Source organism: Dipodomys spectabilis, unplaced genomic scaffold (genome assembly GCF_019054845.1).
Source record: "Dipodomys spectabilis isolate Male_0828 unplaced genomic scaffold, ASM1905484v1 ptg000480l, whole genome shotgun sequence".
Lineage (NCBI taxonomy): Eukaryota > Metazoa > Chordata > Mammalia > Rodentia > Heteromyidae > Dipodomys > Dipodomys spectabilis.
In genome coordinates this window covers 343064-480141 of record NW_024871157.1, presented here as the reverse complement: position 1 = coordinate 480141, position 137078 = coordinate 343064, and the positions used below count along the sequence as shown (strand labels likewise).

The following is a 137078-nucleotide window of genomic DNA, read 5'->3' as shown; positions in this document are numbered from 1 at the left end:
ACCGACAAAAAAAAGAAAGAGCCTGCATTGAGAGCTCCTGCTTTCTCATCCCAGCCCTGTTGCCCACCAGCTGTGTGACATTAGGGAAGTTACTCAACCTATCTGGTCTTTTGAGACCTCATTTAGAACAAAGGACAGAGACAGCAGCTTCTCTCCCTCTTGGTGGAAGTCATTTCCTTTCCTTGCTGGAGTTCTGGGAGAGCTGAGCCATGGTGGTCCAGGAAAAGGATCTCAGTTAGAAATGTGAAGAGTGTGAGCCCCTGTCTTGGCTTCAAAGCCATCCACTCACCCTTGGCCTCCATCCCCCATCTTACCACCAGTATGCCGAGAATAAACTGGCATTCTGCTGGGCATGGTGGCTCATGCCTATAAGCCCAGCTACTCAGGAAGCTGAGATCTGAGGATAGAGGTTTGAAGATAGCCAGAACAGACAAACAGAGAGACTCTTATTTCCATTTAACTAGCAAAAAACCAGAAGTGGAGCTGTGGCTCAAGTGGTAGAGTGCCAGCTTGAGCAAAAAAGCTCAGGGACAGCACCCAGGTCCTGAGTTCAAGTCCTAGGGAGGACACAAGACGAAATTGGGGGACTCTGAACCACGCAGCTCAGATGCCTTTGTGGTCCCTTGTGCGACCGTGGGACCCTGGAGGCCGCGTCTGTGGAGGACGCGCAGGCGGGTGTGGTGCAGCGGGCACCGCGGGCCCTTGCAGAGACTCAGGGGCGACAGTCTCAGCGCCACCAGGGGAGGCTGGGCTCTGGGGTGTCGTCCTCCCTGGGGAGGCCCCGGCCCTGGCCCAGGCAGTCTCCGAGGGCGGCCACCCCTCCCTGGTGCGGCAGGAAGAGCGGGCACTGCCCTCGCTCTGGCACCACGAGGCCTCCAGACTGCTTCAAATGATCTGTGAGTGAGTTCCCCTTTGGACCAGCAGGCAGCAGGGCCCTCCAGGAAAATGGCTGCCAGACGCTGGGAACTTGGCTGGAGGCGGCGTGTTCACAGCCAAGGCCCGGCATCACCATCCGAGGCGAGGGGCTAACAGCACCCAGGGGCGCCGGGAGAGGCGCAGATGCGTTGCCCCCAGGCTCCAGGCCTGCGCAGGCCTCACTGCAGGCAGGACCCCCCAAAACAAACTGCACAAAATGTCCCGGCTGGGGAAGAGGAGGGGACCCCGCCCTGGGCCCCGAGGAAAAACGCACTTCTGAAAAAGCCTCACTGCAGGAAACGGAGGCAAACTGCAGAAAGCCGTCTCGCGTTCACAGCAACATTCAAGGAAATGGGATTTTAGAAAGGCTCGAAATCAAGGGGGAGACACGGGGCCTCCGCGGGGAGATGGACACGGTGTGAAGGAGGTCGGGGTGATAGAAGAGCCACCAGGAGCTACACGGGGACCCAGAATAGAAAGGAGACCTAGGTGTGCCCCCACCCCGCGTGACTGCGTTTAGTCAGGTCTCTGAGGCCACGTGAAGACCCCACAGCCAAGCGAGGGGCTGAGAGGAAAGGCCACGGCCTGGGCTTGGCCTCCAGCCCCCAGAGGGCATGGAATCCCCTCGCCTGCCTCACCCGCTCGCGTCGCGTGGTCTTGCAGAAACTGCTACCAGCTTTGGCCCCAAGCAGTGGGGTTTGCTGCGACAAATCCGGGGACAGTGGCGGCTGGAAGACGCCATGGTGGAGGCCGCAGGGGCACTGCAGGAGCCTCGCTGTCGCGAGCCCCCGAGGGCTGCGGGCCGGGCTGCGGGCGGCTGCCTGGGAGAAGCAGGAGTTAAAGCAGCTGCGGTGGAGGTTCCGAGCGGCGCTGAAGGTGCAGCCTGGCTACTCCAGGTCACCCAGAGTCGAATGTGGGACGAGGGAGAGAGGAAAGATGGAAGCAAGGAATTAAAGCTATTCATATTACCAAACACAAGGAGTGGGCCGTGGAGCGGGCTCAGCGGCCCCCGGGGTCAGCTGCAGCGGGGCACAGGACGGGTGAAAACACTGACGTGCACAGCGGACATGCTGCAGGGGGAGGTGGGCGGGGGGCTCATGTGCATTTCTCCAGCCTCTCAGACTTTCCAAAAGCTGGAAGCCAGGGACCCTGTGTCTGGTTCCAAAGTCTCTTCCTGGAGGAGCCTGCCCTCCCCACCCGGGATGGGGGCTCCTGAAGGCCAGGCCGGGTCTGCTTCCCAGGCCCCGCTGCGGAGCCCCACCCAGCCCCACTTGGCCCAGCCATTTTGATTCCCTTTGCTCCCAGTAGAACAAAGAGTAACCCCGATTTGATCTGCAGCTGGCCGTCACAAGCAGGCTCTGGAGGGGCTCTGAGATCCCCTGCACACAGCAGCGGGGTCCCCTCCCCCGTCATCAGCCCGGGAAAGACCTCTCCCTGCTTTACCACTTCCGAGGGCCCCTCCAGGTCTCCTCAGCCCTTCCTGCCCCCTTCAAGGTGACCTGCCACTCATGTCCCCGATGTCCCCGACCCCCTGCTTCCCCCCTCGTTCCCGCCTTCTCTGAGCAGGGAATGGGGGGTGGGGTGCCCCGCATGTCTGCGGGCTTGCTCCTCCTCCTCTTTAAAGTCTCAGCTCTGGCCAGGTGCTGGTGGCTCACACCTCAGCAGGCTGAGATCTGAGGATCACAGTTCAAAGACAGCTGGCCAGGAAAGTCCGTCATCTCCAGCAAAGCAGCCAAGAGTCAGAAGTGGAGCTGTGGCACAAGTAGTAGAGCGCTAGCCCTCATGAAAAAGCAAGCGGCCGCGCCCAGGCCCTGAGTTCAAGCCCAGTGCTGGCGCACACGCATGCGCACGCGCACACACGCAGCAGCTTGTCTCCTCTTCTGAGCGCCGTCTCCATTTTAATTGAGAAGAGCTTATACAAAAGCGTTCTAGGGCTATGTGTGTTACAGGCTACAGGACCCGGAACGGCGCCTCTGTGTCCTGCTGGGGGCCCCCGATGCGCCCCTGGCATGGGCACAGGTCCTGCTAGTCCTGCTGCCCCAGGCTCAGCACATACCGCACGTTCAATGAAGACGCGTTGATTCTTCTTCCAGAACCCGGCGCTGCCGTCTGCGCGCCGCAGGCTTCCAGCCAATCAATATTCGCTGAAGGAACAGACTTGACTTCAGGGCCTAACACGGGAGAGTCCCGGCGAGCGCGCCAGCGCCACGCTGAGGACGCCCGCGAGCGCAGACGCAGACGCACGGCCAGCGCCACGCTGCGGACGCCCGGCCAGCGCCACGCTGCGGACGCCCGCGAGCGCAGACGCAGACGCACGGCCAGCGCCACGCTGAGGACGCCCGCGAGCGCAGACGCAGACGCACGGCCAGCGCCACGCTGCCGACGCCCGCTCGCGCAGATGCACGGCTAGCGCCACGCTGCGCACGCACGGCCAGCGCCACGCTGCCGACGCCCATTCGCGCAGACGCACGGCCAGCGCCACGCTGCGGACGCCCACTCGCGCAGACGCACGGCCAGCGCCACGCTGCGGACGCCCACTCGCGCAGACGCACGGCCTGCGCCACGCTGCGCACGCACGGCCAGCGCCACGCTGCCGACGCCCGCTCACTCGCTCGCTCGCGCAGACCGGGACCATCTGTCGGGCTCCAGAAGGCTCAGGAGGAAGGCAAGCCGTCCAATCCTCCCGAAATAGCACAAACAGGATTTCCGGGTGGGTGCGGGGTCCAGGCCAGCTGTGGCGCGGGCCGGCGGGGTAGGCACAGGATGGCTGGCGCCGACGCTCGCCCGTCCTCCGCGGGCACTCGCCCCGCGCACCTGAGCTGCCGCGCCCCGGGCCTGTTCACGCCCCAGCCCCTACTCGCACCAGACAGGAGCCCGGTGCAGACCTCAGAGTGCAGCCGAGCAGGCACCAACCTGACAGGTCGGGAAGAGAGCGACCGGAGCTGATCACAAAGCATTGCCAGGCGCCAGTGGCTCAGCTTCTGTCCTAACTGCGCAGGCGTCCAAAGCCAGCCCAGGCAGGAACTTTCCAGTGAACCGCCCAAAAGTCTGAAAGTGGAAGTGTGGCTCGAGAGGTAGAGCAGTAGCTGGAGCAGTAAAAGCTGACCACGCCCAGGTCTTGAGTTCAAGCCCCAGTGCCAAATGGAACACAGTGCCTGCATACCTCAGTGCCGATCCGCGCCGGCCGCGGTTTCCACGCTGCCTGGCAGTTCCTGTTTCAGACGTGGCCAGCTGCCCGCTCACGCACCCCGTGGTCTAGGTGTCCTCCAGCCACCCGTATCCGCATCATGGGGCCCCGCACGGGGAGGGGGGCCAGTGCTGCAGCTCATGCCTGTCATCCCAGCTACATGGGGGAGGGAAGCAGGGTGATCCACGGCCAGAGCTGCTCTGGGCAAAAAACTTCAGATCCTAGCTGACAAATAACTAGAGCTCAAAGGGTGTGGGAGTGTGGCTTAAGCAGTAGAGCACCTGCCTATCAAGCGCAAGGCCCTGAGTTCAGTCTCCAATACTCCAGGGCACAGTACTGAACTCTGTACACTGTGAGCCCCTGTGTGTCCCGGCACCCCCCCATTCCTGCCCTGTGTGTTCCGGCACACCCTCCCCCATTCCTGCCCTGGGACCATTAGTAAGTAAAACAAGGCTATCCAACAGATACATGAGCTGAGCGGTGGGGGGGGAGGGGGGGACTGGGCTGGAAGGCCTGGATCACCACTCCAGCATGGCCAGTGCCAGCTTGGGGTCTGCGTCTAGACTGACCCCTGGCATGGAGGTCTGTGCCATCGGTTTCATTGCTTTGACAAATACCTGAGCAAAACAACAGCGAAGAGGAAGGGTTTGTTTTATCTCCTGATTTCAGAGGTCTCCGACCGAGGTTGGCCAGCCTTTCCCATGGCGTGGCACGGCACGGTGTGGCACGGCACAGCATGGTGTGGAGTGAAGCCACTTACCTTATGGTGAAAGCAGACAGACGGGGGGGGGGGGGGGGGGGGGGGGGGGGGGGGGGGACACGACGACAGGGCAAGACACAGGCCCCCAGGGCATGCTCCAGTGGCCCACTTCCTAACTTTTCTATCATCTTCCAAACTGGTGTGAGCTGCGGGGGAGGGGGGGCTGCGTGTGGGCGCTTCCCACCCATGCCATGGCTCTCAGTGGCCTTGACGGGATGAGGGTGCCATAAACTCCAGCCTTTGCCTTGGGTAGCTTCCTCTGCATCCTTTTGATCAAAACAAGTCACTAAAGCCAGGTGCCGGCGGCTCACATCTGTTGTCCTAGCTACCCAGGAGGTTGAACTCTGAGGATCACAGTTCAAAGCCAGCCCAGGCAGGAAAGTCCATGAGACTCTTATCTCCAATGAACCACCACAAAACTGGAAGTGGCACTGTGGCTCAAGTGGTAGAGCGCTCGCCTTGAGCTGCAGAGCTGAGAGACAGCGCCCAGGCCCAGAGTTCAAGTCCCACAACCCACAACAACAAGAACAAAACAAGCAGGTCACGTGGCCAGGCCCCCTCAGGGGGAGGAGCCTCGAGGTCCCAGTGGGAAAAGGCACCTAGGAAAGGGGCGCTCACTGTCCAGCCCCACACCCCAGCTGGCACGCTGGCTTTCCAGAGCTGACCCAGCAGACAGACAGCCTTTGCCTGGCCCCGGCTGCCCACCCAGACCCCCAGGGCCAGCTGTGCAGCTCTGGCTGCAGCTCCAGCGTGGTTGGACCCAATGGTACCGCAGCCAGCTGCTTCCCCACAGGGCACGGCGGCGCCCCCCAGCCCTCCATTGCCCCGAGTCTCAGGGGCTCAGGAATGTTCGGGGTCCCCCCCACCCCGGCAGCTCCCTGCAGGGCACTCCCAGAGCCCCTGGAAAGGCCACAGAGCTCCAGACAAGGGCCCCTTCATGCCGCCCTCCTCACCCACATGGGCCAGGCCGAGCAAGGTGAGAGGTTCCTGTTTGTGTGCTGACTTGGCCGCCGGCTGGACAGAGACACAAAGAGCTCAATGTTCGCCCCAGGATTCCAGCACATTCCAGATTCCAGCACATTCCCAGCCTTTCCCTGCCGATCGCTTTATCCGCGCGGCTGCAGCTCGGCTTTATTTTCTCAGGTGTCGTGTAAACCCTTCGGGCCTCCGCGCAGGGGCCGTGGCCGCCCGGCCCGACAGCTCCAGCCGGGCTGCGCCTGCACAGCCAGCTTTTCATGGCAGCGGCGCAGACAGGCCGGCGGGGAGCAGCCAACCCCCAGACACACATGGGGCCACGGCTTTCTCTTGATCAAGGGGCCCAGGAGGAGTTGAGTCAAGCTCCAAGAAGGCTGGCTTTGAGCTCGAGCTGGCAGGGTGTGGTGGCTAATGGTGCAGGCAGGGCGGCAGGCGGGAGACACGGTGGGGGTGGAGGAGGATGAAGGAGGACAGAGGAGGTGTGGCAGGCTGAAGAATGTGGGACAGAGGTACAAGGAAGGTGGACAGATTTGGAATCAGGCAGTTTTAGTCCATCCACCCATCTGTCCATTCATCCGTCCATCCATCCCCCTGCCCATCCAGCCATCATTTGTTCATCCCTGGTCCACGCTGGGATCTGGGTTCGGATGTCCTCTCATTCACTGCTGCGCAGAGACAGGGGCCCTGCGTCTTCTTGCTGGACAGGAGGGATGGCGTTACTAGTAAGCAGAAACCAGAGAAATGATGTCACCTCGTCCCCAGGGACGCAGGGTGGGCCCCCCAGGGTCTACAGGTTGCCATGGCCACCAAAGGGCACTGCTGATGGTTGGGCCTTTGGAGAGACAGATTCGGGGTCACCTGGGGGAGTCCTGGTTCTGAATAACACAGAGGGCAGAAGCCGACAGGCCTGGTCGCTGGCCTGGCCCTGACTCGGCTCCTGGAAGAGGTGAGCGGCGGAGGAAGGAGGCCTCAGAAGGGATGAGCAGCAGGAGAGCCAAGCGGCGGGGCTCAGCTATGGATATGGTTCAGTGGCCGGCTGAGGGGTGTCAGCAGCCCTGGCCTTTGTTTGCCTTCTTGTCAGTGCTGCTGTGTAACGAGCAGGCCCACTCGGCCTTGTGCTGGAGGCGAGCTGTCACCCTCACATCTGTGTGCCTGCTGCTCAGATGCTCCATCCCCGCCTTCCCCTCAGCTGCCCCCCCCCCCCCCCCGCGGCTGTGCCGCCCCCCCACCCCCCGCCGCCCCCCCGCCCCGCCGCCCCCCCCACCCCGCCGCCCCGCCGCCCCCCCCCCGCCCCGCCCCCCCCGCCCCGCCCCCGCCCCCGCCGCCCCCCCCCCCCCCGCCCCTGCCGCCGCCCCGCCGCCCCCCCCCCACCCCCCCACCCCCCCGCCCCTACCCCGCCTGAGCTGTGGGCCCTCCGCCCCCGTTCTTCTGCTCTGCCCTTTCTTATTCCCACTGCAGTCTGTCCTGTACTTTGCCGTCATGTGGGACATAGCTGCTCCGCCGGACATGGGAGCCAGGGGATGGGCATCTTCACCAACTTCCTTCATTGATGGGTTCCTGGGCCCGGCGCCTGGCTGCTCAGCGCTCGGACCCCAAGTCCCCGGCTGCTCACGCTTTACGATCAAGCCCCTTCCTCCCCGTCCCAACCCGTGGCAGGTGCATTTCGCCCGGGTTCTGAAGTTTCTGTGGCACATCCGAGACCCTCCCCAGTCACCACGGCCACGTCCCAGCATGCGCAGCGCAGGGCCGGGGCACAGCCCTCGGTCAACATTTGCACAACAGGGCTGGCCTTTGGGATCAAGGGCCCAAAGTAGGAATGTGAGGCGCTGGGGTCCCCCCGCCCACCACGCGCAACGCTGCCTGCAGCCTCCATGTGGACGCCGCCTCATGCTGGCTGTGACACGGGGTGCAGGGGTGCGGGAAGCCCGGGCACCCTGTGGCCGGCAGAGCCCGCTCTGCACCCTAGGAAGAAGGGCGTCAGCAGGGAGACGCCTCACCCCTGCCGGGGAAGGGAGCTTGGGAGGGGACACACGGGACGTGGCCCCTGGTGTGTGGTACAGGGCCACGAAAGAGCACGGCCACCGTAATGTGCTTCCCTGAGAGAGGACAGCGGAGCCCCCGAGCCGCGGCCGTGCCTGGAGCAGCCACGGAGCGTCCCGGCCCCTCTCCACGCATTGCTGTTCTCCAGTAATGGGGGTGTCTGGAGTGAAGTGGTCCCCACTTCCAGCTTCTTTAGAAAGCAGGCCCTCCTTCAACATTGTCCCGCACACTGGATGCCCACTAGGGCTGTGGGAGGATGGATGGGGGACGGATGGAGGAGGAAAAGAGGAGGACTCCTTCCTTCTTGGCTCCGCAGGCTGCAACTGAGAAAGGCTTGCCCACTGTTTTGCTGTGTGGTGTCAGGCAATCCCTTAATCTCTGGGCGAGGCGCAGGCTGGCGAGGTGCGGGCGGAGCGGTGGCCGCGCCCGCCGGTTGTGAGGGAGGCTCCGCGGCTGCTCCCAGACCTGGGCATGCCACGGGTCCCGCTTCCCCCCAGCCCCCAGGTCAGGCTGAGGCGGCCACCGGACCCAGAACCTTCTCTCTAAACACACTATGGTCACAAACCAAACCAGAACTGACAACTGGGCTTAGAAATCCTGCCAGGGAAGCCCCGCCCTGCCCCGCCCCGTTGCCAAGGCCGCTGACCAGAGCCAGAGACGCAGAGCCAGGTCCCTGCGCTCCTTACTCGCTGTGCTGGGGCCCAGGGAGGTTGCTGCTCCTTTGCAGCCAGTCCCTCCGAAGGTCTCTGCCTGGAGCGGCCCCTCCTGCCTGCTTTCGATTTACTTTGAGGCTTTTCTGGGGGGAGCAGTGCAGGAGCTTGAACTTGGGGCCTTGCACTTGCTAAGCAGCTCTCCTACCGCTTAGCCGAGTCCTCTGTGCCTTAGCTGTTTTTCAGAGAAGGTCTTTGCTTTTGCCCAGGCCAGCCTGGGCCGGATCTTCCTACCTCCGCCTCCCACGGAGCTGGGAATACAGGCGTGAGCTACTTCTCCTATTTGCTTTTTTGTTTGTTTTTAATTTTTTTGGTCTAGGGGCTGGGAAGGTGGCTCTGTGGTAGAGCGCTTGCCTTGCATGCCTGAGGCCCTGGGTTCGATTCCTCAGCACCACATAAGCAAAAAGAAAAAAGCCAGAAGTGGCACTGTGGCTCAAGTGGTAGAGCGCTCGCCTTGGGCTGAAGAGCTGAGGAACAGCGCCCAGGCCCAGGCTCTTCAGCCCAAGGTGAGTGCTCTACCACTTGAGCCATAGCGTCACTTCCAGTTTTCTAGTGTTTTATTGGAGATAAGAGTCTCATGGGCTTTCCTGCCTGGGCTGGCTTTGAACCGTGATTCTCAGATCTCAGCCTCCTGAGTAGCTAGGATGACAGGGGTGAGCCACCAGCGCCCTGCTTTTCTTTGACCATTTTTAAGTTAAAACACAAGCAGCCTTGGGGTGGCTAGGCAGTTGGGGTGCTTGCTCCTGGGCTGCAGGGCCGTGCTGCTCTGGAGAGAGGAGGTACACCCCAGCCTCAGCCCCCAGGGAACTGCAACTCCTTCTTGCAAAACCCCATTAGAGGGCTCAGTGAGTCCTGTCCATCGCAGCCCTGAACGTGCCCAGCAGGCATGCGGAGGAGGCGGTGGCCGGCACCCCTCACCAGTCAGCAGAGTCCTGCGATGGCTCGGGGAGCTGCCAGGCCAGGCACCACTGCGTGTGACACTGCAGTCCTGGTCTGTTCCTGCTGGGCCTGGTGTCACCATCGCTGGGGGAGCATTCGTCTCAGCCCGCGCCGCCGCCGGGGCACCCGAGGGTCTGCTCCCTGCCTCCATTCCTTGCCCCAAAGACGTTGTCAGAAATGAGATTCATGTTTGCTTTGCTTTCGGTGTGTTTGGATTTGTGAGTCCTGCTCTGCTGCTTACCTGCGTGAGCCTCCGCCGGGTGAATGAGGCTTTTATTCAGGGCTCCGCTTTCCTCCAGAAAAGAGAACTGGAGACTGCGTCCAACACAGAGTGTCTTTAAGTAATGAAACAACACTAGATTCATGCGACGGCAGCGGCCAGTCAGGGCAGAGTCCGGCGCAAGAATGAACGATGTCGGTGACGGACATGGGACTCTTGGCCGAGTGTCCTGGCGGCCAGGCCAGAAGTGGAAACGCGCAGTGTCACCTTCCTCACTGTAGCAGAAGAGGAGGGCGCGGTTACGTTCCTTTGCCTACTTCATTCATACTTCTGCAGTAATCTCTTGTGTTGGGTTTTGGTGAAAGATACCACATTGCATTCCACTTGAACACCGTCCCCGCCCCCCTTTTGTTGGTGGTGGTGGTTGTGGGCCTTGAACCCAGGGCCTGGGCACTGTCCCTGAGCTTTCTTGTTTTTGGTTCAAAGCAAGCGCTCTAGCCTTTTGAGCCATAGTGTCACTTCCAGTTTTCTGGTGTTTAATGGAGATGAGCGTCTCATGGACTTTACTACCCAACCTGGTTTCAACTGGGCTCCTCAGAGCTCGTTGAGCAGCTGGGGTTACAGGCGTGATCCCCGGTGCCCAGCTTGTCTGTTCTTAGTACCTGTCAGGTGCTGCGCCGAACATTTCATGCTTTTCTTTAACCCTCAGAGTAGGATCCTGTTCAGTGCTGAGACAGAACCAAGGGAAAGCCAAGGGCTCAGGCCAGGGGGCTCTGTCCCTCCCGGCTGACTGGGGACCCCGGTTCCCGAGGCACAGGCACTGCGCCCCAGAGCCCAGGCGCTCCCTCGGGCTCCAGCTTCCTGGTGGGGCCCCCAGCCCACTGCCAACCCCACCAGTGGCCCACGCGAGGGCACGGTGCCTGCGTGTGATGCTCCTGCTTGGTGTGATGACAGCGCCTGTGTGTGTGACAGCGCCTGTGTGTGACAGCGCCTGTGTGTGTGTGTGACAGTACCTGTGTGTGTGTGTGACAGCGCCTGTGTGTGTGACAGCGCCTGTGTGTGTGTGACAGCGCCTGTGTGTGTGTGACAGCGCCTGTGTGTGTGATGACAGCGCCTGTGTGTGTGTGACAGCGCCTGTGTGTGTGACAGCGCCTGTGTGTGTGACAGCGCCTGTGTGTGTGACAGCGCCTGTGTGTGTGACAGCGCCTGTGTGTGTGACAGCGCCTGTGTGTGTGTGTGACAGCGCCTGTGTGTGTGTGACAGCGCCTGTGTGTGTGACAGCGCATGTGTGTGTCACAGCGCCTGTGTGTGTCACAGCGCCTGTGTGTGTGTGTCACAGCGCCTGTGTGTGTGACAGCGCCTGTGTGTGACAGCGCCTGTGTGTGTGTGTGACAGCGCCTGTGTGTGTGTGTGACAGCGCCTGTGTGTGTGACAGCGCCTGTGTGTGTGACAGCGCCTGTGTGTGTGACAGCGCCTGTGTGTGTGTGTGACAGCGCCTGTGTGTGTGACAGCGCCTGTGTGTGTGTGTCACAGCGCCTGTGTGTGTGACAGCGCCTGTGTGTGTGACAGCGCCTGTGTGTGTGTGTGACAGCGCCTGTGTGTGTGTGTGACAGCGCCTGTGTGTGTGGCAGTGCCTGTGTGTGTGACAGCGCCTGTGTGTGTGACAGCGCCTGTGTGTGTGTGTGACAGCACCTGTGTGTGTGTGTGACAGCGCCTGTGTGTGTGACAGCGCCTGTGTGTGTGTGTGACAGCGCCTGTGTGTGTGTGTGACAGCGCCTGTGTGTGTGACAGCGCCTGTGTGTGTGTGACAGCGCCTGTGTGTGTGACAGCGCCTGTGTGTGTGACAGCGCCTGTGTGTGTGACAGCGCCTGTGTGTGTGTGTGACAGCGCCTGTGTGTGTGTGACAGCGCCTGTGTGTGTGACAGCGCATGTGTGTGTCACAGCGCCTGTGTGTGTCACAGCGCCTGTGTGTGTGTGTCACAGCGCCTGTGTGTGTGACAGCGCCTGTGTGTGACAGCGCCTGTGTGTGTGTGTGACAGCGCCTGTGTGTGTGTGTGACAGCGCCTGTGTGTGTGACAGCGCCTGTGTGTGTGACAGCGCCTGTGTGTGTGACAGCGCCTGTGTGTGTGTGTGACAGCGCCTGTGTGTGTGACAGCGCCTGTGTGTGTGTGTCACAGCGCCTGTGTGTGTGACAGCGCCTGTGTGTGTGACAGCGCCTGTGTGTGTGTGTGACAGCGCCTGTGTGTGTGTGTGACAGCGCCTGTGTGTGTGGCAGTGCCTGTGTGTGTGACAGCGCCTGTGTGTGTGACAGCGCCTGTGTGTGTGTGTGACAGCACCTGTGTGTGTGTGTGACAGCGCCTGTGTGTGTGACAGCGCCTGTGTGTGTGTGTGACAGCGCCTGTGTGTGTGTGTGACAGCGCCTGTGTGTGTGTGTGACAGCACCTGTGTGTGTGTGTGACAGCGCCTGTGTGTGACAGCGCCTGTGTGTGTGACAGCGCCTGTGTGTGTGACAGCGCCTGTGTGTGTGTGTGACAGCGCCTGTGTGTGTGACAGCGCCTGTGTGTGTGTGACAGCGCCTGTGTGTGTGTGTGACAGCGCCTGTGTGTGTGACAGCGCCTGTGTGTGTGACAGCGCCTGTGTGTGTGTGTGACAGCTCCTGTGTGTGTGACAGCGCCTGTGTGTGTGTGTGACAGCGCCTGTGTGTGTGTGTGACAGCGCCTGTGTGTGTGACAGCGCCTGTGTGTGTGTGACAGCGCCTGTGTGTGTGACAGCGCCTGTGTGTGTGACAGCGCCTGTGTGTGTGACAGCGCCTGTGTGTGTGTGTGACAGCGCCTGTGTGTGTGTGACAGCGCCTGTGTGTGTGACAGCGCATGTGTGTGTCACAGCGCCTGTGTGTGTCACAGCGCCTGTGTGTGTGTGTCACAGCGCCTGTGTGTGTGACAGCGCCTGTGTGTGACAGCGCCTGTGTGTGTGTGTGACAGCGCCTGTGTGTGTGTGTGACAGCGCCTGTGTGTGTGACAGCGCCTGTGTGTGTGACAGCGCCTGTGTGTGTGACAGCGCCTGTGTGTGTGTGTGACAGCGCCTGTGTGTGTGACAGCGCCTGTGTGTGTGTGTCACAGCGCCTGTGTGTGTGACAGCGCCTGTGTGTGTGACAGCGCCTGTGTGTGTGTGTGACAGCGCCTGTGTGTGTGTGTGACAGCGCCTGTGTGTGTGGCAGTGCCTGTGTGTGTGACAGCGCCTGTGTGTGTGACAGCGCCTGTGTGTGTGTGTGACAGCACCTGTGTGTGTGTGTGACAGCGCCTGTGTGTGTGACAGCGCCTGTGTGTGTGTGTGACAGCGCCTGTGTGTGTGTGTGACAGCGCCTGTGTGTGTGTGTGACAGCACCTGTGTGTGTGTGTGACAGCGCCTGTGTGTGACAGCGCCTGTGTGTGTGACAGCGCCTGTGTGTGTGACAGCGCCTGTGTGTGTGTGTGACAGCGCCTGTGTGTGTGACAGCGCCTGTGTGTGTGTGACAGCGCCTGTGTGTGTGTGTGACAGCGCCTGTGTGTGTGACAGCGCCTGTGTGTGTGACAGCGCCTGTGTGTGTGTGTGACAGCTCCTGTGTGTGTGACAGCGCCTGTGTGTGTGTGTGACAGCGCCTGTGTGTGTGTGTGACAGCGCCTGTGTGTGTGTGTGACAGCGCCTGTGTGTGTGACAGCGCCTGTGTGTGTGACAGCTCCTGTGTGTGTGACAGCTCCTGTGTGTGTGACAGCGCCTGTGTGTGTGTGTGACAGCGCCTGTGTGTGTGTGTGACAGCGCCTGTGTGTGTGGCAGTGCCTGTGTGTGTGACAGCGCCTGTGTGTGTGACAGCGCCTGTGTGTGTGTGTGACAGCACCTGTGTGTGTGTGTGACAGCGCCTGTGTGTGTGACAGCGCCTGTGTGTGTGTGTGACAGCGCCTGTGTGTGTGTGTGACAGCGCCTGTGTGTGTGTGTGACAGCACCTGTGTGTGTGTGTGACAGCGCCTGTGTGTGACAGCGCCTGTGTGTGTGACAGCGCCTGTGTGTGTGACAGCGCCTGTGTGTGTGTGTGACAGCGCCTGTGTGTGTGACAGCGCCTGTGTGTGTGTGACAGCGCCTGTGTGTGTGTGTGACAGCGCCTGTGTGTGTGACAGCGCCTGTGTGTGTGACAGCGCCTGTGTGTGTGTGTGACAGCTCCTGTGTGTGTGACAGCGCCTGTGTGTGTGTGTGACAGCGCCTGTGTGTGTGTGTGACAGCGCCTGTGTGTGTGACAGCGCCTGTGTGTGTGTGACAGCGCCTGTGTGTGTGACAGCGCCTGTGTGTGTGACAGCGCCTGTGTGTGTGACAGCGCCTGTGTGTGTGTGTGACAGCGCCTGTGTGTGTGTGACAGCGCCTGTGTGTGTGACAGCGCATGTGTGTGTCACAGCGCCTGTGTGTGTCACAGCGCCTGTGTGTGTGTGTCACAGCGCCTGTGTGTGTGACAGCGCCTGTGTGTGACAGCGCCTGTGTGTGTGTGTGACAGCGCCTGTGTGTGTGTGTGACAGCGCCTGTGTGTGTGACAGCGCCTGTGTGTGTGACAGCGCCTGTGTGTGTGACAGCGCCTGTGTGTGTGTGTGACAGCGCCTGTGTGTGTGACAGCGCCTGTGTGTGTGTGTCACAGCGCCTGTGTGTGTGACAGCGCCTGTGTGTGTGACAGCGCCTGTGTGTGTGTGTGACAGCGCCTGTGTGTGTGTGTGACAGCGCCTGTGTGTGTGGCAGTGCCTGTGTGTGTGACAGCGCCTGTGTGTGTGACAGCGCCTGTGTGTGTGTGTGACAGCACCTGTGTGTGTGTGTGACAGCGCCTGTGTGTGTGACAGCGCCTGTGTGTGTGTGTGACAGCGCCTGTGTGTGTGTGTGACAGCGCCTGTGTGTGTGTGTGACAGCACCTGTGTGTGTGTGTGACAGCGCCTGTGTGTGACAGCGCCTGTGTGTGTGACAGCGCCTGTGTGTGTGACAGCGCCTGTGTGTGTGTGTGACAGCGCCTGTGTGTGTGACAGCGCCTGTGTGTGTGTGACAGCGCCTGTGTGTGTGTGTGACAGCGCCTGTGTGTGTGACAGCGCCTGTGTGTGTGACAGCGCCTGTGTGTGTGTGTGACAGCTCCTGTGTGTGTGACAGCGCCTGTGTGTGTGTGTGACAGCGCCTGTGTGTGTGTGTGACAGCGCCTGTGTGTGTGTGTGACAGCGCCTGTGTGTGTGACAGCGCCTGTGTGTGTGACAGCTCCTGTGTGTGTGACAGCTCCTGTGTGTGTGACAGCGCCTGTGTGTGTGTGTGACAGCGCCTGTGTGTGTGTGTGACAGCGCCTGTGTGTGTGTGTGACAGCGCCTGTGTGTGTGACAGCGCCTGTGTGTGTGACAGCTCCTGTGTGTGTGACAGCTCCTGTGTGTGTGACAGCGCCTGTGTGTGTGACAGCGCCTGTGTGTGATGACAGCGCCTGTGTGTGTGACAGCGCCTGTGTGTGTGACAGCGCCTGTGTGTGTGTGTGACAGCGCCTGTGTGTGTGTGTGACAGCGCCTGTGTGTGTGACAGCGCCTGTGTGTGTGTGACAACGCCTGTGTGTGTGTGTGACAGCGCCTGTGTGTGTGACAGCGCCTGTGTGTGTGACAGCGCCTGTGTGTGTGACAGCGCCTGTGTGTGTGACAACGCCTGTGTGTGTGTGTGACAGCGCCTGTGTGTGTGACAGCGCCTGTGTGTGTGACAGCGCCTGTGTGTGTGTGTGACAGCGCCTGTGTGTGTGTGTGACAGCGCCTGTGTGTGTGTGACAGCGCCTGTGTGTGTGTGTGACAGCGCCTGTGTGTGTGTGACAGCGCCTGTGTGTGTGTGTGACAGCGCCTGTGTGTGTGACAGCGCCTGTGTGTGTGACAGCGCCTGTGTGTGTGTGTGACAGCGCCTGTGTGTGTGACAGCGCCTGTGTGTGTGACAGCGCCTGTGTGTGACAGCACCTGTGTGTGTGTGTGACAGCGCCTGTGTGTGTGTGACAGCGCCTGTGTGTGTGTGACAGCGCCTGTGTGTGACAGCGCCTGTGTGTGTGTGTGACAGCGCCTGTGTGTGTGTGACAGCGCCTGTGTGTGTGTGTGACAGCGCCTGTGTGTGTGACAGCGCCTGTGTGTGCAACTATCCCTCCTCGTGTGCCAGTGAGCTGCTGTGCTGCTTCCAGACCCAGCCTTGTTCCTTTCCTCTGGCTGGACGGGGACGCTTAGCTGACCCAAGTCCCCCCAGAACCCGGCTCCCCCAGTGGGACTGTGGTCTGGGCCCCGCCCCGCTGCCTCCTCTAGAGCCCCCACCTCCCACACGGAGCCCCAGAGCACAACAGGGCAGCGGGCGCGGCCCGGTGTCGACGACCATCGCCGGGCAGGGCCGTGCCCAGGGATGGGGGGCATTTGTGAGCCCTAACTCCAGGAGGGCCACCGGCTCCACCTGCCGCTGAGCACTGGGCCAAAGGACAGCCGTCCTGGACGCCTTCGGTGAGGACAGCCGTCCTCCCGTCATCACCGCAGTCTCTACTGCAACAGGACTGGAACCAGCCGTGGGGGCAGGAAGCAGGTGGAAGCCTCCGGGCACAGAGTGGAAAGAAGGGGCTGCTGGCGGCCGAGCGGCATGGTGCTTAGCTGAGGCCCGGGAGCCAGGCCGTCCCGTCTGCCGGGCCGCAGGCGACCCACCCCAACTCGGTTCACCTGCCTGTGTGGTTCTGTCCCTGGGAGAGTGTTTCCTTTGTTTTGCTTTGTTTTCTCTGTGTGCTGGTTCTGAGACTTGAACTCGGGGCCTGGGCTCTGTCCTTGTGCTCTTTTGCTCAAGGATGGCGCTCTACACTTTGAGCCACAGCACCACTTCTGCTTTTCAGCCTCCGGAGTAGCTAACAGGCGGGAGCAATGGCTCCCAGCACCTTAGTGGTTTTGCTTTGGAGGACATCTGGATTTTTGTTGGGGGCTGGCCTTGGACCCCACCTTTCCTCGCTCAACACACACTGGATAGCATGCCGAGAACTTTGCACAATCTCCCCCTTGTTCCTAGCCCAAACGTTATTCTCACTGTGCTTAGCACAAGAGTTGCATTCATGGAATCCCCCCCCAAAATAGACACACAGCACCGTGTGCACACATTTCATTATGCTGTATGCTCTCACACATGCATGTAGGGTGTATATGTTGCACACAAGGACCATGTGCCACTGCCAGGAGCTTGTGTATACACACATGCACATACATTTACCTGTGCATTCTTGTGTTTGTGTGTGCACACGTGCATATATACCTACAGTGTTCACACACCTTATGCTCATACGGATGTGTGTGCATGTGTGTGTGAACACCAATGCACACGTGTGTGAATAAATTTGCATGTGTGTGCATGCATGCAGCTGTGCACACATATATCTGTGTGTTTGTGCAGTGTTCGTGCTAAGCCCACAGCAGTCCATGCTGTGTCACAGGTAAGCACTTGGGGCCAGCTGACCTGGGGAGCCGTCCTGGCAGTGTGCCAGAGCCTGGTTCGTCCCTGCACGCCGCTCCCTCGCTCTCCTTCGCAGTCCCTCCCACGACAGGCCCTGGTTTATGGATGGGGACACTGAGGGAGAGGGCACACAAACCGCACAGGTCACACAGCCAGGGAGTGCCAGGGCTGAGCTTCCCACCCAGGCAGCCGGAATGTGTCCACGGCACAGACCACATCCACCGCAAGGACACCGCGTCACAGGCTGGCAACATCATGGGTCCTGAGTGAGCCACGTGAACACCCAGCTTTCCGTGCCCCAACTCCTTCTCTCCTGTCTTTCCTGTCCTCCCCTCTGCCCGCTCCTCTGCCCTGCCAGCCGCGCTCTGGCGGTGGGGTTGGGAGACCCCCTGGCTGCTGGGGCTGGCTGGTATCCCAGTACCCCCTTTCCCCTCCACATGCTGCCTTCACACCCTTCCTGGAGTGGGGGACAGGTCTCTGCTCCCCACCCCAGGCACCTCCACACGCCCCTTTCCCGTGGGACCCCTTTCTCTCTGGCCGCACACCGCAGAGGCCACAGCCCCTTCCCACAGCCCAGGCTCTTGGAGTTTGTGCAAATCCAGCTTTTCCTTCTGTGACATTTGAGGAGCATCTGGGCCCAGAAGGAGAAGCTGGCGGCCTGTGGCCTTCGTCGGACGGGCAGCCCCGGCCTGGGGCGGTGGACCCCGCGGGTCAGAGGTCAAGGCCACTGGGTCATCCACGCGGGGTATCTGACATTTGCAGGTGTGGACCCTCTCTCACGCTACCCAGCAAGGAAGCTGTGTGGAGTGCTGAGAAGCTTCCACAATCCAGCAGGCACGGTCTGAAGGCACTCTCCAGGCCTGGGGTGGTGGGCAGGCGCCTGCGGGAGGTGGGGGTGCTGCGGCAGGGCCGAGGGGCGCCCCAAACCAGCGGCCCACCCCGGCCCAAGGGAGGCTCTGCCTTCTGAGCGGGGGCGGGGCTGGCCCTCGGGGGCGTGGTCTTTCCTGGGGCGGAGCTTCCGGGGGCGTGGTCTGCGGGGGCGTGGCACGGAGGGGCGGGGCCTGGGGAGGAGGCGCGGGCCGGGGAGCGCGCGGCAGGCAGCCGCGAGCGGCCGATCGATCGGGACTCGGGGCCGGCACGCGGGCGGGCGCCGGCGGGGCGCCTTCTCTGCCCGCAGGTCCGGGCCGCGCTGCCCTCGGCCGCCCACCGCGGCCTGTCCCGGGCCGGAGCGCGGTGGAGGGGTCTCCCGAGGAGCCGGGGCCCCGCGCCCCGCGCCCCGCAGACATGGTGGGCCACCTCCATCTGCAGGACACGGAGGACGGCCCGAAGGCGCAGGGCCGCGAGGGCTTGCTGGACAGCCCCGACTCCGGGCTGCCGCCCAGCCCCAGCCCCAGCCCGCCCTTCTACGCCCTGGCGCCCCGCGCCCTGGACGCCGGCGCGGAGGGCCCCGGCGCCCCCTCGGACGCCCCCGGGGCCGGCGAGGCCCGAGCGGTAAGGGCGCGGACGCGGGGTCCCCGCGGCGCCCGCGCGGGCCGCGGCCCCTCCCGGGCTCTCCAGGCCGGTCGGCTCCCGCGGGGCTCCGCGGCCGTCGGGGGCGGGCGGGGCGGGCTCTACCCCGGGCCGGCGGGCGGGGCGGGAGGGCCGGCCCGGCGGGCTCCAGCCCCGGTCCGTGGTCGCTGCGCCCGGTGCCCGCGCCGTCCCCGCCTCCGCCCGAGCGCGGGCCCCGCGGGGCTCCGGACGCAGCGCAGACCGAGAGCCTCGGAGGGCGCCGGGGGTGTCGACGTGGACGCCGGCGGGCGCGGGGAGCCGTGGCGGGGCCCCGGGCCCGCGGAGACGGCGGCCTGCGCCCCCGCCTCCCTGCGGGGCGGGCTCCGCTCGGGCGCAGCCCCTCCGCGAGCTCCCCGCGCCCGCTGCGCTGGGGCCCGGATCGGAACCGGCTCTTACCCGGAAGCCGTGACCTTGAACCTGGGCACGGGACCCCGGGCCAGCGGGAGGGAGGCAGCCGGTGGACGAGGGGGCCACAGGCCGCGGCGTGGAGCCCGCCGGGCCTCTGGCGCCCGGAAGCGCCTTTCCCGGGCCCCGCACGAGGCCGGGCCGCAGCCTCGCTCACGGATCTGGGCCCCGGGTTTCTTTCCCCCGGTGTCGCACGGGTTCGGCCCGCATGAACCGCCCTGCATCCCGCAGAGGCGCAGCCACGCTGGTCCCGCCACGAGGGCCGGCTCAGGCGCGCTCTCCAACCTGACCCCGATGCTGTTACTGTCTTCTGTGCGGCTCAGTAATAACTTCTTGGGGGGTCCTGCGCCGGGGCTGACCTCAGGTGTGTGTGTGTGGGGGGCCCTGCACAGAGGCTGACCTCAGGTGTGTGTGTGGGGGAGGGGGGCCCTGCGCCGGGGCTGACCTCAGGTGTGGGGGGGCCCTGCACCGGGGCTGACCTCAGGTGTGGGGGGGCCCTGCGCCGGGGCTGACCTCAGGTGTGGGGGGTCCTGCACCGGGGCTGACCTCAGGTGTGGGGGGGGCCCTGAACCGGGGCTGACCTCAGGTGTGTGTGGGGGGGGCCCTGCGCCGGGGCTGACCTCAGGTGTGGGGGGGCCCTGCACCGGGGCTGACCTCAGGTGTGTGTGTGGGGGGGCCCTGCGCCGGGGCTGACCTCAGGTGTGTGTGTGGGGGGCCCTGCACAGAGGCTGACCTCAGGTGTGTGTGGGGGGGGGTCCTGCACCGGGGCTGACCTCAGGTGTGGGGGGGCCCTGCACCAGGGCTGACCTCAGGTGTGGGGGGGCCCTGCGCCGGGGCTGACCTCAGGTGTGGGGGGGGCCCTGCGCCGGGGCTGACCTCAGGTTTGTGTGTGTGGGGGGCCCTGCACAGAGGCTGACCTCAGGTGTGTGTGGGGGGGGGTCCTGCACCGGGGCTGACCTCAGGTGTGGGGGGGCCCTGCACCAGGGCTGACCTCAGGTGTGGGGGGGCCCTGCGCCGGGGCTGACCTCAGGTGTGGGGGGGGCCCTGCGCCGGGGCTGACCTCAGGTGTGTGTGTGGGGGGCCCTGCACAGAGGCTGACCTCAGGTGTGTGTGGGGGGGGGTCCTGCACCGGGGCTGACCTCAGGTGTGGGGGGGCCCTGCACCAGGGCTGACCTCAGGTGTGGGGGGGCCCTGCGCCGGGGCTGACCTCAGGTGTGGGGGGGGCCCTGCGCCGGGGCTGACCTCAGGTGTGTGTGTGGGGGAGGGGGGCCCTGCGCCCGGGCTGACCTCAGGTGTGGGGGGGCCCTGCACCGGGGCTGACCTCAGGTGTGTGTGGGGGGGCCCTGCACAGAGGCTGACCTCAGGTGTGTGTGTGGGGGGGCCCTGCGCCGGGGCTGACCTCAGGTGTGTGTGTGGGGGGGGCCCTGCGCCGGGGCTGACCTCAGGTGTGTGTGTGGGGGGGGGGCCCTGCGCCGGGGCTGACCTCAGGTGTGGGGGGGCCCTGCACCGGGGCTGACCTCAGGTGTGTGTGGGGGGGCCCTGCACCGGGGCTGACCTCAGGTGTGGGGGGGGCCCTGCGCCGGGGCTGACCTCAGGGCCCAGGCGCTGACTCTCAGCTTCCTGCAGAATGAAGGCTGTCACCACCACGTGAGCCAGGGCTCCACTTCCAGGCCCTGTGTTTGTTGGAGATGAGTCCTGCGACCCTCCCATCCGTCTGGGGTTGCAGGTGCACACCCCCGTGCACGGCTGCTCTCGGCGCTGAGGTGTGGTGCGGGTCTCCCCGCCTGCCTAGCGGATGGGGTGTGTGGCAGGTACTGGCCCCGGACCCTCTAGCGGGTGAGGGACCAGCCAGGCCTGTTCCGCTGCCCTCAGGTCCGCGTGTGGCCTGGGCCGCGCCGGAAGGCCTGTGGGTGTCCAGGTGCCGCCCCACGGGGGTGCGCACCGGAGAGACGGGCCGCTCGGGACCCTTCCCCTTCCCAGCTCTCGGGAGAGCCGGCCCCACTGAGGGCTCCCCGGAGGCACCGGCCCGCGGCGCCCCGCGGAGGGGGGAGGGCTCAGCCGGGACGCCCGCGTCCTCGCCTCCAGTTCTCATCTAGGACGGCGAAAGCAGGCACGAGCAAAAAGCAGAGGCAGGCAGGCAGGACAGACGGACGAACGACGGACAGACAGCTAGGTGGAGGGCAGAGGGTACGTGACTGGACGGTGGAAGCGCCAAGAACTCCGGCACCTGTGGCTTCCCGGCGCCCGGGCCCGGCCGGCTGCGGGGCCCAGGCAGAGGGAGGCGGGGAGGGCGTCGGACGGGGCGGCTGCGGGGCCCAGGCAGAGGGAGGCGGGGAGGGCGACGGGCGGGGCGGCTGCGGGGCCCAGGCAGAGGGAGGCGCGAGGGACCGACTGGGCGGGCCGGGAGTCTGCAGAGGAAGGCGGGGAGGGGCCCGGGGGGCCCCCAGTGTCCCCGTGGACGGGCCTGGCTCACGGTGCGGCCGTCACAGCCACGTGCCACCCACGGGGCACCTGCGTGGAGCGAAGGCCCAGCGTGGCAGCGCGTGGGGCCGAGGCGCGGCCTGGCCGGCGCGTCCCTGCTGGCCTCCCGGCCTCGGGCCAGCCATGCCCTCTCAGCCTCTGTAGCCTCGGGCAGGCCGCGCACACGCGTGGGTGTGAGGGCTCAGCCCTAGACCCCTGGAGTCCGCTGCCCGCGGCCCAGGGCCTCTGCACGGAGGACAGGCCCCCCCACCGGGGTAGGTCCAGATCCTTCACTCATCCCCCCGCGAGCTCGGGCTGCGTGGGCCCCATCGCCCCACACAGGGTGGGGCCCCCCTACCGCCCAGCTCTCCCCGGGAGCCGCGTGGCAGCCCGGCCTCTCGTTCCTCCTCTGCGCAGCTCCCGGACAAGCGCCGGGGCCTGCAGCCTCTGGACTCGGTTCTCCGAGCCTGCCTGGCCCCCGCCCGCTCCGGAGCCCAGGCCGGCTGGGGGGATCCTGGCGGGGGGGTCGGTGTGTCCAGAGCTGCCAGCGCCCACCACCTGCGCCTGCTGGTGCCTCTCTGCGCCCCGCGGTGCCCAGCCCTGGCGCGCAGGCCTCCGCCGCGCACCGAGGCTACGGACGAGCGGAGGCGCGTGGCGGTGGGCAGGGCACCGAGGGCCGCCACAGCTCTGCGCCCCGGGGGAGGCCCAGCCCGTCTGCGGCCTTGTGCGCGCGCGGACGGTGGGGCAGGGGCCGTGGCAGCGGGCCCCTGGGCAGTGTCCGGTAGAGGGCATCTTGCAGGGGCCAGCCGGGCCTTGGCTGAGGGGCGTTGCCCCAGCCGCAGGCTGCAGAGCCGCGGGAACTCAGGGGTGAAGCAGAGGGTGGCCGGTGGCCTCACCCCCTCCTCGGGTCTGATTCTGGGTCCCGGAGCTTCGTAGATCTCGGTGGCGCCCCCGTGTGGACGGCGGGGTGTTTGCGGCGGGGCCGTCCCGGTGGCGCCCCCGTGTGGACGGCGGGGTGTTTGCGGCGGGGCCGTCCCGGTGGCGCCCCCGTGTGGACGGCGGGGTGTTTGCGGCGGGGCCGTCCCGGTGGCGCCCCCGTGTGGACGGCGGGGTGTTTGCGGCGGGGCCGTCTCGGTGGCGCCCCCGTGTGGACAGCGCGGTGCGTGCGGAGCGGGGCTCCGACTCCGGCTCCACTGGCTGGGAATTGAGCCTCGTTTGCTGCCCGCTGCCAGACGAGCACATCCGGCAGGCCGGGTGCTGGAGGTCAGCCCAGGCCCGGACGCCCCTGATCGGGGCGGGGCGTGTGTTCCTGAGCTTCCCGGGCCCCCGGAGCCCCGGCGGGAGGAGCGGTGGCGGGACGCTGGCCCGGGCCCGCAGCGGGGTGGGGCGAGGTCCTGGTCCTCCGGTCCCCCGCCCTGCCCGCCCTCCTCGCGGGTCCGTGCGGGGCGGAGGGGCCGGGCCAGGGTGCGGGCCGCTCCGCCCCCTTCCTGGGACCCGTGGGCACGGCGCCCGCGCGGGGCCGTGGCCGACCGTGGCTCTCTCCGCAGCCGGCCGCCCTGCGCCCGAGCCCCGCGCCTGGGACGAGGCCGCGGCTGCAGCCCGTGTTCTTCGGGGAGAGCATCCGGGTGGACCCCGAGCCCGCCCGCGAGATCCGGTGAGTGGGGCGGGCCCCGCGGGCCTTCTGGGGGCCCTGGAGAGAACCTCGGCCCGCGCGGGGGGCGGGGGGCGGACGCGGCCCGGTCTGCCCACCCCGGCCGGGCGCTCTCCGCTCGGGGCCGCGGCCCCGCTCCGGCCTTTCCGCCGGCTCCGCGGGGCGAGCCTTCGGCCAGGCGCGGTGCGCCGACCCGACCTCCTGACCCGACCCCTCCCCGCAGCTGCAACTCCGAGGTCACCTACGCCTCCGAGCGGCGCTTCCGGGACAAGGTGTTCTACGCGCCGGTGCCCACGGTCACGGCCTACAGCGAGACCATCGTGGCGGCGCCCGGCTGCTCGTGGCGCCGCTACCGCAGCCAGCTGACCCTGGAGCCGCGGCCGCGCGCGCTGCGCTTCGGCTGCACCACCGTCATCTTCCCCAAGCGCGCGCGCCGCTCCTTCCGCACCACGCTGCGCTGCGGCCTGGGCCGTGCGCGCCGCTGCTTCGCCGCCAGCCTGCGGCTGCAGCCCGGGGACGCGGGGGACGCCGCGCCCTGACGCCCCGGCCCGGCCCGGAGGCTCCCCGCAGGGCCCGCGCGCCCCGGGGCCGCCCCACCCCACCCCGCCCCGCGTCCGGCCAGGCCTGCGGCCGCGCAGAGCCCCGGTGACCCCAATAAAACGCGCGACCCACGGGCTGGAAGGTGTCGGACTCTGCCTCCGGGCTGGCGGGCGGCTGGCGGTGACCTGTGCGTCGGGGAGGGGGCCCGGCCCCCCTCGGTGCCCCCGCACCCGCACCGAGGCCTCACGCTGCGGGGCAGCGCGGCCCAGCCCGCCCGGGCGCTGGCTCCACCCCCCGGGGCAGAGCGCCCGCCTTGAGCAGCAGCAGCTCAGGGGCAGCGCCCGGGCCGAGTTCAAGACCCAGGACTGGCAAAAACAAAATATCCCAGGTCCCCGTGGGCACAGGCGACCCGGCAGCCCGAGGCCCAGCCCCCGGGCCCTGCCCTTGCTCCTGACACCAGCTGAGGGCCTGGCCTGGGCCCCAGTGGGGCACAGCAGGGACGGGAGGCCCCTCCTACACCAGCGTCCCCACCCACTGTGCCGATGGGAAACTGAGGCAGCGGGCATCAGGCTTGGCTCCACAGCCCGCCCCCAGCCTGGCCCGGACCCCAGCTCAGACCCCTGGCCCCGTCTGGAGGCCCCGCTGCTCCCCGCCGGTGCAGGGCTCACGGCAAGCAACTGCCAAGCGCAGTGCCAGGCTCCAGACGAGCCTCCGGCGGCACCCGACACGCTGCTGACCCAAAGCCATGCTGACCGCGGCCAGTGACCTCTCGGCAGGGCAGCCAGGTGCAGGTCTCAGGCCAGCCGGAGAGGAGAGGCAGGGCTGGAGGGCGGCACTTGGCAGCACAGACTGTGCCGGGAGGCGGGGGGGGGGGGGGGGGGGGGGGGGGGGGGGCGGGGGGGGGGCCAGGAGCGTCCACGTTTGTAAATGGGGGAAACAAGGCCAAATGGGTCTGAAAGGCCGCGTGGGAGATGCCTCTGCAGACAGGTGAGTGGAGAACTTGAGAACCCCCAGCAGCAGAGGCTTCCCCGCGTGCTGGCCCCACATCCCCCTGCTGGACACCCTGCAGCCGGCCCAGCCCTGACCCCGACAGGAGCCCAGGGCCCAGGGAGCTGCAGCCCTCCTCTCCCGCACCCAGGCCTCTGCAGAACCAGGAAGGGCTGGGCAGGATGCACAACTTGGAGCCCCAGCTGAGTGAGCAGCTCTCCCTTGCCAGCCCCGCGGCCCCAGGGCATTAAGCCTAAGCAGACAGGCAGGCAGGCCAGCACTGGCTGGGGACCGGGCAGCACCAGCCTGCATGTGGCCCCGCATCCGGCAGAGCCCCTGGCAGCTGAGGCCACCACCACCACCCGACGCTGCTCACCGGGAGAGCAGCCAGAAGAGAGCAGCCTCTGGGGCTCGAGTATGATTCCGTTTTTAATCAGAACAATGTGTGTGAATGACAAGACCCCACCACGCTGCCGATGGCGGCCACAGATCACGCATGAATTCATCCCACCCAGGGAAGGAGGGAGGACGTGGGGTCCCTGGCCTCCGCCCGGGGCCGTGGGGCCGCCTCCGGAGGGCAAGCAGAGGTGGGAAAGCACAGCAGTGATACTGGGGAAATCCTTCCTCGTGGAAAACATCTGAACTCATTCACTGAAGGTATCAAAAATACACCCTGTAAACCAATGTGTCGTTTACACCGCCTCCCTCCCGTGCCGCACCGCACAGCTCCTCGGCTCCTGCGGGCCCGGGCTGCACCCAGCCTGCTGCACTCGGGCCTGGTCGGCCTGGGCCGCCTGTGGGGTCTGTGGACAAGAGCACTGGGGGACAGGGCCTGTGTCGCCGGTCCAGCGGGAAGCGGGTGGGGCAGCGCGAGGGGGCAGGGCCGCTAGCTCGGTATAGACTTTGGTTCCAGATCGAGGGGAGGGCGGGCGGTGGCATGGAGGTGCGTGGTCGTCCTGGCTTGGGTCCCTGGCCTGCCGCCTCCCCGCCTCCCCTCCCTCCCGTCCCGAGCACCAGGCAAACGTCTCCTGAGTAAGGTCACTGCGCAGGGCCAGCCCGGGGCGGGGCTTGGTTAAGGCTTAAGACAGGCAGGAGCCGCGGTGGACGGATGGCGGGCGGTGGACGGATGCGCAGGCCGGCTCCGGGCTGCTCCAAGGCACGCGCCGGCCCCACGCCACTTGCGCTGCACGGAAGTCACTGGAAGTCACTCGCTGTCGGACAGCGTCTCGTACTGAGAGCACAGCAGAGGCCGGGGCTCCCCGTCCCAGGCGCGCTGGGGGCCGGCGGGGAGGCCCGGTGGGGGCGGGGAGCCCATGACTCCGGCCTGCAGCCGCACGGTCAGGGGGTTGTAGGGGAAGGGCGTGGAACCTGCGGGACACAGACAAGAGACAAGGCCTAGCTTCATCTCAGGCCCCAGCACGCCTCCCCCCCATCCACCACTTCTGCCCCGCCCCTGTCCCCTCCCTCTCCCTGCAGCCTGCGGCCCGCCCACGAGGCCCAGGCTGGGGCGGGCCGAGGGCCCACCTGTGGACGAGGGCCGGTCCTCCCACACGCGCGTGGTGAGCGGCGTGCGGCGGTTGCAGTCGCCCTCGGAGTGCACGGAGGAGACGGAGGGCGGCCGCTCTCCCGATGCCGCGCCGGGGGCCGGGGACTTAGCCTTGCGGCTGCCGGGTCTGCCAGGGGCTTTGACCTTCCCGCCACCACCTGCAGGGGGAGGGGGAGGCAGCATTGGTGGCTGCAGAGGGGCGCGGCCAGGGACTGGGTGGGGGGGCATCTGCGCCCGGGGCCTGCAGGGGCTGAGAACCCGATGACACCCCAGCCCAGGCCGACCAGACAGCCAGAGCCCCGGTGCAGCTTGGAGCTGGGCTGCGCCCCACCCCAGCCCCCTAGGACCAGAACCTGCTTCACCCAGGATGGCACTGGGGCTGCCACAGACAGAACTTCTGTGGGACTCTGGGTCCAGATGGACCACTGGGCCCAGGCATCCTCTGCTCGGCTCCTGCCCGTGAGAGGGGCGGATGGGGCCTGGGTGACGGGGGGGCTGGCCCTCTGGTTCTGGAGGTCACACAGACCCCGGCCTCCTCCTATCAGCCCCAGTCCAGCCTTAGCATGCAAGGCAGGCCTGGGGGGGCTGCCTCTGCCCAGTGGGTGGCCCCCCTAGCCCAGCCCTGGGGATCATGGCTGGGGCCTAGCAGGGGAGGGGCGGGCAGGGTGCCGGTATCCGGGAGCGGCAGCGCGGGGGGGGGGGGGGGGGGGGAGGGTGCCCAGCTTCTGATTAGCAAACTCACGACAGGAAACGAGCACAAAAATCAAGTCACAAGCTCCAAAGCCGGAGGGTGAGGCGCGCAGGGAGGGAGGTTAATGACACGGCGCGGACAGACGGGCGGACGGGGAGAGGCCTGCAGACCTGGCGAGGTGAGCGTGGGGTCGCTCCGTCCGTCAGCAGCGGTTACAGGCAGAGCGGCAGCGGGCAGGCTGGCACTGGCATTGAGAGGGTTAAAAGCACCGGTGCCCAGCGGCGGAGGCTCCTCCCACTGCTCGTATTTACCCATGAGCGCCTTTCTAATAATGGCCTCCAGCCCCATGCTGGTGCCCGCATGCTCCTGCACCGCCTGGCTTCTACAGGTCATAAGGCCTGGGAGAGAGACAGACAGACGACACACAGGGGCGGGAGCCAGAGGGGGCGGGGAGGGGGGGAGAGAGAAATACACAGTGAGCACATTTCAGCAAAGCAACACGGTTCTGCGTCCTTCCCTCCCGAAGGGGTGACGGGGCTCCTAACGCGGTGCCCCTGCGCTTGGGCCCCACCACCTCTGTGCGCACCGGGAGGTCAGAAGCCCCAGTGTTCAGTCCTGGCCGGAGGCCGGTTTTTAAGCACCCTTAAATAAAGCGGCAGGCCGGATGGGAAGCAGCCCGTTTGGAGTCGGGCTCCGGGGTACACAGGTGGAGCTGGAGCCTGCGGGCCAGGGGGTGTGTGTGGGGGGACCGCAGCCCGGCCCTAGGCCGGGAGCCAGAGAGAGAGGTGCGGAGGTGCGGGGTGGGGACGCAGCCATGCAGTTATGTGCAGCTGGGGGCAGGGCAGGCTAGACAGGACAACCACGCTTTGGACCCCCCATGCGGCCTGGGCCGCCTCTGCTCTGCGGGGCTCCTTTCCCTTGCTTTCGCTCACAGCTGGTCTGGGGGACTTTTGCAAAGCTGGGTCTCTTTAGCCAGAACGCTTTCAAATCCAGGCCCCTGGGGTTTGAAGGGCTGGAGGCCCCTGCTGGCTGCAGCCCTGGAGGGTCTGGAGGCCACGCGGGGGATGCTCCGGCCATCCTGTCTGTGATCTGGGCCTGGGCTGACCAGCTGGTATGGCAGCTGGGGTGAAGCTCTGGGCCCTGCGCCGGGCCCTGGGGTGAAGTCTGGGCCCTGCGCCGGCCCCTGGGGTGAAGCTCTGGGCCCTGCGCCGGCCCCTGGGGTGAAGTCTGGGCCCTGCGGTTGGGGGTGCAGTCTCTGAGCCCTGCGCCGGCCCCTGGGGTGAAGTCTGGGCCCTGCGCCGGCCCCTGGGGTGAAGTCTGGCCCTGCCCTCTGCCTGCCTCCGGCTCTACTTCTCTTCCCCAGGTCCCCTCACAACGGCATCTTGCGTGGTGTGTGGGCCAGTCCAGCTGTATTTCAAAAACAGCTGTGCTGTGGGCATCAGGCAAGCACACAATGGCAACAGCGGGAGCACCCCAAAATACAAAGATCCCCAAGAGCAGCCCATGGCTGCAGCCAGTGCCAGGGCCCTAGCACTCAGGGAGCGCTGTGACCTGTCCTCAAGGGTTATGACCCATGACCCTACGGCACTGGGTCTGGGTCTCACCATGCCTGCCTCCCATCTTCACTGTGCCACCATAATTTTCTTTTTTGCCATGGGGCCTGAGCTCTGGGCGTGGGCGCTGTCCCTCAGCTCTTCAGCTCAAGGCGAGCGCTCACCACTTCAGCTACAGCACCACTTTTGGCTTTTTCTGCTTATGTGGTGCTGAGGAATTGAACCCAGGGCCTCGTGCAGGCGAGGCAAGCGCTCTTCCACTGAGCCACCTGCCCAGCCCCTCCCATGGTTTTCTATAAACAGGTACACCTGGTGTGGAGCACCTGCATCAAGATTTGGAACATTCCAGGAGCGTCCTCCTGCGGGAAGCTCTCTCAGGCGCCCCCCATCAGCCCTGCCAGTGCCCGCAAGGCTCAGGGCTGGACTCGCGGCCTTCCATCGGAGGGCGGGCCGCAAAGGCCCACCCCTATCACCCCGCAGCCCTCCAGCCCCCAAACACCACATCTTTCCTGCTTCTGCTTAAGAAATAGTGATTTGCACTCAGCTTTCTCACACCTGTGCATGTGATTCTGTAGAAAACAGATCAACTGGCTGCAGTTTTCAGGGAAGCTGTCCTGACCCTGACCTCAAACAGGGGGCTGCCCTGACTTGGCCTCCAGATGCCTGGCATGAGCAGGCGCTCGCCGCAGACAAGCCCCTGGGGCTGCCACCTGGACAGGAACCCCGCGTCCCACAGAGGCAGGCTGGCTGGGGGACGGTACCTGCTCCGGTGATGGCAGGCATGTTGAAGATCTCTGTCCCAGGCTGGCCAATATCTGGAGGTGGGGAACAAGTGGGTGAGGCCTATGGCCCGAAGATCCCAGGATACAGCCTCACCTACCCTGTGTGGTCCTGGCCAGTACAGGGCATGACCTGGGTGGTCCAGCTCCTTCCAGAGGGTCTACAAGGCAGGGTGGAGCGAGAGCCTGAGCCTCACCCACAGGACGAGCGGCCATGCTTGCAGGGCCAGGTTCTGGAGCTCCTGGCTGAGCAGGGCCTTGGACAATGTTCTACACCAGCCCTGGTCAGCTGCGGGCTGCCCTGCAGGAGCCTCTGGGGAAGGGCGTGTGTGTGTGCACCGGCCATCTTGGCCGGCGGCATGCTGTGCTGGCCCGCCCACCCCACAAGAGTCACAAGAACCCACAGGAGGCTGGTGGATGGGTGGAGGTAGCACCAGATCCTGGAGTCAAGGAAGGGTGGTGGGCAGCTGTGGGCGGGGCCTGGCTCCCCCTCCCCCCGTGGGCAGCTCTGGGTGGGGCCTGGCTCCCCCCCCCACCGTGGGCAGCTGTGGGCAGGGCCTGGCTCCCCCCCCCCCCCCCCCCCCGGCTCTCACTGTACTCCGGCTCGTTCCGGTTGTGGGTGTGCAGCTTCTTGTTGATCTCTTGCTTCTTGGACTTGACCATGGCTGAGTTGCTCTCGGTCAGCTTGCTGAAGAAGGCGGGCGGCTGGCTGGTGCCCGTCCTGCTGGGGGCGTGAGACCCCAGAGCGCTGAGTGGATGCGCTACTGGACGGCGTCCACCACCCGCTACCCAGGGACGGGAGCTGACCCACCCCGGCCGAGCCCGAGGTACCTGGGCTCCCCCTGCTCCCCGTCCCGGTACAGCAGTGGGTAAATGGCGCTCCGGGGGTGCCCTGACTCAGCCACGCCCTCTGGCGGGGACACAGGCTCGATGCCATCCTCGCCACCACCGAGGACCAACGTCTTGCTTGGCTCTGGAGACCTGGGTGGGAGAGGCAGGCTGCGCTCAGAGCCCGCTGCCGCCCTGCCTTTCGCAGATCAGCTCTCAGGACTGGGCCAGGCACCCGCCCAGCCAGTGCAAGGCCCCACGTGCAGCCCCTAAAACCATAGAACCTCAATCCCTAGCCTGCCGCAGACCCCTGGCCCCGGCACCGCACCTGCACCTGCCCAGGCCCTGACCACAGGCCCACGGGGGCAGGTCAGAGCGTCAGTGTGTGCTGCGTGCACGTGGGGTGCCCTCCAGCCTCCCCTCCCTGCCAGGCCCTCCTCCAGCCTCCACCTCCTCCTGTGGTGCCCACCAGCCTCCCCTCCTCCAGCCTCCACTTCCTCCAGCCTCCCCTCCCTGCCAGGTCCTCCTCCGGCCTGCACCTCCTCCGGCCTCCACCTCCTCCTGTGCCTGCACCTCCTCCTGTGGTGCCCTCCAGCCTCCCCTCCTCTGGCCTCCACCTCCTCCGGCCTCCCTCCACCTGCTGGCGGGTGGGTCTTGGCAGGCTCTCACCTCTTACCCCCCTCACTGTGTGGGGAGCCGCGGGCTGGGGTGCTGTGCTCAGGGGGTGGGAGGTAGAGGTCGCTGGGCGGGCGGCGAAGGTCCAGCACGGGGCAGCTGGCTCCGGGGAAGGAGTAGAGGGGGGCAGGGAGAGGGGTGCCGAGCTGCTGGGGGTGATGACGAGTGTAGTCCTGTGTGATCACCTCCTGTGGGTCAAGGGGGCTGGTCAGGGAGGGGGGAGAACCGTCCTTCCCCACCCACAGGCAAGGGCACGGGGGGGGGGGGGAGGGTGGAAGAGGGGCGTCTGCCCTGTGCCCGCAGGGCAGACCTACTGGGAGCCGCCCTCCCGGGCACCCAGGGAAGAAGGGTAGTTACACTGATGTGCTGGGCCAGGGTGACCACCCGCTGGTGACCTTTGACCCCTGGGGTGGCCTGGAGCAGCGGGCTGGAGGATGCGTGGCTCTCGGGCAGTGGCCGCAGGTGGGGCAGGTGGAGGGCCTCCCCGCTGAGCTTCCCAGGAACTGCGGACAGGGCCGGCTGTCAGGGCTCCGCACCATCTCTTCTGGACCTCAGTGCACCACCTCCCTACAGGCCCGCCCCCCCCCCCCCCCGGCTGCCGGTGCCGCAGCGCCTGCCCACGCAGTGTGCCCTCCCCCTGACTGCCTGTGCCGCAGCGCCTGCCCACGCAGTGTGGGCCCCCCGACTGCCGGTGCCGCAGCGCCTGCCCACGCAGCGTGCCCTCCCCCCGACTGCCTGTGCCGCAGCGCCTGCCCACGCAGTGTGGGCCCCCCGACTGCCGGTGCCGCAGCGCCTGCCCACGCAGCGTGCCCTCCCCCCGACTGCCTGTGCCGCAGCGCCTGCCCACGCAGCGTGGCCCTCCCCCCGACTGCCTGTGCTGCAGCGCCTGCCCACGCAGCGTGGCCCTCCCCCCGACTGCCGGTGCCGCAGCGCCTGCCCACGCAGCGTGGGCCTCCCCCCGACTGCCTGTGCCGCAGCGCCTGCCCACGCAGCGTGGCCGGCCCCACCTGGCTGCCTGTGCCGCAGCTCCCCCTCCAAGTGGCCCCTGTCAAGCTCCTCTGGGTGTCGGGGCACCCCCTTGTCGTGGGTCAGGCTTGGGGAGCTCACGGGGCTGGCCGGCTCCACTCCGTCGGGGCTGTAGCTGCCACCGTGGTAACCTGGACAGGCAGGCTGGGGTCAGGGGCGGCTGGGTCCAAAAGGCAGGGACACCGTCCCGCCCCGCCCACCGCTGGCTGTGCCCTGGGATGGGGGGGCCCTGTACTGGACACCCCAGGGACAGTGAACAAGAGGGTGAGAGAGAATGGGGCGGGGGAGGGGAGGGAGAAAGGAGAGGAAAGCAGGCTTGAAGCGGGGGAGGCAGAGGGCCGAGAGGGAGGGCACCACGCAGACTGGCACACAGATGGGTGGAGACAGACTTCCGGTGCCAGCCCCAGCGTGTGAGGCAGGGCGCACAGGGTGTCAGCAAGGAGGGGGACTGGGGTCCCGTGTCCTCCCGTCCGGCTGGCACAGCGGAGCCGGCAGTGGGTGTGGACGTGCCCCTCTCTGCGGGACCGGCAGCTGGAAGCAGAGGCCGGGCCCCTGGCCTCCTTGCCGGTGTGGGGCCCCGCCCTCCCCGGGCAGCAGGGTGCCCCTGCTCACACCCCACCCGCTCCCCAAACCAAGGCACGCGGGGAGTGATGGGAGGCGTGGTCGGAGTCCGAATCACAGATCCATTCATTAAAGGAAAAAAAGCGAAAATTCAAAAACAAAACGATAGAACAATGAGCAGGTGATGAGCCTGGTCGCTTGCAAATCGACGAAGACGGATTCAAAACAAAATACCAACAACAAAAACTAAAAGGAAAAAATGGGGAAAAATAAAAAGCAAGGATCTGAAAAGATCGTTAGGCCTCCGCCGGGCGGGCGGCGCCGGGAGTCTTACCATCCAGAGGGGGGTCCTCAGCCAGCGAACCTCCGTCGCGCGGCCCCTTATCGTGGGCAATTTGACGCGTGATTATAGCGTCTATGAAGGTGGCCGCTGTCAGGGTGGTCTTACCCAGAGAACGGAGCTCCAGTTCCTGGATGGAAAAGGGTTTACTTTGAATCTTTTCCCGGTGGGTCTCTGCGGCCGAGGCGGGCGCTGGAGGGTCCGGGCTGGCGTGGTGGGCTGCAAGGCTCTTCGCTGGGGTGCGGGTGATGGCTAGGGGCCGGGGCTCGGAGCTCTTGGGGGAGGCGGCGGGCTCCCGGGCGGGGGGCTTGGGGAGGAAGGCGTGGCCAGTGTCTGCACGTGGCCGCTCCGGCCGCGCCACCCGAGGGGCATCCTTGGATATCAAGACGGGCTCCATGAGGGTGGGGTAGACCCCGTCCAGGGCGCTCCCCAGAGGGCAGTGGGTAGCAGGGGGGAAGGTGGCGGCCGGGCGCACAGGCGAGGAGGTGGAGGTGGACCTGGGAGAAGAGAACCGTGTCAGCCGGCCCTTTCCCGCAGCCCCACCTGCAGCCTGCGCTCCCCGTGCCCCGGCGCAGGCCTGCGGTGGCCCCAGCCGGTGAGGCCCTGGCCGCTCTGCATGGCTCACTGGGCGGCGGTCCCTCCTGCTTCACTCAGCGCAAGCGATCCACTTTCCTGTGACGCCACGGGGCGCCAGGCGCCGTTCCAGCCGTGGGAACAGAGCGCTGAGTAGGGTGGGCCAGGGGACGCCCAGCCTGTCCCTGCGAGGTGCAGCTCGAGGGGGAAGGGACCTCTCGGGATACGGGCAGAGCCAGCTCCACCTCTGTGGCCCCCCGCCCCGCCATGCTGACTCACCAGCTCCCGCGCCCACTCATCCATGCCCACCTGTCACCCAGCCACCTGCCTCTCGCACCCACGGTCTATCCCTCCTCTCCCCCTCCATTCTTGTCCATCTGTCCACCCTCCCTCCCGCCTGAACCATCCCCCACCCACCCCTGGGCTGCTCTCCCCTGTCTCTGCCGCCCCTCCCGCCGCGCCGGCCGCCGTGCACCCACCTGCCTACTCACCTGCCCGCCGTGCCCTCCCGGCCCTCCCCGCCCGTGCGGCCTCGTGCCAACCTGGCCCACCTCAGGACCGTGGGCGTGCTGGGCTCCACGGACGCGATGATGCCCTTCATGCTGGTGTTGTGCAGCACGCTGGGCCTCTGCTGCAGGGCGTCCTGGGTCCGTGGGGAGATGGGTGAGTGCTGGTGGGCATGGGTGGCGGGCCGGCCGCTGCCGCCGCTCTGCTCAGTACCTGACGACAGGAAGGGGAGTCAGTGGAGGCCGGGGTGCGGGCGCCGTGGACCAGGCCGGGGGGGGGGGAGCCTCCGCTGCCCACCGGGCCTCCAGATGGGTGCGTGCTCCACCGTTGTGCTGGACGTGAGGATGGACTTCTCCCGCTCCCGCTCCGCCGAGGCCGTGGACTTGCTCAGGTGGGTGGGGCCTCCTGGGAAAGGCAAAGCAGAGACTCAGCCCTGGGTCTGGGGTAGGGATCTCGCCTGCGGTGGGGTGGGGGGGGGGGGGGTGAGTGGGCGTGGTACCCGGGGAGAGCGGGGAGCTGCTGTGGCGGCTGCTGAAGGGCTGCGGTGCTGTGGGGAGGTAGGCGAGGCGGTCGATGGTGGCGGTGGGGGTGCCTGCGGGTGGCACCAGCACGGGCAGGTGTGGCACTTGGGACAGGTCGATGATGCCTGTGGGGAGTCAGAAGCGGCTGGAACCAGTGTTCCCTTTCTGCCAGTGCTCCTCCCTGAGCTCTGCTCCCTGCCCCCCCCCCACGGCTTTCGGGGTGCTTCCTGTGGCTGGCACCCCACGCTGCCAGACAGGTCCCGCGTCCCAGCAACGCTGTGACTTCAGTTGCTTTGGACCCTGGCCAGCACCCGGCTACTCCTCCGCTCTCCGGATGGCGCTCTGCCAGGCTGTCTGAGCGCTGAGCACGCGCGCCGCCCTGCCTTCAGCCACCCACCTCGCGGACCCGTGGCGTAGTTGAGGGCCAGCGAGGACTCGCGGGGTGACAGCCCACGCAGCGCGTCGGCCCGCTGGGCCATGGCGGACGCGGCGTTGTGGTGCATCTGCTGTGAGGTGATGTAGTCGTTGATGATGGTCTGGCGGTTCTCCAGCGCCGCGCTGTCGGGGTAGCCGCGGATGAGGTACGGCGGGTACAGGTGGGGGTACGTGGGGTTGGGGGCCAGGTGCCGGGGCAGGTAATAGGCAGCGGCTGTTAGAGGGGGAGCAAAGGTCAGGCAGGCCCACACTGCCTCCACCGGCTCCAGACCCCACTGTGCCCCACCGCTTCCCCTAAAATGGAATCCAAGGTCCAGAAGCTGACGTAGATTTGCTGCACAAGCACACGCGCACACGCACACACACCCAGCAGTGCTTCCTACGTGGCAACCCTGCAGCTCTGCCAAACCACATCCAGCCGTTCACCACAGACACAGACCAGACACGTGGACCACAGAGGTGGCAGCGGCAAGGCACCGGTCCCCCGCCCCGGCTCCCGGCACTCACCGGCATCCAGGGGGATCCCACGGGGGATGGAGGTGGGGTCGAAGGCCAGGGGGAGGTGACCGCGGTACAGGTCCACACCGCGGAGCAGGTGCTCGTACGGGGAGATGGGGTGGGGGTGGTGCTCCGGCACCGTGCTGTGTGGGGATTTGGTGAGCTCGCGAGGCGCGGACGTCAGCTTCCGGTCCGGGGCCGCCTTGCTGGACAAGAGGCTGCCTGTGGGGACAGGCACGGTGTCAGGGTGGCTCAGCCCTGCGCTCTGGCAGCCTGGGTGGCGCTGAGGACTGCTGGGTCTCTGGGAGCCTTGGAAGTCCCAGGGTGCCCTCTCCTTCCCAGCTCCCGCTTACTCATTGAAGCCAGTCCCTTCCAGAAAGATCCACCTGTTCACTTGTTTATTCGCTCAAAGTTCATGCCCCACACTAGTGGTAAATATTTATGTAGCACTTATGCCAACTGCTGCTCTGAGAGGTGGGGTCACCCCAAAGAAGAGAAAAGGACCCCAAGCCTGGCCCACTGACGCTAAGGCAAGAGGCTAGTACACGAGGCTGCAAGGTGACAGACTGAGGGAAGAGGCCACCGTCACAGGACGTGACCGGAACAGGACAGGGCGGCAGGGCTGCGGGGTCTGCGTGGGGGCGTGAGCGGGAGCTGCCTGCACGTGGCTGGTGCAGAGCAAGCGGAATGTGGTGGAGGAGGATGGCGGGCTGGCAGGTGTGGGAAGCCTGTGGGGGGCGGGGGAGGACTTCCCTGCGTGTGGGGCAGCGGGCGTGGGGAGCTGGCACGGGGCGCGGCGGGGGCCCCTGCAGCCCACTCACCCTCCTGCAGGCGCGGGGTGGGCTCCCTCGTGGTCACAGGTGAGCCACGTGGCAGGTGGCTGGCAAAGGGCGCCGTGTGATCCTCGTAGGTCAGAGGGCTCTGGCGAGGCTTGCCCAGCTCGGGCACAGGTGCCCCGCGGGCGAGGGAGCCCCCGGTGCCGGCAGCGGCCCCCGGGCGGCTCTTGAGGCTCTCCTCGAAGCAAGCGCGCTCCAGCGCCCGGGCGTCGGCCATGACATCGAGTGGGTGCGCGGCCTGGAAGGTGCGGCCGGGGCTGCCGATGATGGAGCGCACATCGTGCTTCTTGGAGCCCACGGAGGCGGCGCTGGTGTCGTACTTGAGTGGGGTTCCCTGTGGGGTACAGCGGGCGCCAGCTGTGACACAAGCTGAGCCCAGCCTACGACCTCTGCCATGTTCCCCGCCCCCACACACGGCAGAGGCAGCCTGGCCAGGCCTTGGCGGTGGCATCTCCTGACATGGGTGCCGGCCCGCCCCTCCGTGGCCCCGGCCCCAGGCTGCGGCGTCTGGCCTCGGCCTGTCTTGGTGCTGCTTGCAGCGTAACCGAGCTCTGGATGCAGCGCCGATGCAATGCAGTCCCGCTCCTGACCTCTGCTCAGCACCCTGAGCCACGGGAGGCCCAAGGTTTTCCAAAGAATAGTCTGGAATCAGCCTGCCCCACGCGGACGCGGTCTCAGGGTCCTCCCGGCCACGCCGCGCCTCACCTGCGTGATGGAGCCCTCCTTCAGCGGCCGCGGAGCCAGGGGCAGCTCGGGTGTGCGCCGCAGCTCCTCGCGGGGGATCTCGTGGATGGACCGGCCCGCTTCCTTCACGGTGGCCACCAGGCCCTCGTGGCTGGGCTTCAGCTTCAGGGCCCCCAGGGGCTTGTAGGACTCGGGCAGGTCCCGCGGGGGTGGTGTGCCCTCGCGCTTCAGGAGCTTGGCCTCGCGCCGCAGGTAATCCTCCTGCGCCTCCACGTACGCGCGCGGGGTCCCTGCGGCGACACGCACCTCAGCCTGCACCCCTCCCGCCCAGCCCACCACGGGGACGGCGTCACGGGGACGGCGTCACCGGGCCGCCCTGCCAGCAGAGCCCCGCACGCGGCCGTGGGTGCCGTGTCCACGCAGCGCTGCACCAGGGCGGGCCAGGCACTCAGCGGATCCCAAACACCACCCCCGGTTAGCACGCCCGTCCTCCACGGCCCTGCGCGGGGTCCTTCCACACGCCCCGCGCCCGGGCGCCACGGCCGGCGGGTACCTTGCGTGATGGAGCCTCGGATGTGGTGCTGCTCCTTGAGATGGTGCGGGCTGTGCCGCTCAGAGGGGATGGCCCGACCCATGAGTCCTGGGGGCGGGGGCAGGGGTCACCGCACAGAGGTGGACACAGACACCCACACAAAGCCCCACGCTCTGAACCTCACGTCGCACCCACAGATAAGACTGAGCCTCAGGAGAGCCAGCCGTAAAGTGGGGTCAGACGGGCCCCTGCCTCCTCCAGGAGCTGAACCCCCGCTTTCAGGGAAGCTGGCCCCCAGGGCGGGATGGGGCGGTGGTCCCCAGGGCGGGGTGGGGCAGCGGTCCCCGGGGCGGGGCGGGGCGGGACGCACCCTCAATGCTGGCCGAGGAGACGGCCCTGCTCGCCCGGCCCTCCATCATGTCGTAGGTGCGCTTGGGGCCGGCCGTCTCATGCGGCGGGTTCGAGCCGCTCCTGCCCTCCTCCTTGGAGCACTGGGCCCCAGATAGGCTACCTGGGAACCAGACGGCGGGTGACGGGAGCCCAGGCATGGGAGTGGGGGGGGGGGGGGGGGGAAGAAGGGGCGGCATTCCCAGGGTGGCCAAGGCCTGCTATGCCCAATTCCAGGGGGGCAGCACAGCCAGGTGACCCCAGGGAGCTAGCCTGGGCTGGGCAGGATGGGGAGCCCCCGCCCCGCCCCGGCACGCACCCTCGTAAGACAGGACGTGGCCCTTCTTGCCCTCGTAGATGACGTGGCCCTTGATTGGGGTGTCCTCGCGGGCCCGGTCCAGCCGGCTCGGGCTGTCCTCCCCGATGATCCGGGTGATGGTCCCTTTGTACAGAACATCGGCCGGGGTGCCCTGCAGGGGCAGCAGCAGGGGTGAGCGCCAGGGCCGGCGGCAGGGCGCCTCATCCACCTCAAGTCCCTGCCCCTCACTGGACAGCATGGCCCTGTCACCCAGCGGCACTTCCTGCTGTCACCGTGTTCTGAGCCAGACAGCCCTAGGAGTCACCTAGGGACGGGTGCTAGCATCATGCCTACTTCACAAGGGGAAACTGAGGCACAGCGCAGTTTGCTGACATCTCCCAGTCACCTAGTTAGTGAGGGGCAGTGCTGGCCTCAACCCCGGGGTCGTGGGTCCTACTGACACGACCAGCAAGTGGCAGCCTGCAGCGCGCGGCGCGAGAGCCATGGGGTGAAGCTCAGTCGGGCTGGGCACAGAGGGCCGTGCTGTGCCCAGCCTCCCACCCAGGTCCACAGAGAGCTGGGGCCTGAGCGCAGGCGGGACTTCCACACCACACCTGGCTGCCCCGGGACACCAGGAGACCCAGAGGTGCCTGGGGGGGCGGGGTTGAGGCTGTACGGTGTAAGATCCGCCCTGGGGAGGCGGGGCAGACTCCTCCCTCCTCCTGGCTAAGTCTGCCCAGTACCTGGGTCACCTAGGTCACTGGTACCCCTCCATTCTGGGCCACCCTGGCACACAGGACGGAGAGTCCCAGGCTCTCTGAAGCCGCATCCTCAGCTGGGGGTGCCACACCCTCTCCCCACCCCTTCCCTCCCTTTCGGCCCCACACAGCCAGGCAGGCGCTGCAGAATAACCTTCTCTTCCAGCCTGAACAGTGCGGTGTTGTCTTCTGACTGACAGCACCTCTGCGCCACAACACCATTCCACCTCGCCCTTGCCGTGTGAGCGGCGCACACACGCACCCGCCCTACAACACGCGCTCCGCACGCCTGGGCTCACCCCTGGCCCGCACGTGCCAGGAACTACCCTGCATCTCTGCCTTCGCACCTGCTAGTCTCGGGCCAGAACCTTCCTGCTCTCGTCTGCCAAGGTCACGTGTCACCTCTCCTGCCTAAAGATCTTTTTTTTTGGGTCTAGGCTAGTCTGAGAAAGCAGTCCCTCCGCATACATCTGTCTCCTGAGATGCTGGCGCACAAGCATGTGCTGGCTGCCTGCAGATCCTCCTCGCTCATCCCTCCTCAGTGCGCCCAGCCCCCCCCGCCCCGCGCCTCCGTGGGGCCCAGACACCTACGTGGGTGATGGAACCGCGGTAGGAGCCGGGGCTGTCTGCGGGCGCCCGAGGCCCAGGGAGGCCTTTGCTGATGCTCCCGCCAGGAGCTGAGCCCAGGGCTGTCCCTGGAAGACAGGAGACCGGGCTCAGAGCCCCCGCCGCTCCTGCCCTGTCCACGTGGGGAGATGGGCGCCCCTCTCTATAGGGAGATGGCACCCGGCCACCCCACCGCTCCACGCAGCTGGTGTGGCTGGGGACTCGGGGCAGGAGGCAGCCCGGGGCCCGCAGCAGCAGGGCCTCACCTCTCAGCACAGACGTCTCCTGAGCCGTGGGCACTCCAAGACTTTCGGGGGGGCCGGCCTGGCCTCGTGGGGACAGCTGCTCTTGCTTCACGCTGCTGAAAGGTGCTGAGGGCCACAGGAGAGGTGAGCAAGGGCATCTGTGCCCGCCCCACCCGGGCCTGCCGGGATGAGGGCTCATGGCATCCCCAAGCCCAGGGGCTAACCCCCCCCCCCCGCACCATCCCCACCCCAGGGGATGCAGCTGTCCTCACCCAGCTTCTTGGGGTCCATGGTGGCAGGCAGCCCCACGGTGACAGGACCCACTGGGGCCTTGGCGTGCTCAGAGTACGGGACGTGGAGCTGGACCGACATTCCCTGCAGGGCAGAGGCATGGGGGTCACGGGAGCCAAGGCCCTGGGGTCAGCTGTGTGACCTGGGCAGGCCAACGCTTCCCCCGATCCCCATCCCCTTAGCCGTGCGCGTAGTGGCACAGAAGGTTCTGGGAGGGGAGGGGACGGGAGAGGAAGGGGGGCAGCGGCCAGCTGGCCCGTGTGCCCCAGGGACACCCACGCCCAGAGTGAGAGGCAGGCCTCTGCCTCGCAGGCAGCTGGCGGCCCGGGCCGGGGGTGGGGCCTCACCTGGGAGATGGCGCCCATCTGCCGCTCGAGAATGCTGGGGTGCTTGGTGGAGGAGATGAGAGGTGGGGGGTTGGAGATAGCGGGGGCACGTGGCAGCACAGGCCTGGCACCGTCATGAAGGCCCAGGGGCAGCGCGTGACCTGGGGGGCACACGGAGGCCTGAGCACACGATGGGCGCAGGGCACAGGCAGTCCCACGCTGCCTTCCTCGGGCCCTGAGCCTCCGGAGGCGGGCGGCCGGGGCGGGGTGAGGGGCGGCCGGGGCGGGGTGAGGGGCGGCCGGGGCGGGGTGAGGGGAGGCCGGGGCGGGGTGAGGGATGGCCGGGGCGGGGTGAGGGGCGGCCGGGGCGGGGTGAGGGGCGGCCGGGGCGGGGTGAGGGGCGGCCGGGGCGGGGTGAGGGGCGGCCGGGGGCGGGGTGAGGGGCGGCTGGGGGCGGGGTGAGGGGCGGCCGGGGTTGGGGTGAGGGGCGGCCGGGGTTGGGGTGAGGGGCGGCCGGGGTTGGGGTGAGGGGTGGCCGGGGCGGGGTGAGGGGTGGCCGGGGCGGGGTGAGGGGCGGCCGGGGCGGGGTGAGGGGCGGCCGGGGCGGGGTGAGGGGTGGCTGGGGCGGGGTGAGGGGTGGCCGGGGCGGGGTGAGGGGGGCGGGGTGAGGGGTGGCTGGGGCGGGTGAGGGGTGGCTGGGGCGGGGTTAGGGGTGGCTGGGGCGGGGTGAGGGGTGGCCGGGGGTTGGGGTGAGGGGCGGCCGGGGGCGGGGTGAGGGGCGGCTGGGGGCGGGGTGAGGGGCGGCCGGGGTTGGGGTGAGGGGCGGCCGGGGTTGGGGTGAGGGGCGGCCGGGGTTGGGGTGAGGGGTGGCCGGGGCGGGGTGAGGGGTGGCCGGGGCGGGGTGAGGGGCGGCCGGGGCGGGGTGAGGGGCGGCCGGGGCGGGGTGAGGGGTGGCTGGGGCGGGGTGAGGGGTGGCCGGGGCGGGGTGAGGGGGGCGGGGTGAGGGGTGGCTGGGGCGGGTGAGGGGTGGCTGGGGCGGGGTTAGGGGTGGCTGGGGCGGGGTGAGGGGTGGCCGGGGGTTGGGGTGAGGGGCGGCCGGGGGCGGGGTGAGGGGCGGCTGGGGGCGGGGTGAGGGGCGGCCGGGGTTGGGGTGAGGGGCGGCCGGGGTTGGGGTGAGGGGCGGCCGGGGTTGGGGTGAGGGGTGGCCGGGGCGGGGTGAGGGGTGGCCGGGGCGGGGTGAGGGGTGGCTGGGGCGGGGTGAGGGGCGGCCGGGGCGGGGTGAGGGGTGGCCGGGGCGGGGTGAGGGGTGGCTGGGGCGGGGTGAGGGGTGGCCGGGGCGGGGTGAGGGGGGCGGGGTGAGGGGTGGCTGGGGCGGGTGAGGGGTGGCTGGGGCGGGGTTAGGGGTGGCTGGGGCGGGGTGAGGGGTGGCCGGGGGTTGGGGTGAGGGGTGGCCGGGGGTGGGGTGAGGGGCGGCCGGGGGTGGGGTGAGGGGCGGCCGGGGGTGGGGTGAGGGGCGGCCGGGGTTGGGGTGAGGGGCGGCCGGGGGTGGGGTGAGGGGTGGCCGGGGCGGGGTGAGGGGCCGCTGGAGCAGGGTGAGGGGTGGCTGGGGCGCGTGAAAGGCAGCTGGGCCCCCCCCCGCGGCTCACCAGGAGGTGCATAGGAGAAGGCAGAGGGGTCGGCGGCGTGGGGAGAGGCTCTGATCACCTCGCGAGGCGGCATGGGGAAGGGCAGGCCGGACGTCCAGCGCGGGGGCTCGGTGGGCAGCTTCGGGCCCTCGGCGGGGAAGGCCGGGAAGAATGCAGGCTTCTCTGTGGAGGGACAGTGGGTGATGTGGTCAGGGCAGGGCCAGCCTGCTCCGCCTGCAGAGCTGACGGCAGAAGGGGGGACTTGGGGCCTCCGATGGCCGTGTCCTCCAGGAAGCCCCTGCCCGCTGCAGGATCCCGGGACGCCTGCTGAGCGTGGAGGGCGGAGGGTTCTCTGGCCACGGGGTCCCTGCAGAGGACACAGAGCAGCGCCTGGGAATGCCCTCCATTCGCTTTACGAGTTCTCTGTCTGAGGCCAGCGCCTCAGTTACTGGCACGGCCGGTCCAAGGCCCCCGGTGCCCACGGCGTTGCTGTGAGTGGCGGGCGGGCAGCAGGCGGGTGGTGGTGGCCAAGAGCAAGCCTCCTGGTGACCACTATCGCCCGGGACCACCTGCTGAACCCACCAGGCTCACCGTGCAGTGAAGCCGGGCTGAGGCCAGGCGACCTGTGGCTGCAGCCAACACAGGCCACGTGGCCATGGGCGGCACAGGGGCCGGACGCGCTCGTGCAGCCTCCAGCTCCTGTGAGTGAGGCGGCCCCGGCGGGCGGAGGGAGGCGGGCTCCCGCGCCCCTTCATGGCTGTGTGTGCCCCACGGCCCACAAGCGAAGCAGCGCGTGACCTTCACGGCTCAGGTCTGGGGAGTGGGGCCGCGTGTGCCCCCAGCACCAACCCTCTGGGAGACCCTGAGGACGGCAGCAGGGTGCTAAGGTCAGCTAGCCATGCCTGCTCCTGAGACTCAGCTCTGCCTGCAGCAGTGCGGCCTGGCGCGTGTGGACCCCCGTCCTCACCAGACCCCGAGGAGCAGGAAGGTCGGGCTACCGCCCTAGCCCCATGTGCGCCGCCGCCTTGGCTGGCCAGGCTCTCGGGCCGGGGCTGGGTGGAAACCTGGGGCCAGGCCAGGCAGGTGGCGGAGGCTGGAGAGACAGCTTGTTCCTCCGGCCCGGCCCCGGGGGAGCCCAAGAACGCCAGGCCCAACAGCTGTGTGTAGGGGGAGGGGGAGGCTGCTTCCTGAGGCCAGAAGGTCTTTCCGGGCGTGGAGCGGCCGTGCATCTAGGAACCGGTCCTGTGAGCCGGCCAGGGCCCCTGGCCCCTGCTCAGCGCTGACCGGCCACAGCTGTCCAGTCCCAACAGGGCGTAGCCCCCCCAGCCGCAAGGCCCCCCACTGTGCCCGGTCAGTCACCACACACCTGGCCCTGCGCACCTCTGCAGACAGCAGCGCCCACCCCGGCCTCCGCCCCGGCCCGGGGGGATCTATGACTCCCCAGTCCCACGCGTTCACGTGAGCGGGTCTGAGATGGCCACCAGCCCTCACGGTCTGTTTCTCCAGCTCCCTCTGACCTCTTCTCTTTCTGACAGCTTCCTCTGATGCCCACACGCTCCCCCACATGTTCCCGCCCCAGGGCCTTTATGTGTGCTGTTCCTGCCACCCTGATGCCCTTCCCCACTTCCACACCAGCTCTGCCCAGACTCCAACACCCCCCCCACCGGCTGTGCACCAGACGCCCGGGGCAGGGGTCCTCGGCCGGTCCTCTGTGGCGGCCAGGCTCCTGTGACCCGCCCACCGGGAGCCAGCTCCGCGTGGGCCTGAGTGTGCAGCAAGAGGGAGCCAGGGCCTCCGCCCTCAAGGAAACCCATGTTCCACAAGCAGACAGAAGCGGGGCCTGCGCTGGGTGCTCTCCCTGGGGAGCAGCGTGAGGGTGAGAGCCCGCCGGGGCTGCCGGGCTCCGGCCTGCGCAGCGCCAGCCTCCCGGCCACCTCGGCGGGCGGCGGCCGCGGCCCCGCCACTCACCCTCCTTGTCGGTGGGGGGCGCAGGGCTCCTGCTCTTGCCCCGAGGGCTGCTGCTAGCTGGCAGGGACGAGTCGCTCTCGGGCTGCAGGTGTGGTGGGGGCGGAGGAGCGGGTGGAGCCGGCTTTGGGGGTGCCGAGTCCTCCCGGGAGGTCTCGTGGGCCTTGGTGACCTGTGAGGAGCAGAGGCAGTGAACAAGCAGTGGTTCGGGCACTGGAGGGAACAGTCGGTGGCAGCCATGTGTCCAGCCTGTAGCCCGGGAGGGGTCTGCCCAGGGCCCAGCCTGGGATCTCTACAGTAGCAGGACCACGGGGGGGGGGGGGGGGGGGTCCAGGGCCCCCTCCTGGCCAGGGGGCTGTGACAGCGTAGGGGCTTCCAGCCGCCCCACTGGGGTCAGGAGAGCCCGTGGAGGGCAGCGTCCCTGGCCAGGCGAGGTCGGGGGGAGGGCTGGCCCAGGGGAGCCCCAGTCACACACACTCACGATTGGGGGGATGGCGGCCGCACGCTGCTTCAGCTGTTTCAGGTCCAGCGGCTTCTGGGGTGACACGTTGGCCCTGGGGTCGCCTGCCGGGGTGAGGAGGCTGGGTCTTGGGGACAGCAGCCTGAGGGGAAATGAGGGTCAGGCAGGGCGGGGCTCGGGGCAGCCACAGCTCCCCGTGGACTGTCTACACCCCTGGCCTCCTGCCTCAAGCCCTGGATGGTAGAACCTTCCAGAAAGGTCCTGGGAGGGCCATTCAGTCACACCCAGCGGTCCTGACTGGTGCACACGGGGCTGAGCCCCCCTGGCCCATGCACGCCTGGGCGGCCAGAGGCACTGCCACGGTCCACAGCCCGAGACAGCCCGCTGGGCGCATCTCAGGAGAGGGGGCCACAGGAGGGCCAAAGCCTCAGCCACATTAATGGACCGTCATGGGGCTGATCTGTTGCCAAGCCAGAGGGGTCGGCTGGGTGCTGGGCAGAGCTGGGCAGGGCTGGGAGCGAGCTCTGCTCCAGGGGCCGCCCCGTGCGGGGAGGAGCGCAGGGCACACGGCCTCAAGTGGTCCTCCAGCCTCTGCTCAGCCGCCAGCCACCGGGGCCCGTGGGCTCCCGACCTGCCCGCTGGTGGCTGCTTCCTTCAGGAAGCCTCTAGAGGCTTCCAAGACACCAGAGCAGCTGCCTGCTCACGGCCCTGTTGGCGCGCAGCCTCCAGAGCGCCCAGCATAGGCCGAGGGGCGGGCCTCGCTAGGGCTGCCTGTAGACCCAGCCAGTGGCTCTGCCTGGGGACAGAGCAGGGCTAAAGGACCTCACGGCCTGAGCGGGTCCCAGAGGGTGCACGGCACGGCTCCGTGTGGACAAGCAGGCCGCAGGTGGAGGCCTGGCCGCCACAGCTGCTCTAGCCCTCCGTGCACATGCCGGGGAGGGGCCCACAGCCCGGGTGCAAGGCATCTGCAGGAAACCACGTCCAGGGGACAGAGGAGGCACCGTGCTGCCACCGCAGGCCAGGACGGGCGGAGCGGGCACTGCTGTGCAGCCCACACCACCTCCCAGCCCTCCAATCCATCCTTTCAGGAGAAAGAGACTCCATGCGCTTCTGTGGAAGTCAGGACTCGGGAAGGTCTGTGCAGGCCGGAGGGGAGCAAGCCTCCCCGGGGCCTCACACAGGGCCCAAAGGCTGGAGACCCGCCCTGCGGGGAAGCCTCCACCTCCAGGCAGGAGGGCAGGGCTGGGCCGCTGGGGCTGTCTGCCGGATGGACTCCAGCAGAGTGGCAGGTGAGGGGGAGTGTGGTGGCCGTCGCTGCTAGGTGGGAAGGAGGGGGGGAGGGGGGCGGGCAGGGGGAGGCCCATGGGGAGGCACGGGAGTGAGTGGGTGGGCTCTGGCGCGTCCTGCCGGTGTCCCGTGCCGGCTCTGTGTGGTCATGGCTGGCAGTGGGAGGGGTGGCGGCTGCCAAACAGGAAGTGGTCAGCAGGCTGGCCTACGTCCAGCCTCTTTCCTGGGAGGGCAGGGCAGACCCTGAGAGTAGGTGACCAGCCAGGTGTCCACAGCCCCAGCCTGGGGGCTGAGGACGGGCAGGCCCCGCGGGCAGGGCAGCGGCCTGGAGGACTCGGCTCAGTGCCCGAGCAACTCTGCCTCCGGGTCTGCTCAGCCAGCAGAAGTGGGGTGCTGGGCCCAGGCTGGAGCCAGAGGGGCACACAGGGTGCCTGGCAGCTCCGGGCACCCAGGGCTGAGGAAGGTGTGGATCAGATCCCCATCCTCACAGCCAGAGGAGCGGGGGCGGCCTGGGTCAGAGCCGCTCACCTGCTCCCTGTGTCCAGAGAGACTCAGAAACAGCCCACCGTATGGTCAAACCACCAGAGGAGCAGGGCCTGGGTGCCGCGGAGGCCCCACCTCAGAGAGAGAACTTGCACTCTGGACTGAGGCGAGGGCTCTTGTGTTTGGAGAAGGGCACCTCATACAGAGCCCCGTCAGTCACCTGGCCCGGGAAGGCCTGCTGCCACCCTATAAAGCTGGTGGCACCAGGCCTCAAGCACTTGAGCCCTTGCCTGGCAAAAGAGCCCCCCCCCCCCCCACCTGTGGCCTGGAGGGCCTACAGAGCCCTCTTGAAGAGCTGCACAAGCAGGTGTACCCCCGGGCCTTTGCATCTGCACTTCCTGCACGGAGACAAACCAAGCCCCATACTGGCCCCAACCTTGCATCCTGTGCGTGGGGCCATCTTTAGATCAGCGTCTATGGAGGTGGCCAAGACGGGGACACAGGGCCAGGGAGGGTGAGGAGCCACTGGAGGGGGAGCCTGTGGGGCTCCAGGTGTGCGCGCCACAGGGGCTGAGGGAGCTGAGGGTGCCCGGCGCCTCGGGTCGGAGCCCTCCCTCCTCCCAGCAAGCGCCCTGTGCGCAGGGGGGGGACGGGCCTGGACCCGCCGCGGCTGCCCCCACCTGCTCTTGTCGCCTCCCTCGGGCTCATCCGCCTCGTCTGCGCTGCAGGTGGCGCTGGAGTCGCTGTCCTGGGGGGCGCCCAGGCCCTTGGCCAAGGCGGCCTTGCTGCCTGCAGCCTCCTTCTCCACCTTCACTGGTCCCTCGGGGCGGGGTTCAGGGGCCTCGGCACCTGCACCCCGGTCCGGGCCAGAGCCCTGGGCCTCCGCTGCCTCGGCCTCCGCTGCCTCGGCCTCCTCGGCCTGGGCCTCCTCCTTGCACTCGCTCTTGATGCTCCTGCCAGGACCCTCGGTGGCCTCCGGTTCCTCCGCCTTCCCCATGTCCGGTGCAAGCTCCTCGGCCACAGGAGGCTTCCGGTCCTCAGCCTCATCCACCAGGGAGGCCCCGGTGGCCTCGGCTTCCTCCTCCTTGGGAACCACGAGCGGGGCACGGGGCGGTGACGCGGGGGCTGTGGAGCCGCTGGCCTCGGGGGCGGGGGCCGGCCCTGCGGGGGCCGTAGCCTCCTCCGGTGCTGGGGCCGGAAGCTCTGGGACCGGGGCCCCATCGGCACCCTGGGGCTTGGGTCCATGCTGCCCCACATCCTTGGGGGCCTCGGCGTGTGGGGAGGGGACACTCTCCGTGTCCGAGCTGTGGTTGACCGCAGCTGTGAGGGGCGAGCAGAGCGGAGCTTGAGCCACTCAGTGTCTCCACCACAGCCAGCCACCGCGCGCCCAGTGCCAGAGCCCGGGGCCACCGAGCCAGCCCACCTCCTTCCACCCAGCCCAGAGCCGGCAGGGTACTGACAGCGGACAGATGACCTGAGAGGCCCTCCCATGACCACCCCCACCAGGCAGCCGTGTGCACCTGTGCCACTGCACCCCCCGTCCCCCACCCTGCCCACCCCCCACCAGGCAGCCATGAGCACCTGTGCCACTGCACCCCCCCGTCCCCCGCCCTGCCCACCCCCCACCAGGCAGCCATGTGCACCTGTGCCACTGCACCCCCCTGCCCACCCCCCACCAGGCACCATGTGCACCTGTGCCACTGCACCCCCCTCCCGCCCCCACCAGGCAGCCATGTGCACCTGTGCCACTGCACCCCCCCAACCCCCGCCCTGCCCGCCCCCCACCAGGCAGCCATGTGCACCTGTGCCACTGCACACCCCCTGCCCCTGCCCTGCCCACCCCCCACCAGGCAGCCATGAGCACCTGTGCCACTGCACCCCCCTGCCCTGCCCACCCCCCACCAGGCAGCCATGTGCACCTGTGCCACTGCACACCCCCTGCCCCCGCCCTGCCCGCCCCCCACCAGGCAGCCATGTGCACCTGTGCCACTGCACCCCCTGCCCAACCCCACCAGGCAGCCATGTGCACCTGTGCCACTGCACACCCCCTGCCCTGCCCACCCCCACCAGGCAGCCATGTGCACCTGTGCCACTGCACACCCCCTGCCCAACCCCACCAGGCAGCCATGTGCACCTGTGCCACTGCACACCCCCTGCCCTGCCCACCCCCACCAGGCAGCCATGTGCACCTGTGCCACTGCACTCCCCCAACCCCCGCCCTGCCCACCCCCACCAGGCAGCCATGTGCACCTGTGCCACTGCACACCCCCTGCCCAACCCCACCAGGCAGCCATGTGCACCTGTGCCACTGCACACCCCCTGCCCTGCCCACCCCCACCAGGCAGCCATGTGCACCTGTGCCACTGCACCCCCCCAACCCCCGCCCTGCCCACCCCCACCAGGCAGCCATGTGCACCTGTGCCACTGCACACCCCCTGCCCTGCCCTGCCCACCCCCACCAGGCAGCCATGTGCACCTGTGCCACTGCACCCCCTGCCCACCCCCCACCAGGCAGCCATGTGTACCTGTGCCACTGCACCCCCCTCCCGCCCTGCCCGCCCCCACCAGGCAGCCATGAGCACCTGTGCCACTGCACCCCCCCAACCCCCCACCAGGCAGCCATGTGCACCTGTGCCACTGCACCCCCTGCCCAACCCCACCAGGCAGCCATGTGCACCTGTGCCACTGCACACCCCCTGCCCTGCCCACCCCCACCAGGCAGCCATGTGCACCTGTGCCACTGCACCCCCCTGCCCACCCCCCACCAGGCAGCCATGTGCACCTGTGCCACTGCACCCCACCGTCCCCCGCCCTGCCCACCCCCCACCAGGCAGCCATGTGCACCTGTGCCACTGCACCCCCCCGTCCCCCGCCCTGCCCACCCCCACCAGGCAGCCATGTGCACCTGTGCCACTGCACCCCCCCAACCCCCCACCAGGCAGCCATGTGCACCTGTGCCACTGCACACCCCCTGCCCTGCCCTGCCCACCCCCCACCAGGCAGCCATGTGCACCTGTGCCACTGCACCCCCTGCCCACCCCCCCACCAGGCAGCCATGTGTACCTGTGCCACTGCACCCCCCTCCCGCCCTGCCCGCCCCCACCAGGCAGCCGTGTGCACCTGTGCCACTGCACCCCCCCTGCCCGCCCCCCACCAGGCAGCCATGTGTACCTGTGCCACTGCACTCCCCCCGGGCCGCCTCGCTCCCCGAGGCTGGTAAGGCTAGAAGAAAATAAGAGAGGAATGAGAAGGCAGGGTGGCAGCAGGAGTGGGGCGGGCAGCAGGTAGGCGTGGCCATCGGAGGGGCGGGGCTGCTGAAACTTCCCACGGCGCCCTGGCCTGTGCGGTTCTCCCCAGCCCACCCCAGTCCCTCGTCTCTGCCGCAGCAGCGCAGACGCTGGGACAGCAGAGCTGTGGCAGAGGCGGGAGTGACATGCAGGGGGTCAGCCTCTGCTCCGATGGGGAGGGCCTGGCATCCGGCGCCGGGGTCGGGGGGCCTGTCTAGGGGTCCCAGGTGTCCCCAGGTGCAGGGAGGGCCACATGACGCCCCCTCCCCCACTGGCCTCACCCTCCGCCTCCTCGGCCATCTCCTCCTCATTCCCACTGGCGCCCGAGGCCTCCATCTCCTCGTCCTCCGTGGCGGGCGGGAAGGCCGCCTCCTCGTTGGCTGTGGCCGGGGTCTTCTTCTTCTTCCGGCGTGCGTTCCTCTCCTTCTCCTGGGGCACAGGATGGGGTCAGGGCCAGGCCAGCCCATGCCGGAAGCCCAGCCACAGCTGCGAGTATCACCTGGCTCGGGCCACGGTACCCAACCTGCCAGGGCTATTTTTACCAGGGCCTTTCTCCCCTTGTCCCAGAAACACCAGGCGGGACGCTGCACCACGTGCTGGCCAGGCCACCCCGGACATCTCACCCACTCCTGGCGCCCAGAGGACTGGCAGATGCGGAAGCCGGGTGTCGAGGGGTGTGCTGTGTGCCAGGCCCCCCCTCACCAAGCACAATCTGCCCTGAAGACGTGGGAGGAGTTGGCAGGGGGCAGAGGCGTCAACTAGAGGCCAAGAAAGCATGGGGGGTCGGGGGGTTCAGCATGACAGCCAGGAAGTGACATCTGGAGCCGGTGCCGGCAGCTCCCGCCTCTCATCCTAGCTACTCAAGAGGCTGAGATCTGAGAATCAAGGTTCAAAGCCAGCCTGGGCAGGAAAGTCCCCAAGACTCAAGTGGTAGAGCTGAGGGACAGTGCCCAGGCCAAGTTCGAACCCCATGACTGACCAAAAAAAAAAAAAGGACATTTGGGCCCAGATCTGAATGGAGCAGGAACTGGCTAGACAAGGCTGTATGTTTGTGTATGTGCACGTACGTGTGTATTATACACAAAGGCTCTGTAGTATAAGATGTGAATGTTAACGGGACAGAAAGAATCCTGTCCATATACACTGGAACCCAGGGCCCTGCCCGCCCCAGTTCCCACACCTGCCCGTTCCCTGTCTTGTCTATGCTGAGCCAGCAAGCAGCTGAACCCCCCTAGTGGCCCCCCCCCACTTGAGCATGGGCGAGCAGGGCTGAATGGTGGGGGGCAGAGGGAGCGATGGGACAGGGTGGGAGCCATGCAGAGCCCGGGGGTCTGATGGGCCCTGGCGAGGCTGCTCTACAGTGTCAGTGACCCAGAGCACTTTGTGCCCCTGGGACCCACGGGACCCGTGGAGACATGAGTTCATGGAAAAGGCCGGTGTGGAGGGGCGGGACCGTGACTGGCATCCGAGAAACAGCAGAGGCAGAGGGTATGGGGGGCGGGGGGATGCAGGGGCACATCTGCGGGCCAAGGTGGGCCTCCAGGGGTGCTGGGGGCAAGCCGGGCTCCAGCCTGCACTCGGGGACACGGGCGACGGTGCTGGGCACCCGGGCTGTGGCTGTCTATCACAGGGAAGGCCTGCCGGCCCACCTGTCCCGGAAGCCGGTGTGTGTCACCGTCAGGAGGGGGAACGGGGGCCTGGGCACGGCCACCTCTTCCTCATTAGTCAGCTTCATCAGCAACGCTAGCCAGAGGCCACAGCCCACCGACAAGAGTCTGCAGACCTGCCACAGGGCTCGTCTGTCACCATGGTATTCCATGGTCTGGCTCCAGACCTGAGCGCCTCCCAGGGAGGGCATGGGCTGGGGTGCGCGGAGGGGCTGGAAGCTGTGCAGTGCGCAGCCAGGCCCCCCCAATGCCCCTCTTCCCTGTCCTTAGAGGCGGTCTGGCCAAGCCCCGCCCAGGCAGTGGGGGACAAGGGAACATGAGCTGGGAACAGCCCATGGCCCTCCTTTTGGGGGGGGTGGTGTCTGGGAGGCTCTGCGCCCCTCAGAGGGTTTACGTGGGTGACACCCAGAGCCCACTCTCTCCACGCGGGGCCAGGGTCTGGGAACGAGGGGGGGGGAGCAGGGGGGGAGACACACCAGCCTGCTCTCCCTCATCTGTGTAACTCCAACGCAAATCCAGATAGCTGACCCCTACCACATGCCTCGCGGGCCAGGCCTTCCCAGGGGGTCACTGACCTCCGTGGCAGCTCCGCACCGCCGTGCCTGCCACGTCTCCAGGGTCCCCCCACATGGAGAAAGGTTCCAGTCCCCCATCAGGGCCGCCCTGGTCCAGCCCCGGCCCCGTCCACCTCTCCAGGTTACCCAGAATGCCTGGCACAGGGCCTTTGCACTCTGCCCTTCTCTCAGACGGCCTCGGGACTCGTTGCCTCTGTGCTGGGTGCGGTGGGCCTTCCCAGACGTCCCCCGACGTCCCTGTCCACACCGGCTCATCACCGCCCACAGCACCGAGGGCTCTGTGAGCCCGGCCGCGACTTCACGTCCCTCTCACCACAGCTTGCCCTCCCCTGCGCCTGCCTGCCTGCCCCAAGGTCTTCAGCTCAGAGGCTATGACACGTGCCCACGACCACGCAGGCTGGGAGTCAAGCAGCCTGATCGGAAGGCAGGCCAGGTTCAAGCACTCCCCAGCCAGGTGGAAGCTGGCTTCCTCATGAGAAAAGCACAACCTTCAGCCACACGCAGGGGGAGGGAGACCTCGGGCGGACACGGGTGCCAAGCATTACGTAACTAGACACACTCGCCGCACCCCCTGCTTCCTGCTGACGTCCCCAGGTCTCCGTTGGCCAGGCCTGGGGTAAGCGAGAGGGGACAGCACACGGTAGTCTGCCCCCTCCTCCCTGCACAGGGGCCTGGCTGGGGGTGCTGGCCAGGGCAGGAGGCCAGCTGGCACACACGCTACCAGGACACCCGGCCTCCGTGGAGCCCAGCTCCCGGGGCCCTCCTTGCTCAGTGCTCCGAGGCTCGGCACCAGTCCCATACCTCGGGGCTGTGTGCCGCCTGGCTGCTGGTCCCCGGGTCTCCCACGCGTGCCTACAGCGGGAGGCCTTCCTGACCAGAGTCACTCTGCAGACACTGCTGCTCCTTCCGCCTCCAGCCCTGGCCGCTCCCCAGAGCTCCACTCCCCAGCTGGAGGCGCCCAGGGCGCACTCTGCAGCACCCAGGAACAGGCCTGGCCCGTCCGCTTCGCCGCACCAGGGCAGCAGGGCTGGGTGCCCTGCCCCCCCCCCCCCCCCGCAACATTGCCGGGCTAGGGTGAGCAGTGCTCAGCTAGAGTGAGCTGCGCCTCCCGCACCACGTGGCTCTTCAGGCCGGGGGCTGCCAACAGGATGCCTGGTGCTTTGTAGAGAACACCCAGAAGAGCCCCAAAGGAGTGGTGCTACCATCGTCCCTACTCCACAGGTGGGGAAACTGAGGACTGGGGGTGGAGGTGGGAGACAGCCTGTAAAGCGCAGAGCCCTCATCATGGCCGGGACCCCGCACAGAGAGGAATCTGTGACAGAGGGTGGGCGGGGTGCTGAACCCCAGGCAGTGTCAACCCCATGGGCCAAGTGGAGCGCTGGCGGCACACGCCTGTCATCCCAGCGACTCAGCAGGCTGAGAGCTGAGGATCGCGGTTCAAAGCCAGCATGGGCAGGAAAGCCCTGTGAGGCTCTGATCTCCAGTGAACCACCAGAAAACCAGAAGTGGTAGAGCTCTCATGTTGAAGCTGAAGAGCTGAGGGACAGTGCCTAGGCCCAGAGTTCAAGACCCAAGACCGACCAAACCTACAATAAGACAATAAACCCACAGCCTGGACCGTGACCCATCCCCGCCCCGCTGGCCGGCGTCCTGGCCCCTCCTCTCCACCCCAAGGAAAGGCGGGCAGCGGCAGGCTCGTGCCTACAGTGACCAGCTAGAGGAAGAGGCTGGGAGGACTCGGCTGTGCTGACCCGTCCTCTCTTGTGGGGTATGGCTGGCCGAGCCCCCCTCCCGGGGCCTCACAGGCACCCCCACCCCACACAGCAGTCTCTCCAGGCAGTAAGGCTCTGCTCAATCCCCAGGTGCCCTCAGGCTGGAGCCCCCACAAATGTGGCCGGTGTCAGGCTCAGCCTCTCCGGGCTTCAGCTGACTGCATCTCTTTTCCAGAACAAGCTGCACAACTTTAAACCCAGCCTGAGGCCACCCAGGGAGCCACGAGGGCCTGGGCCTCTGCAAGGACACAGGCAGCCTGGTGTCACCCCGGGGTGCCTTACACACCTGCTGTCATGATGTATGTGCATGGGCCCTGCGACTGCTAGGACGGCGGGGTGGGGGGGGCTCCCCACAAGCCTCCTTCCCCCCACCTCCTTCCCAACCATGCTGTCTGGGAAGTAGGAAGACAGGCTCGGCTGGGAGTCCAGCAGCCGCCCCTCTTCCCTCCTCCAGGAGGGCTCATCCCTTCTCTCCTCCTCCTGTGCTGGCTGGGTGACCAGGCCCAGGGCCAGGCGGTGGCTCACCATCTTCAGCCGGTGCTGCTGCAGGATCCCATCCAGGTTCTGCCGCTTCTTGTAGTTAAAGTAGAAGTTCTTACACTGGGACACAGTCTTGGAGCCCACCATGCGTGCGATGGCCGACCAGTTCCGGCCATGTTCCAGGAGACCTGAGGGGCAGAGGGCAGTGAGGGGCGCCAGCCTGTCCATCCCGCTCGGCTCCACACGGCTCAGTGGGGTGGACCCCGCCTTCCCCGCGTGGGGCGCGGAGCCTGGCTGTCCTGACCCCAGAGCCGGCCAAGCGCAGGTGAAGTGCCCTGGGGCGCGGGAGGGGGGAGAAGGGGGGTGGAAGTCAGGCCAGGAGAGAGCCAGGTTCCAGGGGACACTGCCAAGACCCCCCCCCATCCCTTCAGATCTGCACCAGACTCACAGGTCCTGTGGCGGGGCCCTCTGCCAGGGTTCCCAACCTCGGGGTGCAGGCAGGAGCCCCCACCCACCTTGTTCAGGCTAGAGCTGCACAACACATTATGTCCTGAGGCCTTGAACCCCAGAATCAACAGAACCCCCAGGAGGCCCAGGCGGGGCAGCCACTGGCAGGAGGGCAGGTGGTGGGTCCCCGGTGTGGGAAGCTGGGCTAGACTAACAGTTCCTGTAAGCTATGCTTTAGGCCATTTTCCTAAATCAAAATCTGCAAGGAGCTGTGGGCGGGCCATATTTGTCTTTTCTCAGCCATTCAATCACTGAAGAGCCACCTTTTCTCATTCATTCACTCACTCAAGAGCCACCTTCTCTCATTCATTTGAGGTGTGGCCCACTACCCACAAAGCCCGGCAGACAGCCCAGAGGCAGAGGCCCTCAGGGTGTGCAAACCCTTCCCTTCCACTGCAGCCAAAGTCCCACCCAGGACATCAAAGCGACTGCCGCTTGCCAAGGGGGGGGTGCGGGGAGAAGGGGAGAAAGGGGACACCTGTCGCCAGCTAGAGCCCCAGGAACCCCAGGAGTCACAGGAGCCACGTGGCTCCACCCAGCTCCAGGGTTCCTCAAGGGCAGGGGGGAGGGGACGGAGCACAGCTCGGCCTCCTGACCTTTCCCGCCGCCTGCGCCAGCAGCAGCAGCTGCCACATCCAGAGCGGGCGGATGGGGACGCGCGTTTATTTATATTTCCCAGCCCGGGCCAAACGTCAGGCCGGAGGGAGCTCGCCGGGACCGCGGAGGGGCTCCCACGGGGACCCGCGGAGGGGCTCCCACAGGGACTGCTGGGGCTGGGGGGCAACCGTTCCAAACTGAATAAACAAATGAGGAGCTGCCTGGGAATGAGCTGTGGGGCACCTGAGGGAGGGGAAGAGAAGGGGCCCCCCATCTTCCCAGGGCACCTGAGGAAGGGCACGGCACGGGGCAGGGCAGGGCAGGTAGGAAGCCAGGACACATGGTCCTGTTTCCTGTCTGCCAGGCGGGGGGTGGGGGGTGGAGGGGGTCTCCTCCGGGTTAGATCTGGGAGGCCCCGAGGCTAGGGCGCCGGGTGCCGGGCAGAAGGGAAACACGGCCTCTGGTCCCTGGAGGCAGCCCTTCTTCTGGGGAGTCCCGCTCCTGCAGGCCCCTCACCCGCCCACAGCCCGGCCCCTGGGGGTCACTCACATCCTCTCATGGGTGGTTCCCCCTCGGACAAGTTTTCTGGAAACATCCGGCGGGGCTGTGAGGCGGCGGGGCACGGGGAGCGGGGAGGAGGTGCCGGCTCCTGGCTGGCGTCTGCTGGCTTGCAGGCAGCGCAGCTCAGCTCACATCCCGTCCACCCAGGGAGGGGGAGGAGGGAGGAGGGAGGAGGGCAGGCGGAGGCTGCTCTGCGCCTGCCTGCGGTGGCCACCTCTGACGCGTACCCCAGCTGCCGCGGGGCGGGGCGGAGGGGGCGGGGAGGGGCGGGGCGGAGGGGCGGGGCGGGGCGAGGTGCCCTTCCCCGCAGGGCAGGAGGCCGCCAGCTGCGGGTGCCCCTGTGCCAGGCGTCACCAGGGTGCTTGGTGCCCACGGCTCCTCCGGGCACCACTGTGCCCCGGGGGTCAACGAGGGGTGGCTGCCAGGAGCCTTGAACCCTCAAGTCTGCCTCAGGCACACAGGGCTGTGGCTTGGCGGGCAGCCTCGGCCAGGGCCGAGTGTCACCTCCAGACGGGGCTGGCGGGAGGCCGCGGGCTGTGGCTCGGGCCCAGGGCCCAGCTTCGGGAGGGCAGGCCAGCTGGCCCTGGTTCCCTACCCAGCCTTGACCACAAGACTCACACCCCGCGGGGCAGCCCGGGAGCCGCCTGGACGCCCCTCTACAGGAGTACCAAGGCAAGCATGGACGTGGGGCTGGGAACCAGGCCACCTTGGCCTATGACCCCCTCCCCCCACTCTAGCCCCCCCCCCACACCTGCACTCAGCTCAGGGCTGTACTTTGAGCCAGCCACATCTGGGCCTGGCTGACTTCTGGGGTGCTAGGATCACTGACCGCTCAGCCCTCTGACCCCTGGCCTCTCTGTCTTGCCCTAGGAAGTCTCCAGAGCTGCCCAGGGCTCAGATCCTCCCCAGAGCTGGGTCCGTGGGGAACAGAGGGCACTGCAGACCTAGGAGGGAGACCGGTCTGGGCAGGCAGAGCAGGCTACGCACCTGCCCAGCTCCCTGCTGCTGCCCCATGCAGCCACAGAGGCCGCCTCCACACAGAAGCCTTCCTGGGCCTCCCGCAGTGCCCAGCCCCTGGGCACACGTTTCCCACACTTGCTCTGTGCGCGCATGCCAGTGTGCAGGGGAGGCGCAGCCCCTGCCACAGTTTGGGGCTCCGCAGGGAGACAGGGCCTCAGGGCTTGCCCCAGGCCTTCTCACCCAAGGCAGGCTGGACAAGGCGGCCGGCCGGATGCCGCCTCTGCCAAGGGGCAGCCCTCAGCCCCACCTCTTTTCACAGAGAAAGCTATCTGCACACCAAACCTTGAACCCAGAGCACCTCCAGGGGAGAAATGGGTTTCTGAAGCCCCAGGGTCTCAGGGTGGCAGCCGTGCCAGGCACCTGCTGCATGCCTGCCCCGCAGGCCCTCGGGCCTCCCCTCTGCCTGCCGAGGCCCACCCGTGCCTCTCCAACCTCAGCAGAGCACTCCGCCCCAGGGGCGCTCACCAAGCTGGCAGCCATCCTGCTGATGGAGGGCCGGGCTGTGCGCTGCCTCCAGCGCCCGCCCTCCCCCCTGCCTGCCCACCCACCACCCCCAAACCCCGTCCAGGTGGCTCCTGAGCAGTCAGGCTGGCCTGGCTCGGCGGGGGCAGCAGGCACCTGGGGGCCTTCGCCCCTTTGAGGGACACAGACCGCTCTCCAGGAACTGAACCCACCACTCTGCCCTGCAAGCCAGACAAGTCTGGAGCTCAGCGTGGCTGCCTCGGTCCTGGTCTGGACGGACGGGGGCACTGGGCTTTGCTAGAGGAGGGGCAGCCAGGAGACCAGCCCCTCCAGCCGAGCAGGGACCGGGAACTCAAGGCCGGAGTACTGGCCGATCCTCCCTCCCTCCCTTCCTCCCCCTCTCCCTGCAGGGCACTTGGCGGGACAGCAGCTAGCTAGCTCCCTGGGGCTGTCCAATTCCTGGGGACGCTCGGTCTCCAGCCAGTGTGAGCTCTCGGGGACAACGGGCCCTGGGACCAAGGAGCAAGAAGGGTCTGGTGAGGACAGGTGGCCACGTGAGGACCCAGGTTGCCAGCAACAAGGGCCCCAGGGCACGGGCTGCCATGCTAGGCTGGGCAGCAGCACCCGCTCCCGAGGCCTCTGCAGAGGCCCACGCTCTGACTTTGAAATTCTGGTCTCCGGGAGGCAATCTGAGTAGTCTCCTACGGCCTGTGTCAGCCACGACAAATTCCCACTACACAGACACAGTAACCAAGGCCCAGAGAGGGCGGATGAGCTGCCTGAAGGCACGGAGCCAGGAGGCGTCCTGGCCGACGCTCTCTCCGGCTGCGGCTTGGTGCCAGGGAGAGCGCGCCAGAGCTCCGGAGGCCGGAGGAGCACGCCTGACACGGCCACAGCCGCCCTGGGCTTCTGGGTGCCAGAGAGTGGGCTCTAGAATATTCCTAGCCTCTCACTTCCCACTGGCTGTGGAGAGGGAGCGGGTCTGCGCACCTGCCTCCCGCCCCCGCCAGGCGCACAGCTGTCAGCAGCCACCCCGCACCGTAATTGTCCAGATTGCTGTAATTCACGGCAGACGAACGCACGGCACTCCTGGCATTATTAGAAATGTCACCGAGGAGCCGGGGCCGACTCCCTGGCTGTCACTCGCGGCCAACTGCGTGGGCAGGAAGCAGCCAGGCTTGAGACAGCGCAGCCAGGAGCGGCCCGCCCCCTCTGCCCAGCCCGGACGGGGAGAGGGCAGCGGGCGGCCTGCGGGGACAGCAGGCCCCAGGCCCTTGTGTGTGGATGGAACCCCATTTAAACAGACAGGGACGGGCACGGGCTCTGCACCACAGCCAAGCCCACCACCGCCATGACCTGCCAAGCCCAAGGGGTTAGAGGGGGGAGGAGCCCCCCAGGAGCAGCCCCGCCCGCCATCCGCTGAGACAGAGCCCATTAGAGCCTGCCAAGGCCTGGCGGGCCCAGGGGGCTGGGGAGTGCCCGTTAATGGCTTAGGAGTCCTGTTTGGAGTGCTAGAAGGTTCTGGAACTAGAAGCTGAGAGAGTTGCGCAACACTATGGACGTATTTAAGGCTGCTGGATTATTCACTTTTCCATGGCGAACACGGCATGTCGTGCATGCTTAAGAAGCAAGATTAGAGAAAACCGCGTCTGTTTCCAGAGCCCCGTTCACACCGGCCTCTGAGGGCACAAACGGCAGAGCGGATGTGGGGGCGGGGGGATAGCGCCCACACTGCACCCAGCCCCTCCTTGCCCCTGGAAGGCAGCCAGGCGGAGGGCAGGGGTCGTGCAGGGGTCTGGGGCTATTCCCGTGAGCAGCACTCCCGCCAGGCCCATGGTAACCCCAATGAACGCAGCCGGAACTGGGGTTTCACACCACATGCGCCTCCACCGGTGACAAGCTGGCGCTTTGCACCCGAGCCAAGGAGAGACAAAGGGCAGGGAGTGAGGACGGGGAGCATGGGCCTGCAGTGGGCTGCCCGCCCTGCCACGGGACCCCACAGCTCCCAGGCGGAGGAGAGCTGCCCAGCCTGGCATCCTTGCGCCCCTCACACCGCCCGGACGCCATCCGCTTTCACAGATACCACGAGGCCCAGAGAGGGGTCGCCACACTGAGCCTCGAAGTCCCAGCTGTGCGGGCTCCGGAGAACAGCCCAAGGCTCCCAGGAATCACGCGGGGTGCACACCAGGCCCACACCAACTGCCAGCCCACCCACCACGCTGGTGCCCACAAGATCACCTGGAAGCCGAGAACAGCTTCTGTTCACACCAGCACCTGCTGGCCACTCGCTGGGCCTGTGGGCCCCGACCCGCCAGACCGGAACCCGCGTGTGCGCATGCTCCATGCACAAGAGCTCCACAGGCACAGAGCCCCAAAGCCAGGGAGGCCCCGCTCTGCCCCCCCCCCCCCCCCGCAACACATCCAGATCTGCCACCTCGCGTGGTCACACACCTGCCCTGGCCCAGCCCAGGCAGCCCGGGGTCTGGGGCCACAGCCTGGCCTTATGAGGGTGGAACCGAGGCTCCAAGGAGGTACGACCTCCACCACCCCGGCCCCCCCACCCCCAGCTGGGGGAAGAGCCTGCAAACCCCTCTGACGCCACCCCCATACCAGGGAACGCGGGGACCGCACACCTTACCTTTCTTGGCCGTCTCCATCTCCTCCTCCGTCCAGCGAGAGCTCTCGTTCATCTCGATGCAGGCTGGGAGGGAAGGCAGGCCGTTGGCCAGGCTGTATCTGGGACCAATGCCCCTCCACGCAGCGGTGCGGGTCTTCTGGCCCCTTCACGGGCCCCCTCCCCGGCAGGTGGGCAGGGCAGCCACGGCTGACCACATGCCCACAATGGGCTTCGCAGGGGTCAAGGCTGCATGGGTCTACGTGTCTACTTCCCAGCCCATCGTCCAGTCAAGGCTGGGGCCTGACATGGAAGGGTCCCTCCACCGCCCCAGGGCAGCCCGGAGGACCTGCATGGGGCTTGGGACTGAGTTCAAATCCCGACTACACCTGGGACTCAAAGGAGACTGTGTTTGTCCTCTGGGCCTCCAGCAGCCTATCTATAAAGTGGATCTACACTGCTCTTCCTGCAGAGGGGACTGCGCACACTGCTGCCCCCGGTGGCCACACTGGGAGACTGCTGCTCCAGTCCCCCTACTGTTCCCTTGGAGGGAAGGATGGCCAGCTCCTGGCAGGAGAAACCCAGGCCTGTGAGGGTGAGGGTAGAAGTCTAGACAGCCGCCTAAGGAGGGGCAGCCGCTACCTGGTCCACAAGCAGCCAGACCAATGATGTAATAGAAACAAAACAGTGCCAGGTGCCAATGTCTCACGCCCGTCATCCCAGCTACTCAAGAGGCTGAGATCTGAGGATCATGGTTTAAAGCCAGCCCAGGCAGGAAAGTCCCTGAGACTCTTGTTCCAATTAATTACACAAAAGAAAAAAACAGAAGTGGAGCTGCGGGTCAAGTGCAAAGCACTAGCCTTGAGCAAAAAAAGCTCAGGAACAGTGCTTGGGCCCTGAGTTCGAGTTCCAAGAATAGCAAAACAATAATAATAAAAGTAATAAAATTAAGAAAGATAGAACAGGTTGGCTCAGCGTGGCTGCCAGAGCTCCAGCTGCGGTGCTGGTCCCTTATGCTCTTCCCCAACTGATTCCCCTCCGTGTGCTGCTAGGGATACTGAGGCACAGACGGGGAAGGAACTGCAAACTCCACAGCCGACCCGGGGTTCTGAACTCCGACTGCTACAACCAGGCTGCAGCTGCCGCAGTTCACTGGGATCTCGGCGCGTTTCTGTGCGGTGCCCGGGGCCTGCGCCCGCGGCTCCCGCTCTGGGGCCTCACCCAGCTCGGCACTCTGCTGGGGGGTGGCGGCCTCCTCGTGGCTGGCCTCGCTGGCCATGGAGCGGGTGATGCGGCCCTTGCGCCGGCCCTGGCTGTTGGCGGTCTTGCGGCCCTTGGCGGCCACGGCCTCCTTCTCATCATTGTCCTCCCCGGAGGTGTCATCAGCCTTCTCCCTGAGGGTGAGGGACACGCGGAGGGGGTCAGCGGGGTGCGTGCTGCTGCAGGAGGAGGGCTCTGCGGGCGCCCAACGCCATCTCATGTCTGGAGGGAGGGGGGCCACTGATGCTTCTAGGCTCCTGGAAGGGAACAGCCATGTGCTGTGTGGCCAATTTCATCCTCTACGCTGGAAGTGTTCTCCTGCGCAGAGCTCCGCACCTCGGGCCTGCGGCCCTGGCTGCGTCTGTGCACCGCCTCAGCTACGCGCCTGGAGCTTTGCGTCCGGGGCTGCGGGCACGGCTGCCCGCAGAGGCCAGGGTCTCTGGGCTACAGGGTTGCGGAGTCGCTCGGGGTCCGCTCCCGCCCGCCCAAGCAGCCCGGCCCAGGCGAGGGGCACAGGCTGGGCGCAGAGCGGAGCAGAGGCTTCTGGGGCGGGCAGGCGGGCGGCTCAGGAGATTTATGGCCTCTGCTGCCCATTCATCTTCCTGAAAGGCCCTGGCTGGAGCCAGGAGAAGAGGCAGCTGCGCTCCTGGGCCCATCACAGGTACCTGCGCTCCCCCCTTCTCCCCCTCAGCTGGCCGCCTGCGCTCCCCCCTCCTCCCCCCTCCAGCCTCTGGCAGGCGGGGCCCAGGGCCAGGCCTTGATCTGCAGGGGCTGCGCTGACGCTGACACACACAATTCTGCAGGTGGGCGCGCAGCTGGCGTCTCCCGCGCCTGCGACCTCTCGAGGGGGCGGCAGGCAGAGTTCCAAAGCTGCTGCCTGTTTTATCAGCTCCAGAGCCTGGCTCAGGCACAGAGGAGCTATCGGTCTCCCAGTCTCGGGAGGGCGGGGGGGACTTCCAAGAGGAGGGGCCCACAGAGGCACAGGAGGGCTGCCTAGCGGGGCCAGGTGACCACCGGGCAGCAGCCTTACTAAGTGCTCTCCCTGTGGCGGGGGAGGGGCGTGCGTGATGCCTGACGCCGGCAGCGCCTTACTTACTTGCTTAGCTCTTCCTTGTCATGGCCGTCCACCTCAGGCTTGTCCTCCTCCTTCTCGGCCTCCTTCTCCTTCTCCTTCTCCTCCTCCTGGCCCGTCCTGGCCATCTGCTGCTGCTGCTGCTGCTGCTGCTGCTGCTGCTGCTGGGGGCGGGGAAGCAGGTGAGCAGGTGGGCGTGTGAAGTCACACCGGGCACTACCCCCGAAGGGAGGGAGGGAGCTGCTACTGGCCGGAAGAGCGGGCAGCCGGATGCCTGGACGCTGCATGGCCTGGGGAGGCCAGAGCCAGTTCCCTGGGTTCAAATCTTGCCTCCTCGGGGTGGCCGTGTGCCGACTTCCTCAGGTTGATAATGGGGAATCTGGGGTGCTAGGGTGTCTGGCGGGGCTGGCCACCGTAGCCGGAGAACCTCACCGAGTGGGTGTTCAAGTGGGGTACAGGGACCCATGGCGGTTCACGCGAGAGCTAAGTGCTGGGGGTCATGGGGGTCAGGGTAGGGGGCTTGGCCTCCAGGCCATAAAGGAGGAAGTGGGGAGCCCAGTTCCCCAGGCCTGAGGGAAGACCACAGCCAGGTCAGCGGCCCCTCAGGGTCCTGCCCCGGGCTGGGTCCCCATCCTGCTGCCCGTCCCACGGGGCAGGTCCAGAGGCAGCCCGGCGGCCCAGGGCAGGAGGCGGCGCATGCACGCACGCACGCACGCACGGCTAGCTTTCCTGGTGCCTGGGGCCCTCCCTTGCCCCCCACGAGGGCAGGACTTCCCTGACACCCCAGGGGCCAGCACATGAGGCTCAGACTGGGACAGACACCTCAGGAGTGCTGGGGGGGGGGGGCTGGGAAGGTGGCTTGCCTTGCATGCATGAGGCCCTGGGTTCCATTCCTCAGCACCACATACACAGAAAAAGCCAGAAGTGGCGCTGTGGGCTCAAGTGGTAGAGTGCTCGCCTTGAGCCAAAGCAGCTCAGGGACGGAGCCCAGGCCCTGAGTTCAAGCCCCAGGACTGGCCAAAAAAAAAGGAGTGCTGGGGGCGCGGCTGGAGAGTGGCCCGGGCTGCGGCACTGAGGAGAGCAGCCCCTCCCCACGCAGCGAGCACCGGGCCGCCCAGACAGCACTGGGACTCAGAATGCGGGCCTGACCTGTGCGGCAACTGTGGGCTTTTGAGCCCCCAGCTCTAGCAAACCAACAACCACCAGATCCTAGGGACTTCGGTCCCTGCACCGGGGAGGCAGCGCTCCTGGGGAGGCAGCGCTCCTGGGGAGGCAGCGCTCCTGGGGAGGCAGTGCTCCTGGGGAGGCAGTGCTGCAGCCCTCAGTGCCGCCCCGCACCTGCCCCCAGCCTGAAGCCACGGGCCGGCAGGGAGAAGCAGGGCCCACAGCAGCCCTGAGGAGGACGGAGCTGGATGGCCACCCCACTCCTGCAGCTGTGTCCTGGCCGGGAGCTTGGCACTGCCCCGGCTGCACATTCCAGTAGGCCCGCAGCTGGCGCTGGCAAACCTTCCCGACAGATGCAAGTCCCTCGTCCGGGCTGCCCCGGGGCCCCATGCCGGCCTGGGTCTGTGCCGGAGTGTGAAAGCAGCCTTTAAGTGAAGACTGGGCATGGCCATGTGCCAATAAAACTTTATTGACAACAGCTGGAGGCATGGCTCAGGAGGTAGAGCGCATCCAAAGAGCAAAAGCCACCAGATACTGAGTCCAAGTACAGGTCTCGGACAAAAGCAAAAACAAAAACTAACAACAAAACTGCTCCTACAAAAAAAAAAAAGTTGGGCACTGAGGCTCACTCCTGTCATCCTAGCTACTCAGGAGGCTGAGATCGGAGGATCACAGTTAGAAGCCAGCCTTATAAGGAAAATCCATGCGATTTACCTCCAATTAAACAGCACAGGGCGGGAATGTGGCTTGGTGGTAGAGTGCTTGCCTAGCATGCGTGAGGCCCTTCATACCACATAAGCAGAAAAGGCTGGAAGTGGTGCTGTGGCTCAAGTGGCAGAGCGCTAGCCTTGAGCTCAGAGAGGCTCAAGGGCAGTGTCCAGGCCCTGAGTTCAAGCCCCAGGATCTACACAAAACAATTAAGGAAAAATAAAAGGAAAACTTACAAAAGCAGGTGGGGGCCAAGTGGGGGGTGACCTGGGGGGTGAGGTGACCAGGGGGTGGAGCCAGATTGCGGGGGGGGGGGTGGCTGGCAGTCTGTGGGGGGGTATGCGCGGGGGGGGGCGACAGTCGGGAAGTGGTCTGCGAGGGGGGGACAGTCAGGGGGGGCGGTCTGAGGGGGGTAGGGACAATTGGGGGGCGGTCTGCAGGGGGGACAGTCGGGGGGAGCAGTCTGCGGGGGGGGGTCTGCGGGGAGAGCAGTCTGCGGGGGGGAGCAGTCTGAGGGGGGTAGGGACAATTGGGGGGCGGTCTGCAGGGGGGCGGTCTGAGAGGGGTGGGGACAATTGGGGGGCGGTCTGCAGGGGGGACAGTCGGGGGGAGCAGTCTGCGGGGGGGGTGTTATGTGGGGGTGGGGACAGTCTAGTGGGAGCAGTCTGCGGGGGGGGGGTCTGCGGGGAGAGCAGTCTGGGGGGGGGAGCAGTCTGAGGGGGGGCGGTCTGCGGGGGGGGGGGGACCAGTCTGCGGGGGGAGGAGTCTGCGGGGGGAGCAGTCTGAGGGGAGTATGCAGGGTGGGGACAGTCGGGGGGAGCAGTCTGCGGGGGGGGGAGCAGTCTGCGGGGGGGGGGTGTTATGTGGGGGTGGGGACAGTCTAGTGGGAGCAGTCTGCGGGGGGAGCAGTCTGCGGGGGGGCGGTCTGCGGGGGGGGGACCAGTCTGCTGGGGGGGAGCAGTCTGAGGGGAGTATGCAGGGTGGGGACAGTCGGGGGGAGCAGTCTGTGGGGGGGTGTTATGTGGGGGTGGGGACAGTCTAGTGGGAGCAGTCTGCGGGGGGAGCGGTCTGCGGGGGGGCGGTCTGCGGGGGGGGGAGCAGTCTGCGGGGGGGGAGCAGTCTGCGGGGGGGGGAGCAGTCTGCGGGGGGGGGAGCAGTCTGCGGGGGGAGCAGTCTGCGGGGGGGGGGGGAGCAGTCTGCGGGGGGGGGAGCAGTCTGCGGGGGGGCGGTCTGTGGGGGGGGGGACCAGTCTGCTGGGGGGGAGCAGTCTGAGGGGAGTATGCAGGGTGGGGACAGTCGGGGGGAGCAGTCTGTGGGGAGGTGTTATGTGGGGGTGGGGACAGTCTAGTGGGAGCAGTCTGCGGGGGGGGGGGGGGGAACAGTCTGCGGGGGGGCGGTCTGCGGGGAGGAGCAGTCTGAGGGGGGTATGCAGGGTGGGGACAGTCGGGGGGAGCAGTCTGTGGGGGGGTGTTATGTGGGGGTGGGGACAGTCTAGTGGGAGCAGTCTGCGGGGGGAGCAGTCTGCGGGGGGGCGGTCTGCGGGGGGGGGAGCAGTCTGCGGGGGGGCGGTCTGCGGGGGGGGGCGGTCTGCGGGGGGGGAGCAGTCTGCGGGGGGGCGGTCTGCGGGGGGGGAGCAGTCTGCAGGGGGGTGTTATGTGGGGGTGGGGACAGTCTAGTGGGAGCAGTCTGCGGGGGGGGGGAGCAGTCTGCGGGGGGGAGCAGTCTGCGGGGGGGGCGGTCTGCGGGGGGGGAGCAGTCTGCGGGGGGGGGAGCAGTCTGCGGGGGGGGGGGTGTTATGTGGGGGTGGGGACAGTCTAGTGGGAGCAGTCTGCGGGGGGGGGAGCAGTCTGCGGGGGGGGGAGCAGTCTGCGGGGGGGGAGCAGTCTGCGGGGGGGAGCAGTCTGCGGGGGGGAAGCAGTCTGCTGGGGGGGAGCAGTCTGCGGGGGGGAGCAGTCTGCGGGGGGGGGAGCAGTCTGCGGGGGGGGAGCAGTCTGCGGGGGGGGAGCAGTCTGCGGGGGGGGGGGGAGCAGTCTGCTGGGGGGGAGCAGTCTGCGGGGGGGGGAGCAGTCTGCGGGGGGGGAGCAGTCTGCGGGGGGGGGGAGCAGTCTGCGGGGGGGGAGCAGTCTGCGGGGGGGGAGCAGTCTGCGGGGGGGGAGCAGTCTGCGGGGGGGGTGTTATGTGGGGGTGGGGACAGTCTAGTGGGAGCAGTCTGCGGGGGGAGCAGTCTGCGGGGGGGCGGTCTGCGGGAAGGAGCAGTCTGAGGGGAGTATTCAGTGTGGGGACAGTCTGGGGGGAGTAGTCTGCGGGGGGCGGGGACAGTCGGGGGGGGGGGGGTCTGCAGGAGCACCTGAGGCTCTGGGGAGGGGCGGACTTCCCTCAGGGCCTGGGAGGCTCCCTCCGGCCCGACCCTCACTGAGTGGGAGGTTCTGGGGTGCCCATCCCACAGAGCACATAACCCAGGATCCCCACCTTGGGGACCCCGAAGGGTCTGCAGGAGGCTTTGCTGTCCACGCAGGCCTTGAGCCAGGTCGGCTGGGGCCCAGTGCTCCATCGGGAATGTACCCACAAATCCCAGCACAGCTCTGGGGAAATCTTGGGCCATCAGTACACATCCCCAGGGACCTTGCTGTTTTGAAACACAAACACTGCTGAGGACAACAGGCATGACCATGGCTCCCACAACAAGAACGCAGGGACACAGAGAGGGTGAATGAGTTGCCCAAAGACACCCAGCACACCAATACACGGCATCAAGTAATCACGACCCCACACACTAGCCTGGAAGCTACAGGGGGCACAAGGGGGAGGGGGCATTGGCGCTGGGCTGTCAGGTGGCGTCCTGGGGGCTGTGGGCAATCTAACGATCCCACACAGAACATAGCAGCTTTCTAGCAGTGAGGGTGAGAGGACAACTGAACCCTGACCCCAATCAAAGCCAACACCGAGCACCCTCGTGCACTGTGACCTCACACCCAGCCATCAGCTAGGCTGTGTCTCACAGTGGGGCCAGAAGCACAAGGCCTTCCGGCCAGGGCTGGTGACAATGGCAGTGGCCGGCACCAGGCCCTCCACGTGGGCCGCAAACACCCACCAGTGCTGGTCTCCCGCTGGGATGTGTCCCGTGGGCCGGCTCCGGCCTCGTGCGGGCCGGCTCCGGCCTCCCGCGGGCTGGGCTCCGGCCTCCCGCGGGCCGGGCTCCGGCCTCGTGCGGGCCGGGCTCCGGCCTCCCGCGGGCCGGGCTCCTGCCTCCCGCGGGCCGGTCTCCGGCCTCGTGCGGGCCGGGCTCCGGCCTCCCGCGGGCTGGGCTCCGGCCTCCCGTGGGCCGGCTCCGGCCTCGTGCGGGCCGGCTCCGGCCTCGTGCAGGCCGGGCTCCGGCCTCCCGCGGGCTGGGCTCCGGCCTCCTGCGGGCCGGGCTGACCCCGGCCCAAGCTCCACATCAGATCCCGACTCAGACCCTGTGCGGCTGCCAGAACAGAGCCACGCGCCTCCTGGCAGCCGCCCTGCTCTGCCCCCTGGCAGAGGTGAGCTGGGAGGGGAGGCACCGGGCAGCTGGAGGAGGAACAGGCCCAGGCTACAGGGAGACAGGTGCAGGGCTGAGCGCAAGAGGGCCACGCCACAGGGAGCAACACAGAACGGAAGAGGGCAACCATCAGCCAACAGTGCCCTCATCTCACAGGGAGCGGAGGGTCGAAGGTCGGGGGCTCACCCTCCCCCCCACCTCCCCCCACCCTCCTCTGGACAAGGCATGGCCATGGAGCCCAGGAAGAAGCTTCCTGCCCGTCTCCTCGTGCTGTCTCCGTGGAAAGGCCACCGGGGGACCTGACCTGGTCCACCATGACCCCCTCCTGCCCCTGCCCCCTTCTCTGTGGCAAAATGGCCTCCCTCCAGGACATGCATCCTTGGTCACAGCCCAGCACAGTGCTGCACTGGCCTGTGCCCGGCTGTCCACCAGCACACACAGCTGGCTGGCCACTGGCCACTGGCCGCAGCGATCCTACGCCTGGCTCTGCGATTCGTTGGGGTAACGGAACACGCCCTTCCGTCTGGACCACAAAGGACGAGCCGCAGTCTGCACAGCGCACGCCACAGCTGGGGTGAGGCAGGGCCCTGCCTGGCCAGGGACAGGGTGGGGGGCGGGGGCTACTGCCTAAGTGAGGGTCGGCAAAGGGGCCGCCCCTCCCTCTCTGAGCCCAGAAGCCTCAAAAGGTAGACCCGCACTGAGCAGCGGCTCGAAGCCCGTCCAAACGACAGGTCTCACGTGTCTGAGGGGTGGGCGGGCCGGCCAGCTGTGGCTGGAGATGTGGACACCGCAGGCACAGACAGCCATGCTCGCAGCCCTGCCGGCCAGGGCCGACGTGAGGTCCTGGGCTCCGGGCTGCCCAAAGGGGATGCAGGCAGCACGGTTTACCGCTGCCACCAGAAAAGCTTCCTAGCTGGTCACGTACATGACAGGAGACGGCTGTGTCTTGGACAGAGACCTCCCCTCCCCCTGAGGAGAAGACAGCCAAAACTGTCCCCTCTCTCCATCTCTCCAACACCAATCACGGGGACCCTAGGCCTTTGCCAGAATACCCCAAGTATGTACTCGTTCAGTATTTACTGACTGCTTTCCTGGCCAGCCCGTTCCTGGGGTGCAGGGCTCCATGGCCTTTTCTGTAACAGGAACAGAGAAAGGCATGAACCGCTTGATTTCCCTGGCCGCTGCCATGACAACCCAGACGCTGCTGTGAAGATGTGGTGGCTGAGTTCCAATAAAACTTTATTTACACAAACAGGAAGAGGGCCGGGCTTGGCCCTTGAGCCACCCAGGAAGCAATGTGTTTTTCTCTCAAACAGCCACTAAAATAAACACACAGTGCTATTAAAACTTACAATGCTTGAGCTTGTAAACCACCCCCAGTTGTCCCAGGAAGCCTTTGCTTTGGGAACGTGGCCTTTTAACCACAAGACCCTGCACCACCCAGACTGGAGTCCCGGAAATTTCCAGGCTCAAAAGGAAATGACCAGTTCTCCCGGTTCCATTTCCAGCTTCTAGGAAGGCTGCCACCAGAGAAGCCCTAAGAGCGCCTCAGCTCCTGCTACCACTCACCAGGGCACACCCACACACACACCCACATACACATGTGCATGCACGCACACCCATGCACGCATGTGCGTGCATGCGCACACCCACACGCACACACGTGCACACGCACACATGTACACGCGCACACACGCACACATGTGGACCTGCCCCAGGAGGTGACAGCCCACGCCGTGCTCACCTGGCTTTTGCCACGGCGCCGGTAGCTCCGCCTCACCAGACTCTTGTAGTTCTCATTCTTCTTGGTCAGGTAGTAGTAGAGGACACACTCGGCCACCGTCTGCAGGACAGGGAGAAGGCTGAGCAGGAGGCAGAGGCCGGGTTCAAATCAGGCTCCACCACAGCCCGAGAGGTAACCCAGGTGCCAGGGCTCGGCTTGCGTTGCGGCTGTGGACAGCCGTGGGGAGGCGGGAAGGCCCGCCCTCCACGGGCCGAGGCGTGGGGACCCAGCCACCTGCTTCCGTCCTACCACGAGGACAGTGTCAGCAGCCTGCCCCGGTGTGTGTGAACAAGCTGCAAACCCAGACCTGTCCTTGTGGCCATCCCCCCTTCCTGACAACGCCCGGCCTCTGAGCAGCCCCCCCCAGCCCTCACCCATCGGGACCCAAACGATGTGCCACAGGCACTTGGCACAGGACCCAGTCAGATGCCAGCCCACGAACCTCCCGGTACACTGGGAGATGCTCTGAGACCCCCGGCCAGCGCCAAGCAGGGCACCTTCCCCTCCAGGGGTCTGCCCCCCACCCCCCGGCCCTAAACACAAGGCAGCGACGGCCTTCACCCAGAAAGTACCGCCCACCGAGGCTGCTCTGTGGGGCCACAGCAGCGACCCACAGGGGAGAACATTCTCCAACCAGGCCAACGCTGGCAAAGTGGGCGAGGCGGGTGTGCGGGGCTGAGACCTCGCCCCTGGGCTGGCATGGCAGCTCCGCCTTCTGAAAGCTCCAAGCCTTACCCCAGAGGTCTCTTCAGCAAGAGTGCCACCAAGGCCTCCTGCAGACAGCACCACCACCCAGACGGGGTGCTTCACCCCGAATCTCAGCAGCAGGCCTGCGCGGGGGGGGGGGGAGGGGGGCATCCATCCCCCTGTGAGAGGGGAGGGGAGGGGAGGCTATTTCTAGGGCTGGCTAGGTGAGCAGCAGCCTGCAGAGGGCGGACGCTGGGGTGACAGTTACCCGGCCCAAGGCGTCGAGGCTCAGGGGTGCATACCCATGCTGAGGACCGCACAGGCATGCCCCAAGGTGGGCAGTGGGGACGCCATCCCGCTGTGCCCAGCGCTGCCTCTGGCAGCCCAGCCTCCTGGCACGCTGAGGAGCAGGCCCCGCCCCAGGACACCTGTGTCTCTGCCGATGGGCGCTTCCCCCAGGAGCACTGCAGGCTAGGGCTGGGGGCAGGGTGGGCTCGTGTGTCATTTCCAGAGGAGGGTTTACCCACAGTGGATGGGGGGACATGTTGGCATGGGCCAAGAGTGACACGGGGGTGTCCAAGAGGCAGTGAGCACAGAAAGGCTCTGGATCTCCAGGGTGCGGACCCCACCCACCTGCAAGGCCTTCACTGGGCCTCCAGACAAAGCCAAGCTCTCAGACCTGCCCCAGCCTGAGGGCGCTCCTCGGGCCTGCGGGGCTCTGGTCTAGCAGCTCCCCTGAGCTTTCAGGGCTCTGGAAGCCCGAGGCTCCTCCCAGGCCTGGGTGGGGCCGTGCAGCTTCTCCTGAGAAAGGAGGGAGGGGGCAGGGACGCCAGAACCAGGCCAGCAGAGGAGAGGCCGGGCGGGCGGGCGGGCCCTCCCCCGACGGACGCAGGCCCGCCACTCACCTTCCTCTCCAGAAAGGAGGCGATGAGGCCAAAATTCTTGGGATGCTGCGTGAACCTGAGGAAAGAGCAGGGTGGGCCGGAGGTCAGGCCTCGGGGGGCCCTGAGGGGTGCCCGCCATCCCCGGTGCCCGCTCGGAGCTCAAGGCAATTAATCTGGGGGTGTGGGAAGGGCTGCGGCGGCGCGGGCGGGCCCAGGGCGGAAGGCGTTCCTTGGAGTGAGTCACCAGCTGCAGTGCCTTTGAAAATGTATTTGTTTGTCCTGCCGGAGGCTTCCAGGAAAAATGAGGACATGACATGCCTGTCTGTGGGGTCCCCCCACAAGATGGGCTATTGTTTCTCTCCCCAGCTGGACCTGGGAAGCGAGGCCCCAGCCGGCCACAGGCCCACCCGGGCGCGGGGGCGGCTAGCCCCGCGGGGCTTCCCCGGGAGGGCGGGCACTGGCGGGGCGGGCCGGCAGTGCCCGGCAAGGCTGCCTGTGGGAGGGGCCTGAAAGGACAAGGTGGCGGGAGCTGGCACGGCTTCCTGCAAAGCTCGGAAGGTTCCGGGGAAATCACTCAACTGCTGGAATGTCAGGGCCTGGGAACGGGCGGAGGGGATGGCGGGCCCGGCGGACGGGGAGGCGGACAAGGGTGCTGGCTGGGGTCACTGCCCACCCTGGTGTCCCCACAACCTGCCACCACCGTGGGCTTCCTCTGGCAGCAAGTGCCTGGACCTGCCCTGCCAGGCCTCCAGAGGGCCGGGCAGGCAGCCAGCAGGGCCCTTCTGTTCCTGGCTTGTTACTGGGAAACCCACAAGAGCCTCTTCCCCTCGGGGAGGAAGCGGCAGTGCCAGGGCTGCAGGTGGTGACGGGCCGTGCTGATTGTCTAGAGGTCCCGCCCTCCAGACATGGCCAGTCCCACCCTCCAGACCCACAGGAGCCCGCAGACCAGACTTCTCACTTCAGCCGACTCTCTGCCCCTCCCCGCCCCAACAGAACTGCTCTATTTCAGTCAGAACCCTGCCTCCGCTGCTGTGTGGCCCGTAGTAAGCATCTGAACCTCTCTGGGCCTCTGGTGCACTGCCCATGGGATGGGATGGCTTGGCTGGGCTGTTCTAAGGCCCAAGAGGACAAATGAATGAGTGCCGAGACGCCAGGACGCTGCCTGGGCCCAGCCTACACTGATGCCGAGCTGACGCCCACAGGCCCAGGCGGGGTGGGCTCACTTCTCCCGGAAGGTCTCCTTCTCCTGCTCGCTCCACATGTTCATGACTTGGCGGTCCTTGTACACCTTCATGGGGTCATCCATGAGCCCGTTCATGTTGATGAACTTGATCCGCTGCTGGTCTGCGTCGTACAGCATGGGCGGAATGACGGCCAACTGTCGCATCTGCTTCTCCAGGTTCTGCGGCAGAGGGCAGGCGGGCCGGGGTCAGAGGCCAGCCGGCCAGGCGGGCGGGGAGGGAGGCAGGCACCCTCCTGGGAGCCCCGGGCTGCCAGGAAGTGCACACTCCAAGGAGCAAGACACCAACGAGTTAAAAACCACCGACGGCTGGCGCTGGCCGAGGGAGAATTTAAAGGCACTGGGACAGGTTTATGGAGGGCAGGGCAGTAAATTAGAGACTCAGGGCAGCAGCCGCCTCATCGGCAGCAGAAGGCAGCCATGAATTTTCCCTTTGGAAAGGTAACTACCATAAAACACCATAGGGAAGACACACGGCCCAGCTGGGCCCACACTCAGGAGATGGCACTGCCAGGCAGCAGGCCTCTGGGCCAGCTTCCCCAAGGGGCGAGCAAGGGCAGCTGGGAGGAGCCCCAGGCACCAGCCTCACAGCCCCCCAGCCCACACAGCAGAAGGCAGGCAGCGCCCAAAGCAAGGGCTGACTGGAAAGAGGCTGAGCCGCCCTGGCTGGGCCCGTCTCCCAAACCGCCACAGCCAGCCAATCACCGGGGAGGAAGGACATGTCCCCAGAGGCTCAAGGGCCCAAGGCGTCCACTGCTGGCACTGGCCCTCCTAACTCGGGGCTCACGACACTCAGCGGATGGCAATGGGGGCCAGCTCAGGGCTGCGTTCTGAGGAGTCCCAAGCAGCCTTCGTGGTACGCATACCTCTGACCCCCCTTGGCTGCCAGAAAGGCAACTGGCACCGGCCACGGATCGCCCGCTGGGGCTCCTTCCGCCGATGCCCTGTCCTGGCCGGGCGCCTTCTGACTGGGAGCCTTCCCGGAGGATGGATGGCGTCCCTGCCCGTGCCGGCCTCCCTCCCAGGCTCCCAGGGGAACGCAGGGAGGCTTGGGAAATTTCTTTCTCCAATTCTATTCCCAACCCTCACTCCCAGAAATAGCTCACTCGACGGGCTGTGTGGGGCCAGGGCGCAGCAGGGCCCTGCTGGAGTGGGTGACACTCAGCCTAGAAACACCCAGCTCTAGCTGTCAGTCCAGGACACACAGAGGGGAACTTCCTTCCTGTCTGCCCACGAAACCCACCTCTCCACCCACAGGCAAGACGGGGGCCACGCGGCTGTGGCACGGCTGCCCCGGCTCTGCTTCTACCCAGCGGCCACTGTTTGGGAGCGAGTATATCACCAGGTGTTACAATTAGGACTTTTCTTGAAAGGCCCGCAGGCCTCTGTGAACCACCTGCATCCCATCACTCTGGACGGGGCTCCGGGGAGACTGAGGTCTGGGCCGGCCCAGTGTGCTGTCCAGGGAGGGGGCGCGGGCCCCAGGAGTTCCACTGAAAGACCAAGCTTTTCCTTTCATTCCATCGTCACCAACTTCAAGTTACAAACAGCCAAGAGCAGGACAGCTGGCCTGGGCAGGGCAGAAGCTGCCCCTCTGAGCCAAGTCTCCAGGGAGGAAAGAGGTGGGGTCTGTGCTGAACACTGGGAATAAACGTGTCTCCAGCCTGGCTCGCAGACAGGCCGGGAAGGAAGGCCCCTCTGTGTCCTGGCGAGCACGGCCGGCATCACCGAGCTGGCTTCGAGGGGGCTGGGTACCTGGCAAAGCCTGCGAGAATGCCTGTCAGAGACAGACTCCTGTGGGAGGGTCTCGCGGTGCGCTCTGCGGTCAGCCCCAGCTTCCTGCTGCCGGGGCACCAGTGGCCACACAAGCCAGTGATCCTGCCGGCCCCTCCCACACTCCGTGGGGACCCCTCTGCAGGCCACCACTGCCCGTGGCTGCTGGCCCCTGGGGCCTCTACCTGCACCCCACATTCCTGTGGCACCTCACTAAGCACTTCCTGCTGCTGCAGCTGCAGCACAGGGAAGTGGGCGGGGCCAGGGCTGCACTTACCTCCTGCTCCGAGAGGCCGTCAATGATCTCAGACACCTCATGCTCGCTGCGGGCGGCCGACATGGAGAGTCCGCTGCCCCGCTGCCCCACACGGCTGCAGACCAAAGGGATCCAGTCAGGACCGGCCCACCGGCCAGAGTCCTGGGCAGCATCTCAGGGGAACCCTGAGCCCACAGCAGCCTGGAAGGCCACAGAGCTGGATGGCGGGTGACAGGAGGCTGTGCTGCACTGCCAATCCCAGACTCAGGGACCCAGAGAAGGCTGCCCCCGCCCCGCCCATACCGATTCCTAAAGCCAGCCTGAAGACGCAGTGAGACCTGGCACAGATCCTGTAAGCAAAGTCACTCTGTGCCTTGGTCTCTCCACAACGATGGGGATTAACGGGTGGCAGCAGCCGCCTGTCTGATTTTTGGCCGCTGTTCCTAGCGAGCAATGGCTGATCGCTAAGAATAAACAGCAGCCCTCGTCCCCACGCCCTGCCCACGGCCCACCCTCACAGCCGTCACGGGAAATAGGCCCATCCACAGCTCCTGCACAGGGACTCAGACACAGCCGCCCCTCCATCTGGCAAGCTGCACACGGAAGCGAGGGGCAGGTATGATCTGCGGCCCTCAAAAGGAACACTGGTCCCACCGACACAGGGCTGGGTTCTGAGCATCCCAGAGAGCAGCAGTGCGAGCAGGCGGTGGGCCTGTGCTGTCCCAGTGCTTGTGGGAGGGGCAGCCCCTCACCATGCGGTGGGCACGCGCCTGTGCTAGCTGGTTCACCTCTGCACAAGCGTGCTTCCACCAGAGGTCCTGCCCCGCCGCAAGACCTGCTCCATCCTTGAGGGCCTGCCCACATCTCCATCGCTCCCCGCCTGCTCTGCCAGGCTGGGCCAGGGCTTTGTCCACAAGGTCACACCTCCTCCACATGGCCCCACCGGCCAGTGACCGCACCTTCCGCAAGGACATGCATCCTGGCCCGCCCCTCCCACAAGGCCCCGCCCCTCGCTGTGGCTACCTCCTCTAGGACACGCCCCCGGCTTGTCCCTTCCACGCAGCCCCAGGCACCGTGACCACACACACGCACACGCAGCCCCAGGCACCGTGACCACACGCACACACACGCACACACAGCCCCGCTCACCTCTGCATGCGCTCCTGCAGCTCCCGCTGCTTGCGGATCTCGGGGAACTGCTTCTCGTAGTACTCCCGCACCTTGCTCTCCTTGGCACGCCGCCGTGGGTTGTTCTCAATGCGCTCCACCTTCTTCTCCCAGGCCTCCATGAGCTGGTCATAGCGCTGGCAGAACTTCTGCTCCTGTGGGCCAGGCGGCGTCTCTGAGTGCCCCGGCTCCTGCTGCCCACTCACGCTTGCACAAATATACAACACTTGCATACACACACACACACACACACACAACAGAGGCAGACAGATGCACACTTACACAGATCCAAACACAGGCCAGCATGGGCAAAGGACACAGAGGCCCCGGCATCCCAGATTCGGGAAAGGGACATGGCCGCGGTCACCTCCTGAGAGGCCTCATCCCGCCACTGGAGAGAGCAGCAGGACTCAAGCTCATGCCTCGGAAGCCTCCGGGCGCCATGGGTGTCACCCAGCCTGGGCAGGTCCTCCCAGCCCTCCAGGGAGTGGGCTGGACAAAGAGGCCCCAGGCATCATGTGGTAAGCTAAGGGCCCTGGGAAGTAGCGCTTCTAGGGAGTTCTTGTTCCTGGGCCTCACAGCCCCCATTCCCAGCCCGAGCCCAAACCCCAGAGGGCCCTGCCATCCTGTCAGGACAAGGCCCTATCCAAGTCGAACCATGGTGCAGCCTGCTCCACAGCCCTCTATCAGCCCAGACATGCCAGGCCTCTCCTTCTCCTCGGAGTAGCCTGGGCCAGCCTGTGCAGGCCCGTCCTGCAAGGTCCTGCCATCCCCAGCTCCCCACACCGGCCTGGGACTTCAGCACCAGGCTCTCTGGCTGGCCAGGAGGACATGGTTCCTGGGACCTGTCGCCTGACCACTCACCCATTGCTTGCGGGCGTGGTTCCGGCGTTTGAAGTACAGGATCAGCTTCTTCCGCATCGCCTGGTTTCTGTGGGTGGGAGAGGTCAGCCTCAGACTGCAGGGCAGCGGCCCAAACCCGCCCAGGCTGCTGGGGGGTGAGGTGCAGACATGGGGCGGCTCCAGTGGGACCACCAGCGCCACAGACAGCGAGGCCGACCTCGGTCCCCAGCCCCTGCCTGAGGCCTGGCAATCCCAGGCTTCGACCTTTGTAAACTGCCCAACACATGCCCAGGACCCTAACTGGGGTCCCGCCGCTGCTCCTGGGTGGGGCCTGGCCAGCCCTGGGCTCTGCCCTGGCCTCCATGGCATCCCATCCAGTGCTGGGCGCAGGCCTGGGAAAGCCGCAGGGGGCTCGGGGCTGGGGCCGGCGGCCACGCCCCCTCTCACGGTGGGGGTGGGAACAGGCTTATACCACCAGCAGCCGGCAGGGAGGTATGCAAAGACGGACAGAGAGATCAAGACACAAGGAGTCCCAGAGACCAAGTGATAGGATCCAGAGATGGGGACAGAGACTGGAGACACGGGGAGTGGAGATCAAAAGAGGAGGGCAGACACCTGGGGACGGACAAACAGACGCAAGATGGGGGAGGGGGGGCAGAAGGGAAGTCACAGCCTTAGAGGAAAAGGACACAGACTTGAGGGAAGATGCTCAGCAGAGCAAACGAGGGATGTGGACACCCCGCGTCAGCCAGCCCGAGGACTCCGGGCCCCCAACCCTGACACACAAGCCGGAAGCCACAGTGAGTGTCCAGGGCATCGGGGGCCGAGACAGGAGCCAGGACTGCCGCCTCCCTGAACCGATCCCCAATGCAGGTGCACGGCCTTCCTGGGGAGGGTCCCCACGTGCCCCAACCAACAGAAAAGCCACCCTGGTACTGACCCCAGGAGGGCATCACCCTGTGACCTCCAAGACCCTGATTTAAAAGGACAAGAGGAAGCCGGGCGCCGGTGCCTCACGCCTGTCACCCTAGCCACTCAGGAAGCTGAGATCTGAGGATCACGGCTCAAAGCCAGCCCAGGCAGGAAAGTCCGTGAGACTCTTATCTGTAATAAACCACTAGGGAACCAGAAGTGGTGCTGTGGCTCAAGAGGTAGAGCGCTATCCTTGAGCTAAAGAGTTGGGGGACAGCGCCCCACGACCGACAAAAAGAAAGACAAGAGGAGCAGCAAGGCACCATGCCCAGGGCCAGCAGGCCCGGACCACCAGCCTTGGCCTCCCGGGGCATGCACGAGGCCCCGGCCCCCCCCATGGCGCAGCAGGCCTTGGGGTCCCCGCGCTCCAGCCCACTGTATCCTGAGCACATCTCACAAGGTTTCCCCACCAGCATCCAACATCCATCATCCAGCAGCGTCCCCTTGGGACTGCCCTGGCTTGGAGGGGGAGTGGGGGGAGGGGGGAGGGGAGGGGGGAGACAGACATGAGGAGTGAGTCAGGTGGCGACCCAGGCACCGCCGGGGTCAAGCAGTCACCTGGCAAGGGGCCCAAGATGGGGGCTAGAGCTCAGGGTTGCGGTGGAGCAGAGGCCTCCCAGGGGGACGTGAGCTGAGGGGCATCTGGTCAGCAGGGCCAGCTGGGGGGCCCCTGGCAGCCCACACTACAAGCACAAAAGGGAAGGTCAACTGGGCGCCAGTGGCTCACGCCTGTAATCCCACTACTCAGGAGGCTGAGATCTGAGGATCAAAGTTCAAAGCCAGCCCGGGCAAGAAAGACTGTGAGACTCTTATCTCCAATAAACCACCAGAAAACAGGAAGTGGTGCTGTGGCTCAAATGGTGGAGCGCTTTCCTTGAGCTGAAGAGCTGAGGGACAGAGCCCAGGCCCAGAGTTCAAGCCCCATGACCGACAAAAAAAAGAAGTAAAGCTTAGAGCAACCTCAGCACATGAAGCAAGTGAAGACCAGAGCACCAGGGAGGGACACGGGACACGGAAACTGGACATGGGACAGGGGACAGATGGGAGACACCGAGACACAACACCCAGGTCCTGGTTCTAACGCTTCTCTCCAGGGAGTGGTGGGGCTTCCTGGAGCAATGGTAAGGTCCAGGGCCAGACTAGCACAGGAGCCCAGATGACTGCAAACAGCCAGAAAAGGAGAAGGGGGTCAAAATGATGTGTGATCCGTTGACACCAGAGTGTAAGATAAACTCCAGCACAGATGAAATAAACGGCTGCACAAACAAACTGGGGGCGGCAGGGATGGGGGTGATCCACAGGGGGTGATCTGCAGGAGAGACAGAGCAACAGAGCTAATCTCAGCCTCAGCTGGACCCTCAGGTGGACGCAGCATTGGAGGAGACACTGGCAGGGCCTGCAAGTGTGTCAATGCAGAGGTGATCAGTGATGCACTTCACTGTCCACGGATTCAGTGTTTCCCTCACGTGTGCACGCGCGCGCGCACACACACACACACACACACACACGGGTAGGCTGCACCTAAGCACTGGTTTCTACACAAAGCATGGAGGGACCCTCAGCAGTCCCTGAGCGATGGTCACCCTCGTGACCCCCAGTCCCCAGCTCACACCTCATGACGCCCTGACATGCAGGCCAGGGGTGGTGACGGTCAGGGCCTGCCAGCCAGTGCTGCACAGGGGGACAGACGCTGGGCAGGAAGGCAGGGGCAGAGCCTGCATGGCTCCTGGAGGGTCTGCCGGGGATGTGGGGGTAGAAGGAGAGCTGGGGGTGATCGGGGGCTCCTCCAGGGGGAGGAGGTTTGAGCAGAGCAATGGGGAGGGACAGAGTGGGGGCAGGGAGAGGAGGCTACGTCCCAGGGATGTGGAGGGGTGAAGGGGGTCAGGGAATGCACCCCTGCATGCTGGAGAAGAGACATGGTGAGCAGGGCCCCTGAGGTGTCCTAAAAACCCTGGAAGAGCCCGATGGCCCCGGTGACGAGTGACCCATGGCAAGAACCCTGACAGAGATCGTCCGAGGTCACCTAGGACCCAGGAGGGACAGCGCGGTTCCACAGGTCCGGCCGCTCTAGGGCTTGGCTCTGTGGCTCTGGGCAAGTGACTTGGCATCTCTGAACCTCCACAGACCAAAGAGTTCTGCTAAGGACGCTCTGGGCCTGACAGAGCAGGAGGAAGAGTAACCAGGCCAAGAAAGAGCACAGGGAAGGAAGGCGCAGGCTTTGGGGCCCAGAGGACCAGAGGCCCGGGGCCAGTGCCAGCCAAGAAAGCCAGGGCTCCACGTGGGCGGAGGTGCTCAGGCTCCACGTGGGTGGGGCAAAGCTCCTCACCAGTGCCCAATGCTCCGCCTTTTGCCAGTCACAGGATGCTCAGGAAGCTGGCGTGCCAGGGGCTGGACCTGGCAGACCCCAGCCAGCCCTGCCATGTGCTCCAGGCCGTCCCTGCCCGGCGGCCAGGCTGGCGCCTCTGCGGGCGAGCACAGGTGACCTCCGCACGTCCCAGACCTCCGCGCGCAGGAAGCCGAGCGTGAAATGAGCTTCACCACCGCAAGGCCGGCACACAGACACAGAGAAATTAAAGTGACAGGCCCGGTCCCCGGGGAGCGGGTGACCTCCCACCTAGAGGCAATTACAGCAGCGGGGGAGGGGAGACGCTGAGCGGTGAGGGGGGGCTGGTGGCGCCCGCCGCAGGCCCCGCCAGGTCGATCTTGCCGCGCTTGTCACCGCGTGTCACGGCTGCCACCTGCCACGTGCACAGCAAGTGCATCTGTCTCCCCCACTGTGATGTCAGGCCCGGTCCCCCGCCGCCCCTCCAGGCCCAGCCAGGGCTGGCACAGAGAAGGAAGGAGGGGAGGGGAGAGGGGAAGGGGGGAGAGGGCAGGGGAGGGGAGATAACCTGCTCTACCTCGGCACACACACACACACACACACACACACACGGGACCAAAGTGCAGCTTTCCCGCCTAAGTCTCAGAGCTCAGCACACGACCCAGGCACGCCGGGGCAGCCAGAGTGGCCTGTGTCACCCCTGTCTCCCAACCAGGAAACCGAGGCAGGAGGAGCCAGTGGCCAGCCATGCAGACATGCTGCTTGTCAGAGGAGCCCGGAGCCCCACGCCCCAGGTCGCAGAGGGACGGACTGACATCCACAGCGCCAGCGCCGCCTCCAAGCTCCTGCGAGGCTGTCACCCGAGGCCCCTGGGTCCCTCCCGTCACCCTGCCCAGGGTCACAGGGGCTTAAAGCGGATGCATGACGCCCACCAGCTGACTCAGGAATGATCACACGAAACTCAGAAAGGGGAAGGGTGCTCTTGGTGCAAAGTGGAGAAAACCCAGCAAGAGTCTGCTGACAACATGTGCACAACGGTCCTGGCTGACAAGAGACGCACTGCATGCGTGTGCACAACAACGGTCCCGGCTGACAAGAGAGAGACGCACTGCATGCGTGTGCACAACGGTCCCGGCTGACAAGAGACGCACTGCATGTGTGCGCACAACGGTCCCGGCTGACAAGAGACGCACTGCATGCGTGTGCACAACAACGGCCACGGCTGACAAGAGACGCGCTGCATGCGTGTGCACAACTGTCACAGCTGACAAGAGATGCACTGCATGCGTGTGCACAACGGTCCCGGCTGACAAGAGACGCACTGCATGCGTGTGCACAACGGTCCCGGCTGACAAGAGACGCACTGCATGCGTGTGCACAACAACGGCCACGGCTGACAAGAGACGCGCTGCATGCGTGTGCACAACTGTCACAGCCGACAAGAGACGCACTGCATGTGTGCACACAATGGTCCCGGCTGACAAGAGACACACTGCATGTGTGTGCACAACGGCCACGGCTGACAAGAGACGCGCTGCATGCGTGTGCGCACAACGGTCCCGGCTGACAAGAGACGCACTGCATGTGTGCGCACAATGGTCCCGGCTGACAAGAGACGCACTGCATGCGTGTGCACAATGGTCCCGGCTGACAAGAGACGCACTGCATGTGTGCACACAATGGTCCCGGCTGACAAGAGACGCACTGCATGTGTGCGCACAACGGTCCCGGCTGACAAGAGACGCGCTGCATGCGTGTGCACAACTGTCACAGCTGACAAGAGACGCACTGCATGCGTGTGCACAACGGTCCCGGCTGACAAGAGACGCACTGCATGCGTGTGCACAACGGTCCCGGCTGACAAGAGAGAGACGCACTGCATGTGTGCGCACAACGGTCCCGGCTGACAAGAGACGCGCTGCATGTGTGTGCACAACGGTCCCGGCTGACAAGAGACACACTGCATGCGTGTGCACAACTGTCACAGCTGACAAGAGACGCGCTGCATGCGTGTGCACAACGGTCCCGGCTGACAAGAGACGCGCTGCATGTGTGTGCACAAGGGTCCCGGCTGACAAGAGGCACACTGCATGCGTGTGCACAACGGTCCCGGCTGACAAGAGACGCGCTGCATGCGTGTGCACAACGGTCCCGGCTGACAAGAGACGCGCTGCATGCGTGTGCACAACAACGGCCACAGCTGACAAGAGACGCGCTGCATGCGTGTGCACAACGGTCCCGGCTGACAAGAGAGAGACGCACTGCATGTGTGCGCACAACGGTCCCGGCTGACAAAAGACGCACTGCATGTGTGCACACAATGGTCCCGGCTGACAAGAGAGAGACGCACTGCATGTGTGCACACAATGGTCCCGGCTGACAAGAGAGAGACGCACTGCATGTGTGCGCACAATGGTCCCGGCTGACAAGAGACACACTGCATGCGTGTGCACAACTGTCACAGCTGACAAGAGACGCACTGCATGTATGCGCACAACGGTCCCGGCTGACAAGAGACACACTGCATGCGTGTGCACAACGGTCCCGGCTGACAAGAGACGCGCTGCATGCGTGTGCACAACGGTCCCGGCTGACAAGAGACACACTGCATGCGTGTGCACAACGGTCCCGGCTGACAAGAGACGCGCTGCATGCGTGTGCACAACAACGGCCACGGCTGACAAGAGACGCGCTGCATGCGTGTGCATAACGGTCCTGGCAAGCCTCCTGTGCACTCATGTGGGCTGATATAAAGAATCCACTTGAAAAAAAAACCCACTTGCCGCGCACCGATGGCTCACGCCTGTCATGCTAGCTACTCAGGAGGCTGAGATCTGAGGATCATGGTTCAAAGCCAGCCCGGGCAGGACAGTCCGTGGGACTCTTATCTCCAATAAACCCCCAGAAAACCGGAAGTGGCGCTGGGGCTCAAGCGGTAGCCCGCTTGCCTTGAGCTGAAGAGCGCAGGGACAGCGTCAAGGCTCAGAGTTTAAGACCCATGACCGACAAACGACAAAAAAAAAAAACCCACCATTCACAGACACATTGGCCATGCGGCTGACCGCCCGCCGGAAGTTCCAAGGGCTCGCTGTGCTCTAGACGCTGTGAGGGTGCTCCTGCCCTCCCCAGGGCTGCCCCCCGAGACCCCCCCAGGGCTGCCCCCTGGCCCCCCCAGGGCTGCCCCCCGAGACCCCCCAGGGCTGCCCCCCGGCCCCCCAGGGCTGCCCCCCAGCCCCCCCAGGGCTGCCCCCCGAGACTCCCCCAGGGCTGCCCCCCGAGACCCCCCAGGGCTGCCCCCCGGCCCCCCAGGGCTGCCCTCCGAGACCCCCCCAGGGCTGCCCCCAGACCCCCAGGGCTGCCCCCCGGCCCCCCAGGGCTGCCCCCCGGCCCCCCAGGGCTGCCCTGCTAACGCACTCAGCAAACACAGCCCCTTCTTCAGTTGTGAAAAGCCCCAATGTGAGCCCAGGCTGTGGGGACCCCCAGTTTCTATCTCAGGCCTCAAGCGGAGACGGGGGTGCCGGGTGCACCACCACTCCCAGCCTCAGCGGCTCCCACGGAGCGCGGGGCTCATGCTCTTCTACCGAGAGGAAGATGGAGCTGCGTTTTCTCTCGGGACCCAGTGCACCATGACTGAGTGGATGGACGGATGGATGAATGGACGGATGCCAGGCAGCTCTGATTTCCTGGGGAAGCCCCTGCCCCGAGGGCAGCGTGGCTAGGCCCTTCACTCTTACCCAGCACCCCTGCAGGCCCTGGCGGCAGGACGGGACCCAGTGCACCCTCATGGGGGACTCAGGGCCTCTCCCACACGCCTGCGCCCCCAGCCAGTGAGGTAGCACCTCCCAGCGGCCCGGGAGCCATAGGAGCAGCCACGGCTGACCGCAGCGGCCATGCGGCCCTCCAGACCCCAACCCCAGAGTAGACCCCGCCCGAGATTCCCACACCAGCGGCTGGGACCCCCAGAAGTGTGCAGGTGGGTGCTCAGCACCGCGCCTGCCCTGTGCTCCACCCGGCGGAGCTTGGAGGCCTGCCGTGAACAGTCCCCTCCCAGGAGCCCCCAGGAGAGCGGACTCTAGTTCACACATCCCAAGAAGCCAGCGCCCACCCGGCAACTGCCCCCAACACAGCCAGCGTCCCCGCCACACCAGCTGTGCGGCACACAGGGGGCTCTCTCCCCTCCTTGCCTCTAGATAGAAAAGCCCACCACTGGGACCCACCCTGCCAGCCCCAGAGCCGCCACCCACCCCACACTGGTTGTGACGCCCCCTCAGCCGGCCAGGACCACGCGTGTGCCCACTGGCCTTGCCCCTTGCCGGCGCGGGCCTCAGCTGAGCACCGCACCCCACGCCAGCCCCCGGCTGAGCTCCCCACCCCACGCCAGCCCCCAGCTGAGCTCCCCACCCCACGCCAGCCCCCGGCTGAGCTCCCCACCCCACGCCAGCCCCCGGCTGAGCTCCCCACCCCACGCCAGCCCCCGGCTGAGCACCCACCCCACGCCAGCCCCCGGCTGAGCACCGCACCCCATGCCAGCCCCCGGCTGAGCACCCACCCCACGCCAGCCCCCGGCTGAGCACCGCACCCCACGCCAGCCCCCGGCTGAGCACCGCACCCCACACTGGCCCCGGCTGAGCACCGCACCCCACGCCAGCCCCCGGCTGAGCACCCACCCCACGCCAGCCCCCGGCTGAGCACCACACCCCACGCCAGCCCCCGGCTGAGCACCCACCCCACACTGGCCCCGGGAGCGAGCCCACGGCCCGGGTCCCAGGAGCGGCTGGCACTCACATTTTGATGTTCTCATGGTACTGCCGCGTGTCAGAGGGCTGGTTGTACAAGGGCTGCAAAGAGAGAGAGGCAGGTCAACACTGAGGCTGGGGCCCTGGAGAGGGGAACAGGGGCTCTGTGCCTGCACCCCAGAAACCCCAGTCCTGGAGCCGTCACGGGCCCAGCGACTGGCCGCAGGGAACAGGGCCACGGGCAGGCGCTGGGCTGGGAAGGCCGGGACTTGCTCTTCTGGCCCGGGTGGCCGCTCTGTGGGGTGCAGTGGTGCCAGTCTGTGGGGGTCACAGCCCAGGAAAAGCCTGGGCTCCTCCGCCACTCCACACAGGGGCCCTCATGCTTCTTGGGTGCCATGGAAACCTGCTGCCCCGCACTGGCCACCTTTCAGGTCCATGGGTGAAGAGGGTCACGGGGCTACTGTGCACCCGTGCCACACCCGGTGGGAACCCAAGCCAGGTCCACACGTGCCTGTAGCTGGCCGCAGGGTGGAGGCTGAGCTCACCACCCAGTGCCTCCTGCCCGCACGCAGCACTGCAGCAGAGGATGATGGCAAAGCCTGGGTTCGAACTCTGGCTCTGCCACTCTGGCTGGCGACCGGGCTGTGACCAGGTGCGGCCACCGTGTGAGCTGTGCAGACTCCCCAGCTCCCACACACCGACTAGCTGAGCAAAAGCAGAGGCGTGGGAAAGCGGGTCTGTGGGAGGCGGGCAGAGACGGCTTGGGGTACAGGCCCACAGACCCAGCCACGGCCTTGCCGGGACCCCCCAGCTGACCACAGGGTGGTGAGCTGCCACATGAAGCGGTGATGCTGCCTGCTGAGGAAAGCAGCTCACAAATACCAACACCGCCCGACTCACCCGTGCTCGCCCACAGCGAGCACGGGAGGACCGCAGAGAGGTGGTCAGTGGGCAAGGGTCTGCGCTGCCGGCGTCTGGCCGGCTCCCTCCCTGTCCACCCACGGGCCCCAGGAGACGGGAGGAGCTCACGCGGAGCGGACGCCACCAGGTCCTGGGCCTCGGGCCCCGCGGTGCACTTCGGGCACGGCCAGACCCAACCCATCCTGACAAACTGCCAGGGGGGCCAAGCAGCGGCAGGGAGGAACCCACGCCAGCCCGAGGGGCTTGGCAGCCCTCATTTGGTCTTAGGACAATGGCTGGTGGGAGCTGGAAAGAGCCAAGACTCAGGTGTGGGTGACGCAGGGAGGAAAGGCCACAGCACCCGCCCCTCGTGCACCAGAGCGCCGAGTGCGGCGGCCCCGCCGTGAGGATGTCAGAGGCAGGAGCGAGGGGACCCCGCGGAGCAGACGGGATGGGGCGCGCTGGACCCCCAGACAAGGCCCCGTGGCCATCCTGGAGGAGGGACGGGGGGGGGGGGCCATAGGCGCGCCCAGGCCTCAAGCCGCCGAGGAAGGCGGCCCTCAGGCTCCGGACACCCCACACCTCTGCGCTGAGCCCAACCTGGTGGCCATGGCAGTTTTAAAGTAAAGGCCTCCTCACCAAAGCCCAGAAGAGCGAGGAAGCCCCTGGCAGGCAGGGCAGGGTGACTGAGAGACCCGAACCCGGGCCTCTCTGCAAAGAGGGGGTGCAGCATGTGGATGCAGAGCAGAGACGGCAGAAACAAGGTGCTGGTCTGATCAAGGAGACCAGGAAGGCGGGGGGCGGGGGGAGGCATGGCTCCAAGACAGCTTTGGGGTTACCCCGGAGACAGGTGCCCGGGGGACTTGGCTGGCAACAGCCGGTGTCAGTGGGGCCTCTGCCCTGGGCGACACCAAGCGCTCAAAATAACACTCCGAGCAGGAAGGAAGCAGACGAGGAGCAGCAGGAGGGAGGCCGCACCTGCTGGCCCCAGCCTACCTCCCCGCCCCCCCGCCCCACACAGGGCACACGCGGGGCCCAGGGCACCAAGGGGGTGGCAGAGTCCCATAGCCTGGCGGTCCTCCCTCAGCCGCGAGCCCCTCCCTCCCGGAGGTCCCCAGCCATGGGGGCCCCGACTCCTCTCCATGCCGAGGCCCTGGACTCCCAGCTGGTCCCCGTTCCAGCCACGGAGGACAGCCAAGACCAAAGCAGTGCCACAAACTCACACGCCCACCTCACCTTTACTGTGTGGCTCTGAGCAACACACTGCCCTCTGTGCCGCCACACAGGAGAGCCGAGGCTGTATTCCCGCTGCAGGCCACCGAGCCGACAGCCCTGCAGGGGCCTCTGCCCACGACCCCAGCAGGACACCCCCCCGCCCCCCGCCAAAAAAGCCTGCAGCTCTGCTGTGCTGTGCTGTAGCCTGGAAGCATGGCTCACCAGACAAGCCTGTGTGCCCCTGCCACACCCTGAGCCACGGCCCAGCGGCCCGGGTGAGCCCCGAGACCACACGCAGAGGGGCCACAGAGGCCGTGAGCCTGAGAGTGGCTTCTGGCGTATCCCATCTGGCAAAAAAGAGAAACCAAGGCCAGGCACCACCGGTGCCGTGGAAGACGATGCCACCACGCTGGGAGGTGGCCGGAGCGTGGGGAGGCAGCAGAGGGGTCCACACCGGTCCCTGCCACTGCCTGGAGGAGGAGACACCCGTCCACAGAGCACGCTCACGCCGGCCCCCAACAACCAAGCTCACCAGCAGATGGAAAAGCCAAACAGGGCCTCGGATCACAGACCCTGACACCCGAGAGGAGGGGCGGGGAAGGAGCGGAGGAAGAGAGGAAGAAGAGCAGAGGAGGAGAGGAGGAGAGGAGGAAGAGCGGAGGAGGAGGGGAGGAGGAGAGGAGGAGGAGCGGAGGAGGAGAGGAGGAGGAGGGGAGGAGGAGAGGAGGAGGAGAGGAGGAGGAGCGGAGGAGGAGAGGAGGAGGAAGAGAGGAGGAGAGGAGGAGGAGAGGAGGAGGAGGAGGAGTGGAGGAGAGAAGGAGGAGCAGAGGAGGAGAGGAGGCGGAGCGGAGGAGGAGAGGAGGAGGAGCGGAGGAGGAGGAGGAGTGGAGGAGAGAAGGAGGAGCAGAGGAGGAGAGGAGGCGGAGCGGAGGAGGAGAGGAGGAGGAGAGGAGGAGGAGAGGAAGAGAGGAGGAGAGGAGGAGAGGAGGAGAGGAGGAGAGGAGGAGGAAGAGAGGAGGAGAGGAGGAGGAGCAGAGGAGGAGAGGAAGAGAGGAGGAGAGGAGAGGAGAGGAGGAGAGGAAGAGAGGAGGAGAGGAGAGAAGGAGAGGAGGAGAGGAAGAGAGGAGGAGAGGAGGAGGAGGAGAGGAGGAGGAGAGAGGAGGAGGAAGAGAGGAGGAGAGGAGGAGGAGCAGAGGAGGAGAGGAGGAGAGAAGGAGGAGTGGAGGAGGAGCAGAGGAGAGGAGGAGGAAGAGAGGAGGAGCGGAGGAGGAGAGGAGGAGAGGAGGAGCGGAGGAGGAGAGGAGGAGAGGAGGAGAGGAGGAGAGGAGGAGGAGAGGAGGAGGAGGAGGAGGAGGAGAGGAGGAGCGGTGCAGGCCGGGCCGGTGCTGGGGAGGTGGGCGGGGGTCAGAGTCCAGGCCGCAGAGCCAGGGCAACGAGGCCCTGCCTCAAAACCAAGTTCAGAGACGCGAGCCAGGCTGGGCTCGGGGTACGGAGCTGTGGGGCGGGCGCGAGGCCCTGGTGCTGAAAAACCAAGAGACAACGTGCCAACTCCGCACCAAGGCCTCGTCCACAGGACCAGCCGCAGGACCAGCCAGGGGCCCAGCCGGGGACCAGCCGCAGGACCAGCCAGGGGCCCAGCCGCAGGACCAGCCGCAGGACCAGCCAGGGGCCCAGCCGCAGGACCAGCCGCAGGACCAGCCAGGGGACCAGCCGGGGACCAGCCGCAGGACCAGCCGCAGGACCAGCCAGGGGACCAGCCGCAGGACCAGCCAGGGGACCAGCCGGGGACCAGCCGCAGGACCAGCCAGGGGACCAGCCGGGGACCAGCCGCAGGACCAGCCAGGGGACCAGCCGGGGACCAGCCGCAGGACCAGCCAGGGGCCCAGCCGCAGGACCAGCCAGGGGCCCAGCCGGGGACCAGCCGCAGGACCAGCCAGGGGACCAGCCGGGGACCAGCCGCAGGACCAGCCGCGGGACCAGCCAGGGGACCAGCCGGGGACCAGCCGCAGGACCAGCCAGGGGCCCAGCCGCAGGACCAGCCAGGGGCCCAGCCGGGGACCAGCCGCAGGACCAGCCAGGGGACCAGCCGGGGACCAGCCGCAGGACCAGCCAGGGGACCAGCCGGGGACCAGTAGGGGGGCAGCTGGGGGACCAGCCACGGGACCGGCCGGGGGACCAGCCGCGGGACCAGCCGCGGGACCAGCCATGGGCCTGCTCTGAGCCCAGGGCCCCGCGCAGATGGTTGCCGGGCTCCTGTCAGGCCGGGCGGGGTGCAGCCAGGCGGAGGTCCAGGCCGTGGCTTATACTGAAGGCATGCCACCCCCACCCCACCCCAACAATGGGTGTGGGGACGCTCTGTCTGCCTGTCCACCCCGGCTGCCCGCACACCCGTCCTCCGCTCTGGGAACCCTGACAGCTGTCTGGGGGCTCTGGTGCCCGCCGCCGCCCGGAGCCCTCTGTACCCCTGCGTGACAGAAACAAGTGCCACGGCCCACACCGCCCGCCACAGCCACCATGCTCAGTGCCACCCTGTGACCCAGCGGGACACATGCTCCAACTCCCGTCTTATAATGAAGCACAGAGAGGCCGAGAGCCTGCTCGGCATCACACAGCCACAAAGCGCAGCCCGAGGAGCAGAACCTGGATCGCTGGCCAAGAGCATGGGCAGGAAGAGGGGACAAGGCTCCGGATCTGCAGCCCGGTGCCGGCCCTGCGGTACCGCCGCCAGGGCTACCCCGCTATCTGCAGTTCTCTTATTTTATCAGGACACTGTGTTTCCTGCTCTCCCTCAAAGCTGCTGCCCAGGCCTGCGGGCAGCACGCAACTTCCTCCTCCCTGCCCCCACCAGCCCCCCCAGTCCCCACCGCGCCCGGCTCCGCTCACCAGCTCCACCTGGGGCCCCAGGCCTTCCAAGATCCGATGGGCAGCCTCGGCCTTCTTCTGCAGCGTGGCCAGCGGAGGAGAGGGAGGAGAAGTGAGAGGTTAGAAGTGGCGGCGGGCAGGACACGGCCCCGGGCCGCTCCGCGCCTCCCCCTGCCCGGGCCCCAGGGCCCCCGCAGCCCCCACCCAGCCACAGGGCACTGCGCCGTGCCCGCTGTCTCTGCCAGGCCGGGAGGCTGCAGCGGCGAGGGCTCCAGCCGCCATGCCCCCCTTTTTTATTTTCCCAAAGTATATTGTTTATTTTGTAGGAGAGATTGAATTCCTACCAGACTTAAAATGACTCGGAATCACTACCATATGGCTGTAGCTATTAGGGCATTTCACTGATAAGACTTTGGTTGTTTACTTCTGACAATAAGCAATTACATTTGTAAATAAGATCAAATCATATTGGAAACACCACACACAGAAACCTGCGAGTCGCACTGGCCGTAAGCCCCTCACCTGAGAGGCAACGCGGCCCCGAGACTGCAGGGAACCCGAGCCACCGACCCGCCAGCACTCACACCACCCAGCACTCACGAAAACCGCACAGCAAAGCCCTGCTTCTGCCCTGGACTCCAGCTGAACCAGCCTCTCCTACGGACTTCTGACGAGGAACCCGCCATGCCCTTCCTAGGATCGCTGTGTCTCACCATCAGTGACCATTTGCAGAGTGCCAGACTCCCCGCCCCCACCGCCACAACCCGGGGCTGGTGAGGGAAGTGGGCACACGCTAATTCAACAGTCTAGGCATCTGCCTGGCTCCTGCCAGGCCTGGGACACCAAAGAGGCACCGAGCAGCTGGGGAGGGGCGGGCCTTCCCTGAGGCGTAGGGGGAGGACCGGGGATCAGGACCCTGTAGCTGGGCTGCCCAGTCTGAAGCCTGAGTCTCGGCAGCAGGGTCAGCACACACCCTCTCCCATGTGGGACCATGTGGTGTTTGGCGTGGGCTTGGTGGTCAGGCCGCACAAGTCTGCTGCTCCCCAGTGACCCCCAGCTCACAGCCAACCGTGTGAGACTCAGAGCCCGGGGTTGTACCCCGCCTCACCGGGCCCCCACACCGTGTGCCGGGTCTGAACTTGGACCCACAGCCTCAGCGGTCAGGGCCCACGGGGCAGGGACGCCAGCCGTGCCGGGCCACCCACGATCCCGGGACCTTCGTGAGCCAAACTGGGTGCGTACACAATGTGGAAGCCGACGTGGTTTACAGATGGGGAAACTGAGGCCCAAAGGCGGTGCTGCTAGGGGGCCTCCCACACTGCTCTGGGCGAAGCCCCGGGTCCCCCTCACGGCTGCTGGCTCTGGTTCTCCCACCACCCCAGCTGGCACCACAGAGCGATCTGTGGCTCACATGTGCACCCGTGTGCCCCGTGCATGGGGAGGGGAGCCTCACAAACGACCCGGGACCCGCGCACACACGTAAATGTGCACACGCACGTAACACAATCACCAACAGCCCCTCACAATCATGCCAAAACACAGCCACATACACCGTACAAGAGCTATGTGCACACAGCCAACCCGTGAGCATGCACACGTACGCGCACACGCACACACACGCACACACACACACACAAGCGGACCAACACACACAGCTCTCCTCTGCTCCTCTGGGAGAGGCCACAGCGTCTCTATGGATGGCCCTGCAGCCCAGCTCCTGTGCCTCACCAGAGGGCCCCGGGTCGCTGCCACAGGGGAGGGGTCCCAGCCTGGGAGTCACAGCAAGGACCCACAGGCACACCGCACCGCCTGTGCCAGGGCTGCGGGAGGCGGGGGAGGGGGGACATGGGGGGGAGGGGAGGGATGAACCACTGCTTGGAAAGCCCCAACCGGGACTCGGCCCTACACGGCCGTCACCATCCGGCAAGACAGCACACGCCAGGCCCACGCCTGCTCCTGCGACCCCTCCTCCCCAGCCTGCTGCTCTGGCCGCCCCGTCCTGCCCACCTGCTCCCCCCCACACCGCCATCTGCGCACACCTGCCGCTGCCCGCACCACAGGCAGTGCCCGCAGCGCAGAGCTGAGACCTGCTGCAAATGGGAAATGAGCCCACGCCCACAGCCAGCAGCGGGCACTGCCAGCTCGGCAGGTGGCTCTGCCCCGCGGGAGGCTGCCCGTCCCGGCCGGCCAGCTCGGCTTTCTCAGCTTTCACAGACCGACCCTGCCTCCACCTCCCGGAGAAGGAAGGAGGATTAGAATTTAATCCCCCAACCCAAACTGCCTGCGGCCCTGGCTCCAGCTCAGCCCCTCGGACCCCAGCCCCACCCCTCCGAAGGCGCTGCAGGGGGACCTGGCCACTCAGCAGCACCTGCTCAACAAACACTCCCTGAGCACCTACGCCCCGCCCCCAAGGAGCTGCCACCCAGAAAGCCAGATGGGGAGGAGCGGAGATGCCAGGCAGGGCAGGTGTGGGAGGGCTCCCGTGGCCCTCAGGGACAGCCTCAGACCCAGGGCGGGCTGGGCTCGGGCAGAGGCCAGACCCTCACAGCCGCCGCTGGGGGCATCTGCACCTGTTCTCCCACCCAAAATTGGTGGAGGGGGAGAGATGCTACCCCTCCTGCCCAGACCCTTGGCTCACTTGCTGTGCAATCTCAGGCAGGTTCCTCCCTGCCTTCTCTGAGCTTGGGATAGAAGATATCCCAGTGGAATGAGAGGAACATGGACGGGAGCCCAGGGCAGGGTGAAGACCGCGCACCAGTGGGTGAGCTGGTAGGCAGACGCGGCACACGCCGCCCCTGGCATCAAGGAGCACAGGCACAGGAGGTCAACAGTACGGTGGGTCAGAGCCAGGTAGTGGTGGGGACAGGATCTGAACCCAGAACAGCCCGGCAGAGGCTGGGGGGGGGGGGGGGGACCTGGCCTCTCCTGAGGCAGTGTGACCTGGGCACCCGTGCCCAGGCCTCCTGCATTCCACTGCTGCTTCTGGAGGAACAGGCATAGCCGCTCCCAGCTACAGTATCTGGCAGGACCCGTCCTCGGCTCCCAGGGCAGCACCCGTGCCCACCCAGCCAGGGAAGGCATCCTGAGGGCACAGCGGGGGCACAGGTGAACCCCATCTGCCACCGGGACACCGCCCCGCTCTGGCCTCAGTTTCCCCTACCTAGGACGTGGAGGGTGAGCAAGGCTCCGCCCCCTGGCCTGGGTGCACCTGGCCGCTGCCTCGCAGCCTCGGTCCAGCCCTTGGGGCGCCCCTCACGGGGACCCCACCCCGCGTCCTGCCGCAGGACCCGCTCCTTTCACCAAAGGCCAGCAAAGGCTGCAGGGCCGAAGAGTCGGGACCACCGACCCCAGCCGTGGGACTGACCGCACAGAAGCTGAAGCCCAGCCAAGGTAAGAGCCACGCGGCCACACCTGCCCCACTAGGACAGCGGGGACCCGCCACCGAACACGACCTGTGGCCTGTCAGCTCCACACGGGCCCAGGCTCACGCCCCCCTCCAGCCCCAGGGCCCACCCAGGCCGGGCTCCTGCGGGGTGCGTACCCGGTTCTCGTCGTAGATGATCTGCACCAGGCTGCGGTGCTTGGACTCGATGGGCGGCGGCGACACGGGCCTCTCGGGCTCGGGCGGCTTGGCGGCCTCCTCCTCCAGCTGTTGCTGCGGGAAGGGAAGGACACAGCGTGAGGCCACCACCGCCACCCCAGGAAGTCAGGCCGCTCGCCACTTCCTGTGAGTCACGCTGGGGACTCCGCACCCACCCTGGCCCCAGCCCCTCCGGCCACAGATCCAACCTTCTGGGGTTCAGATCCCACCTGAGGACAAGCAGCTGGGATTAGGTGCCCCAACCACCCAGCCCAGCTTTTCCACCCAGGGCTGTGCCACTCTGACGCTACTGGGCTTCTCTGCGCCTTGCTTCCCTCGTGTGGAAACAAAGGGGATGAAAACCCCTAGCCTGGTAAAGGCGGAGCGAGCAACGGTGTCAGCCCCTAGCCTGGTAAAGGCTAGGGAGCAACGGTGTCAGCCCCTAGCCTGGTAAAGGCTAGGGAGCAACGGTGTCAGACCCTAGCCTGGTAAAGGCTAGGGAGCAACGGTGTCAGCCCCTAGCCTGGTAAAGGCGGAGCGAGCAATAGTGTCAGAGCACTGAACGGAGCACGGGAGTCACCACCACCATCCTGGCCACCGCTGCCATCATCACCATCACCACCCCCGCCAACGGCCCTGCATCATCACCATCACCACCCCCGCCAACGGCCCTGCATCTTCACCCTGGACCCCCTTCTCCTACACCTCTGGACGGACCCCCCCCCCATGCTCCGGTCTGCTTTATACCAAAGAGGAAAGCCCAAACCAGAGAGCTCAAGACACTGGCTCTAAGCTACAAAGGAGGCTGTGCCAGGCCTGGCGCCTGCCAGGGCTTCATGAGTGAGATGCATGTGCGGCCTGCTCGCCGCGACCCAAAGGGCTCAGCAATGAAGCCCAAGAAAGGCATACAGGCCAGGGGGTGGGTGCTGGGGTGTTCTCCCTCTGACAGGACCTGCCCCAGGCCCCAGAGAAAATCCTGAGCGGAGACCACACGGAGACCCAGCTGCAGAGGGTCCAGGCCCTGTCCCGTGGGCCGGGACCCAACAGCCCACGCTCCTCCTGTAACCACGCCATCAACCCTCGCGCGTCTTCCTGTAACTACAGGATCAGCGGCGACCGCTGCCTTTTTATCTTGGGCTCCTGCCTCTCCTCACGGTCCTGTGAGGTGGAGGAGGACCTCATTTGTGTGCGCGTGTGCATGTGTGTCTGTGTGTGCATGCACACATGCACGGGTGCCCGTGTGCCAGTCTTGGGGTTTGAACTCAAGGCCTGGGTACTTTTGCTGTTTTATTTTCTCTGATTTTTTATAGTTATTATAAAGCTGATGTCCAGTCCCTGAGCTTTTTTGATCAAGACTGGTACTCTACCACTTTAGCCACAACTACACTTCTGACTTTTTGGGAGTCAATTTTTCCTTCCGCTTGGAACCCCAATCCACGGGTCTCAGCCTCCTGTGTGGCTATGATTACAGTAGGCGTGAGTACCAGCACTGGCTTTGTGCACATTTCTTTTCTTCTTGTGGTCGGTCATGGGGCCTTAACTGGCCTGGGGGCTATCCCTCAGCTCTTCAGCTCAAGGCTAGTGCTCTACCACCTGAGCCACTTCCAGCTTTTTCTGCTTATGTGGTGCTGAGGAATCGAACCCAGGGCCTCATGCAGGCAAGGCAAGCCACCTTCCCAGTCCCATGCTCCTTTCTCAGACCAGGAAGCCAGGGCTCTGACCCGATGACCGCCTATCCTGTCCTCCAGAACCTGGCCTCATCCTGACCCAGACCCCACCTCCAGCCAGCACACACTCGCCGCCCCCGCCCCAGCACATCACACGCATACACACGTGTGCACACGGCCCGCCTGCACTGCACCTGCTTCTTCCTCAGCTTAGAGATCTGCTGCTCCACCATGGTGATCTCCCGGTCCACACGGTCCATGCTCTGAATCAGTTCCTCCTTGGACAGCCTGGGGGGCGCTGGCTCCAGGTCAGGGTCAGTGTGCGGGGGGCTAGGCGGGGACACGGGCTCCAACTTGCCGGCCAGGCCGCGGTCCTGGGGTGGGGAGAAGGCCACGGTGAGCCCTGGTGTCCAGCACCAAAGAACTGGGGGCCAGAGTCTGAGAACAGCTCTGGGACCCCAGCCCAGCCCCGTAGAACACTCACACACTGGCTCTGCAGGAAATGCACGTGGCTCGACCTCCAGGACCCCAGGGACCCACGGGGTCCCTCAAGGGCTGTTAGAAATCTCCAGGACCTAGGGACTCTTGGGAGCCCCTGGGAACAGATGCAGCACCTGGGGGAGGCCCCTTAGCTCTTTCCTTACTGGCGATTTTCCAGGAGAAAGCCTCACAAGCACAGGCCCCTCACTGGGCTTGGCAGCCTCCTCAGTTTACCCAACAGGGCGGGGTAGGCACCAGGGCCGTGGGGGATGCTCATGGAAAAGCAGCCCAGTCCTCACCCGCGCAGCCCTGGGTTCTAATCCCAGCCCGCTCAGTACTCCGCCCCCGGCCCGGGGCTTCCTGCCCATGCAGCAGGAGCGCCGGGGATGCCCCGGGGTCTTGGCCGGCATGGTGAGTGCGGGGAGCCGGCAGGCGCCCAGCAGCCTGGAGCGGACAGTCCTCCCCGGATGTGTGCTGGAAAAGCTGGCGCCCCGCTGCGCCCAGGCCCAGGCCTGCGGTGCCTGAGGGCGCGGGCCCCGCCTGCCGCCCCACACGGCCACCCCCAGGACACAGCCACAGCCCGGCTGTGGCGCCCCCGCCACCTCACCATCCCCCCCTCTGCCCGCAAGGCCGCCCCCGGGGGCACCTTGTCCTCCCCAGACCGCTGCGGGGACTGGCCGCCCCACGGCTCCTCAAACACCGAGTCCCTACCCCACACCCCCAGGGGGCGGCGAGGGGACCACAAGCATGAACGTGCCTGGCCACGGCTCTCCCTTGGCTCCCACGGCCTTCCCTGGTGAGGGCCAATATAGTTGTTCTTGCCACACGGCCACAGGCCGTCCACTGACAGGACCCGGTCCTGACAGCTAAAGCCACCGGGCCATAGACTGCTCAGCTCTGTGCACAGCGCCTGCCACCAAACCACCACCAAATGGCCATCACCAAATCACATCTCCTGGCCACCCTGCGAGCACACATTCAAGGTAGTCTGCATAGCGTGCAAAATCAAAGACCAGGAGTCCGGCGTCGATGGCTCACGCCTGTCATCCTAGCTACACAGGGGGATGAGATCTGAAGATCCAGGTTCAAACCCAGCCAGGGCAGGAAAGTCCAGGAGACTCTGATCTCCAATGAACCACTAGAAAACGGGAAGTGGGGCTGCAGCTCAAGTGGTAGAGCGCTTGCCTTGAGCCGAAGAGCTCAAGCGCCCAGGCCCAGAGTTGAAACCCCATGACCAACCAAAAAAAAAAAAAAAAAATCAAAGACTGGGGGGCTAGGGACACCTCTGGGGTTCTCCCAGCTCTGGGCCTCGATGGCAGGCCGGGACAGACAGAGCATGGAGGCTGAGACTGCCACCCTGGACCCTGGAGAGACGGCTCAACCATCAGCAAACCCTGGCCTTGGGTCTGTGCTGGGAGCCGGCTCCACGCCTGTGCCAGGCTGCCCGTCTGCTCTGCCAGCGGGACACCCAGAGCGCTTCCCCTGGCAGTTCCCAGGTCCTGAAGAAAGTTCGCTGGACCCCCAGGGAGCCGTCTCCTGCCCAGCCTGAAGCCCCAGGCAGGACAGCCACGAAAAGGAACGTTTTCATAGGGAAAATGGGCGCGGCGGGAGTGGAGCCTTCGCCTGACTCTTGGCTCCGCTTCTGGCCGAAATCCACACACAGCAGACCCAAAATCCACCTGCGCCCGCACGCCCAGGCCCAGCCCGTGCCATGTAGCTCCCCAACCTCTGACAGCATGGAGCAATTACCACCTGCAGCCCACCGGCCCCACCGCCCACCGGCTCCACCCCTGCCCAGCCCAGGGAGAGGACAGTCAGACCCAGACATAGGAAGAAAGGAAAGATGAGTTGATAAGAGACAGAGGCAGGGAGACAGCAACACAGAGCCGCAAAGTGTCGAGAGGGACGAGACGGCGGTGGAGACAAGCTGAATGGAGCCGCCGCGGTGAGGCACCTCACGCGGGCAGAGCGTGGGGAGGAGAGGCGCGTCTGCGCCCTGGCTTCCCCAGCAGAGCCAGGCTGGGCCGGCTGCAAGGGGTCTGAGGAAGACTCATCCTGGGACGCGTGGGATTTGCTGACGGCGGGGGGAGGGGGACCCCCGAGTCCCTGTTCGACCCAGGCCTGGCCAACTATGGACGTGGAGCGCAGGAGCCAACCCTGAACCAGCCAGCCCCCTGTCGGCCCCCGTCTGCCCCCCTTGCCTCTTTAGCCAACCGCAAGGGCTCCGCGCCTGGGCCCTGCGCTGCCCTCGGGTCAGCCAAGGCCAGCCTTACCTTGGCGAGGTCCTCCGAGCCGCCAGGCTGGCCAGTGGCCAGCAGGGGCGCGGGCCGCAGCAGGGGGTCGGGCAGCAGCTCCAGGCGCGGCCGCTTGCTCTCCATGAACTCCGCCTCTGCCTTGCCCAGCTCGGGCAGGTAGGGGTGCGACTGCTGCAGGTGCAGCTCCTGGGCCCTGCGGGAGGCACAGATGCCCGTGAAGCAGGTGCCGGGCGCCCGCAGGGAGGGCGCGGGCGGAGCGCCCTCCCAGGCCCTGCGCCCCACCGTTCAGCACGGCGCAGGGACCCGCTGCCCACCCGATCCCGCGGGCAGCCCACTCACCCGTACCCCACACCTCACCAAGATCCACCAAGATCTCCCAGAGATGCACAAACTACTGCTCCCTCGCCCCCACCCAGGGCAGACAGCGCCGGCTGAGCACAGAACACAGGCCAAGGCACCCAGCCTGGCGACTCCGTGATGGGGGTGTCCAGTCTGACCTCTGCTGGCCTCTTGAACTTACCCCTCCATTCTCCCACAGAGGGCATGGTCTGACCCAAGCACACACAGCAAGACTTAGGCCCCGGCCTCCATCCATCAAGCTGGGTCTGGGCTGCTCTAGATGCTTCTCAACACACCCAGAACAGAAGCCAAGCCCCGCTCCACTGGCCTCACCGCCAGCCCGGGGTGATCGGACCCTGCCAGTCACAGGGCCTCTGTGTGTGCCGGGGTCTGCCTGGGCCTCTGGCACCCAGCCCCTTCCCATCCGCCCCGCGCCCCTGTGGTCGCAGGACCACTCGGCTCTTCCTGGCCTGTGTCCTCCACTCCTGTGGCTCTGCCCCCGCCCAAGGCCCGCACCCCGCCCGCGCCTCTCCTCACCGCTCATTCCCCGGCTGGAACTCGGACAGCAGTGAGGGCCGCCTCCTCTGCGACGGGATGACGGAGCCGGGCGACAGGTGCGAGGTGTAGTCCCGGGGGTGGTGCTGGTACTCCAGCAGCCCCACGTCCTGCGGGGCAGAGGAGGGATGGGCAAAGGCAAGTGCAACCGCAGCCTGCTTGCCGCCCCGAGACCAGCAGGCACCTCCTGCCCGCGTCTCCCCAGCCCAGCCCATGGGCACTGCCGGACGCCCCGGTGCGGGAAAGGGCCGCCAGGCTCCACCCAGGTGCTCTGAGTGCCGCCCAGGCAGCCTCGCGTGCCCACCTTCCAGCTGCACGTGTGGGTGGGGCCTGCCGGGGGCCAGGCTGGCAAGAGCCAGGACCGCCTGCCTGAAGTCCCCTGCCCCCCCCCAGCGCCCACACCGGCCAGCCGCCGGTGCGCAGGGACCCAGCAGGCACTGCCGCCACCCCTGCCCACAGCTGCGCAGGCGCCAGACATACACGGCAGGTGAGCGTGGACGGCGAACTTCATAAAGAGCAACGTGAGCAGAAGACACGGCGCACCGGCAGGCCTCAGTCCGCCAGAAAGGGCCAAGGAGCCACGCGGCCCGTGCGTGCCCAGCTGCTTGCACAGGGAGGGGGAAGACGGCACGACCAGGGGTTGTCAGCTCAGGAGCCACCGGCTAGCGAGGGACACACCCTGCACACCAGGGTGCAGAGGCCAGCACTCCGCCGCCAGCGGCAGCCTCGCATGCCCAGCTCACAAACACCACGGTGTGATGGGTCCTGACACACCCAGTCCGACTCCCTACAGCCCTACTGGGCCTCCGCCTCCCTCAGAGCCCTGGACTGGGCCTCCGCCTCCCTCGGAGCCCTGGACCGGGCCTCCACCTCCCTCGGAGCCCTGGACTGGGCCTCCACCTCCCTCGGAGCCCTGGACCGGGCCTCTGCCTCCCTCGGAGCTCTGGACCGGGCCTCTGCCTCCACTGGAGCCCAGGCCTCCACCTCCGTCGGAGCCCTGGGTGGAATGGGCCTGGCCTCTGCCTCCACTGGAGCCCAGGCCTCTGCCTCCCTCTGAGTCCTGGGTGGACCGGACCTCCGCCTCCACTGGAGCCCAGGCCTCCGCCTCCCTCGGAGTCCTGGGTGGACCGGACCTCCGCCTCCACTGGAGCCCAGGCCTCCTCCTCCCTTGGAGCCCTGGACTGGGCCTCTGCCTCCACTGGAGCCCAGGCCTCCACCTCCCTCGGAGCTCTGGGTGGACCAGGCCTGGCCTCTGCTGCTCGCCAGGGCCTGCAGAGCCTCCTCCCAGAAGCCCTGCCTCAAGTCTGTGTTTTTCGGGGTCTTTTGCACAGGGTTTCCCAAGGCAGCCGACGCTAGCCTGGAACTCCCGACCCTCCGGCCTCCCCATCCCAGGGGCTGAGATGACAGCACGCGCCATTGCTGTGTTAGCAGCACATCCCCCAGGGAAAGTAAACGCTTACCAATTAAATTAAGTGGACCCCAACTTCCAAGTGCACCCCAATTTGAGAACTACTCTGTTTTGGAGAGGAAGAGACGAAGCCTGTCTAAAACAAGGAAACAAGACAGGCTTCCCAGCTGACTGACGGGTCAGCTGACGGGCCAGCTGGCACACGGTTACGTCGTGTGGCGACTGACTCGCAATGGTGGCATGGGCAGGCTGGTGGGTGGCACCCCTCTTGGTTTTTGTTTTGTTTGGTGTTTGCCATGCTGTTATTTCCCCGGCTTTCTAGAAAGATCCAAACTTCCTTTTGTTGCCTGGCCTTGCATTTGAGAGCAGGTATTTCCACAGTCAGAAGACGCAGCAGGTGTGTGGGGACATGGCTGTTTCTGAGACTCCAAAGCAAGCGTGGGAGGCTGTGGGCAGCGGGGCAGGGCCGGGCCTCAGCCCTCCACCTTCCCAGAGGTGATGGAGATGCCAGCACAGCCACCCTGTGACCCCCAGGGCCCAGACAGGGGCAGCTCCCAGGAGGCAGAGGGGCAGGAAGCCGGCACGGGGCGGGCTGTGGAGGCCGCAGTGCCAGGCTGCCAGGCCTAGTGAGATCTCCATGTGCAGCCGGGGTGAGGGAGGTAATGGGCACTGCGCCAAGCCCTGCACAGAGCTCATTAGCGGCAGGGGAGAGGGAGAGGGGAACCTGAGGCCCAGAGGGAGCAAGGTACCCTCCCCTGCGCTCAGCAGGGACCACACAGCTCTGTAAAGTGCACGGTAAGCCAGCATTCTGCAGAGGGGAAGAGGGCGGGCCCTGGGGCTCCCAGCCTGAGGGAACGAGACTGCCTCAGGAGGCCCCCTGCAGCTCTTCCTCCACCCCAGAAGCAGCCCAGGAAGCCCACGGGCCGCACAGGACAGGGGAGGAGGCGGCAGTGAGTCCATTCCTGGACTCACAGGATTTCCAGGCCCCCCTGCAATGATGGGGCTACCCCAAGAGTCCCCCCAGGGCCTTTGCACAGGTAGTCCCTCCCACCTGGGGGACTGCCACCTGCCTGGCCCTTCATCCCTCAGTCACAGCTCCACTGTCAGCTCTTCGCTCTTGACCCCCAACTTCGCTCTGGTGACCCCCAGCCCCGCGCCTCCCTGCACCACACAGGTGCCCGCTTTATTTACAGCCACATTCCCGGGGCCCAAGAGACCCGCACCCAACATGCCAGCCGTGTCAGCTGAACAAAGGAAAGAGCGAGGAACCAGGAGTGAGGGAGCGAGGGAGCGGACAGCCACACACAGAGGATGGGTGGGTGACGGGTGAGTGGAGGAGCGAGTTAATCAGTGGGTCGCTGAGTGAACGATGCAGGAATGGCAGATGGGTCAGTAAGCAGACGAGTAACCGAGTAAATGGACAAACGTGAGAAGGGGCGGGTAGATGAGCAGGTGGGCAGAGGGATGGCGTCAGGCACTGGCACCCACGAGGGTCCCAGTACTGGGGTGAAGCGGGCCTGGGACGCGCACACACAGGGGCCTCCAGGCCTGTGCAGCAGGCTGCAGACGGGCTTGTGACAAAGGAGAAAATAACCAGATGGCCCCTCCAGAGCTGCCCGGGTCTAACCTAGGCCAAAAGCCAAAGCTCAGGCCCGAGGCCAGGACGCTGCTCCATCGGGCATCAGGGCACTTGGCCAGCGCCCTACACAGCGACACACACAGCAGGGCATCCTGTCCACAGAAACTGCCCACCACCCCTGTGCCAGCCAGGGGACAGGCCACCCTGGTCCTCGGGCGGGGGGACAGGCCCTGGGCCTCAGGCGGGGGACAGGGGACAGGCCATCCTGGGTCCTCGGGCGGGGGACAGGCCACCCTGGGTCCTCGGGCGAGGGACAGGGGACAGGCCACCCTGGGTCCTCAGGTGGGGGCCAGGGGACAGGCTACCCTGGGCCTCAGGCAGGGGACAGGGGACAGGCCAGACAGGCTGCCCTGGGTCCTCGGGCGGGGGGGGAGGGGGACAGGGGACAGGCCGCCCTGGGTCTTCGGGCAGGTGGGGGGGACGGGACAGGCCACCCTGGGCCTTGGGCAGGTGGGGGGGACAGGGGACAGGCCACCCTGGGCCTCGGAGGGGAGGGACAGGGGACAGGCCACCCTGGGCCTCGGGCCTGGAAAGGAGGAGAAAGGAGGAGCCTGGAATTCCAAACTGTGAAATGACCGATGTGGCCAGGGCGCCTGCCGCTCCACTTCCCACTCTCTCCGTCACCTGTGTGCTCTGTGGAGAACTAGGGGACACACACGGGCATGTACACACACAACCATACACACCCAACCATACGTCCACCATATCCACAGACACACACACACACCATACATGCCCAACTATACCCACTATGTACACAATACACGCCATACACACACATACACACCATACACTTGTCTATTCATACGTACACCACACACACCGTATACATACATACGCTACACACACAACTGTACATACATACGTGTACATACACATAGCACACGCAGCACACATACAACCATACACACATCATATACATACATACCATATGCTACACAAGCTACATGCACGCACGCATGCAACACAGCTAACCTCACAACCTAACTGTCCCTGCTCAATGCTGGGGTCACAGGGGCCAGGCCGCCCAGCCAGCCCTGCCCCCGCCGCGGGCTGCGCGGCGCTCAGGCCACAGACCGAGCTCTCGGCCCAGCGGTGTGGGGATGCTCAGGAAGAGCGAGCACGCTGGGCCCGCGCTGGGCCTCTGCAGGCCACGCCCGTGGGTGGCTCCCCATGGAACCCTCTGCCCTGGGACCCCGGGGAATGGCGTGAGCCCATCCTGAGGAGAGCGAGCTTGAGCAGTGGGATGGGCAGAGCCAAGCAGGAAGGCCAAGGCCGGGGCAGGCTGGAGTGACACCCGGGTCACGGGGGTGGGGTCAGGGGTCAGAGGTCAGGCACTTCCGGGAGGGCACACATGGGTGGCCACCCCCCTCCCACCCAAGACGGGAACTGTGGCTACCAGGCAGAGCCCTGCTCACCCACCTCATCCTCTCAGCCGCATCCTGCATTCCTGCTGCCCCAGGAGTGAGGCATCCGGGGTCAGAGGGCAGGAATGCGGGTGAAAGGGCAGGGGCCGTAGCAGCCTAGACTCCCTGACACTGGCCACGGGGCGGGCAGCAGCCTAGACTCCCTGACACTGGCCACGGGGCGGGCAGCAGCCTAGACTCCCTGACACTGGCCACGGGGCGGGCAGCAGCCTAGACTCCCTGACACTGGCCACGGGGCGGGCAGCAGCCTAGACTCCCTGACACTGGCCACGGGGCGGGCAGCAGCCTAGACTCCCTGACACTGGCCACGGGGCGGGCAGCAGCCTAGACTCCCTGACACTGGCCACGGGGCGGGCAGGTGAGGAGCAGCCTAGACTCCCTGACACTGGCCACGGGGCGGGCAGCAGCCTAGACTCCCTGACACTGGCCACGGGGCGGGCAGGTGAGGAGCAGCCTAGACTCCCTGACACTGGCCACGGGGCGGGCAGGTGAGGAGCAGCCTAGACTCCCTGACACTGGCCACGGGGCGGGCAGCAGCCTAGACTCCCTGACACTGGCCACGGGGCGGGCAGCAGCCTAGACTCCCTGACACTGGCCACGGGGCGGGCAGGTGAGGAGCAGCCTAGACTCCCTGACACTGGCCACGGGGCGGGCAGCAGCCTAGACTCCCTGACACTGGCCACGGGGCGGGCAGGTGAGGAGCAGCCTAGACTCCCTGACACTGGCCACGGGGCGGGCAGGTGAGGAGCAGCCTAGACTCCCTGACACTGGCCACGGGGCGGGCAGCAGCCTAGACTCCCTGACACTGGCCACGGGGCGGGCAGGTGAGGAGCAGCCTAGACTCCCTGACACTGGCCACGGGGCGGGCAGGTGAGGAGCAGCCTAGACTCCCTGACACTGGCCACGGGGCGGGCAGCAGCCTAGACTCCCTGACACTGGCCACGGGGCGGGCAGGTGAGGAGCAGCCTAGACTCCCTGACACTGGCCACGGGGCGGGCAGGTGAGGAGCAGCCTAGACTCCCTGACACTGGCCACGGGGCGGGCAGCAGCCTAGACTCCCTGACACTGGCCACGGGGCGGGCAGGTGAGGAGCAGCCTAGACTCCCTGACACTGGCCACGGGGCGGGCAGGTGAGGAGCAGCCTAGACTCCCTGACACTGGCCACGGGGCGGGCAGCAGCCTAGACTCCCTGACACTGGCCACGGGGCGGGCAGGTGAGGAGCAGCCTAGACTCCCTGACACTGGCCACGGGGCGGGCAGGTGAGGAGCAGCCTAGACTCCCTGACACTGGCCACGGGGCGGGCAGCAGCCTAGACTCCCTGACACTGGCCACGGGGCGGGCAGCAGCCTAGACTCCCTGACACTGGCCACGGGGCGGGCAGGTGAGGAGCAGCCTAGACTCCCTGACACTGGCCACGGGGCGGGCAGGTGAGGAGCAGCCTAGACTCCCTGACACTGGCCACGGGGCGGGCAGCAGCCTAGACTCCCTGACACTGGCCACGGGGCGGGCAGGTGAGGAGCAGCCTAGACTCCCTGACACTGGCCACGGGGCGGGCAGGTGAGGAGCAGCCTAGACTCCCTGACACTGGCCACGGGGCGGGCAGCAGCCTAGACTCCCTGACACTGGCCACGGGGCGGGCAGGTGAGGAGCAGCCTAGACTCCCTGACACTGGCCACGGGGCGGGCAGGTGAGGAGCAGCCTAGACTCCCTGACACTGGCCACGGGGCGGGCAGCAGCCTAGACTCCCTGACACTGGCCACGGGGCGGGCAGGTGAGGAGCAGCCTAGACTCCCTGACACTGGCCACGGGGCGGGCAGGTGAGGAGCAGCCTAGACTCCCTGACACTGGCCACGGGGCGGGCAGCAGCCTAGACTCCCTGACACTGGCCACGGGGCGGGCAGGTGAGGAGCAGCCTAGACTCCCTGACACTGGCCACGGGGCGGGCAGGTGAGGAGCAGCCTAGACTCCCTGACACTGGCCACGGGGCGGGCAGCAGCCTAGACTCCCTGACACTGGCCACGGGGCGGGCAGGTGAGGAGCAGCCTAGACTCCCTGACACTGGCCACGGGGCGGGCAGGTGAGGAGCAGCCTAGACTCCCTGACACTGGCCACGGGGCGGGCAGCAGCCTAGACTCCCTGACACTGGCCACGGGGCGGGCAGGTGAGGAGCAGCCTAGACTCCCTGACACTGGCCACGGGGCGGGCAGGTGAGGAGCAGCCTAGACTCCCTGACACTGGCCACGGGGCGGGCAGCAGCCTAGACTCCCTGACACTGGCCACGGGGCGGGCAGGTGAGGAGCAGCCTAGACTCCCTGACACTGGCCACGGGGCGGGCAGGTGAGGAGCAGCCTAGACTCCCTGACACTGGCCACGGGGCGGGCAGCAGCCTAGACTCCCTGACACTGGCCACGGGGCGGGCAGGTGAGGAGCAGCCTAGACTCCCTGACACTGGCCACGGGGCGGGCAGGTGAGGAGCAGCCTAGACTCCCTGACACTGGCCACGGGGTGGGCAGGTGAGGAGCAGGCATCCAAAGGGCAGGATGGGAGCAGGATGGGGAGTGGGAGGGGAGCCAAAGGCATCTGGCAGCAAGAGCGGCCAGGACAGGCAGCTCAGCCTCACAGGGAGGTCACCCTGCAGCGGCCAGGACAGGCAGGGCGCCTCCGGGCAGCACAGACTCACGGGGAGGTCACCCCGCAGCGGCCAGGACAGGCAGGGCGCCTCCGGGCAGCTCAGCCTCACGGGGAGGTCACCCCGCAGCGGCCAGGACAGGCAGGGCGCCTCCGGGCAACACAGACTCACGGGCCCGGCGCAGAGGCTGGCAGGCTCCCCAGGGCCCAGACGTTGCCGGCAGCAGCGGTGCGCTGTTGGGGCCCCATGCCAGCAGCCCCATCACTGCCTGAGCTGGCCTCAGAGCCTCAGGAGATGAGCAGAGAGGTCGTGAGCGCCAGCGACAGGGCTCTGACGCCAAGGCCCCCGGAAACCAACCCAACCCAGGAGAGCAGAGCGGAGGCTGGGCAGGCTGGGTGGACACAGCTGCGTGGATACAGGACGCACACTGCAAGCTGATCTGCACAGAGCCTCTCACCCGACCCCGCCTCCACCCTCCGGGAGGCCCCGCCTCCCCTCCTCCCGCCCCCCCATCTAAAGGCTGGCTCCACCAGCCCGACCCACTTGCCAGCACAGGGCCGAGAAGGGTCCTGGGGGAGGCTGGCCGCTGTCTAAGACTCAGGGCCACTGAGGCCACACAGCCTGGCTCCAAGGACGTGGCAGAAGAGCCCCCGAGAGGCCGTGGCCTGCCGCGAGTCTTACCGTGTGGGGCCGGGCGATCTGCACCGGGTAGATGCCGTGGGGCGGGTAGCGGGTCTCGGTGGCCCTCCACGTCTGAGCCACTGGCTGTGTGGACCCCGACATGGCGCACGGGGGGCTTTGGGGCCCGGTGAGTGGTAATCTCCACAAAGGACTAGAGGCCGGTCCTCCTCACCAGCCCCTGAGGGGAAATAAACAGAAACAGAGCCCGGTCAGCGGGGACCGCACCCCACCCAAGACCGGGCGGGGTCCCCTCACGGTGGCCCCCAGCAGACCTCCTCCATCCAGCCGCTCACCCGCCACCCTCAGCAAGGGGGGAACAGACAGCCCACGTGGCCGAGGCCCCCATCCACAGCTGCGCCCAGAGCCCGGGAGGCCCCATACCCACTGGGCCGCAAGCACCACGCCACCGCCTGAGGGGCTTTCCGGGCTCCAGGGCAGAGCTTCCCAAAAGCCTCTGGCCGCGGCCTCTGCGCTGCCAGGTCTGGGCTGGGGGGGAGGGGGGGACACAGGCAACAGTGTCCAGCGTCATATCGGGCAGGCGTAGGTCACACAGCGTGACCCAGCGTAGCCCTCCCGGAGGACACCCCCATGAGAAGGTGACGCTGACAGGGCAGGACAGACAGGGACAGGGGGTCAGGGGCACTCAGAGCCCCATGAGGGGAGAGTCTGAGGACAGGAGCCGGTGGGGCCGGGTTCTGAACAGGAGGGCCTCAAGTGGCAGCCCGGCGACCTCAGAGGACAAAGACCCCACAGGCCCCGAGGCTCCCCGCAGAGCCTCCAGTGCCGGCCACGTTGGGACCCTAGGGCCCTGACCTGCGTCACCACAGCTGCTGACCCAGGGCCAAGCCCAGCCCCGGCCCGGCTCCCGGAGAAAGAACATCGTCAGCCTGGAAGAAGACTCCAGACCTGGAAAGCCAAGCCAAGCCGGCTGCTGGGTTGCCCCCCCCACAACGCCTGCCTGGGGCCGGTGCCGTCCCCACCGAGGTGCCCGGCCTGCAGGCCTGTGGTGACAGCCCCAGGGCCCACAGGAGCCACAAGCCTGTCCGTGTCCTGCTCCCCATCCTCACCCTCTGCGGGCGTGCTCATGCCTCTCGGCCCAGGATCCTGGGTGGTCACATGATCTGGGCCCAGCCAATCACCTTCCTGAAGCCAGTGATTGGCTGTGAGGCGGGCACATGACCCAGTCTGAGCCAGGAAGGCTGTCTTGAGACTCTGGCTGAAGACTGGGACTGGCGAGGCCCGCTGGGGGTCTCCCCCAAGCTCTCGGCAGCCACGCGGCAGAAGCTCAGCAACAAGGATAGATAGCTGTGGCTGGAAGGCCCCCACCCGCCCCGTCTGCCACAGCTGGGCCGGCAGGCCCCGGTGGGAAGAAACCAGAGCCCAGCCTGATGCCCCTCCAGAAAGGACATGCCCTGAGCCCACCACCCCTGGGCCGCGTGGCCTGGTGCTGGCGGGCCACCTCCCTCCTTGGGACCTCTGCGAAGTGGAGTGGCCACTCTAGCGGGACTGCCTCAGACAGCCCCACCGGTGGGCAACACGGCCGCTGGCACGGCAGCGCGAGCCTGGGCCCTCGGCTTTCAGGGGTGTCCGGGAGGGCCTGCAGCCACTGGCCTGCAGCAGCACAAACAGGAAGGAGCTGTGCCATCCGAGGACCCCCGTTGGCCGCCAGAACAGCATCCCGGCCAGTGCGGCCGCTGCGGCCTCGTGTCCTATCACCAGTTCAGCAGACCCTCTCCCACAACTCGATCCTCAGGCTTCTGTGTGGAGCCTCAGAGTCTACGGCGCGGCCCTGATGTTGGCCCTGGGACGCCACTCCCAGCATCACGTGGAAGGAAGAACCCACCCAGCTCGTGCACACGTGCATGCTCAGAACAGGGCGTCCACACAGCTGTCTGCTGGTGGAGTACTACTCAGCCATAAAAAAGCATCATACTGAAAAGGGGCCACACGCACACAGTGCAAATGTCTAGAGCAGGCCGTGCCCGGTCAGAGGTGGCCAGGTGAGGCTTGGGTAGAGAGAAGAGGCTTGATACAAGTGAGCGGGGGTACAGCAAAGGAGGAGGGCACTGTGGGGAGAGGGTGCGGAGGAGGCCACGCAGACCTCCAAGAGGAGAGACGGCGGCTGTGGGCAGAGGCCACAGACCCGCACACAGACGTGAGGAAGCGGGCAGGAGGGGCGGCACAGAGGAGGAGGCGGCAAGCAGGGCGGAGGGCAGGGCGGCCGCCAGGACAGAGGCGGGGCGGCCCAAGTGTGGAGCCTGGTAAACAGCAGGCGCTCGACGAGGCTTGCTTGACCAAAGGACAGGCTGAGCCCAGCCGCGGGCCGCCAGAATCCCCTTGGGCTGGGACACCCAGGGCGTGCCACCCCCCAGAGCCCCGCTGAGACCCCGGAGGTGCTGAGCTCTTCACTGACCAGCACCCCCACACAGGGCCTGCACCCAGCCCCCTGCTGCCCCCGGTGGGGTCCCCAAACCCCACATCCAGACAGGCTCAGAGCCCCCGCAGCTGCATTCTGCCCGCCGTGCCCAGACCCACTGTGGCGGCATCCGGCAGTGCCCGCCGGGGCTGCTGGCACACAGGTCCCGTGGCACTGCGGCAAGAAGCTGCCCCCCGACCCCGCTTCCCGAGGAAGCCATGGGGCTGGCCCCCAGGCGCCATGGGCCACGTGTGAGCATCAACTGAAGTCCTGGGCCAAAGACCAGCTCGCCGGCAGGTAGCTGGGCCGCCCCACGGCCCGGCAAGGCCCAGCGCCAGGCCGCCGCCTCCCCTACACCGGCGGCTCCAGGTGAGCCTGGCTGCAGATGGCGACCGAATGCCTCTAGGGTCTCCACAGCAGCGGCTGGCCCAGCCCTCCGTCTTGCTGGGGGAGGGCTGCCGAGCCTCCCCACCCCTGCCAGGGGTCAGGACCCCCCCACACACACTTAGCTCTGAACCCTTGCCTGGACCCAGCTGTGCCTGAAGCTTCCATGGGGGGGGGGGCTGTCCTCAGACAGAGACCCTGGGAGCTCCAGGATCAGGTCCCCTGGGACACTCGGGGCCCCACTCTGGGACGCGCCATCCTCCTCACAACACCAAGTGGGATCCCCACGCGGGGCCCCAGGGGCAGGAGGCTGCCATGGGGGTGCTGGGATGCAGCTTTGCAGACACCCCGTGTAGCCCTGGCGGCACCCCGCTCCTCTAGACTGTGGCCCAGGACAAACCTCCGACCTCTAAGGCCCTCAGGCACACTGGGTCCCGGAGGAGGGAGGCCATGGGCAGAGCAGCAGGAGGAAGGCCGTGGGCAGAGCAGCAGGAGGAGGGAGGCCGTGGGCAGAGCAGGAGGAGGGAGGCCGTGGGCAGAGCAGGAGGAGGGAGGCCGTGGGCAGAGCAGGAGGAGGAGGGAGGCTGTGGGCAGAGCAGGAGGAGGGAGGCCGTGGGCAGAGCAGGAGGAGGAGGGAGGCCGTGGGCAGAGCAGCAGGAGGAGGGAGGCTGTGGGCAGAGCAGGAGGAGGAGGGAGGTCGTGGGCAGAGCAGGAGGAGGGAGGCCGTGGGCAGAGCAGGAGGAGGAGGGAGGTAGTGGGCAGAGCAGGAGGAGGAGGGAGGCCGTGGGCAGAGCAGCAGGAGGAGGAGGGAGGCCGTGGGCAGAGCAGCAGGAGGAGGGAGGCCGTGGGCAGAGCAGGAGGAGGAGGGAGGCCGTGGGCAGAGCAGGAGGAGGAGGGAGGCTGTGGGCAGAGCAGGAGGGGGAGGGAGGCCGTGGGCAGAGCAGGAGGAGGAGGGAGGCCGTGGGCAGAGCAGGAGGAGGGAGGCCGTGGGCAGAGCAGCAGGAGGAGGGAGGTCGTGGGCAGAGCAGGAGGAGGAGGGAGGCCGTGGGCAGAGCAGCAGGAGGAGGAGGGAGGCCGTGGGCAGAGCAGGAGGAGGAGGGAGGCCGTGGGCAAAGCAGGAGGAGGGAGGCCGTGGGCAAAGCAGGAGGAGGGAGGCCGTGGGCAAAGCAGGAGGAGGGAGGCCGTGGGCAGAGCAGGAGGAGGAGGGAGGCCGTGGGCAGAGCAGGAGGAGGGAGGCTGTGGGCAGAGCAGGAGGAGGAGGGAGGCCGTGGGCAGAGCAGCAGGAGGAGGGAGGCCGTGGGCAGAGCAGCAGGAGGGAGGCTGTGGGCAGAGCAGGAGGAGGAGGGAGGCCGTGGGCAGAGCAGGAGGAGGGAGGCCGTGGGCAGAGCAGGAGGAGGAGGGAGGCCGTGGGCAGAGCAGGAGGAGGAGGGAGGCTGTGGGCAGAGCAGGAGGAGGGAGGCTGTGGGCAGAGCAGGAGGAGGAGGGAGGTCGTGGGCAGAGCAGGAGGAGGGAGGTCGTGGGCAGAGCAGGAGGAGGGAGGCCGTGGGCAGAGCAGGAGGAGGAGGGAGGCCGTGGGCAGAGCAGGAGGAGGAGGGAGGCCGTGGGCAGAGCAGGAGGAGGGAGGCCGTGGGCAGAGCAGCAGGAGGAGGGAGGCCGTGGGCAGAGCAGCAGGAGGAGGGAGGCCGTGGGCAGAGCAGGAGGAGGAGGGAGGCCGTGGGCAGAGCAGCAGGAGGAGGGAGGCCGTGGGCAGAGCAGGAGGAGGAGGGAGGCGTGGGCAGAGCAGGAGGAGGGAGGCCGTGGGCAGAGCAGGAGGAGGAGGGAGGCCGTGGGCAGAGCAGGAGGAGGAGGGAGGCCGTGGGCAGAGCAGGAGGAGGAGGGAGGCCGTGGGCAGAGCAGCAGGAGGAGGGAGGCCGTGGGCAGAGCAGGAGGAGGAGGGAGGCCGTGGGCAGAGCAGGAGGAGGGAGGCCGTGGGCAGAGCAGGAGGAGGAGGGAGGCCGTGGGCAGAGCAGGAGGAGGAGGGAGGCCGTGGGCAGAGCAGGAGGAGGAGGGAGGCCGTGGGCAGAGCAGCAGGAGGAGGGAGGCCGTGGGCAGAGCAGGAGGAGGAGGGAGGCCGTGGGCAGAGCAGGAGGAGGGAGGCCGTGGGCAGAGCAGGAGGAGGAGGGAGGCCGTGGGCAGAGCAGGAGGAGGAGGGAGGCTGTGGGCAGAGCAGCAGGAGCAGGAGGGAGGCCGTGGGCAGAGCAGGAGGAGGGAGGCCGTGGGCAGAGCAGGAGGAGGAGGGAGGCCGTGGGCAGAGCAGGAGGAGGAGGGAGGCCGTGGGCAGAGCAGCAGGAGGAGGGAGGCCGTGGGCAGAGCAGGAGGAGGAGGGAGGCCGTGGGCAGAGCAGGAGGAGGGAGGCCGTGGGCAGAGCAGGAGGAGGAGGGAGGCCGTGGGCAGAGCAGGAGGAGGAGGGAGGCCGTGGGCAGACAGGAGGAGGAGGGAGGCCGTGGGCAGAGCAGCAGGAGGAGGGAGGCCGTGGGCAGAGCAGGAGGAGGAGGGAGGCCGTGGGCAGAGCAGGAGGAGGGAGGCCGTGGGCAGAGCAGGAGGAGGAGGGAGGCCGTGGGCAGAGCAGGAGGAGGAGGGAGGCTGTGGGCAGAGCAGCAGGAGCAGGAGGGAGGCCGTGGGCAGAGCAGGAGGAGGGAGGCCGTGGGCAGAGCAGGAGGAGGAGGGAGGCCGTGGGCAGAGCAGGAGGAGGAGGGAGGCCGTGGGCAGAGCAGCAGGAGGAGGGAGGCCGTGGGCAGAGCAGGAGGAGGAGGGAGGCCGTCGGCAGAGCAGGAGGAGGGAGGCCGTGGGCAGAGCAGCAGGAGGAGGGAGGCCGTGGGCAGAGCAGGAGGAGGGAGGCCGTGGGCAGAGCAGCAGGAGGAGGGAGGCCGTGGGCAGAGCAGCAGGAGGAGGGAGGCCGTGGGCAGAGCAGGAGGAGGAGGGAGGCCGTGGGCAGAGCCAGACCTGTCACGGGTGGTGGCAGTTCACAGGAGGGGCTCCGCCCTCCGCCCGTCCCTCCCAGGAGCTTAGAGGGAGCCCAAGTGGAAGCCTGAGGGCGGTCCAGGCCCCAGAGGAGCTTCCCAGCCTCCGCTGGGCAGGCGGACCTGTCTGGGCCTCAGTTTCCTCAGCTGCCCTGGGCAGCAGGGCTCTGGGGTGTCGCTGGGGGCGGGGAAGGCTTGGGGTTGGAAGCCAGCCCCCATGGCACCCCACACGAAGGGCTGAGGAGCCCAGACAGCACCCTGCGGGCTGCGTGCGGGCAGTGGAGCGGGGCTGGGACCCGGGTGAAGGCTGGCCTCCGGCCCTCTGGGCTCCAGGGCGGCTTCTGCAGTCAAGCTGCAGACACATGGCGGCCCAACGTCTGGGACAGAGGCTCCGTGGCCAGCGCGTGCGGTCACCGCCTCCAGGCCGCCTCCGGAGCTCTCCCACGGAGTCCCCAGCCCTCACCGCCGTGCGCGGCAGGCGGCTGGGCCACTCGGCCAGGTCGGCTTCCTCAAGCTCCGGGACGCCCCGTGTCATACCCGCACCACCCGCCGAGGCCGGCGCTGGTGCCTCACCAACCAGGCTCAGGCCGCAAGTTTGCATCTGGCCATGGGAGGCGCACAGGGCCGGGGCACCGGAGTGCTCCGGAAGAGAGGGGAAGCAAGTGGGCGCAGACCCGACCCCACCTCGGGACCCCCGGAGGCGACTGCCCGGAAGGTGCCATGTGGCACTGGTGGGGCTGCGCCTGCACAGTTACTGCCAGCCCAGCCCCGCCCACGCCGCTGCCCACCAGCCTTGACCAGAGAAAGGCCCCGTTATGATGTCACAGGCTGGGAACCGCGCCTGGGCTGCAGGCCCAGGGACAAAGGGGGCATTGTCACGTAAATGCCCCTCCAGAGGAAGGGGCGGACCCAGCTTCCAAGCTGCAGGAAAAATCCACCATCTTCCAGAAAGCCTGGCATGGGGGGGGGGGGGGGTGGAGGCCTGAGGGCCTCAGACCCACGGCACCACGGGCACAGCCTGGGATAGGCAGCCCTGCCCAAGCTGAGCGGGACCCAAGGCAGAGGCCGCCGGACCCGGCAAGGAAGGGCCGCTGGGGTGTCAGGACCGTCCCTCACAGCACCCATGTCCCCTGTCCACGCCACCCACTTCTGAAGCTGCGGGGCGGTCAGACCCCTGCCTACCCTCCTGACCCCTGCTCCCCGGCCTCTGGGATGGTGCACACCTGCAAACCAAGACATCCCAGCTTCCCGGGGCCCCCAGGCCGGCGCCTCTGCGGTGGCCCAGATTCCAGGGTGAGAGCCAGCGGCTGCACGGCACCGCACCCCAGAGGTACCATCAGCGGAAGCCCCTGTGCCCACCCGTACCCAAGGACACTCATACCCAACGAACCGCCACTTGAACACGGCCCAAAGGAGTGAGGGACCTGAGAGAGGACAGCACGTGACAAGGTCCTGGGGCATGACCGTGGCTGGAGTCTCGGAGCCATAGCCAAGAGGCTCAGGAGACTGGACAGCTCAACCTCTGTGGCCATCCTCCGTGCTGTCAGAGTGGCCAGGACACACGACCAAGCTGTAACCTATGCCCCCAACACTCATGCCAACACCCCTTCCCCCAACACCTGTCCCCCCTCATACCCCCAACACCTGTGCCCCAACACTCATACCCACCCATCCCCAACACTCCATCCCAACCCCCCATCCCCCAACACCTGTGTCCCCAACACTCAAACCCCCACCCGTCCCCAACACCTGTGTCCCCAACACTCATACCCCCACCCGTCCCCAACACTCCATCCCAACCCCCCATCCCCCAACACCTGTGCCCCAACACTCATACCCCCACCCGTCCCCAATACTCCATCCCAACCCCCCATCCCCCAACACCTGTGCCCCAACACTCATACCCCCACCCGTCCCCAACACTCCATCCCAACCCCCCATCCCCCAACACCTGTGCCCCAACACTCATACCCCCACCCGTCCCCAACACTCCATCCCAACCCCCCATCCCCCAACACCTGTGCCCCAACACTCATACCCCCACCCGTCCCCAACACTCCATCCCAACCCCCCCTCATACCCCCAACACCTGTCCCCCCTCATACCCCCAACACCTGTGCCCCAACACTCATACCCCCACCCGTCCCCAACACTCCATGCTGACCCCCCCTCCCCCAACACCTGTGTCCCTAACACTCATACCCCCACCCGTCCCCAACACTCCATGCTGACCCCCCCTCCCCCAACACCTGTGTCCCTAACACTCATACCCCCACCCGTCCCCAACACTCCATCCCAACCCCCCCTCATGCCCCCAACACCTGTGTCCCCAACACTCATACCCCACCCGTCCCCAACACCTGTGTCCCCAACACTCATACCCCACCCATCCCCAACACTCCATCCCAACCCCCCGTCCCCCAACACCTGTGCCCCAACACTCAAACCCCCACCCGTCCCCAACACTCCATCCCGACACCCCCCCCCCCCGTCCCCCGACACCTGTGTCCCCAGACGCAGCCTCCATCGGCCCAGACAACTAAGAGCTCTTCCCGAGGGGTCAGCATGGGGTCCAGGCCCTGCAGGAGCACAAGGGTCCCGCGTGGGTCCCGCCTGGGGTCCATGGGCACAGAGAAGCCCGCCTGGTGTGCAAGCCCCATGGGGCCGGCCTCTGGGGCCTCGGGAGGACCTCGGGCGGAGAACCAAGGGGTGACCCAGCCACGGCTGGCCCTGCCAGGCCAGCGCAGCAAGACGGCGGGAAGGGGAAACTGCGGGGGGGTGGGGAGGGACTCAGCGAAGGCGCCTGGCCATCGCCAGCGTGACCACGCGCGTCACTAAGACCTTGGGACCTTGGGAATACAGCCCACCAGGTGTCCCGGGGTCTGCAGATCTGGGGGGAGGGGACCAGAGGGGGAGGCCACCGGCCTCCCACAGAGTGAACCCCACGCAGCACCCAGTCCAGGCACAAGTGGAGCGAGCACTTCCAGGCCCACCACCCACCACCCTGGAGAGCCAGCCCAGCTCCAGCCCTACACACAGCGGCTGCGGTGGCTCAGCCTGTGCCCTGGTGGAAGAGCAGGGGGTCACACAGCACCTCCCATTCCACACCTGACGCCGGTGTGGACAAAGACAGTGCCAGGTCAATCCCCCACAGAGGACAGAGCGGGATCCACGGAGACCTCGCCACCAAACACAGCAAAGGTCAGTCCACGGAGACCCCACGAGCTCCACCAAACACAGAGCAGGATCCACGGAGACCCCGCCACCAAACACAGAGCGGGATCCACGGAGACCCCGCCACCAAACACAGCAAAGGTCAGTCCACGGAGACCCCACGAGCTCCACCAAACACAGAGCAGGATCCACGGAGACCCCGCCACCAAACACAGAGCGGGATCCACGGAGACCCCGCCACCAAACAAAGCAAAGGTCAATCCATGGAGACCCCATCACCAAACAAAGCAAAGGTCAGTCCACCGAGATCCCACGAGCTCCACAGAGATCTCACCACCAAACACAGAGCGGGATCCACGGAGACCCCATCACCAAACAAAGCAAAGGTCAGTCCACAGAGATCCCACGAGCTCCACAGAGATCTCACCACCAAACACAGAGCGGGATCCACGGAGACCCCACCACCAAACACAGAGCAGGATCCACAGGGATCCCACCACCAAACACAGAGCAGGATCCACGGAGATGCCATCACCAGAGTGGGACCCTATGAGATCCCAAACACAGCAGAGATCCCACCACCAAATAGAGCAGGGATCCACAGAGATCCCACCATCAAACACCGAGCAAGGATCCAGTGGTCTGACCACCAGATACACAAGATCCACAGAGATCCTACCTTGTGACAGAGCAAGGATCCAGAGATTCCCACCATCAAACAGAGAGGGATCTATGGAGAATCTAACTGTCAAATCCAGGGCAGAATCCACGGAGATCCCGCCACCAAACACAGAGCGGACTCCACAGAGACCTCACCACCAAACACAGAGCGGGATCCACGGAGACCCCACCTCCAAACGTGTAGAGGGATCCAGAGAGCCCACCTTCCAGGACAGAAGGGCTCCACGGAGACCTCACCAGATCACAGTGAGCAAACTGCGGCTGCCCTCCGTGGCACGCCCAAACACTCAACCCGGCTCGCTCTCAGCCCCACGTGCACAGGCACTGAGCGGGATGGGCACTGGAACCGGGGCAGCGGGGCCCCAGGAGCCCAGGCCCCCTCCGCAGCTCTAAAAGGAAGCTAAGAAGTTCCCCACGCCCCTCACCAGGGCCCAACACCTAGCTCAGCAGGGAGGCGGCCCCACCCCGACACCTGGGACGGCATGTGGACACGTGCTCACGGCGTGCAAATGTGAGCCGGTGTGAGGGCTAGTCCTGATTCCAAGCACCCTGCCCATGGGGGGGCCGGACAAGCACCTCAGACAGTCTGTCCAGGGCTGCTGCACCCAATCAAGTGAGAGGAAGCAAACCACGGGACCCTGGGGCAGCAGAGCAGCCCTCCCGAGCAGACACCAGGCCTTGGGTGCAGCCGGGAACCAGACCACGGGACTCCCCTGTCGTCCAGAGGTCCCTGGAGAGCCTTGAGGATGGCCAGACAGCGGACAGCTGGCCTGCGTGGCCTGCTCAGAGGCCAGCTCCCTGCCATTCCCGCTGGCCGGAAGTCCCATGCCAGCCACTGGCCCAGCACCCGGTGTCATTTACAAGCCCAGGATCACTGCCACCCCCTGCAAGGACGCGGGCTCCGGGCCACAGTGGGCACTGCTGGGCTGTCAGGCCCAGGCCTGGCGGGGGGGGGGGGGAGGAGAGGGAGAGGAGAGGGGAGAGGGGAGAGGCACTGTTAACGCAGAGCAAAAGTGCTTAGGGAGCCTAGGGAGGCTGGGGTCCCCTAGGTATGAGAGCGCCCTACAAGACTCAGAGGGGCTGGAGGCCAAGGGGGAGCCCACACCTGACCCTGTGTGGGGTACACTGAGGAGCCCGCCCTGCCCGGGGGCCCCTGCAGGCTGCCCCCTCCTGCCCGGGCTCCAGGCAAGCCCAGGACCTGCCTGAGGCCGCATTCCCTGCTGGGCACTGACTGGGACACGAACCTGGTCTACACTTTCGCTGGAGGGCCGTCGCCGGGCCCCATGGCCAGGCACGAGGCCACGCGGGCCCCCATGGGCACGCCTAACAGGTCCCCTGGACAGCACGACGAAGGGCCGGTGCGGTGCCCACCCCCACGTAAGCAGCCGGGCGAGGGTCACAGGGCTGGGTGGGGTGAGAGCCAACCCTGAAGCTGCCACCCCAACCCCCCGCTTTGCAGACAGGGAGACAGAGGCAGCACACCTGAGCAGGGACAGGCAGGGACCCGAGCGGGGTCTCACCGCAGCAGCCCGGCTGGGGCGCCCGCAGCTGCCGAGAAACCCAAGTCCCTCCCTTGGCCGGCTTGCAGCTGAGGCCTGTGCGCTCAGAAGCCCTTCCAACTTTCCAGTGTTTATCCGCCCGCCGCTGCCAAGGCCCTGGGCAAGCCTGGGCCGGTGGCCCTGATTTCAAACCAGACGGGGCACCGAGCCAAGCGCCACCTCGGTGGGAAGCCAGGCCAGGCCCAGCATGGCCTGCACCTGGCCGCCCAGGCTGCGTCCCGGGCCCCGGGCCCCACGGCCTCCGAAACCACCCACGAGCCCCAGTGGCCTCAGGGGTACACGGGGCCTGCGGGGGCCCCCAACACCATTCCGGACTTGAGCAACTTCAGCTAAGTGGCTTGAGCAGGGCCAGCGGCTCGTCCTCCCCGTCCACTCCCGGCGTCTCTCACCTCTGCCAGGTGGCCCCCAGCAGAGGCCCCACCGTGTCCTGCCAACGACTCCCCTCACCCACCCCGCCGGGGGACATGTGCGGCACCCCCCCCCCGCCCCGGCCGGAGAACACTGGGACACACACACACACACACACACACACACACACACACACACACACACGCCGAGCGAGGACGCAGCGGCATCTCCCCGCCCACGCCTGGCTAGCAAGTTCTCTTACCGGGCACATGAGCGGCAGCTTTGAATCCAACTTGCAGAACTCTCCCACGCAGGGCAGGAGGTGGCGGGCCCGCCCAGGTCAGCACGGCCCGCCAGGGTCCCCAGGACACACTGCCACTGGTGGCAGGCCCATCCTTCCGGGGGCGCGAAGCCGCTCCCCTTCCCGCGAGACTTGAGTTCCCACCCTGGCTGGGGAGGCCCTGCGGAGGGCGCCGGGCCCAGGCGGCCCCTCAGGGCTTCCGGCCTAACGTTGCCCCCCCCCCCCAACAGGAGGGGGCCAAGGCTCACCAGGGACCCCCTGCAGCCAGAGCGACCCACCACGGGCTGCCACCGCGACGCTGGGCCCGCCTGGGCCCGCCTGTGTGCCGGGCGTATAAACACGGAGAATTACATAAGTCCACCCCGCCAGCCCCTGCCAGGCGCACGGAGGGGCCACCCCTCTCCCGGCTTGGCAGCAAGTAATAATCCCCGTCACCATGGCAACGTGGGCGGCCTGCCAGCCTCCAGCCCAGGCCTTTTTATAGCTCAAGAGAAAGGAGAGAGAAGAGAACCTCGCCTTGCTGCTGGCAGGCGGAGCCCGGCCAGCCCGGCCCTCCCGTAACGGTTTCCTCCCGGCCGCAGCGGGGCCTGCAGGCCAGATGGCCAGGGACAGCAGTGCTGTCCTGGCAATCTCAGGGACAGGAAACCAGCTCTCCGCGCGCACGCCGCCCCAGGGTCTCCCGCAATGGCCTGGGGGACGACGGGGCTGCTGGGTCGTTCAAGGAAGCGGGCTGGGGCACGGCCAGCAGGCGGCGTGGAGGCCGGCCTGGGCTCCGGGGGCCCCTGAGCCTCTGGGCAGGATGGGGCCATACCTTGAGGGGCTCCGGGAAGCGGACCAGATAGCTTCCCAGCAGGCCAAGGAGTTTCTAGAATGGTCTCCAGTTTGCTCTCCCAGCCCAGCACCCAGGAGCCGGGCCCAAGGATCTGGGTCCAAATGTCATCTCCAGAGGGCCCCTGGGCCCTGGTGGAGGTCAGGCTGGACCGGATTGGGGTGCTGGGCCTAGTGGGGGTGCAGCGTGAGGCCTTCCCCAGACCTCTGCCTCGGCCAGCAGCAGGGGTTTCCCACCGGGACCCTGCTTTCGGAGGTGGGGAAACCGAGACGAGACCAGGGCAAGCCGGGCACCCACAGCTCACCTCTGAAGCGCTCGCTCGCAGGAGGCTGGGATCCGAAGATTGTGGTTCAAAGCCAGCCCAGAGAGGAAAGTCCATGAGATTCCCATTAGCCACCACAAAGCCAGAAGTGGAGCTGTGGCTCAGGTGGTAAAGCACCAGCCTCGAGCGAAAAAGCTCAGGGACAGCGCCCTGAGTTCAAACCCTACTTTTGGCACAAAAACAAACAAACACAAGACCTGGGCAACTGCAAGCCACATTTCGAGCCCAAAGATCCGTGCAGCACTGTCAGAACTCCAGCTTCAACGTGGTCACCACAGGACACTGCAATGAGCTGCCAGGAAGGACAGCCAGCAACGGGGCAGGGCACTCAGCCCCTTCTGTTCTAGACTGTTCTATATATGACCTTCCTGAAAATTGCTGAAGCAGCACGTGGCCCAGGCATCTGAGACACATGGCCATGCCCTCCCACCCCCCCCACACACACACACTGTCGCCCGGTCTCCCCAGCGGCGGTTGGGGGCCGGACGGTGGCCCAGTGACGGGGAGCGGCTGCGGCCTTCCATCACACCGTGGACAGTCAGGGACCCACAGCAAGCTGGGGGTCAGAAGTCACAGCAGCTCGGCGAGGGGGACCCTGGCTTCAGCCTCACGATGGCCACCCTGGGGCCAGCGCTTGGCCGAAGCCTCTTCTAAGGACCGGCAGGCCCAGCAGCACTGCCGATGGCTGCACGGGTCACGGCGATGTTTCAGGGCACAACTTGACAGCAATCAGAAAGACACAGAAGGCTGGGCACCGGCTTCCAAGAGAGAAAAAAAGCACCCTGCCCTTCCCTCCCTGCCTGGAAGGGCAGCGGAAGGCGGCTCGGGCTGAGCTCGCGCACGTGTAGAGAGGACGCCAACAGGGACTGCCACGCACACAAACCTCAGGACGCGAAACTCGGCAGGCACGCGGTAATTCCAGCCAGCCCGAGGGAGGCAGGGCTCTGCAGGAGGCAAGTTCAAGGCCAGCCTGGGCTCGGGGCGAGACCCTGCCTCAGGAACTCCTACCCCCATCTGGAAGAGTCGAAGCCCGCATGGCCGGGAGAGACTGGGGAACCCCAGTGGACACAGGGCTTTTGGGGGTGACAGGAAGAGTGCTGGTGGCTGCAGGTAGGTGGTAAGGGCCATGATGTGTTCTGTCTGGGTTCGTGGGGGCCTCCCTGCCACGCGGCACAGGACGGCGCTAATGCACCCGCCTCTCGGAACGTGGCCCAGAGCGGCTTCACAGGAAACGTGCACACACTTAGCTCCTACTGTATGCACTGTTGAAGCGAAGCACCGAAGGAGTCAGCCTTTCAGTGCGCTCACACCACAGGGCAGGCTGCAGCAGTCAGTTACCAGCCCCCTGCTCTTGTTCCCCAGCCCCCCACAACAGCACCCCAGAAGGAGGGGCTCCCTGCGCGTCAGCCCCAGTAGTAGCTTCCCGCCACCATCTCTTCTGAGAACCGTCAGCGGGGTCAGCCTGGCCTCCTCTCCCCCAGACCCCATCACGTACGGCTAGCCCAGTGCCACACCCCCACAGTGCGAAAGCTGCCCCCTCCCCGGGCCTCCCCACAGCGGCGGGAAGCCCAGGACAGGGCACCCCACGGGGGACCCGCCGGGGTGCGGCCCGCATCCTCTCCAGGGCCCTGGGAGCAGCGGCTGTGCCCGGCAACTGGCACGGCCAACTGCTCACTCTGGACCCGCTTCAGTTCCCACAGCACGTGATGACCCCGCGAGGGGCGGGGTAGGAATGGCAGTGTGGAGGGTCCTGGGGCGCCCAGCTGTCCCAAGCAATGGCCCAGAGGAGGGTACCCCTGGGTAACAGACCAAGAAACTGAGGCATGAAGCAAGGGAGAGCCACGCCAAGCGCCACATGGCAGGCAGCGTCCGAGTCAGGGTTTGAACCTGGAGCACTGACCAGCAGCCCACCCCCCCCCCCAGCCACTGAGCCACCGCCCTGACCTTCAGAAAGGGAGTCTCCAGGTGCCAGATACTCCTTCCCGGGACAGCGGTCCTGGGGTTAGAACTCAGGGCCTGGACGCCGTCCCTGAGCTTCTGCGCTCCAGGCTAGCCCTCCACCACGTGAGCTGCAGCTCCACTTTAGCCTCTTCTGATAATTACTTGGAAATTCAAGTCTTACGAGCTTTGCTGCCCGGGCTGGCTTTGAACCGCGATCCTCAGAGCTCAGCCTCCTGAGTAGCCAGGATGACAGGCAGGAGCCACCGGCGCCAGGCCTACAAAATTCTTATTTCCAGCTTTTCTTGGAAACAAAAGGAAAATAGCCAGCACGCCGCTTGGCACCGCGGTGCCCTCTCTCCTGTCCGCACCGCCTCCCACGCGCTCCAGACGCCGTCCCTGCCCCACGTGGGCCACCCCCTGCTGCCGGGAGCGATGAAGGCTGCCGCAGTCAGTGGTCAGACCAGTGGCAGCGAGTCCGGGGCTCCAGTGCTGCCCCCAGCCCCGGGGCGGGCCTGAACCTGCGCGAGCACCAGCCCCACACAAGGAAGCGCTGTCACAGTCAGCCCCAGGGCGTGCTCTGGTGTGGGTGCTCCTGGATCAGCTGCGCCTAGACTTGCCCTGCCCTGACTTCCTACCCGTTTGTCTGTGGCCAGACCAGGCCCCAGCGTCTCTGACTCCTAATCCACTCAGCCTCGGGCCTCAGGGACACATCCCCGCCACACAGGCCCTGCCCTCAGCACCCCTTCCAGGGATGGCACCGTGCGCGGGCTCCATGCTCTCCTGGACCGCTCTGTTGTTCTGAGTAAATATCCGGAGCATGCTGCTGACGGTAAATGTAAATGAGCCACTAAGACAAGGATGTAAGAAAAGGGTAAGTCTTCACCCTGGGTTTCTGACCTAAGTCACCAAGAGTCAGGGCCCCAGGGTGCCCACCCTGGAAGCACATCAGGCTGGGCTCTGCTCCAGCTATGCTCCTGAACCATGACGGCCCCAGGGCCTTTGCACCCGCTGGGTCCCTAACTATGCCTTCAATTCTTCCTGACCCAGCTCAGATGCCTCCTCAGAGGCTCTTTGCAATTCCCTCATCTAAAGTCACAGAAGTCCTTCCCACACCAGAGTGGCCCGAGCGCCCCTCCACTTACTTCCCCCAGCAGTGGGCTTCTGGCTTTGCGCTTGGGGTCTTCGCGCTGCACACCCCCACCCGTGAGCAGGCGGGGCTGGCACGTTGCCGCTGCGACCCGCCGGAGGCTGGCAGAGAGGTCTCCCTGCCCACAGGGGCTGGGCACGCCGGAGGCCCAGGGAGCCCCACCTGCAACCGCAGGCAGAGCCGGCCGGCGGCAGCCCTGACTAGTGCACCGCGGACGGCTGTGGGTGGTGCCACGCAAGCCCTGCAGAGTGCCAGCTGTGCGCCCCGCGAGCGGTCTCAGCCTCCCTCCCACAAAGCTGGACACAGCGCTGGGGGCCTGTGGGCCCTCTGGGGTGCGGGTGACAGGCCAGGCGTAGGCCCTCTGCAGCCACCACCTCCTCCTCCAGGCCGGACCTTCACCCCAGCTCCCCCAGCAGCCCCTCCCTCCAGCGGCTCCCAGTCCAACAGCCCCTCACAGGGGTGCTGTCACCTGCCCACTACAGCGAGAGCAAGGCACCCCAGGAGGCGTCCGCAGACGAGGGCAGCAGGCCCTCGGGGCCGCGTGGCTGTGTGCTGCCCGCAGACCCCGCGGCTTGGCCTCCCGCACTGCGCAGCCTCACCGTCTGCACCCGGCCCAACCAGACCAGATGGACACGCGGGGCAGGAAGGGGCGGGGCGGGGCGGAGAGGGGACGCAATCGGCACCTTCCTTATCACAGGCCAGGACAGCTTCTGTGAAAATGGGAGCCAGCACCTGGCCACCTGGGTCACCCTGCGTCCACCTCTGGGGACCGGCATGGGGACCACACTCGTGACATTCCCTAGGACAACGTGAGAAGCCCACAGTCCTGTGACCAAATCTCACCTGCCATAGGACCACAGGCAGGACCCCAGAATTCCTTGCCTCAGTTTCCCTTTGTGGAGGGGTGATGAGAAGGTGCACATCAACCAGGAACACGGCTGCAGGCAGCGTCCTGTGGCAGCCCTACCCCCCGGGCCCCGCTCGCTGCCCCCCCAGCTGGGAAGGGGGAGGGGCTGTGTCGCACGCAGGACACAGGTTGGATGTGATTAAAAGCAAGTGTGAGCCGGGCGCCGGTGGCTCACACCTGTAATCCTCGCTTCTCAGGAGGCTGAGATCTGAGGACTGTGAAACCCTTATCTTCAATACACCACCAGAAAACCAGAAGTGGCACTGTAGCTCAAGTGGCAGAGCACTCGTCTTGAACTGAAGAGCTGAGGGACAGCACCCAGGCCGAGTTCAAGCCCCATGACTGACAAAAAAAAAAAGCAAGCGCAATTACCCAGCGGCCACGCGGACGTGATGCGGCGCCCCTTAGTCCATTACTCATTTACAGATTGCTTATTTAACTTGTGAGTCTCCCTCCCTGAAAAGCCATCTCAGCTGACACCCCTCCGGCTCAGGAGGAGCCCCGCCTCACCTTGCACCCCCAGTTCAGGAAGGTTCAGCCCAGCTGAGCCAGGGACTCTTGGGGAGCCTTGGCCTGACATTGCTCCCCAGGGCTGGGGTGCGCACCCCACTAGCTCAGGATCCCCAACTCTCGAGCGGGTGGGGTAGGCGGGCCGGGCCCCAGGTTTGCCCACCAGCAGCCAGCCACTCCAGCCCCGGGCTCCCCGGGGGAGGAGGAGCCCCAGCTCACGCGGCCCAGGGTCCAGGCCGGACAGAGCACACTCCGTACCACCGCTAGGTGGACGAGGACGGGCAGGTGTGCACGGGCAGCCGCTCCACGGCCGGGAAGGCCGGCTGGGCGCTGTCTCTGGGCCGCGGGCTGCGGCCGGTCACCTCACTGCTGCCTGCTGCCCGACGCCTCCGGGGAGGATGGGGAGAAGCCCGGGCGCTGGGGCTCCCAGGGCCGCACCCAGCAGAGGGAGGGGGACGCAGCAGGGCTGGGGTTCCGTGTCCCCGCACGGCCAGGGTGCCGCCTCGGGGGAGAGGGCCTGGGCCTGCGCAGAGCCGCGGCCGCACCGTCACCCCAGCACCGCCACTTGCTGCATCTGAGGTGCCCCACGAGGGGGGTACAGGGAGCGTGTCCTGAGCAGGCAACGAGAGCCCCGCCCCACGCCCGTCCACCGCCGGGGGGACAGGGAGCCGCAGCCCTGCCCAGGCCCCACGCCCGGGTCCCCTTCCCCCACCGAGGCCCAGAGCTGTTCTGCGAGGACGGGGCCAGCAGCTGTGCCCGTGCCCCTCCTGGCCCCCCCGGGCCTCGGGGTCCCACCCCAGGGGCCTCCCAGGAGGGGAGGGGGCCCCTGTCTGCCTCCTCCCTTGGGCCTGCAGAACACCGGGGGAGGCGGCCAGGCGCCCTTCATCGTCTGGCGTGGTGGGCAGAAACGCTGAATGGGGGCACGGTGGGCAGGAGGGGGACGAGGGGGCCCGGGGGAGAGATGTGCCTGAGGTGCAGGCCGTGGGCTGGGCAGATGCCCAGGGCAGATGCCCAGCCCCCCCAGGCAGCACCCCCCACCCCCAGAGCCGCCACCACGACCGTGGCTGCGACAGGAAAACAGAGGCCTGGAGGCCCGACCCCCCCCCCAGCCGTGCCACGGAGGTCCCCGAAAGCTCAGGACAAAGAGATGTGGCCGGACAGTCAGATCTGTGGACAGGAGCCCCACACGCCACCTCAGGGTCTCTACACAGGCGGTGCCCTCTGCCCGCACCCCTCCCTCACCCGGCCCCTCCTCAGGGCTTGGCTCCAACGCCATCTCCCCCAGGAGGCCCACCCCGTGCCCTCCAGCACCCCACGCCTCCCCAGCCCTCCGCACGCCCTCTGCCCGTGAGGACAGGAAGCCGTCCACACCCGCGGCGTCCTCTCCAGCGCCCAGCCCAGCCCAGCACGCAGTCGGTGCTTCAGAAAAACACGCAGCAAAGGGAGGGTGAAACCTCTGCTATGGCAGCCCGTGGCCGCGCGCCCGCTGCTCCCTCGCCGCTGCCACAGGGACACACCGGTCCCAGCGGTGTCCCCTCCCGACCCCCTCCAGGACGGTCCCAGGACCAGGCCGCGGACAGACATGCACCTACCAGAAGCTGCCGCCGGCAAGGCGGTGTCCTCAGAGCCGTGGGGAGACCTGCGGGAGAACACAGGGCTGTGTTACTAAACGCGGCGCAGGTGGACAGGGTGCGGCCCGCCCGCCCAGCCCACAGGCCGGGGGGCTCCCACCATCACCCCGGAGCCAGACTCCGAAACCCACACCACCAGGCCTCCACAGGCCTCCCCAGACGACCCCTGGCCGGCACGCTCTGGACACCCCTGCCTCATGCACGTTCCGCACACCCAGCCGGGCACCGGGGCTCACGCCTGCAAGTCCTCAGGGGCTTAGCCACCGTCAAGCCCAGCGCAGACAGCCCAGCCCTCAGACAGCCCTAAGCCCTGCATGCCGCGGTGCCCACCTGCTTTCCTAGCTACTGGGAAGTGAACATGGGTGGGCTGTGCGTGACCCCAGCTCAGAAAGGGGGCACAAAAACCAGGGCTAGCCGGGCGCCGGTGGCTCACGCCTGTAATCCTAGCTACTCAGGAGGCTGAGATCTAAGGATAGCAGTTCAAAGCCAGCCTGGGCAGGAAAATCCGTGAGACTTTTATCTCCAATAAACTACTAGAAAACCGGAAGTGGCGCTGTAGCTCAAGCAGTAGCGCACTCACCTTGAGCTGAAGAGTGCAGGGACAGCGCCCAGGCCCAGAGTTCAAGCCCACGACTGACCAAAAAAAAAAAAAAAACAGGGCTGGGGGCGTGTTCTGCAGGAAGAGCACCTATCCAGCAAGCACGAAAACCCAAGTTCAAATGCCATGCATCCAAATAAAACCAAAGAACCTCTAGGTCACCTACGCAGCCACGGGTGGCAGTGACAACCACACCCACCGGACAGAGGACCGCAAGAGCCTGAAACCCGACCTGTCACGCACACTTGGTCAATGCGATGCACTCACGTCCGCAGTGAGGACAAAACGCAGTGACAACCAGAGGCCACAGAGGACCCGGGCGGCCGGTGGTGTGCTGCAGCCAGACGCTCCGGGTAGGCTGGAGCTCCAGTGGCGCAATCGGTTAGCGAGCGGCACTTACAAGACGTTACGGGTGGGGACAGGACCCAGGGCGGGCTGGCGGCAGACGCACCACACACAACCTTCCCAGAAAGCTCCGCCACCACTGGCTCCCACGAGCAGCGCGCTGTGCAGGACGGCGGACAGGAAATCCCAGTCACACGGAGACTGCCTTTACCCACGCCTCCACGCCCGAGGATGCCCATGGCCGACCCGCACTGCTCAGAGCACAGGGCAAGCACACGGGGCGCACCCTGAGGAACCCCAGGCTATGCACCCCAGCCCTGAGCACAGGATCCAGGAAAAGTGGGGGTCAACAATGCCAAGGGCGTGACCCTGCAGATGCAGGGTGCTGGCCTCTCCCCGCCAAGACAGGTTCCCTCTACCACCCCGCCTGCCACTCCCGGCCTGGCCAGTGACTCAGGACAGTGGAGGGGGGGGAAGGGGGGGCGAGGTGGGCTCTCCTCCCCTCTCCTGACCTTGAAACCAAGGGGATTCCTCCAAGTCATCCTGGAGACCCAGGCCCTCACACACCTCAACCTCAAGCGCCTGTCAAGGAACTGGACCAGCAACTCATGCCTCGGTCCTTGCTACCGAGAGACTGAGAGCTGAGGCTCTGAGTTCAAAGTCAGCATGAGATGCTTTATCTCCAGTTAACCACCAAAAGAACCGGAAGTGGAGCTGTGGCTCAGGGGGTAGAATACTCGCTTTGAGCGAAGAGGCTCAGAGTCAGTGCCCAGGTGCTGAGTTCGAGCCTCAGGACTGGCATGAAAACGAGGAGAGGAAAAAGGAACTAAAAAGAGAGAGAAGACGGTTGCGTACGCGGTGTTGGGGGCTGGGGCAGCCATGTCCGTGAGGGCTCGGGGGCCAGGCGCCCGGCTCCAGTCTGGCCTCTGCTCTGCCCTTGCGTGGGGCGGGCCGCCTCAGAGCTACTGGAGGTGGTGCTGCTGAGCCCGGCCACCGCGACCCTCTGGAAGCTCTGGCCATCTCGCCCAGGCCCAGCAGCCAGGCTGTGGGGCAGAGCTGGCCTCTGCCCGCCCAGCCCAGGCTCGAAGGGGTGGGGCGGCAGGGGCGCACAGGGAGGGTCCGGTGGCTTCTTCCCTGCCCTGCCCTGCCCTCCTCTCCCCTTTCCTCTCGGCGTTGTGTGTTTTCCCATCCGTGTGCCCCTGGGTCCTGCGAGACCGGCCCTGCAAGAAGGCTGACAGGGAAGCGGGCCGGGCTCTGGAGGCCTGGGCGGCCGGCCACCTGCCGCCTGTCCGTAATGGACAGACAGAGCCCCGTCTCGGGGAGTGCACTCACCCCAGGAGCAGCTGGGGTCCAGCCGCCCTCTGCCGGTCACCTCCCGCCGCCAAGGCCCGCTGACCAGCCCGAATCCTGCAGACGCTGGAGGAGCCAGTGCGAGGCATCCCGACTCCGCACCCCGGCACACGAGCCCCACCTAGGAACTCAGTAGGGCCCCAGGGGAAAGGCAGGGGACAGACTGCGAGCCCGGGCAGCTGGGGCCTGCACTGGGGAGGCCCAGAGCAAGGAGCCGCTCAGGGCCTCAGGCGGAAGAGGGACCTGAACAAGGCGGGGGGAGGGGACACAAGCTGGTGGCCAAGCAGCAGGAATGAGGACAGGGACCGAGGACACAGACCACCGGGACTGGGTAAATGATCACCCGAGGGCAAGGCCAGCCCTAGATCGCCCGCGGAGGATGAGGAGCCACGCCAGGCAGAGGCAGGCTGCACCTCACTAGGCACAGGTGACGCCAAGGCCGTCCTGGGAGGGGGATAGGGGACACTGTGTCCCCCAGGGGTCAGCCCTTCTGCCCAGCGAGGACACGTGGCCTCAGTGCAGACGCACAGCCAGGGGTCCCCAGCCAGCTGACACAGCTCCCTCTCCCCCCCAGGGCCCCAGAGGAGTCCGGAACCTGCAGCCCCCTCTCCCCATGGGGGCGTTCACAGGTCATCTGACCCAGCTGCCGGGAGCACCCACCCAAGTCCCCAGAGACAGGAAGGGGCTCTGGGATGGTCATGGAAACGGGATACCAGGCGGACCACAGACGGCACCGAACTCGAGTTCAGAGCCCAACCTGACACCGGTCCAGGTCCCGACACACAAGGCCTCCACGAGAGAGCCACCGTGACGGGGACATATCAGCGGCCGGGGCCGCGGGAGGGGCCGCCTGGCAGCCGCTGACACCCCGTATTCAGGAGGCAGAGGCAGGAAGATGGTGAGGCTGAGGTCAGCCTGGACTACAAAGCAAGATCTGTCTTAAAAACCCAACAAGCCAGGCGCCGGTGGCTCACACCTGTAATCCTAGCCACTCAGGAGGTTGAGACCTGAGAGTTGTGGTTCAAAACCAGCCTAAGCAGGAAACTTCGTGGGACCTAATAAACTACTCAAAAAAGCCCGAGGTAGTGCTGGGAAGGTGGCTCAGTGGTAGAGCGCTTGCCTTGCATGCATTCCTCAGCACCACATAAGCAGAAAAAGCTAGAAGTGGCTCTGTGGCTCAAGTAGTAGAGCGCTAGCCTTGAGCTGAAGAGCTGAGGGACAGCGCCCAGGCCCAGAGTTCAAGGACAGGCCAAAAAAACAAACAAACAAACAATGAAACCATAATCAGGACAGGCACCCGGGCTGTAAAAGCAGCCTGCGACGCTCACGGCTGGCCCTGGTCTCCACCACACCCACCGCACCAACACAGATGAGCCCCCAGGAGGCCGAAGCACCCCACACAGCCAGCCACAGTGGGGAGACTGGGCTAAGGCCTGCTGCCCTGGGCCTGTCCTCTGCTCGCCCACCATGTCCCAGACCCTCCTGGGCGCCACCTCCACCTGCGCCCCTGGCCATCTGTGAGCCGGCAGCGGCCGCACCAGGGCAGTTAGAGGCCAGGAGGAGCGGCATCGACCGCTGGCGGGCGGAAGGCACGCTAGTTGCAGCGGCCTGGCTCACAGCCAAGCGCCGGCCAGGCCCAGAGCCTGCAGAGGCCCAGGCAGCCCTTAGACGCCATCTGCCTGTCCACCTGTCTGTCCAGCACAACGCTAAGCCCTTCATTCCCGGTCACCCGGGTCTCACCCAGGCCCCCAACTTCCCCTCCTCCTCTCCCCCTCCCTTTCCCTGCCCCCCCATCCCCCATCTCCCAAGAGGGGAACCCCCCCCCAGCAATACCCCCACCAGCCTCAGCCCCGGGCTCTGCTGGCTGGGCCAGGGCGGTGGCTAGCAGGGCCACCATGGATCCATCGATCGCCAGAAGCAATTAATTGTCTGGGTCAGGAGATGGTGAAAGAGATTTGTCACCAGAGGCCCAGGGGCCGGTCCTGCAGCCACAGCTCAGCAGCCAGGGCCACGCGCGGGCCCCATCCCACACCCCCGCCAGGAGGACCCAGGCCCTCTCCCCACCCCGCGCCAGCCAGCAGCCGTCAGCGGCCCAGCCCAGCCGCCCAAGGCGACCAGACTCCGGCCCGCTCACAGCCACAGCCACACAGACACCGCCCCGCCTGGACAGCCATACCCAGACGGAGCCACAGGGATCCAGAGACTCCTATCCAATTAACCACCAAAAGCCAGACGTGCAGCTGCTTCAGGCGGGAGAGAGCCAGCCTGAAGCAAAAACAGCTAAGAGGCAGCGCCCGGGCCCTGAGCAGAAGCCCTAGGAGTGGCACCCGATAAACCGAGAAGATATAACAAAGCACAAAGTGAGAAGCTCGGTACTGGGGACTCGAACCCGAACGGGTTCTGACCGTGGCAGGTAGCGGAGCTGAGTGGGTCTCTGTGGCTGCAATGGCCTGTGTGGCGCCGCCTCCACCCGCAGCCCGGCACTCGGGCAGCATCCAGCCCCTCTGCGGCAGGGCCAGCGAGGACAGGGCAGGGGGGCTCCCAAGCCCACGCCAGGGACACCATGAGGACCGTGGCTGCTGTGTCCACGGGGCAAGCTGCGAGCCTGGGCCTCCGGGCCAGTCCACTCGTGCGCAGTGCGGACGGAAAGCCCAGCACGGCGGGACCACCAGGTAGACATGCAGAGGCCCCCACGCCTCAGCCACCCCACGCCTTGCCAAGAAACAGACGCAAACTGGGGAGGCCGAGGCCTCCTGGGGTGGGTGGAGAAAACTCCAGAATCCGGACAGGGCTAGGTGGCTTGGCCTCCGACTTTTAGCTGAGAGGCTCGCTCACTTGCTGGCTCACCCGCAAGAGCTCAAGTCAAGACCCGGAGCTCCCCTAACCCGCAGGGGTCTCTGAGGGCCGGGGAGGAGGGGGCTGAGGCACTGCCCCACCCTCCAGAGCAGGCAGGGAAACTGAGGCCCAGGAAGGAAATGGCAGGCAATCCCCCCTCAGTCAACCACAGCCTACAGACACCATGGGGAAACTGAAGCAGGGCATGCCCTGAACCTCCCCCAGTGTGAAGGCAAAACATAGCAAGCGGCCATGGAGAACACGAGAAGGGTGAAGGCACCCAAAAGACGGGAGAAATAAGAAAGCAGCAAACCCACAGAACCTTCAGAGAGCGGGGGAGTGGGGGACGGCCTCCAGGGACGAGGCCCAGGAGGGGGAGGCAGGGACCTGGGGCAGAGGCCCAGAAGGGGGAGACCGGGACCCCAGGGCAGAGGCCCAGGAGGGGGAGGCAGGGACCCAGGGCAGGGGCCCAGGAGGGAAGGCCGGGACCCCGGGCAGAGGCCCAGGAGGAGGAGACCGGGACCCCAGGGCAGAGGCCCAGGAGGGGGAGGCTGGGACCCCGGGGCAGAGGCCCAGGAGGGGGAGGCAGGAACCCAGGGCAGAGGCCCAGGAGGGGTAGACTGGGACCCCAGGGCAGAGGCCCAGGAGGGGGAGGCTGGGACCCCGGGGCAGAGGCCCAGGAGGGGAAGGGTGGGACCCCGGGGCAGAGGCAAGGCTACCCAGACCAGGGTAGTAAGTACACAGCCAATGTTCACCCCAACTTCTTTTTTCCCCCAATCCTGGGGCTTAACTCAGGGCAGGGGCGCTGTCCTTGAGCTCCTTTTGCTCAAGGTGAGCGCTCTACCACATGAGCCACAGCGCCACTTCCCGCTTTTTCTGTGTCTATGGTGCTGAGGAATGGAACCCAGGGCTTCACGCACGCTAGGCAGGCGCTCTGCCACTGAGCCACCTTCCCAGCCCTTCACCTGAACTTCCAGCAGCAGCACCCATACCACGACACAGATGACACGCGTCACCGCGAGACCCTCCACGGCTACCTTCGCAAGCTACAAGCACCAGGCCCGCAGGGCTCACCCACAGCCGCGAGGGGCAGCCCGCGCCCCTGGGGCCCGAGGCCTCAGCCACAGCCAACGCAGGGAGAGGCGCCATGGCCGCGGGGAGATCAGACAGCTCAGCGGGAGGGGACGGCCCAGGACAGCCAGTCCCGTCCCTGCCGGGGGAGGCCCGGCCCTCGGCTCCCTCCCTCCCGGCCAGGGCCACGGTCCCCAGGTCTCTGGCCTCTGCCTCCCCAGGGCTGGTCCAAACCAGAAGCCCGCGGCAATAACTCATCACTGGAGGCCGTGCCCGCCTAACCAGCCGACCACAGGCTCCAAAACAACACGGCTGAGCCAGACCCTAGCAGCTCACGCCTGTAATCCCAGCTACTCAGGAGGCTGAGATCCGTGATCTAACCTTGAGCATAAAAGCTATAGGGCAGTGTCCAGGTCCCAGTTGGGGGAAGGGGGAGGGGGGAAGAAGGGGGGGAGGAGGAGGGAGAGAGGGGGAGAGGGAGGGGGAGAGCGGAAACTACTCCAGAAAGACCCAGCGAGCCCGCGGGGAGGCATGACATCACAGGGGCTGCACTAGCCCCACGCACCCGTCTCACACATGGACCTATGGCCGGAGCAAGCGGGTCGGATGTCCCGGGGCAGGCCAGCACCTCCGCTCAGCTGATGACCCCCAGGCGCCAGGGCCATACGCACGGACCCAGGAAGCATGGCCAGCCTGGAGCCACCCAGCCACCACCCGCTCCTCTGCGGCGCGGACCCTCGGGTGACCGACCCCAGCCACCAAGGGGGACACGAGGGGCGGCCCTGTCACCCAGGGCCTCGAGGACAAAGGAGTCAGAACACAGGACCCATGAGGAGCAGCTGAGCGCCAGCGTCCTGGCCCAGGACACAGCAGGGAACAAAGTCCACCCCAGCCGTGGTGACAGCCACCAGCAGGCCTACGGCCAAGGCCAGGAGACAGCAGGCCAAAGAACAGGAGGGAGAGACCTGGGGGGGAGGGGCAGGTTAGGCCAGAACCCCCAAGAAGGCAATGTGGGAGCAAGGAGCCACAGGACTGATCCCAAGGTGTCTGGAGCAGTCCAGGCAGAGCAGGTACAAAGGCCCTGGGGTGGACGCCGCCACGTCTAGCAGAAGTAGCTGGCAGTCAAAGTGGCTGGCAGAGGGGAGGGGAGGGGAGGGGAGGGGAGGAAGCCTGGTGCAGGCTTTCGGGGCGCCTGAGCTGGGGTAGGGCCGAGTCCCACCTGGCTAGGTTTGGTTGGGGCTTTAGCTTTTGGGATGGGTCTAGCTACGTAAGACCCAGGTTAGCCGGAGCTGTGACCCTCCCAGTACTGGGGTTGCAGGGGTGGCCCAGACTCCAGCTCAGGGTCAGTCCTTCTAGAGTCAGGGCCTGTCCAGAATCCCCCCACCCCTCCGTCCCAGGGGCAGCGGGGCTCACCTCTGCACGGCCACACCGGCCTCCCTGTGCCTGCTACGTCCCCCCACCTCCAGGAGAACACCCTACTTTAGTCCTTGGCTTCTTTGAAACTAATGACACACGCAAAGGCCCCGTTTCCAAGCAAGGGCCTTGGAAGGGCGTGCGCGTGGGTGGGGCCCTCCTGCCCAGGCCTGCCTGGGCACGGCCACTCCCGACAAGGGCCCGCGGGGCACCAAGAGCCACCACACCAGGCCTGTGGCCGTGGTCCCCAGACCTCAGGGGCGGCCCCCCCAGCAAGCTCACCTGTCAGCCACCCACACCGGGCAGGCAGCCGCGGCCACGGACGCCCGGCCGAGCCGACAGGGCTGCGGAGCACAGCATGACGGCTGGCAGAGCCAGGCCGACCTCCCCGACCACAGTGACGACCCGGGGCCCCAGACCCTCCAGGCACGCTGCCACGGGGTGGAGGAGGGACGTGCAGGACGCCGCAGGGCCCGACAGCCAGGGACACGGTCAGGAGTCACGTCACCATCCCCGGGACTGGCTGTGCTAGCTGCCCGCAGGGGACACAAGCAGGAAGCCACTGGGGACAGGCAGGGCCCCGCCTCGCCCCAGGACACCAGCCCGGGCCAGGCTGACCCCAGGGAGCGCGGCCCGGGCCAGGCTGACCCCAGGGAGCGCGGCCCGGGCCAGGCTGACCCCAGGGAGCGCGGCCGGGGACACATACCCCCACACCCACGCACAGACCGACCCTGCCTGCGGGGGCTCCTCGGGACCCACACCCCACAGAACGCCCCGGAGCCGCGGCCCAGCACCCAGGGACAGCATGGGGAGCGTGGGGCCCCGTGCCCTGCCCCCACCCGAGCTCAGTTCTGCTCAAGAATTCGCGGGACAAGACCCGACGGCGATGGGCAAGGGCAGCGCCATAGACTAACGGGAAATCAAGCGAAGGAGGTAAAAGCCCAGACACGGAGAACAGCCTGCGGAAGGCACAAGCAAAGAAGACAACAAGATGAGCCGCACGTTCACCAACGCCATCTGGAAGGGGTCCAGGCAGCTCCGCGGTCCTGTGAGGAAGTCTCCAGCAACACGTACGAAGCCAAAAGAAAACCTAGCCAGAGTGCGCCAGACACCAGCTCCCCGCGCGGCCGGCCCCACTTTAGACTCAGCAGCCCCGCACCCTCCAGCTGCGGCCTCACTCTGCCAGCCGGGCCAGGAGGGCGCGGACCACTCGGCACCACCTGCAAACCCTGCCCTTCTGGGCACCGGTTCCTCAGGGAGGCGCAAGCACCGCGCCCCCACCTTGGGGCCTCACCTCTGACCTGTGGCACCCTGTGGAAGGGAGCACGGGAAGCCTGGGCTGCGGGCTGGGGTCAGGCCAAGGGCAGAGGACTTCCGCGTCCCCAGCATAGCATCTGGCCCCCCGAGACACCACGCGAAACACCAAATTCAAACCACGCTGTCATTGCAAAGTAAACACGGCCTCCATGCCAGGGCCAGCGGCGAGTGCGTGCGGATGCTTAAGATAAAAAGGAGCCTTCAAAGAGACGCGCGGACTGGCCGGGCGCGGGCACCGCAGGCCCCGTGGGGAGCCGGGGAGCGCAGGCCACGGCCCCTCGGCCGCTCGCAAGTCCGCAGATGGCTCTCCACCAGGGGCAGTGCCAGCCACCACACTCACGGCCGCCGCCCGGCTCCCTGACCTGGAGGGAGCCAGGCGTGCAAGTCCTTCCATTTGCGATGGGCAGCCGTGAGGGAGTGGCGTGACCACCCTGGGCCTCCGTGTGGGAGCCGGTGGGGTGTCCAGGGCCAGGCCCCTCACCAGGGAGGGTGTGAAGGCGGCCTGGGACCTTCCAGGCCTGCCTTCCCCAACCCATCTGGGGCCGTCTGGGGCGGTGGGCCTCTGAGCTGCACCAGCCCCGCCGGGCACTGTCAGGGCATTCTGCGTCCGGGGCCTGGACACGGGTGGCTGGGCTGGCCCGGCAGGGGGTGGCTTGCTTCTGGGGTGCAAACCGGGAACCGGCGGGGGACGGGCTCCTCCGGCAGTGAGCAGGGGCAGGCGGTGCCAGCCGACCGCGGGGCTCTGGGGGACAGGGTATGGGGGGGGAAAGGAGGGTGCGCCCAGGCCGCCGGAGGCCCTGACCCCCGGCGAGGCCGGGAGCCGGGAGGCGGCAGCCCCGCGGCCCAGTCACCGCTGGGGCCGGTCAGCGGTGGGGCGCCACGAGGCGCAGGCCAGGGCGGCCCGCTCCCCTCCCCTCCCCTCCCCTCCCCTCCCCGCCCCTCCCCTCTCCCTCCTCCCTCTCCTGGATTTTTTATAAAAAAGGAAGAAAGCCACCCACGAAGTGAGAGCGGCCTGGGCCCGCCCCCCTTCCCCCAGACCTGCTCCCCCACCCCGCCCCCCTTCCCCCCCAGCCCTGTTCCCCCTCCCCTCACCTCCCCTTCCCCCAGCCCTGTTCCCCCTCCCCCGCCCCCCTTCCCCCCAGCCCTGTTCCCCCTCCCCTCCCCTCCCCCCCAGCCCTGTTCCCCCTCCCCCGTCCCCCTTCCCCCCAGCCCTGTTCCCCCTCCCCTCACCTCCCCTCCCCCCAGCCCTGTTCCCCTCCCCTCCCCTCCCCTCCCCCCCAGCCCTGTTCCCCTCCCCTCCCCTCCCCCTCCCTCTCTTCCCCCAGCCCTCCTCCCCCGCTCCCCTCCCCCGCCCTCTCTTCCCCCCAGCCCTCCTCCCCCGCCCTCTCTTCCCCCCAGCCCTCCTCCCCCGCCCCCTCCCCCGCCCCCCGCGCCCCTCCCCCGCCCCCCTCCCCACCGGAACAGACGCGGCCGTTCTCAGCCTCGGGCTGCCGGCGGCCCAGACGCCCCGGGCGGCGCGGCGCGGCGGGGAGGGGACCCCGGTCCGGTGCGCCCGACGCCGGCGGGGGAGGGGACCCGCGCCCGCCCCGCCCGCCCTCCCCGCAAGGGGCCTCCGGCGCCCCGCTTCCCGCGGCCTCGGCCCGGGCGGGCCCGGGACCCGGCGCAACTTCTCAAAACTAGGGGCCGGCGGGGCGCGGCGGGGCGCGGGGCGGGCGCGGCGGGGCGCGGGGCGGGCGCGGCGGGGCGCGGGGCGGGCGCGGCGGGGCGCGGGGCGGGCGCGGCGGGCGCGGCGGGCGCGGGGAGCAGGCCGCAGCCCGGGCCCCGCGCCCCGAGGCCCCGCGCGGGCCGCCCCGGGGTCCCCGCCGCGCCGCCGGGCCCGAGGCCGCCGCGGGGTCCCCTCGGCCCGGAAGCCGCCCGCGTCCCGGCGACTCACCTCGCGGACGGCGGCGGCGCGGCGCGGGGCGGCCTCGGCGGACGCGGTCTCCCCGCGCCCGCGAGCGAGCGGCGCCGGCCCGGGTCCCCGGCCCGCGGCTGGGCGCAGGGCGCGGACGCGGTGAGCGGCCGCTCGCGTCCCGGCGGCGGCGGCGGCGGCGGAGGCGGGGCCGGGCGGGGGAGGCGGCCTCACGGCCCGCCCGCCGCGCCGCCCCCGGCGCCTTAAAGGGCCCGCGCCGCCTTCCGGGTCCGCCGCGCCGCGCGCTCCCGGCCCCGCCGCGTGGGGCGCCGGCGGCCGGACCCCGGCGCGGGCCGGGGCTCCCTCCGCGCCGCGCCGCGCGGGGTCCCGGGGCCCGCGGGCGAGGCCCGAGCCGGACCCCCGGTGGCTGCGGGCTCGGCGGCAGCGCTCAGGCCCGAGGTCAAGGCCCGGGGGCGCCAGGGAAGGCCGGCGGGAAGAGGTGTGCTCTGCCCCCTGCCACAGCAGCTGCCTGTGCGGGGCGGGGGCCCACGCACACGCACACGCACTCACGCTGAGAGGAAGCAGTCAGGTGGCAGAGGGACAGGAAGCGGACGGACAGGCAGCCGCAGGCCCTGGAAAATCCCCGGAGAGGGCCGTGGGCGCACGGGTCAGGTCAGGCCGCCGCCCGGCCGCCGTCAAGCCCTCTTCCTGGCCGGGAGGTCCGGGCACTGCCCCCCAGCACGCAGCCGCCCTGCGCAGCCTGCGCCCGCACACACCCCGCACAGCCGCCGGGAGCCGCAGGCCGGACCGGCCGGGAGGAGAGGGGGCCAGTCAGCTGCCGCTCCTGGGCCTCAGACCGCCCCGGCTCGGCGGGGCCTGGACACGGGGCGTCTGCGGCCTGACCGGCGGGCGGCTCCCTGCCAGTGCTGCCCTGCCTTCTGAGCGACCGCGGAGGGCACACTCTTACAAGCACAAGCGTGCTCACAGAGCCTTCGGGGCCCTCCCCTCAGTGCAGAGCACCTCCTGTGTGCCAGGCCCCTCCCCTGGCGAAGGAGGCAAGCCCGAGGGGCTGCCAAGCCAGACCCACAGAGCTCCATGTCTGTCCACCCATCCTGCCCTCTGGCACTCTGGGCGCGTGCCGGCCACTGCCCTGAGGCTGGGGTCGGGGAGTGTGATGTAAATAACTAGCTACCCTGGAGGTAGCTAGGTTCTCTGAAAAAAAAAAAAAATCTGGAAATCCGGATGGTGGGGAGGTAGGGAGCAGGTGCAAAGGCCCTGGGGTGAGATGGTGCCTAGCACGGTTGAGGAACAGCAGCGAGGCCCATGGGAGAGGCTGGGGGAGGCTGGGGCCAAGATGGGGAAGGGAGAGAGCCAGAGGAACTGGCTTCGGGGCCAGGGAGGTGGGG

The 137078-nt window shown here is 66.8% G+C and overlaps 2 protein-coding genes across 4 annotated transcripts; one reads left to right on the top strand and one right to left on the bottom strand.

Moving 5' to 3' along the window:
• The first annotated feature begins 18479 nt into the window (after window positions 1-18479).
• On the top strand, window positions 18480-23831 carry LOC122098494 (refilin-A-like). The gene is made up of 3 exons (XM_042668942.1): window positions 18480-18719; window positions 23189-23295; window positions 23516-23831. The coding sequence occupies exons 1-3, from the start codon at window positions 18513-18515 to the stop codon at window positions 23829-23831; spliced, it is 630 nt and encodes a 209-aa protein (XP_042524876.1). The 5' UTR covers window positions 18480-18512.
• Window positions 23832-25232: 1401 nt separating this feature from the next.
• Window positions 25233-124843, bottom strand: Ncor2 (nuclear receptor corepressor 2). 3 transcript variants are annotated; one of them, XM_042668992.1, is made up of 48 exons: window positions 124814-124843; window positions 105704-105881; window positions 97901-98028; window positions 97043-97217; window positions 94484-94663; window positions 92584-92697; window positions 89064-89120; window positions 84115-84167; window positions 76056-76122; window positions 75174-75346; window positions 74046-74139; window positions 71979-72157; window positions 70777-70831; window positions 69146-69244; window positions 62034-62173; window positions 60899-61071; window positions 59702-59764; window positions 53962-54104; window positions 49704-49851; window positions 49307-49357; window positions 46816-47455; window positions 44387-44507; window positions 43909-44077; window positions 41962-42123; window positions 40337-40476; window positions 39971-40073; window positions 39720-39824; window positions 39439-39542; window positions 38111-38261; window positions 37775-37915; window positions 37426-37512; window positions 36894-37162; window positions 36174-36522; window positions 35362-35574; window positions 34817-35068; window positions 34398-34544; window positions 34196-34303; window positions 33934-34111; window positions 32813-33315; window positions 31899-32048; window positions 31249-31394; window positions 30886-31079; window positions 30220-30369; window positions 29982-30112; window positions 29371-29424; window positions 27227-27454; window positions 26344-26523; window positions 25233-26187 (listed from the first exon to the last, which is right to left on the bottom strand). In XM_042668992.1, exons 2-48 carry the CDS (start codon window positions 105803-105805, stop codon window positions 26024-26026), a joined length of 7533 nt encoding a protein of 2510 aa, XP_042524926.1. In that variant the 5' UTR covers window positions 105806-105881; window positions 124814-124843; the 3' UTR covers window positions 25233-26023. The 3 variants fall into 3 exon arrangements, with proteins under 3 accessions (XP_042524926.1, XP_042524927.1, XP_042524928.1); XM_042668993.1 differs by having other exon boundaries at window positions 62034-62170; XM_042668994.1 differs by having other exon boundaries at window positions 27368-27454; window positions 32927-33315; window positions 33943-34111; window positions 124814-124842.
• Between the last annotated feature and the right edge of the window lie 12235 nt (window positions 124844-137078).

Excerpts from the sequence above, each read along its gene's own strand:
- LOC122098494 (XM_042668942.1), top strand. The coding sequence starts at position 18,513 with ATGGTGGGCCACCTCCATCTGCAGGACACGGAGGACGGCCCGAAGGCG. Across the intron at positions 18,720-23,188 it reads GGGCCGGCGAGGCCCGAGCG|CCGGCCGCCCTGCGCCCGAG; the intron begins GTAAGGGCGCGG and ends CTCTCTCCGCAG. Across the intron at positions 23,296-23,515 it reads GAGCCCGCCCGCGAGATCCG|CTGCAACTCCGAGGTCACCT; the intron begins GTGAGTGGGGCG and ends CCCTCCCCGCAG.
- Ncor2 (XM_042668992.1), bottom strand. The coding sequence starts at position 105,805 with ATGTCGGGGTCCACACAGCCAGTGGCTCAGACGTGGAGGGCCACCGAG. Across the intron at positions 75,347-76,055 it reads ACCACGCCCGCAAGCAATGG|GAGCAGAAGTTCTGCCAGCG; the intron begins GTGAGTGGTCAG and ends CCTGGCCCACAG. Across the intron at positions 61,072-62,033 it reads GACAAGGAAGAGCTAAGCAA|GGAGAAGGCTGATGACACCT; the intron begins GTAAGTAAGGCG and ends CCTCACCCTCAG.